The 117652-nt window shown below is 44.9% G+C and overlaps 3 protein-coding genes across 3 annotated transcripts; 1 reads left to right on the top strand and 2 right to left on the bottom strand.

Moving 5' to 3' along the window:
• The first annotated feature begins 5748 nt into the window (after positions 1 to 5748).
• On the top strand, positions 5749 to 26011 carry LOC137299375 (procathepsin L-like). Its single transcript, XM_067968074.1, has 8 exons — positions 5749 to 5841; positions 8047 to 8199; positions 10913 to 11035; positions 12027 to 12242; positions 13784 to 14008; positions 18280 to 18445; positions 20773 to 20878; positions 25623 to 26011. Exons 1-8 carry the CDS (start codon positions 5749 to 5751, stop codon positions 25720 to 25722), a joined length of 1182 nt encoding a protein of 393 aa, XP_067824175.1. The 3' UTR covers positions 25723 to 26011.
• A 19985-nt stretch (positions 26012 to 45996) lies between these two features.
• LOC137299724 (procathepsin L-like) lies at positions 45997 to 62267 on the bottom strand. Its single transcript, XM_067968661.1, has 7 exons — positions 62127 to 62267; positions 60887 to 61009; positions 56055 to 56207; positions 54754 to 54975; positions 54351 to 54516; positions 51999 to 52104; positions 45997 to 46228 (listed from the first exon to the last, which is right to left on the bottom strand). Exons 1-7 carry the CDS (start codon positions 62256 to 62258, stop codon positions 46129 to 46131), a joined length of 1002 nt encoding a protein of 333 aa, XP_067824762.1. The 5' UTR covers positions 62259 to 62267; the 3' UTR covers positions 45997 to 46128.
• Positions 62268 to 70970: 8703 nt separating this feature from the next.
• On the bottom strand, positions 70971 to 84529 carry LOC137299374 (cathepsin L2-like). Its single transcript, XM_067968073.1, has 7 exons — positions 84389 to 84529; positions 80779 to 80901; positions 75192 to 75344; positions 74492 to 74713; positions 72666 to 72831; positions 72120 to 72225; positions 70971 to 71162 (listed from the first exon to the last, which is right to left on the bottom strand). The coding sequence occupies exons 1-7, from the start codon at positions 84518 to 84520 to the stop codon at positions 71063 to 71065; spliced, it is 1002 nt and encodes a 333-aa protein (XP_067824174.1). The 5' UTR covers positions 84521 to 84529; the 3' UTR covers positions 70971 to 71062.
• Positions 84530 to 117652: the final 33123 nt, after the last annotated feature.

Genomic DNA, 117652 nt, shown 5'->3' with positions numbered 1-117652 from the left:
AAAAATTGAAGTGGAGCAAATGCTTCTCATCTTTGTTCCGTTAACATAATCAAGAATTACAGCCGTAAAATCTAGACTACAGATATAGCTATGAATTTCGTTACTTGAAATTGAACAATGAAGGTGAGATCATTAACTTTAATTCTACAATATTTGGTTGAATTATACCTCCTATTTAACCCATGCATTTTGGAAATTCTGCTGCTTTTAATGGGGATACACAGACGGTCTGAGCTACCCTGGGGGTTTAAGGACACAGAATTCAGGCAAGTCACAGATCATCATTTTTAAAGATTTTTAATTATTTCAGTAAAGTTTTCCTGATAGTGACAAAAACCCCAGTAATGATGGACTGTTTCCATTGTACCAACTACGAAGAGTCCCACAAACCAGAGCTCTTTATGTCAGGGGCAATATTGCAAATTAAAGTGCAGAGGAACATTAATGGACAATTATGCAAGGAGGGCTGATCTCCATATGCACTCATATATTCATATTTCCAACTTGCACTCCTGTCCCATGGAGCTCTGCATCAGGAGCATTAATTTAAAAAATCTAACCCACTGTCTCTGGGACGTGGGTTTGGATCTCGCCCAGTCTTCTCTCTCTATTGGCTGCTACATAACAGGGGCTTGATTCTGTTCCAAGTGTGGAAAGTTGTTTGTACTTAGAATGATAGAATCATAGAAAAGGTTACAGCACGGAAGGAGGCTATTCGGCCCATCGAGTCCGTGCCGGCTCTATGCAAGAGCAATCCAGCTAGTCCCACTCCCCCGTCCTATCCCCGTAGCCCTGCAAATATTTTCCCTTCAAGCACTTATCCAGTTCCCTTTTGAAAGCCACCATTGAATCTACCTCCACCACCCTCTCTGGCAGTGCATTCCAGATCCTAAGCACTCGCTGTGTAAAAAAGCTTTTCCTCATGTCACGTTTGGTTCTTTTGCCAATTACCTTAAATCTATGTCCTCTGGTTCTTGACCCTTCCGCCAATGGGAACAGTTTCTCTCTATATAAGCTATCTAGATCCTTCATGATTTTGAATACCTCTATCAAATCTCTCAATCTTCTCTCTTCCAAGGAGAACAACCCCAGCTTCTCCAGTCTGTCCACGTAACTAAAGTCCCTCATCCCTGGAATCATTCTAGTAAATCTCTTTTGAAACCTCTCTAAGGTCTTCACATCTTTCCTGAAGTGCGGTGCCCAGAACTGGACACAATACTCCAGTTGTGGCCGAACCAGTGTTTTATAAAGGTTCTTCATGACTTCCTTGCTTTTGTATTCTATGCTTCTATTTACGACTTCAGGATCCCATAAACTTTTTTAACCGCTTTCTCAACCTGCCCTACCGCCTTCAATGATTTGTGTACATATACCCCGAGATCTCTCTGTTCCTATACCTCTTTTAGAATTGTGCCCTCTAGTTTATATTGCCATTCCTCATTCTTCCTACCGAAATGTATCACTTCGCATTTTTCTGCATTAAATTTCATCTGCCACGTGTCCGCCCATTCCACCAGCTTGTCTATATCCTCTTGAAGTCTATCATTATCCTCCTCACTGTTCACTGCACTTCTAAGTTTTGCGTCTCTGCAAATTTGGAAATTGTGCCCTTTACACCCAAATTCAAGCCATTAATAAATATCAAGAAAAGCTGTGGTCCTAGTACCGACCCCTGGGGAACACCACAGTACAGTCGGAAAAACAACCGTTCACCATTACTCTCTGTTTCCTGTTACTAAGCCAATTTTGTATCCATGCTGCTACTGCCCCCTTTATTCCATGGACTTCAATCTTGATGACAAGCCTATTATGCGGCACTTTATCAAACGTCTTTTGAAAGCCCATATACACCACATCAACTGCATTGCCCTCATCGACCCTCTCTGTTACCTCATCAAAAATCTCGATCAAGTTAGTTAAGCACGACTTGCCTTTAATAAATCCATGCTGGCTTTCCCTAACCAATCCACACTTGTCCAAGTGACTGCTAATTCTGTAACGGATTATTGTTTCTAAAAGTTTCCCCACCACTGAGGTTAAACTGGCTGGCCTATATTTGCTGGGTTTATCCTTACACCCTTTTTTGAACAAGGGTGTAACATTTATAATTCTGCAAGTCCTCTGGCACCACCCCCGTATCTATGGATGTTTGGAAGATTATGGCCTGTACCTCCAATTTCCACCCTTATTTCTCTCAGCAACTTAGGATGCATCCCATTCGGACTGAGTGACTTTTCTACTTTAAGTACAGCTAGCCTTTCTAGTACCTCCTCTTTATCAATTTTTAGCCCATCCAGTATCTCAACTACATCTTCCTTTACTGAGATTCTGGCAGAATCTTCTTCCTTGTTAAAGACAGATGCAAAGTAGTCATTTAGTACTTCAGCCATGCCCTCTGCCTCCATGAGGAGATCTCCTTTTTGGTCTCTAATCGGCCCCACCCCTCCTCTTACTACCCATTTACTGTTTACATGCCTATAGAAGACTTTTTGATTCCCTTTTATGTTGGCTGCCAGTTTTTGCCTGTCTTATTTCCTTTTTCATTTCCCCTCTGAACTTTCTACATTCAGCCTGGTTCTCACTTGTGTTATCAACCTGACGTCTGTCATATGCCCTTTTTTGCTGCTTCACCTTACTCTCTATCTCTTTTGTCATCCAGGGATCTCTGGATTTAGTTGCCCTTCCTTTCTCCCTCGTGAGAATGTATTTAGACTGTACCCGAACCATCTCCTCCTTAAAGGCTGCTGTTGACCGGAGGTTACCGGTTACGGTTACTGGCTTAGTACACAGAGGAGAAGAGTCAATTCTCTCTTAACTCTCAATTCACTTAGATCATATACATAGAGCTTATATGTCTGGTTAGATATAGGCATGCAGTTTACACCAGGTTATACTGTCTTATACCCAAACTAAGATCTAAACGCACACCCACTAGGTTTCTCTGACACTCCCTGAGTGGTCACAGAATATAAAGGATAATATCCGAAAAGGAGAGCTGACGCTGGCCAGGCATTCCGTTCTCTCTCTCTCTCGACGTCGTCTCTACATCCCTGACGTAGGGTCTTCCACTTCTGCAATGGTTGGTCTCCGGAGTCTTCGCTCTGGCTCCACGCCCCAGATCCTTCATTCTTATTCTGAATCTTATCTCTTCAAGCTGTGCTGTCTCTATCCCTTTGGTATAGGCCTACTCGCTTTTTGCCTGTGTCTTCTCCTCATTGGCTCTGTCCCAAGGACTTAGGTAGCATTACCTCATTACTCCTTTTCTAAATAAGGACTTGTGTCTTATCACATTTCCTTTGTCTTTCACAAAACTTGGTTAATTCAAACCGGTTCCAGGCAGCTGAGGCCAGGACTGAGCTCAGGTTACTTTAGTTCAAAAGTCGTTCCTGTGTATCAGTAGCTGACATCTCAGGTTACCTTCTGCAGCCTTTAGCCAACACCGCCCATTGTTCAATTACAGCTTTGCCTGCCAATCTATCTGGGTCAGAACTGTTCTCATCCCACTCAAATTGGCCCTCCTCCATTTGAAAATTTTTACTTTAGTGTGGTCCATGTCCTTTTCCATAGCTATTCTAAACATTAAGTTCAATTTTAAAGTTTAAATTTTTAAGTTTCTGTCAGGCTTCAGCAGAGAGAGCTGCTGTAGTGAGTTAATTGGTTAGCTAGATTAAACTGGTTCCTGAAGGTGGGGCAGCCCTGACTCATCTGAGTCACAAACTGTAGAAATACAGGGGACTGTCAGTGCAACCAGCACGGAGTGCGGCCAACACAGGGTGACCTGCTGAGAGTTTGGTGAGTGTGGGATTTCGGTGAAGTGGGAGAAGGAGGTGCTGCTTTGCCTTGCTTTTCCTAACTTTTTCCGCAGAGCGGCAGTGGACCTGAGCAGCAGAAGATTGAGATTGGGGAATAAAAGCAGCAGCAGGCCGGCAACAAGAGAAAACTACTGTGCGACATCACAGGTGAGGCAGGAGAGTCAGAGAGGTGAGCACAGTATAAAAACAGAGACCGAGAGCGGGAGGAGAGTTTGAGAGTCTAAGGCAAGTCATGGCAGCACAGCTCGCACCCGTGATATGCTCCTCCTGCACTGTGTGGGAAGTCATGGACACTACCAGTGTCCCTGGCGACCATGTGTGCAGGAATTGTGTCCAGCTGCAGCTACTGGCTAACCGTATTTTGGAGCTGGAGCTGCGGATGGATTCACTGTGGAGCATCCGCGATGCTGAGACTATCGTGGATAGCACGTTCAGTGAGGTGGTCACACCGCAGGTAAAGATTACATGGGCAGAAAGGAAATGGGTGACCGCCAGGTAGAGCAGGAGTCCCCTGGGGCCATCTCCCTCTCAAACCGATATACTGCTTTGGATACTGTTGGGGGAGATGGCTTATCAGGGGAAAGCAGCAAGAGTCAAGTTCATGGCACCACGGGTGGCTCTGCTGCACAGGAGGGGAGGAAGAAGAGTGGCAGGGCTATAGTGATAGGGGATTCAATTGTAAGGGGAACAGATAGGCGTGACTCCAGGATGATATGTTGCCTCCCTGGTGCTAGGGTCAATGATGTTGCGGAGCGGCTGCAGGACATTCTGGAGGGGGAGGGTGAACAGCCAGTAGTCATGGTCCATATTGGTACCAATTGTAGACCTTCTTGTACTCTCTTTTAGTCTGATCCCACCTAATACCGTACTATTTCTTATTCTACTGCTATCTTTCTCTGCCAATCTTTTGTGTACCTTGTTTCTCCTTTCCAATGCTACATCCTGGTGCCCATCCCCCTGCCTAATTAGTTGAAACCCCCACCCCCACCCCACAGCACCAGCGAACCTCCCCACGAGGACATTGGTCCCAGCTCCGTTGAGGTGCAACCCATCCGGCCTGGACACGTTCCACCTCCCCCAGAACTGGTCCCAATGCCCCAGGAATCTAAAGCCCTCCCTCCTGCACCATCTCTCCAGCCACGCATTCATCTGCTCTATACTTCTATTTCTATACTCGCTAGCACGTGGCACCTGGTGTAAACCGTAGATTATTTCCTTTGAGGTCCTTCTTATTAATCTCTTTCCTAACTCCTTAAAATCTGTCTGCAGGACCTCATCATTCTTTCTACCTATGTCGTTGGTACCGATATGGACCATGAACTCTAGCTGTTCACCCTCCCCCTCCAGAATGTTCTGCAGCCACACAGTGACATCCTTGACCCTGGCACCAGGGAGGCAACGTACCATCCTGGAATCACGTCTGCAGCTGCAGAAACGCCTGTCTATTTCCCTAACTATAGAATCCCCTATCACTACTGCTCTCCTGACCTTTCTCCTCTCCTCTGTACAGCTGAGCCACACATGGTGCTGAGGTCTTGGCTCTGGCTGCACTCCCCATGGGAGCCTTTTCCCTCACCAATATTCGGAATTGAATACTGGTTAGAAAGTGAGACGCCCCATTGCACAGCACATGATGTATTAGGAGCACAGCAAGGTTAATGGGCAGGCTATCTGGCATCAGTAGCTCTTAAAGACTCCGAGCCAACCTTAAAAGCACAGCTTTAAGGGCACCTAGTGCTGACATCAAGATAAAAAGAAAATTAGTCAAAAGTTTTTTGAAATAATATAAAGAGGATGTAATGTGAATAATACATTTCAAACCATTGTTTCTTTGTATCCTTGTAAAAGAGGAATTTGATTCGTAAGCGACACCCTGAAAGACATTGAACAATCCCAATTAATTAGTTCATTACTTTCTTCCATTTCCCAATCAATGATGTTGCCAAAGGACTTGAGGGGTGGGTCCTGGAAGGCTGTGTGTGTATATAAAGTGGGAGTACACCTACTGTTTGGTGGAGCTGCATTCAGAGGGCAAAATCACTCTGAGGTGAGTTTGCTAATGCAAGGCCTCCGTCTCATTCCTTCTGATGTTCATTGATGGATTGGGATGGATTGGGATGGATTGGGATGGATTGGGATGGATTGGGATGGGATGGGATGGGATGGGATAAGATGCAATGGCATAGGATCTGTACACATTTTGTATGTAGGTCCAGATGAAACAAGGTACAAATTCCATAGTATTTTTAGTTTCAGTATTTTAGGAAGATAGTTTACTTGTTTCAAATCACCAGGTTAATGAACTTCTCCCCTTCTGTGTGTTTTTAATATTTGTTCTCAGGATGTGGGTGACGCTGGCAAGGCTGGCATTTATCGCCCATCCGTAGCTACCTTGAAAAGGTGATGGTGGGCTTCTATTTGAACTACTGCAGATCTTATGGTGAAGGTGCTGCCACAATGGTGTTAGCTGGGGAGTTCCAAGATATTCACCCAATGACAAGGGAATGGCGAAATATGTTCAGGACATATATGTGTATGACTTGGAGGGGATGTTGTAGTTGGTGGTGTACCCAAGACTTTGCTGCTCTAGTCCTTTTTGGGGGTAGAGGTTGCAGGGCAGAGAATAACTTTGGTAATTTACTACAACGCATCCTGTAGATACTAAATGCTGCAGCCATAGTGCACCGGTGTAGGAGCAGGGGGGGATACTGAGTCGAGTAGCAGTGGCACCAATCAAGTGAAATGCTCTGTCCTGAATGGTGTTGAACTGCTTGAATGTTGTTGCGGCTGCACACATCCAGGCGAGTGGTGATTATTCCATCACACCTGATTCGAACCTTGTAGATTTTGGACAGGCTCTGAGGGGTGAAGAGGTGAGGCACTTGTCTCAGAGTACCCAGCTTCTGCCCTGTACTTGTAGACAAGGTGTTGATATAGTTGGTCCAGTCCAGCCTCTGGTCAATGGTGTACACTGTAAATGGGCATGTGCAAGCATAAGGAGGGGTTTTATTTTTAAATTCAGGAACCAAGGTGAAGGGACAATTCACATCAGACACAAGTTTGAAAAAGAATAGGAGGAAAGGGAAGCTAAATCAAGGAGTGGTTGGGTGATGCCAAGCTTGGATCAGACGATCTGAAGATTGTAGGGGGAAGGGAAGCCCGAGGGAGGTAAGGAGTTCAACAGTTTTGAGACACTGGTAAAAAATGAAGTGGAGGAGGAGATGGTGATGAATCCTAAAGGTAGAAATAACCATTGCTGATGTTAATGTACAAACATTTAATGAACAACTGTAATTTCTATCCATTGATTTCAGACAGTGGCAGAGGAGGAGTTGTGTGTAGGGTAGTGTATTTGGAACTTAGGAGGAACAAAGGGGAAGATCCAGGAGAGACTGACCATAATAGTACAATGTGTACAATAAATATGTGTACAGTGTGTGTAATTATGTGTAAGTATTTACATTGTATAGAATGTGTACATGTCAGTGCATATATTTATATATATAATAATCAGAACAGACCAATTGTAATACATTTATGGTGAAACAGCACAATCGAGTATTCAGAGGCTGGAGTTCTGTTCTCCTGCACACTGGGGTATGATTGGGGTGGGGCTGGAGGACTCTGTTCCCATTGGTTGCAAGTATCCCATTGAATGTCAACCCAGGATTTAGAGAACGGAACTCTCCTCTTTGTCCTTGTCTGGAGTGAGGCACTTTTAAATTCAGTATTGGGATTTTGAGCAATATTATTGAAATAGACTTAATGAGCAGGAGGATTCCAATCCACAGATTATGATCGTGAAGTACTTTTCTGTTCAGTGAAGCCAAGATGCAAAAAAGTGAGAGGAATTGAAAGATGATTGAGCAGAATAATATCTGTGTATCTTTCTCTCCATGAAGAGTAACTTTACACAACAAATCAGTCTCAAGATAATGGGTCGGCCATTTGGGACCGAGATGAGGAAAAATGTCTTCACTCAGAGGGTTGTGATCTCAGTCGTTGAGTATATTCAAGACTGAGATCGATGGATATTTGGACACTAAGAGAATCAAGGGATATGGGGATGGGGCGGGAAAGTAGAGTTGAGGTAGAAGATCAGTGATGATCTTATTGAATGGCAGAGCAGGCTCGAGGACCGTATGGCCTATTCCTGCTTCTATTTCTTATGTTCTTAACTATTTTCATAGTAATCTATTAATACTGTCCACTCTATGTTTAATGCCATTGGTTTTGCTCCATTAGATTGTCCATCATGAACTTCTCTTTGTTTGTGGGCTGTGTGGTGGTGTCTGTTCTGGTTGTAGCCTCAGGCTCCACATTTGATTCAACACTGGATGATGACTGGAAGAACTGGAAATCAGAGCATGAGAAGCAGTACACGGAGGTAAAAGGGAATTTGTTCTAGTACAGAACCTGCTCCAAACGTTCACCTCACTCAGGAGTGGAAAGGGATTCCACACACTTGCTAAATTATTGAGAATTCCCACTTAGATTTAAGACGGGAACAGTGAATTCCCTGTTGTGTGGAATGGCTATGTGAGGTGAAATTGAAAATACATTGGCACTGAAATTCCATGGGACTTCTCCCAGACTCTGTAACTCCAGTAGGAGACTGGCAGAACTCACAGGGAAACAGCAGAGACTTGGTGTAACTCAGTTTACTGCGGGTTCTGCTGGTCTCCTGCTGAAGTTACCACAGAGATCATAAAAACCCCTAGCAAAGCTTCACTTTTTTTGAAATATATCAACATTGTCACCACACACAGCAATCAGAACATATCTTCCCCCATTAATGGAATACTTAAGAAGTAACAGAAAGGGGTAATGTAGTAGATGTAATGTATTTGGATTTTCAAATGGCCTTTCATAAGGTACTTCAATGCAGTCTCATGACTAAGGTCAGAGCATGTGAAGTCAGGGGACAGGTAGCAGAATGGATAACAAGTCGCCTACAAAACAGAAAACAAAGAGTAGGGGTTAAGTGTAGCTACTCAGATTGGCAAAAGGTGGGAAGTGGCATTCCATAGGGATTGGTGTTGGGACCACTGCTGCTCACAATTTACGTTAATGATTTGAATTTGGGAATTGCAAATTGGGGGATGTAGTTAATACTTGCAGAATGGGCATATAATTGGCAAATGAATTTCAATATAGATAAATGTGAGGTGGTGCATTTTGGTAGGAAGAATAAGGAGGCCACATACTGCTTGGATAATAAGAATCTAAATACGATGTAGGAGCAAAGGTATCTAGGGGTACAGATACACGAATCACTAAAAGCAATGACGCAGATTAATAGGGCCTTGAAAAAGACAAATGAAGCACTGGGGTTCATTTTTAGAGGGATAGAATTGAAAAACAGAGAAGTTATGTTAAATTTGTATAGAACTTTGGTTAGACCACACATGGAGTGCTGGAAAGGAAATAGAGGTATTGGAGAAGTTGCAAAAAAGATTCACAAGGATGATACCAGAGCTGAGAGGATATACTTATCAGGAAAGGCAGAACAGGATGGAGCTCTTTTCTCTATCAAAGAGAAGGCTGAGGGGTGACCTGTCTTTAAGAAAATGAAAGGATTTGATAGGTTAGAAAAAATGTTACCACTTGTGGGGGAGTCCAAAACTAAAGGTCATAAATATAAAATAGTCGCCGATAAATCCAATAGGGAATTCAGGAGAAATGTCTTTACCCAAAGAGTGGTAAGAACATGGAATTCATTACCACAAGGAGTAGTTGAGGCAAATAGCATTGATGCATTTGAGGGGAAGTTAAATAAGCACATGAGGAAGAAAGGAATAGAAGGGTATGCTGATCGGGTTAAATGAAGTATTCACTGTATTTATTAACGACTTAGATGATGGGATAGTGAGCCACATATCCAAGTTTGCTGATGACAAAAAAATAGGCAGAATTGTAAGCAGTGTAGATGGAAGCATAAAATTACAGAGGGACATTAATAGATTAAGTGAATGGGTAAAACTGTGATAAATGGATTTCAATGTAGGCAAGTGTGAGGTCATCCACTTTGGACCTAAAAATGATAGATCAGTCTGCTTTCTAAATGGTGAAAAGCTTGAAACAGTGGAGGTCCAAAGAGACTTAGGGGTCCATGTACATAGATCATTAAAATGTCATGGACAGGTACAGAAAATAATCAAAATGGCTAATGGAATGCTGGCCTTTATATCTAGAGGACTAGAATACAAGGGGACAGAAGTTATGCTACAGCTATAGAAAGCCCTGGTTAGACCACACCTGGAGTACTATGTTCTGTTCTGGGCACCGCACCTTAGGAAAGATATATTGGCCTTGGAGGGATTGCAGCATAGATTTACTAGAATGATACCTTGACTTCCAACGGTTAAATTACGAGGAGAGATTGCACAAATTAGGGTTGTAATCCCTGGAATTTAGAAGATTAAGGGGTAATTTAATCAAAGTTTTCAAGATATTAAAGGGAACTGATAGGGTAGGTAGAGAGAAGCTATTTCTGCTGGTTGAGGAGTCTAGGACTAGTGGACGTCGCCTAAAAATTAGAGCCAGGACTTTCAGGAGTGAAGTTAGGAAACACTTCAAGGCGCAAAGGTTGGTAGAAGTTTGGAACTCTCTTCTGCAAACGGCAGTTGATGCTAGCTCAGTTGTTAATAAATCGGAGATTGATAGATTTTTATTAACCAAAGGTATTTAGGGATATGGCGCTAAGGCGGGTATATGGAGTTAGGTCACAGATCAGCCATAATCTCATTGAATGGCGGAACAGGCTCATGAGGCTAAATGGCCTACTCCTGTTCTTATGTTCCTATGTCGTTCCTCCATTATCCCATTTCTCTGTTGCTCACTCCAAAATATTATGTCCAGGAATAAAGATCTTGCACAGTTGTTCCTACTGTACCTTTAGTGTTGATCTCTCAGACTGAGAGTTCAATCTGGTTTTGAGTTGTGTTTGCGTGTGGGAAGAGGAATGAGTAAACCCTCTCTGATATCGATGAGGGATGGAAACCTGACTGTAAAATATCATTTCACCTTTTGCACAGGGATTTCTAAAGCTACTGATTAAAGGTGCTGGAGCTTGACTTTGCCTTAATGTCATTTTACAGGATGAGGACACCCACAGGAGAATAATTTGGGAAGACAACATGAGATACATCAAACAGCACAACCTGGAACACTCAATGGGGAAGCACACATTTACTGTGGGAATGAATCAGTTTGGAGACTTGGTGTGTACAAAATGTATAATTTGGGGGGCTTTCCTTGGCCCTACCCTCCCCACGGTGATGGACTAAAACCCAACACTGAGATCAATGGAAATTTAGACTCAATGTCATTATTTTTTATCATTAAAATCAATTCAACTGTTGGAAAATTGGTGAGAAACAAATTGGATTGTGAAAGTGAAATAAAGTCTGAATGTGGAATGTTGGATCCCAGTTGAAAATGGCAGCTTCTCCCCACCCACCCCATGAGGGCAATGACTCATGGGAGCTAGGTCCACAGACACCCTTGGTTGTCTCAGTCTTTATGTGTGAGCCTCAACAGTTAGTGTGGGCAGGGTATTTGACAATGGGGGGGCATCAAAGCCAAACCTGATCCTTGTGCAACAGCCATTTGCCAGTGCACTGAATTGTGATCAAAAATGAGAATCCTGCCTGACCTTCTCCTCTAAGTCCAACGGCACTGAGGCCGATCGTAGCCCCCAACTGCAGCCCCAGCTGAGATCAATTAATTAAGCACAGGCTGGCGATGGAACCTGAGACCCAATCAACTCAGTCATCAAGGGGGAATGGCAGCTTATTACCCATTCTCCTCACTAGCGAGGGTGCTCTATAAGATTATAATTACCGTAGAAGATTATCAAATGGTTTCACCTAAAATAAGGGGCATGGATAATAACTGCTGCCATTTTGACTCTTGTACTGTGGACCAGAGAGATGCTTTATCAGCTTCAGGCTGCCCACCCCCCTTTTTATTGGACTGTGAGGAAATGGATGGACTCATTCCACGATGGGCCGTGTTTTGCTGCATTTCTTTATTTCAATCCAAGATTAGACATGAGTATGGAGTGTGAGCAGTGCTTGATACTCATATCGCTCTTTTTTGATAAACTCAGTGAATGGATGAAAATGTAGCCCTTGGAGGCTATCAACCCTCCTCCTGCTCGTTAATAATCAGTCACTTTATTAATGAATGTCCATGTACTTGACTTTCCAGACAACTGAAGAGTTCAATGAACACATGAATGGATTCCTCCAAGTCAGAGCTGATAACTCGACTGAAGAAGAAGTTGACAAAGATGATGATTATGATGAAGATAATGTAGTTGATGAAGATGATGTAGTTGATGCAGATGATGAAAGTAATGATGGTGTACAGGGTGTAATTGTCGACTGGCGCACGAAAGGCTATGTTACTCCAGTAAAGAACCAGGTAAAAATAGGAAGGAATCTTTCCAGTGATTATTAAGTGTAAGGTTCTGAGGAAATATTGAAGTTATGACAGGCTGGTAGGAACCTGTAAGGAAGATGCAGCTTTGGCTTTAGTTCGTATTTGCCTGAAACTGTCTCTCCTCGTAACTCAGCGCAGCTGTTCACGTTCGCTGGTTATGGCGAGGCATGAATAATAGACATGGGATATTTAAAACAGAGCTGGAAGAAAAGAAGAAAATACAAGACCAGAAAATAGCGAAAACAGAAGTGAGATGTAAAGCCTGTGATATTTTGCACATGGTACTTGTCTGTACTCAAAATGTTCCCCCTGCCCTGGCCATCCACAGTGTTTATATCACAGCTATATGCAATTTTTTCCATTTGTTATCCATTTAAAGATTTAATGCCTCACTCTCCAACAATTATTAGTTAGATTGTATGACACTAATGGGGAACTCATAAAGACACTGGTTTAATTTATCTTCTTAACTATAAAATGCAATTAGCTCTTAAGCTCAAACAACCTAACAGGTATAAAATTATTAACAGTATTTAAACCTCTTCCTTTACAGTTTCTGACAAAATACACAGATTTGCTTGACTTGCTCTCATTATAAGTGTCTAATAATTTCAACGATTTTAATATAATTCTTTTTCATGTGTTTCTTTGCTTTAATTTTTTCAGTTAATTTGTGTTGATTGAGGTGAAGGGTGTTAGTACTGAGGACAGAACACTTTTCTAATTCAGCCACCCACTGCCAAGCACTCCCAGGTCAGGTTCAACTGCAGGAGAGTAAAGCTCCCTCTACTCTGCCCTCAGTGTGCTTAGCAACACCCTCCAATGAACACCCTCAGCTACACCAGTTTGACATTTCCATTTCTCACACCAACCTACCCCGTATCTGTCTTTTCTACTTTTTGAACCTAGTGTCGGCGTCAAGCACTCCCCGGTCAGGAACTGCATTGGTTTGATGCACGTTGAAGCTTCCTGTATTCTTCCCCAACAAAATACTTTAACTCTACTCTCAGGTGAACACCTCCTCCTGCACCAGTGTGACATTTCCATTTCCCACCCCAGCCATCCTTTTTGACTCTGTGAGTGAGATTGCTAATTTAGCGCCAATTTGTGAGCATTTTTGCACCTTGATCTCATGCTTCTTAAGAAGTGGGTGGAGACTGCCCAATTTCATGTATGACCCTTATAGCCCGCAGAGAGATTATCACCCTATCAGTCTGAGCTGGATTTAAACCTGGGTCACAACCAGCATGCTAACCTACTGTGCCCCTGGCTCCATACCGAGTCCTTCTTATTTAAATTATTCTGCAGTGAATCATGTCTCAGCTCTAAGAAGCAAGAGCACAAGCACGGCCCTCCCAGCTGTGGCACACAGACACTCATTGTTCTCGTGTGTGTCCTATACACCTCACCAAAGAAGATGGAATAACATCAGTGTAAATCTGTACACCTTATAAGAGATGGAAAGAAGATTTTATTTTTATATCAGAATGTTTTTAATATGATTGTATTTCTGTAATTATCAGGGACGCTGTGACTCGAGCTGGGCTTTTAGTGCGACTGGTGCCCTCGAAGGACAAATGTTTAGGAGAACAAGAAAACTGGTTTCTCTGAGTGAACAGAACCTGGTTGATTGTAGCCGAAGATATGGAACCTATGGATGTAGGGGTGGATGGATGCATCTAGCCTACAGATATGTGATGAGAAACAGAGGCATAAACTCTGCTGCAACTTATCCATACACTGGACGGGTAAATCTCTTTTAAACTTGTTTCCAAGTTGACCAGGTACAATGGGGGTAATTTTAACCCACCAGGGCGGGTGGGGGAGGAAGCAGGTGGGACGTTAAAAAAAAATAAAACAGGAAACACACCTCCAACCTGCCCATTTCCGGTTTAAAGGGAGGAGGGTTGGTGGGGGATGGGCGTGAGTGACCAACCCCTCTCAGTAAGCAGGTCGGTCACTAAAATATTTTAAGGAGGCTGCGTGCCTCCATTTTAACTCAAGTTATATATTTAACTCCTGGGGTCCGGGATTCCCGGAAGATGAAAGGAGGCTGGAAGGGCCGGATCCATGAGGCAAGTGCCTTTACTGCGATGGTAGTGGGCGAGGAGGAGCAGGAGTGCATCCCCCTGGCCCACCAAATGTACCTTTTAAACACCCTGTGATGGGACCCCCGCGATCGGCCGAATCGCCCCTGGATCAGCCGGCACCCCACAGCAATGTCCGACTCCGCCCCCCCACCCCGGCATTGTCTGACATCCCCCCTCGCCATGTCCGACATACCCCCATGCAATGTCTGACATCCTCCACTGCGATGTCCGACTTCCCCCACTGCAATGTCCATCCTCCCCCCGTGATATCCGACTTCCCCCCGTGAAGTCCGACTCCCCCTTGCACTGTCCGACCCCCCCCGCGATGTCCGACTCCCCGCCTGCAATGTCCGATGTCCCCCCGTGATGTCCTACTCCCGCCCGCGATTTCCGACTTCCCCCCTCAATGTCCGACTTCCCCACGCCGCAATGTCCGATTCCCCCCCTGCTATCGAAACCCCGAAGTTCACCAACATTCCCCGACCCCTGTGATCCAAACACCGAAGATCCTGATCTCTCCCTGACTGCTTTCCCGCCTGACAGATAGCCAGCCTGTCAATCTGGCTGGTTATCAGGCACGAAACCTATTGAAAAAATTTTAAATAGATCCTACCGTCAAAATTGTCAGGACTTGAGGGAAACCCTTAATTCCGAGTTTTCCATCCACAAATCCTAGCCCCCACCCCGCCCCATTCCCTTTCCGCCTCGGAGTTAATAACCAGCCGAATATCTTCACAGCATTCACGGCATTAGTCAGCAGAGCCCAGTCCATAAAATGGATGATCCATCTCGGCCTGCTCCCGATATCCCCACCATCACAGAAGTCAGTCTTCAGCCAATTCGATTCACTCCACCTGATATCAAGAAACGGCTGAGTGCACTGGATACAACAAAGGCTATGGGCCACGACAACATCCCAGCTGTAGTGCTGAAGACTTGTGCTCCAGAACTAGCCGCACCTCTAGCCAAGCTGTTCCAGGATAGCTACAACACTGGCATCTACCCGACAATGTGGAAAATTGCCCAGGTATGTCCTGTCCGCAAAAAGCAGGATAAATCCAATCCGGCCAATTACTGCCCCTTCTGTCTACTCTCAATCATCAGCAAAATGACGGAAGGTGTTGTCGACAGTGCTATCAAGCGGCACTTACTCACCAATAACCTGCTCACCGATGCTCAGTTTGGGTTCCGCCAGCACCACTCGGCTCTAGACCTCATTACAGCCTTGGTCCAAACATGGACAAAAGAGCTGAATTCCAGAGGCGAGGTGAGAGTGACTGCCCTTGACATCAAGGCAGCATTTGACCGAGTGTGACACCAACGAGCCCTAGTAAAATTGAAGTTAATGGGAATCAGGGGGAAAACTCTCCAATGGCTGGAATCATACCTAGCACAAAGGAAGATGGTGGTGGTTGTTGGAGGCCAATCATCTCAGCCCCAGGACATTGCTGCCGGAGTTCCTCAGGGCAGTCTTCTCGGCCCAACCGTCCTCAGCTGCTTCATCAATGACCTTCCCTCCATCATAAGGTCAGAAATGGGGACGTTCGCTGATGATTGCACAGTGTTCAGTTCCATTCACAACCCCTCAGAAAATGAAGCAGTCCGAGCCCGCATGCAGCAAAACTTGGACAACATCCAGGCTTGGGCTCATAAGTGGCAAGTAACATTCGCAGCAGACAAGTGCCAGGCAATGACCATCTCCAACAAGAGAGAGTCTAACCACCTCCCCTTGACATTCAACGGCATTACCATTGCCGAAACCCCCACCATCAACAACTTGGGGGTCACCATTGACCAGAAACTTAACTGGACCAGCCATATAAATACTGTGGCTAAAAGAGCAGGTCAGAGGCCGGGTATTCTGCGGCGAGTGACTCACCTCCTGACTCCCCAAAGCCTTTCCACCATCTACAAGGCACAAGTCAGGAGTGTGATGGAATACTTTCCACTTGCCTGGATGAGTGCAGCTCCAACAACACTCAAGAAGCTCGACACCATCCAGGACAAAGCAGCCCGCTTGATTGGCACTCCATCCACCACCCTAAACATTCACTCCCTTCACCACCGGCGCACAGTGGCTGAAGTGTGTACTATCCACAGGATGCAATGCAGCAACTCACCAAGACTTCATCGACAGCACCTCCCAAACCCATGACCTCTACCACCTAGAAGGACAAGGGCAGCAGGCACATTGGAACAACACCACCTGCACGTTCCCCTCCAAGTCACACACCATCCCGACTTGGAAATATATCGCCATTCCTTCATCGTCACTGGTTCAAGATCCTGGAACTCCCTACCTAACAGCACTGTGGGAGAACCTTCAACACACAGACTGCAGCGGTTCAAGAAGGCAGCTCATCACCATCTTCTCAAGGGCAATTAGGGATGGGCAATAAATGCTGACCTTGCCAGCGATGCCCACATCCCATGAACAAATAAAAAAAAAGAATATCAGCTGACGCCCTACTTTGGATCAATTCTTCCCTTGGGAATCTGCTCCCAGGCTTCTGCCAATGCCACTGTACAACCAGGATGTGAAGATGCCGGTGATGGACTGGGGTGGACAAATGTAAGGAATCTTGCAACACCAGGTTATAGTCCAACAATTTTATTTTAAAATCACAAGCTTTCGGAGATTATCCCCTTCGTGATAATCCCCTTCATGATAAGGGGATAATCTCCGAAAGCTTGTGATTTTAAAATAAAATTGTTGGACTATAACTTGGTGTTGTAAGATTCCTTACAACTGTACAACCAGCACTCGGAAGAGTGCGAAAGTGTTGCCTTTCAGGAAGGGGCTAGCTCTCCCTTTCATTTCCCCCCTTATATTGTATGGGTTTATCAAATCTCAACTCAACACCTCCCTCTGTCATACAATTCGGATGAGGAGTTGAGAGCGTTTAAGTTCATATCTATTACCCTATTGCTCATCATTCTGTGACCCAGAGTGTTGGTGTGCCAGTGAGCTGAGACAACACATCATCTGCCATGTTCTATGCTTGATCTGTGGAACTTTCAACATCACCCAGTACAACGGTTACCACAGCAACATAGGGATGTAGAGGACTGGAAGATCAGGACTAGGAAAGATTCTTTTCGTCCGTCTGGCTCTCCCATCCTGTCCATTTGGCTGGTCAGTTACTCAAATATAGGTAGCGTCTTTTAAAGCACGAAAGAAACAGTTCAAGTCTGTCGCGTGGCCTGTGTGCAAGATATTAATGTTTGGTGGGAAGGTTCAAATTTGGGGTGTCAGCTGTTTGAAAGGACAGCCTATGTGAAAGTATGATCATTTGATAGAGAAATATACACTTTAGGAATGCAATTTAAGCTGCAACTTGATAAGTTCAAAGTTTTGAATATTGGGTTGGGATTGAGAACCTACTTGTTTTAAAACTATTCTTAGGTGATTATTTGTGTAAATTGCCTTTGGTGCTGATGCTGTTTCTGTCTGCTGCCACTGTTGGAGAGGAGACCTGAGACCACAACTACAAGGCAGACTTTGAGATCAGCGTGCTACCTCGCACTGTGCTGTCCCCTGACTCACCCTTTCATCTGCCCAAGAAGCAACTGAATGAGAGCAATCGCCTCTCTATATATAACATGCATCAATAATCTGTTGATTGCGCTTCCCTTTGCTTTGAATCCACTCTGTGCTTTAGGAGCTACACCAACTGGTGAGAAGGAAACTGAGAAGCACACTGGCCAAAATCTTCCCACCAGTGGGCAAGAAGGAGATGCTTCAATAGTTTCTATGTTCATAGTTGTTCCCTTTCCATTTGAACATGGTAACAATGATTATTTCATCAATGCAGCATCTTTAAGGTCCAAGGGGCTGTTAAAGACCCCGCAAAGATATCGCTGGTAATTGGAAAAGCATCACATGGTATTAATGAACTTTAACTTTTAACATTTTCTTTATCACTTAGGACGGACTCTGCAGGTTTAAGAGGAATAGTGTTGCTGCCACCTGCAAGAGTTACCGATTTGTCCGAAGAAACTGCGAACCTTGTTTAGCAAGAGCAGTGAAATATAGAGGACCCATAGCTGTTGCCATTGACGCAGGTCACAGGTCCTTCCAGCTTTATCGAAATGGTAAGAAACAGAAGCTATGGATGATATGCATAAATAAGCCTATCAACCTATTCTATATAAAATATTAAAAATTTTACATCTGCGCACACTTCCTCTGTCAACTTTTTTTTCATTATCAATTCTTTTTCAACATCAATAATAGAAACTACCACACAACTACACCTCCTCCAAGTCCTACCACACCCTGGCACATGCTTTCCAGTGCTGTCAAACACCACAACTCCATCCCAGTGATCCCATATCCCACAAGATCCCCACCCCCACCCCCACATAGGTCTCAGCATCTCCCCCACCCTCCCTGATATTCCCATACCCCATGACCCACACTCTCAATTGTCCCACACCTTGACTGCCCAGTGTTCTCACACTCAGGACCAGCACCCTGATGCCAACATCACAACCCAACATCACCTTCCCAGCACTGCCACAACACAGAAACCCCGCTCTACTCCTACAACAAACCACTGCCATCCCACTTCTACCTGAGTTCGAGACCCTCCTGTCACTATTGTCTTACCCTGCCCTACTCCCATTCCTCCCACACCTCGATTCCCCCCAGTGGTACTATGTGCAGGACCTGTAATCTACCTGTACCCTGGAACATCTTCCTACTGTCTTCTGTATTCCAGGATTTGAAGGTAAGAGATAAAATTAACTATGTACATCAATTAATATATGGTAACAATCTTCAGTAAGATGATGACTACATATTTTATCAAACCAAAGCTTAGGATATAAATCACAATCAAAATTAATTGAACATTAAACAGGTAAATGTACAGTATTGAGTACAAACATCGAAGTATTGTGGTTCCAATCTGTGTCCCTGTGATCCTAGAAACACAATAGCTCACTTCTTAAGTGGTGAAACACTAACACTTCGGATCAAGCTCAGTCTCCCTGTTGCCTTCTAACTTCCTGACTGACTTTTACATAAGAACATAAGAAATAGGAGCAGGAGTAGGCCAATCGGCCCCTCGAGCCTGCTCCGCCATTCAATAAGATCATGGCTGATCTGATCCTAACCTCAAATCTAAATTCATGTCCAATTTCTTGCCCGCTCCCCATAACCCCTAATTCCCTTTACTTCTAGGAAACTGTCGATTTCCATTTTAAATTTATTTAATGATGTAGCTAAAGGTAAAGTCAGTCTCAAATGTATCATTCAACATCCTTTTGTAGATATAATGAACAAAGGGCATTAGACAACTGTATCTCCCATAATTACATTAGGTAAACAACCATTCACAGATTACCAATTACACAGAATGTTCATTTACAAAAATACATCTGCCATTACAGGTCGGTTCGAAGACACCTCTCAGTCTGTCTGTCTGAATTTGACCAACATGTCAGGCTGACCAAAGTGAATAGAATGACATCTAAGCAGAAAGATGTCAAGAAATGCTTTATTGAACAATGCATTGAGTGGCCCTTTTGCATTCCAGCGTGTAATGTAACTTGTAGAAACTGATATTGACCAAAGAATCCAAAAAATAATTTTTAAAAAACAGAAAGCTTGGTTATTGTCGCATGAATTTACAGGAAGTGCATGCTATGTGCAGGAGTTTTAACAGATTTCTAGTAAATTGTCCTTGGTACTGTCCATGGTCAGTTGAAGAACAGAAGTTTCTTTTTTTCTGAGATGTGATGGAGTTGAGAGTTTCAGGAAGTTGCTCCACCAAACCACCTATTGGCCAGAGCTCGCAACTACATTGTGATGGTTGACTGCAAAACTGAATGGGAAATGTGGGCAATCGTAAATATTGACACAAAATTATGACTAAAAATTATGACAACAGGAAGTGTGCACCCTACACATGATTTTTAATATACCAGTCAATAAACATGGTGAATCGAGTCTAAGTGTAGTCTTCAGTTGAAGTGGGGTTAAAGTTGTCTATGCTGTTCTTAACTTTGTTTGATACTTTGATTTTATACTATTATTTGTAGTTAATTAGCAAAGTTTGAGCAATTTTGAAATTAGAGTTGGTTGGAGAGCAGGACTTTCTCCACAGCACAGGCCGAGGGGCTGGGAGATGCAAACCTGAGGTGCTGCCGCACCACTGCTGGTGGGAGGGTGTAATTACAGCACGACCAGTTTATATGGACATTTTCCATTATCAAGATGGACATTGGGATTTTCACAGAAAAAGTCAACAAAAGTGACAAAAATATGACAACAGGGTTTGTAAACAAGACCGTAGACTGGAAGATAATTGGAGCGAGAAAAATGACAGAGCAAATATCTGTGGGAAGGGACTAATGGTGACGTTAATTGTACATTTTACAATTATATCATATTAAGAATAAGTGTCTGCTTACAGGAATCTACTACGACCAAAATTGCAACCGTCGGAGGCTGAACCATGCAGTGCTGGTGGTTGGATATGGACGTAGTGGTAGACGTAATTATTGGATTGTTAAAAACAGGTACGTACTTTAAAAAATGAATTACAACTGATCACAGCTGGGGCAATGGCAGGGACATTGCATTTGGTCTCGGTGTTCCTGGGGTAGGAGGACAAATCTGCCAAAGTTCCCACTGCTGATTACTATCCAGAGGCACTGGAGAAGGTGCATAAAAGATTCACAAGGATGAAACCAGAACTGAGAGGATATACTTATCAGAAAAGGTTGAACAGGCTGGTGCTACTTTCCCTGGAAAGACGAAGGTTGAGGGGTGATCTGATAGAGGTCATTAAGGTTATGAATGGGTTTGATAGAGTAGATGTAGAGAAAATGTAGAGAAAATGTTTCCACTTGTGGGGAAGTCCAAAACTAGAGGTCACAAATATAAGATGGTTGTTAATAAATTCAATATGGAATTCACGAGAAACTTCTTTACTCAAAGAGTGGTAAGAATGTGAAACGCGCTACCACAAAGAGCAGCTGAGGTGAATAGCATAGGTGCATTTCCAATTCTGGCCTCTTGCCCATCCCCGATGTACATTTTGGAAGGAAGAATAAGAGTGAAACGCGCTACCACAAAGAGCAGCTGAGGTGAATAGCATAGGTGCATTTCCAATTCTGGCCTCTTGCCCATCCCCGATGTTAATCGCCGTGCAGTCAGCTGCCTAGGTCCTAAGCTCTGGAATTCCCTCCTGAAACCTTACCATCTCTCTACCTCTCTCTCCTCATTTAAGACGCTCCTTAAAACTTACCTCTTTGACCAAGCTTTTGGTCATCTGTCCTAATGTGTGGCTCAGTGTCAAATTTTGCTTCATAACACTCCTGTGAAATACCTTGGGACTTTTTACTATGTTAAAGGTGCGATATAAATTCCAGTTGTTTTGTTGTGGTTAAGGGGAAGCTAGATCAGCTCATGAGAAAGAAAGGAATAGAAGGTGGGAGGAGGCTTCTGTGTACATAAACATCGACATAGACCAGTTGGGCTGAATGGCCTGTTTCTGTGCTGTAGACTTTATGTGGGTTGGGGGTGGGTGGGCAGTAAAAATAGTTGATTTTTGGAGCGAGATTGCACCCACTTCCGAGTTTAACCCAGGCACGTTTGGATGCGCACTTACAACAGAAACCCGGAAGCCCCATCCTCACTTAAAGCCGGTGTGCCAAAACTTAAAGGGGCAATGTATCTCATCATGATAGGTGAGGCACTTAATTTTTTGTGTATTAGAAATGTCAAACAAATTTAACCTTTTCTGTTCGGGTTTCCTATTGCTTCTGATTCACATCAGGTAAAAGCAGGCAGGTAGGGCCAGATCCATGAGGTGAATGAGTGCCTTTATTGCACTGCTTGTGGGCCCGGAGGAGCAGGAATGCTTCTTCCAGGCCCAACAAGCTCACCTGGCGCGACAGGACCCCATGATCGGCTGAACCTCATTCCCCTCCAATAGTGGACCCATCCCCCATGGTGGACATCCCTCTCAATGTTGGATCGCCTCACTGATTTTGGACCCCTCCCAATGCTGAAACCCCACCCCCCGCCCGATGCTGGACCCCCCCACCACCAATGCTGGAACCCCCCCACCAACGCTGGACACCCCCCAATGGTGGACCCCCCGATCTTCTCCAAGGACCACTCACTATCATCCACGGTCCCCCACCTCACCCCACCACCCCTCCAATTTCTTCCATGGCTCACAATCTCTCGCTCCCTCCCACCCACCTCTCTGATGTGTGGCTCCTTTCCCTCCCGACAGGCAGCCAGCCTGTCAATCTGGCTGCCTGGGAAACCCAGAAGCACAAGTACCTACCTGCATTTGAGTTGCGATCGCAGATTGCAACACATTCATTTGGCTTCCGGGTTCGCCACACGAATATCTACGGATGCGCTGGGTTCCTGGCTCCGGGCTAAAATCATGCCCATTGCATCTATGTATCTATGTAACTAACAACTGGAAATGTGTTTGTGTGGATGTGAAGGGTTGATGGCAGAGTTGGGTGAGGTGGATGAGATCAGGGTTCGCTGAGGTGGTAGAATGGCACATGTAATATATTTGGATTTTCAAAAGGCCTTTGATAGGGTATCGCATATCAGACACATGCCTAAGGTCAGAGCATGTGGAGACAGGGACAAATGGCAGAATAGATAGCAAGCTGGCTACAAAACAGAAAACAAAGAGTAGGGGTTAAAGGTAGTTACTCAGACTGGCAAATGTTGCGAAGTGGTGTTCCACAAGGATCGGTGCTGAGACCACTGTTGTTCACCATTTACATAAACGATTTGGACTCGGGAATCGGAAGTAGAATTTGCGAACTATACCAAATTGGGGGTATATTTAATACTGAGGAGGACTGCGAGAAAATACAGGACGACATCAATAAACTCGCAGAATTGGCGTGTAATTGGCAAATCAATTTCAATATAGATAAGTAGTACATTTTGGAAGGAAGAATAAGAGTCCACATACTGCTTGCATAAAAGTCAAGTCGGGTAGAGGAACATAGGGATCTGGGGGTACAGATACACAAATCACTAAAAGTAGCGACGCAGGTTAAAAAAGCAAACCAAGCACTGGGGTTCATTTCCGGAGGGATAGAATTGAAAAGCAGAGAAGTTATGTTGAACTTCTATAGAACCTTGGTTAGACCACAATTGGAGTGCTGTGAACAGTTCTGTTCTCCATATTATAGAAAGGATATGGCGGCACTGGAGAAGGTACAAAAGAGATTTAATAGGATGATACCAGAACTGAGAGGTTATACCTATCAGGAAAGATTGAGCTCGCTGAGGCTCTTTTCTCTAGAAAAGAGAAGACTGAGGGGTGACCAGATAGAGGTCTTTAAGATTATGAAAGGGTTTGATAGGGTAGACGTAGAGAAGCTGTTTCCATGTGCGGAGGAGACCAGAACTGGGACCATAAATATAAGATAGTCACGAATAAATCCAATAGGGAATTCAGGAGAAAATTCTTTACCCAGAGAGTGGTTAGAATGTGGAACTCACTACCGCAAGGAGTAGTTGAGGCGACTAGCATAGATGCATTAAAGAGAGATAAACACATGTGGGAGAAAGGAATAGAAGGATATGCTTTTAGGGTTAGATGAAGTAGGGAGGAGGAGGCTCATGTTCAGCATAATCACCGCATAGACCAGTTGGGTCGAATGGCCTGCTTCTGTGCTGTAAATTCCATGTAATCAGAATGGTTGGGTGAGGTGGATAATATCAGGGTTCGATGGGGTGGTGCCAGGGTGGGTAGAACATGGAGTTGTAATGGATAAAACAGATTTTTAAACAAACACTGAAATGGATGGGGAAAATGGCTAAGTGCTGTAGATGCTGGAAATCTGAAATGAAAACTGAAAATTCTGGAAACCCTCAGGGGATTAGGCAGCATCTGTGGGGAGCGGAGGGTAGAGTTAATGTTTTAAGTCGATGCCCTTAGGTCAGAACCCAAAAATACATGGATTGCTGGAGCATGGGGCCACATCCATTTTGCCTCAAAGACAGTAAGTCGTCAATATCAGCCGTGCCCCAAGGCAAGAAATTCTAGAAAGAAGCCAGACACCCCCTTCTACTTACAGAGGGGGAAATCAGGGTACAAATATAGAAACGTAGGAACAGGAGCATGCCATTCTGCCCCTCGAGCTGAATTTAGATCGTGACTGATCTGTACCTCAACTCCATTTACCCGCCTAGATACCCTTACCCAACAAAAATCTATCGATCTCTGTCTTGAAAATTTCAATTGACGCAGTATCCACAGTCCTTTGGGGAGCAAGTTCCAGATTTCCACTACCCTTTGTGTGAAAAATGCTTCCTGATTTCCCTCCTAAATGGCCTAACTCTAATTTTAAGGTGATGCCCTCTTATTCTGGATTCCCTCCCAGAGGAGATGATTTCTCTGTCGGCACCCTATTGAATTAAAGTAATCCTAACCAACTCCCATACACCTTTCAATAATGGGTACAAGAAAGTTATTGGCAGAGATCTGACACAGCACCAAACCATGTTGTAGCACTTCATACCACCTATCATTTTTGAAGAGGAAAATTAAGAGCTGTTCTTGCAATTACTCAATGCTTTGGGCTGTAGAACTCTGATAACATTTGGAAGCAAGTCGTTAGGATGTAACATCCTAAGAGGGCAGGATACAAGCATACAAAAAAGGACAGGATAAGACCAGCTGGTCCATTAAACCTGTCCCATCCTGACATGATGTAACCTACATGCACCATCAACTCCCTCCACAGTCACACAATCTCCTTCGAGAGGCAATCTTAGGACGATGTCAGTAAAAACTCTGGGAAATTCTTCTCCCCATAAGGCAATTAGGCAAGCTCCAGGACACCACGGTGACTGAAATCACTAGTCCCCACTAACCCACCTACCTTCCATTGCTCAAGATGTCCTCCTCTCACAGGATCTCATCCAACTCCCTTTTGAAGGCCTGTAGTGAATCCACACTCACCGCACAGACTGGCAACTTATTTCAGAGGTCAAAAAGAAAAGAAGTACTTCCTGTCACCTAACCTTACTTTATGTTTTCACAACTCGTACTGATGTAGTCTAGTTCTGCCCAGCGAACTAGCTCAAATAACCCATGTGCTTGGACAGAATCCAATCCCTCCATTATTTTAAAGATCTCAATCATATCCTCTCGAAATCTTCGCTTTTCATACTATCATTATTTTCCAGAATAAAAAGCCCCAGTTCTCCAAGCCTGTCACTTGAACTGAACTGTGATGTTAACATCATATGTTTGTTCTTTTTCAGTTGGGGAAAACGTTGGGGCTTAAACGGTTACATCAACATGGCTAAGGACATGAGGAATCACTGTGGAATTGCCAGCTACTCAGTCTTTCCAATAGTGTAAGGGCTCACGTGTTCAACCAGAGCTTCCTGGAACTCCGCCCGAAAGAATGGTGGAAATGCTTCTGCTGATGCTTACTCATTCTACACCATTGCTTTAACTGTTTTTAAAGTGTGGGCAGTGGAATAATAATAAATTCTACGTATATCTATGGTTTAGCATAAAGGCCAATCCCATTGTGTATTTGATCTATGTAGTCACAGTAATGTACTAATGATCTGAGTGACTACATTATCTAACACGTGTAGAGACCTGTAATGCCGAGCAATACAATAAATGCTACCAGCAATCACTTCGAGAGTCTTTTTTATTCCAAAGGAATCTAATGCATGATTTTTCTCCAGCTTGAATTGTCTAGTTTATTTTGAAATGACCAGATGGCAGGTGACATAGAAGGAACATTTGTCATTCTAAATAAGTCTGTCATTCTACAAATTGGGCCTAATTTGGAAAAGTCCCACATAATGGCCCAGTTAGAGTTACTTTCAGAGATCAATTGGCTTAAAATTATACTTGAGGGGTTTGGTTGAGAGTAAGTCAATAAGTTGAGTTCATAACATTAGAAATGGAGGGGCAGGTGGCCCACAGGATGTATGTGGAATGTAAGATGTGGGTTATTCTGAATGTAAACGGCATCCAGAGGACTTGTATCTCCATCAGATGCCAGAGGGTGGAGTCTCTTGAATGTGATCATCCATAGGGAGAGCAGGGAGAGACAAGTGCAGGAAACCCTCAATTCCTGCAGCTGTCCAATAGCTACATGGTTTGGGATAGCTATTAGGAGGACAGCAACAATGACTGGGGGAGGGTGGTCATAATCAAGACTTTGGCACCATAGTGAAAGGACAACCCAAGGGAGGGAGGGGAAAGTTGCAAAGAAGACTAAGATAGTTGTAGTAAGGCATTCCGTAATCAGAGAAATATATAGCATGCCCTGTAACCGTGACCGTGAGTGTCTCAAGGTCTGTTGCCTCCCTTGTAGCAGCGGGAAGGATATCGTGCAGCAGCTTGACAAACCTAACAAGGAAGGGGGAGCAGCCAATGGGTCTGCTTCTTGTGGTAGCCATTGAAATGGGCAAGAAAAGATTGGAGATCCTGCAAGATTTTCAGAAGTTGGATTAAAGTAAGAGAGTAGCAGTAAGTGTCTTAAAATAATGTACTCAAATGCTTAGAGCATTATTCGGGGCTGCATTTTCTGACACTGCCCGGTGCAATTAATGAACAAGTGTAGTGGCACCACCGGGAAGTGTAAGATTTAATTGGACAGTGCTCACCCAGCACCCCTCCTGGAATGTGTAAATTGATCCAGTCAGGCTGTAGACTGGCAAGTTCGCTACAAGAGCGAGTTCAGACAAGGGGGACATGTATAATTTGATCCAGTCACTGGCAGGCAGCTGCACAGCACAGCACAGCAGCAAAACTCCTGAGTTCAGACAAGGCACAGCACTAACATTTGTGAGTCCAGATAATGCACAGCGTTATCACACCTGAGTCCAGACATGGCACAGCGCTATCAAGAATAAATCAGGAAATCTGGAGCTCAATGCTGATCACGAGAATTATGATCTTGTACATACTACAGGATCATGGATAAATAAGGACGTAGAATGAGGGGACGCAACTCAAAGGATATAGATTCATATGCAAGAACAGTGGGGGTAGGCCGGGGTGGGGGTGGGGGGTGGTGGAGGAGAGGGTTTGCTTTTAATGTGAAAGAAGATTTGATGTTAAAGGAAATAATTAAATCTGCTATTATGGATTGAGATAAGATGCCAGTTGTTGGGAGATGTTACAGGTCATTGAGTCAGACAGAGGTTACAGATGCTGAAATGTACAAACAGATTAGGGAGGTATATTTGATCACAAATGCAATGGTCATAGGCATTTTTAATTTACTAGGAATTAACTTGGAGGACTACAATGGGAATGGAGCTTCCATAAGGTGCATTGCTCATCCAACAATCTTCTTTTTAGAGCAGGACACCTGAGATCTGAGTGCTGAGGCACTGGATCCAGGGGCTGAGTTCTGCGATATCTCCACTCCCCACTATCAGACTCCTCCAGTTCCCTCTAGTTCTATGACTGACCCAGTGACAAACCCTCCTCCCAACTATCTCGCTCATCCCGGATGGATTTCTCTAGGCTGGGGAGTGAGGGAGAAAGGGTGAACGAATGGGTGAGTGATGAGAGGGTTGTTAGGGCAGAGGTAAAAGGGTGCGGTCCTCCTTTGATGTCTTCCACCTCCTCCTCCTGCTCCTCAACTGCATCGTGCCGTGACTCATCTAAGGGGGAAAACAAAGGAAAAAATATTAGAAATTGGGCTGTTTACTGGAAATCTCATCGGCTGCATTTGCACAAGACCGGTCAGGTTTCTTGGATGGGTGCTCTGGTCCACAAGTCATCGTTAAAGGTCCTTGTGGGCCTGACAAACCTGCAGCTGCCACAGGCCCTCCCACTTCACCATCTCCAACAGTGCCTGCAGTCAACAACACTTCTATACTCTGTGGCATCAAGGGCGAATGTTGGGTAGGCCTCTACCAATCGCATGTGGCTTGCAATCGTTATGAGTAACCTTCTCCCGTCACAAATGCCACTCCCTTGCCACCGATTCAATCCTCCTCCCTGGCCACTGTCTGAGACTGAACCAGACTGTTCACAATCTCGGCATCCTATTTGACCTTAAGCTGAGCTTCTGACCACATATCCTCTTCACCACCAAGACCGCCTACTTCCACCTCTGTAATATCACCCGTCTCCAACCCTGCCTCAGCCCATCTGCTGCTGAAACCCTCATCCATGCTTTTGTTACCTCCAGACTCGACAATTCAAAAGCTCGCCTGGCCGGCCTCCCATCTTCCACTCTCCATAAACTTGAGCTCACCTAAAACTCTGCTTCCCATCTTCTATCTCACACCAAGTCCTGTTCACCCATCACCCCTGTTGCTCACCGATCTACATTGACTCCCGGTCTGACAACTCCTCGATTTTAAAATTCTCATCCTTGTGTTTAAATCCCTCCATGGCCTTGCCCCTTTCCATTTCTATAACCTCCTCCAGCACTACAACCCTCCGGGAACTCTGTGTTCCCCCAATTCTGGACTCTTGTGCATCCCAATTTCCTTCGCCCCATCATTGGCGGCCATGCCTTCAGTCGTCTTGGCCCTGAGCTCTGGAATTCCCTCCTTAAACTTTAAAGACGCTCCTTAAAACCTACTTCTTTGACCAAGAAGAACAAAATTAAAAATTAATTATATTAAAAAATTATTTTCCTGTTGTTACTTTGTCTTCACTTCTCCATTCATCAACTCACAATTTTCCAGCAAGGAGACTAATATCTCCTTATATGGCTCAGTGTCAAATTTGGTCTGATAATATTCTTGTGAAGTGCCTTGGGACATTTTACTTTGTTAAAGGCGCTATATAAATGCAAGTTGTTGTTATGATGGAGGACAAAAGAGAACAGGACATTATGGGATGAGTGAGGAGGGTTCTTCTACAAGCTCCACCCCGCAATTTCAGACCTGTTCACCTCAAGTGCTGGCATTTGGGGGGCATGCTGGTGTATATCACTCAGGAAATAGGCCAGAGACCAGGGCCCTGATCCCTCTTCTGAAATTCGTATGTGTTGGGGGGTGGGGGGGAGGGACAGCTAGCAATCCTAAGGCGGGAATATGGAGTTAGGTCATAGATCATCCATGATTTAATTGAATAGCGGAACAGGCTCAAGGAGCTAAATGGTCTCCTCCTGTTCCTATGTTCCTAAGAGGGAGGGTTAATCTTAATGTTGACATTTCTGCTGGTTACTGATAATGTAACATTTGATCCCTAAACACAGTGAGGGTCAATACGGTGGACGTCACTGACATTTAACTACGGTTCACTTGACACATGTACATTGAGCACAGGGAAGGGTTATAGGTCACAGATACTTTGCCTTTGCTGTTCCACTGAAGTCATTAGATATCTTTCAACACTGGAGAGTAGCCCTTGGTGTGACCAATGAAGCACTGACCCCCAGTGCAATCTCCTTCCACATTGCCTCGTGTTCCTGTCATAGAGGTTCAGTACTCCTGACCCCAAACAGCCAGTCACTTTTTCTTCTAAGCTTTCTCTGCAAAATATGGACTGCAGTCTCCCTGAGGTTGAAAGCTCTCCTGTTGCCCTCTCAACCATATTCCCAGTTGTGTTCCTTCCTCTAATGCCGCTATTACAACCTTTAAACTGCAGCAGGTTTTATAACATGCTGCTGCCCCAGCCTCTCCCAAGCTGTTTCATAGAATCATAGAATCATAAAATGATATAGCACAGAAGGAGGCCATTCAGCCCACCATGTTAATGCTGACTCTTTCCTCCTTATCCCAATGTTCCAATCATTCAGAGCTCATCTATAGTGTTTTTCCTGCCTCCCCACATGTTTCCATCCCCCCATCTCCCAACTCAGCATAACTCTGATGTTGTAAGCTGAATGTACGCAGCCTGCAGGCGACTGAATATTTGAATAATGAGCAAATATTCCCACAAGGCAAGTTAGCAAGAGACTGAATCTAAGGGGAGTCATTCCCTATCTCTGAAAACTCCTCCAGCCCTAAAACCCTCCGAGAACTCTGCCTTCCTCCAATTCTGGCCTCTTGCGTATCTCCCACTTCCTTTGCCCCACCATTGGCGGCCGTACTATCAGCCGCCTAGACCATATGCTCTGGAATTCCCTCCCTAAACCTCTTCACCTCTCTCTCCTCTTTTAAGAAGCTCCTTGAAACCTACCTCATTGACCAAGCTTTTGGGTCACCTGTCCTAATGTCTCCTTTGGCTCAGTGTCAATTTTTGTCTGATTACATTCATGTGAAGCGCCTTGGGACATTATAGGCGCTATATCAATGCAAGCTGTTGTTGTTGTTGGAGTACAGTGTCAGTCATGGCTTTTCCATGGGGATCCAGGGCTATTGCTGAGAATGATTGGATCTGATTCATTACCAGATGGTGTGTAGAAATGTACTCATCTGCCCACAGCTGCTCCAGCAGTCATCAGACAAGGAGCAATGAATTCTGTAGGGTTTGTGTGGGTGTGGTATGTGCAGTGCATGATTGTCACTGGCCCTCTCACATTTTACTGCCTGTGGTGGTTGTCAGGCTTTTGTCTTCAAACTACCCTGCATTTGTCCTCTGTTATTACGCGATCAAGATCTTTTTTTTTATTCGTTCATGGGATGTGGGCGTCGCTGGCGAGGCCAGCATTTATTGCCCATCCCTAATTGCCCTTGTGAAGGTGGTGGTGAGCCGCCTTCTTGAACCGCTGCAGTCCGTGTGGTGACGGTTCTCCCACAGTGCTGTTAGGAAGGGAGTTCCAGGATTTTGACCCAGCGACGATGAAGGAACGGCGATATATTTCCAATTCGGGATGGTGTGTGACTTGGAGGGGAACGTGCAGATGGTATTGTTCCCATGTGCCTGCTGCTCTTGTCCTTCTAGGTGGTAGAGGTCGCGGGTTTGGGAGGTGCTGTTGAAGAAGCCTTAGCGAGTTGCTGCAGTGCATCCTGTGGATGGTACACACTGCAGCCACAGTGCGCCGGTGGTGAAGGGAGTGAATGTTTTGGGTGGTGGATGGGGTTCCAATCAAGCGGGCTGCTTTATCTTGGATTGTGTCGAGCTTCTTGAGTGTTGTTGGAGCTGCACTCATCCAAGCAAGTGGAGAGTATTCCATCACACTCCTGACTTGTGCCTTGTAGATGGTGGAAAGGCTTTGGGGAGTCAGGAGGTGAGTCACTCGCCGCAGAATACCCAGCCTCTGACCTGCTCTTGTAGCCACAGTATTTATATGGCTGGTCCAGTTCAGTTTCTGGTCAATGGTGACCCCCAGGATGTTGATGGTGGGGGATTCGGCGATGGTAATCCCGTTGAATGTCAAGGGGAGGTGGTTAGACTCTCTCTTGTTGGAGATGGTCATTGCCTGGCACTTGTCTGGCGCAAATGTTACTTGCCACTCATGAGCCCAAGCCTGGATGTTATCCAGGTCTTGCTGCATGCGGGCTCGGACTGCATCATTATTTGAAGGGTTGCGAATGGAACTGAACACTGTGCAATCATCAGCGAACATCCCCATTTCTGACCTTATGATGGAGGGAAGGTCATTGATGAAGCAGCTGAAGATGGTTGGGCCTAGGACACTGCTTTGAGGAACTCCTGCAGCAATGTCCTGGGGCTGAGATGATTGGCCTCCGACAACCACTACTATCTTCCTTTGCGCTAGGTATGACTCCAGCCACTGGAGAGTTTTCCCCCTGATTCCCATTGACTTCAATTTTACAAGGGCTCCTTGGTGCCACACTCGGTCAAATGCTGCCTTGATGTCAAGGGCAGTCACTCTCAACTCACCTCTGGAATTCATCTCTTTTGTCCACGTTTGTACCAAGGCTGCAATGAGGTCTGGAGCCGAGTGGTCCTGACGGAACCCAAACTGAGCATCGGTGAGCAGGTTATTGGTGAGTAAGTGCCGCTTGATAGCAATGTCGACGACACCTTCCATCACTTCGCTGATGATTGAGAGTAGGCTGATGGGGCGGTAATTGGCCGGATTGGATTTGTCCTGCTTTTTGTGGACAGGACATACCTGGGCAATTTTCCACACTGTCGGGAAGATGCCAGTGTTGTAGCTGTACTGGAACAGCTTGACTAGAGGCGCAGCTAGTTCTGGAGCACAAGTCTTCAGCACTACAGCTGGGATGTTGTCGGGGCCCATAGCCTTTGCTGTATCCAGTGCACTCAGCCGTTTCTTGATATCACGTGGAGTGAATCGAATTGGCTGAAGACTGACTTCTGTGATGGTGGGGATATCGGGAGGAGGCCGAGATGGACCATCCACTCGGCACTTCTGGCTGAAGATGGTTGCAAACGCTTGAGCCTTGTCTTTTGCACTCACGTGCTGGACTCCGCCATCATTGAGGATGGGGATGTTTGCAGAGCCTCCTCCTCCCGTTAGTTGTTTAATTGTCCAACCCCGTTCACGACTGGATGTGCCAGGACTGCAGAGCTTTGATCTGATCCGTTGGTTGTGGAATCGCTTAGCTCTGTCCATAGCATGTTGCTTCCACTGTTTAGCACGCATGTCGTCCTGAGTTGTAGCTTCACCAGGTTGGCACCTCATTTTTAGGTGCTGCTCCTGGCATGCTCTTCTACACTCCTCATTGAACCAGGGTTGATCTCCTCGCTTGTTGGTAATGATAGAGTGAGGAATATGCCGGACCATGAGGTTACAGATTGTGCTGGAATACAATTCTGCTGCTGCTGATGGCCCACAATGCCTCATGGATGCCCAGTTTTGAGCTGCTAGATCTGTTCTGAATCTATCCCATTTAGCATGGTGGTAGTGCCACACAACACGTTGGATGGTGTCCTCAGTGCGAAGACGGGACTTCATCTCCACGAGGACTCTGCGGTGGTCACTCCTCCCAATACTGTCCTGGACAGATGCATTTGCGACAGGCAGATTGGTGAGAACGAGGTCAAGTAAGTTTTTCCCTCGTGTTGGTTCGCTCACCACCTGCCGTATGCCCAGTCTGGCAGCTATGTCCTTCAGGACTCGGCTCCGATATCCTTTCAGGCTTTATGTGGAGTCAGTCGAGATGAAAATCTGGGCAGAGATTTGTTTATTGATGCCTTGAGGGATTTAGTTCAGTGTGCAGATAAGCACAATATTTACTGCTACTGGTGAGAAGAAAACTTTACTCATGACAGGAAGGTAAATCTGGATTTTATATGTAACACAACACTAGATGGTGCTCACAGACTGACTGACGGCAGGACTGAAAATAGCTCAATATAAACTGAAAATTCTTTTCAATTTATACTGTGAAGTTTAGCGTTTCTAGAAGGTAAGGGAGGGGATATTTTAATGATGGACACCACACTTCATCAATAAGTTGCTGCCTTTCAGTCTTGGTGTAATGGTTTTGTCAACCAAAGTGTTGATTTTCCTGCTGGTGACACCTATCACGGCCTCCTGCCCAGATCGGAATTTCCCCCAACCCCCGCCCTTCCCACAGCTCGCTCCCAGTGTGATCACTGCTCGCTGTCCCGCCACATGCGAATTTCAGAATGGGGAGCGGGGCCCAGGTCCCTGCCCATTTCCCTCCCGTCCAACCAAGTTACTGCTGCTTCCTGGATCGTCACGTGAAAGGTGGCAGTAGGCCCATGGTATCGAGTGTAGTGACTCTGAAGTCAGGGAATGAAACGACTCACTTACCTGTGTAGGCCTCAATCTCTGCCGAGACCTACAAGGGTGCACTGCAGGCTCCCGCTTGGCAGCGGGAATCTTGCCGTGCATATTCAATGACCCCCTCATCCCAGGGAAATGGGTCTGGGGCAAAAAGGGAGGGACAGGCAGAAGTCACACCACAGCATTCCGACTCTGCTTGAATGCTTGGGCCTCGGCTGTTTACAATCGATATTAATGACTTCGATGAAGGGACCGAGTGTAATGTATCCAAGTTTGCTGACGATACAAAGCTAGGTGGGAAAGTAAGCTGTGAGGAGGATGCGAATAGTCTGTAAAGGGATATAGGCAGGTTAAGTGAGTGGCCGAGAATGGTGGCAGATGGTGTATAATGTGGGGAAATGTGAAATTATCCACTTTGGTAGGAAGAATAGAAAAGCAGCATATTTTTTAAAAGGTGAGAGACTAAGACATGTTGGTATTCGGAGGGATTTGGGTGTCCTTGTTCACGAATCACAGAAAGTTAACATGCAGGTACAGCAAGCAATTCGGAAGGCAAATGGTATGTTGGCCTTTATTGCAAGGGGTTGGAGTACAAGAGTAAGGAGGTCTTGCTGCAATTATATAGGACTTTGATGAGACCACACCTAGAGTGCTGTGTACAGTTTTGGTCTCCTTACCTAAGGAAGGATATACTTAGAGGGGGTGCAAAATTTTCACTAGATTGATTCCTGGGATGAGAGGGTTGTCCTGTGAGGAGAGATTGAGTAGAACAGGCCTATATTCTCTGAAGTCAGGAAGAATGAGAGTTGATCTCATTGAAACGTATAAAATTCTTCGAGGGCTTGACGGGGTAGATGCTGAGAGGCTTTTTCCCCTGGCTGGAGAGTCTAGAACTAGGGGTCATAGTCTAAAAATAAGGGGTCGGCCATTTAGGACCGAGATGAGGAAAAATTTCTTCACTCAGAGGGTTGTAAACCTTTGGAATTCTCTACCCCAGAGGGCTGAAGATGCTCAGCCATTGAGTTTGTTCAAGACTGAAATCGATAGATTATTGGACACTAAGGGAATCAAGGGATATGGGGATAGGGTGGGAAAGTGGAGTTGAGGTAGAAGATCAGCCGTGATCTTATTGAATGGCAGAGCAGGCTCAAGGGGCCATATGGCCTACTCCTGTTCCTAATTCTTATTTTCTTATGTTCTTATGATCTGAAGAGGAGGACCAGCTCAATATATCCTGTTACCTAGTCCTGTTACCGCATTTGCTACATTACAACAGAGACTACACTCCAAAATTACTTCATTGGCTGTGTAGGATTATCATTTTTAATCCAAGATTTTATTCACCAGGGGAAAACCCCAGTTTTGGGGAAATGGCTGCGAAAAGGACCCTGTTTAAAACACAGTTCCCAGACCAGAAAGGACAAGCTTTTGAACTAAAACCCACCCCACCCAACCCCACATCATCACCGGCTCCAAGTTGGTTAAGGAGACAATGTAATCCACCGGTTGATATAATTAAGTCAGTCGGTCGGGACAACAGAACCCAGAGCAATGGCAGGGAAGGGCGGCCCCTGCATTTGAGTGTTGTTGTTCAATGATAACCACATGTAATTCTTGCTCCAGGAAGTTGAAAGGAGAGCAACAGTGATCCGGGGATGGCTCCCCTTGAGTTTTCTGTACTCCTTTTTGGGATGTCTCTTCAGAGGGATACCTCTCCACTGAAATGGAAGATCAGACCTGCGTCTCAGACTGATGTGGCACCTCATGTTGCAGGACCCCAATTGCTCCTTTGTTTGAAGTGTTGGCGGTTGTGACCTCATCGCTTCACCGCCAACAGCCCTGGGTCAGGGGTCAGTGTGTACTGATTGATGAATAGAACAGCAAAACTACAAAGGAAAATCTAATCCAGAAACACAAACACAGATTTGTTGCTGTAAATTCTCATGAGTATAAATCTATAAGCAAAAAGTAAGTTCGGGAAAGGATGCTTGAGAGAACAACAGCAACTTGCATTTACATAGTAAAACGTCCCAAGGCGCTTCACAGGAGCGTTATCAAACAAAATTTGACACTGAGCCACATAAGGAGATATTAGGACAACTGACCAAAAACTTGGTCAAAGAGGTAGGTTTTAAGGACCATCTTAAAGGAGGAGAGAGAGATAGAGAGGCAGAGAAGTTTAGAGAGGGTATTGCACTTTCCAAAATAGAGAGAGATTTCTTTGGCGATGCAGGACACTAAGACATAAGGGGTTGAAATCGCTCTGTGTGTTATTTCCAACACCCTGGGTTACACATTCACATCAAATTCCTGGGTACTGCTATTTTAACAAAGTTGCTAACTACTTTATTATGCTGTTATGCTAACAATAAAATAGCACAAACTGGAATCTGGTGCTAAAGTGAATACAGTGAAAAATAGCGCAGAGATGAATTTCAACCCCACAATGTTGCACCTAGAATTTCTTAGTCAGGAAAAATTTCCTCCTTTGTGAGCAGCTGGAATCCTGCTGATTCAAGGTTCTTGTGGACTGTGAATTGATGAGCTAAGTGACTGAGGGTAATACTGACTCCAACACTGAAACAGCTAAATCAGCAGACATGTGAAAACTTAGAGAAGCCAAAACATTCAAAATTAAGCGAAGGGCAAAAGTATAATTGCCACTCTTCGCTGTGTGGCTGTTTAAACTCACATCAGTCACGGAGATCTCATTTCATATTTTTCTGTTTGTGGTTCTTTATTTTGTCTGTCAGCATTGTTACTGTTGTGTGTCTTGGTGTTGCACTGCACCCAGTTCAGCCCTCCTTAATGTATTTCATTGTATCATATGGTTTTAGCCTTGCTACACTCGTTTACTTTGCAGCTTGCTGTATCACAATATAGCAGCAATACATTGGCTGTTTCTAGTGTCACATTAGATTGGATGTGGTGCTCTCTCGCACTGCATCACGCTTTGCCTTGGCTTCATTTACTGTGCCAATTTCGCCCGTTATCCCTCGTTCATTTTTTAACAGATTGGCTTCTGATATTTTCTATCAGGCTGCCTCAAGTTTTCACATGGTTGCTGATTTGAACTGTTTCAGTGTAACCATCATTGACTCTATGATAAGCAGGATTTCATGGCTCACACATAGTTCTCTAAGGCTCACCCTATTTCAGCTCATATTACAGTGTTTCACTGCATGGCTTGTTGATGTATCCTATATCATATTATGGTGAGCAGCGTTGCATCACTTCACACCTAGTGCTTCACTGTGTCGCTGTTTGGATCCCATCTCATATTGCTGGGTGTTCTGTCCACAGCAGCAGTCCCTGGAGAACAGTGATTTGAAACAAGTTTTTTGCCTTGTTCATGTTTACTAAACACATGTTTGTATGGAGCGTATGGGATTGGAGGCAACCTATTGACATGGGTACAGAATTGGTTAGGAGGTAGGAGACCGAGAGTAGGGATAATGGGTACGTGCTCAAATGGGCAGGATGTGACTAGTGGTGTCCCGCAGGGATCTGTACTGAGCTTTTTTCACTCTATTTATAAATGACTTAGATGAAGGAATAGAGAGCCGTATATCCAAGTTTGCTAATGTCATCAAGTTAGGTGGCACAGTAAATAGTGTCAATGGGAGCAGAAGGGACGTTGATAGATTAAGTGAGTGGACAAAACTGTGGCAGATGGAGCTCAATATGGGGAAGTGTGAGGTCATCCACTTTGGACCTAAGAAAGATAGATTGGAGTATTTTCTAAATGGTGAGAAGCTAGGAACTGTGACAGAGCAGTGAGATTTAGGGGTCCAGGTACAGAAATCACCAAAAGCTTGTGGATAGGAACAAAAAATAATTAAAAAGCCTAATGGAATGTTGGCCTTTATCGCAAGGGGGCTGGAATACAAAGGGGTAGAAGTTATGTTACAGTTATATAAAGCTCTGGTTAGACTGTATCTGGAGTACTGTGTTCGGTTCTGGGCACCGCAGCTCAGGAAGGATATATTAGCATTGGAGGGGGTGCAGCGCAGATTCACCAGAATGATACTGAGGCTAGTTCAATGGTAAGAACCAAGCACATGGTTAAAGAAACTTTTGAAAGAAGGGAGAGAGACAGCCAGATAAATTGGTTAGGAAACAGGGGAGTAGTGACTGAGAGATCAACCTCCAATGCAACAGGTGGAATGGAAGGCAAACAGTAAACCAGAGTCAGAGGAGCGGATGATATGGACTGGGGTGTATAGTTTATAGTATAATACTTCAGTGCAAATTGAGGGAGGCTGCACTGTTGGAGGTGCCGTCTTTCAGAGGAGATGTTAAACCGAGGCCCCGTCTGCCTTCTCAGGCGGATGTAGAGGATCACATGGCACTATTCGAAGAAGAGCAGGGCAGCTCTCCCTGGTGTCTTGGCCAATATCAATTAACATCACTAAAATAGATTATCTGGTTATTGTCACATTGCTATTTGTGGGACCTTGCTGTGTGCAAATTGGCTGCCGCAGTTCCCACATTATAACAGTGACTACACTTCAAAAAGTGCTTCATTGGCTGCAAAGCGCTTTGGGATGTCCTGAGGCCATGAAAGGTGCAATATGAACGCAAGTTCCTTTTTTGCTTCTTTCTTTAAAGATCATTCAGAGAAGATGAGCCAAGATTGTGGAGGGATTTAAAAGTGAGGGTGAGGACCTTAATGTGGATTCGCTGGCTGGCAGTGGGTGAGTGGAGCCTCTGGTGACAGGAGTACAGGGCTTTATTCGAGAGAGGACTTGGTCTGTAAGATTTTGGGATTAGCTGGAGTTTGTGCACAATTGCAACAAGGTAATTTTGTAATGAAACCACCAACTGCATTAAACAACTGTGGTCTGATTACCTCACAGAAACGCTACAGAACTGATCACCACAGATAAAGCAATACCACCAAATAGTCCTTGTCACCCTCTGTCCACAGATAGGAGGAGGCAGATGTCACGCTAGTGCAACAAACTGACATCCTAAAGGAACCACGACAAAACTGAACTTCCACAATAAGTGAAAAGATTTCTCTGAATTATTAGAAGTTCACAATCAGGCTCTCGGGGAGTTATCCCGCGCCCAGTGAGATTCGTGCTGCCTGGTCATTTTCATGATTTGTATGTGCAGCCAGCGCTACCTGCGCTGTTGAGAGGCTGCACGCACAAGCAGGAGGCCCGAAATGGGGCGTGGCCAGCACTAGTTAAAGGCAGCCTGCACCTCTTAAAGGGGCGGTGCACAGTCAATGAAAGCAGAGCAGGATGGCGAGCAGGTTGGCAACCAGAATGGCTGGATCGGCAAGAGAAGGTGCACAGAGGTCCTCTGACGATGCACTGGAGGCCCTGGTGGAGAGATTGGATGAACGGAGGGCCATCCTGTACCCGCAGGGTGGCAGGGGACCCTCCAGATACCAGATGCAGAGGCAGTGGGAGGCAGTGGCCCAGGAGGTGAATGCCAGGAGCTTTGTACCGCGCACATGGGGGCAGTGCAGGAAAAAGTTCAATGATTTGACACGAGTGGTCAAGGTGAGTGAACGCAAGTGTCAAGTCGCACATCCTATCAACTGCACCACTGCTCCAAGCACGACATCCACCCGTCACCCACCCACCAACAAACGCTGCCCGTCCGTACGCAACGCTGCACTTTGCATGCTGCATCTCACCCTCACATAGTACCACACTTGCAGTCCACACAACCACCACTCACAGGTCACACACACTGGCAGCTATTCGACCATGACAGCCACATCACCCAAACACCTTGCAGCACACTCACTGACACACTTCCCTCTGTCTTGCAGGAGAAGGTGGCACATAACAGCCGGCAGACCGGAGGACAGCAGGGAGGACAGGCATGCCTACAAATCCTCACCCCCCTGGAGGAGACGGTGCTGCGGATCATTGGGCGGACCCTCGCTGCGGCCGTGGTCACTGGTGGCACTGGAGGTCCCGACGGAGGAGATCTCTGCATACCTAATCCTCCTTCTCGTTTCCCACTTCTCCCTCATCCCACAATCTTTTCTGACTCACATGCTGCAGATGCTATCGGCACGCACGTCTTACTTGTTCCTCTCCCCACTCCACAACTCAATCCGTCTCCCTTTGTCATTACAGATACCCAAGAACTGGAGCCAGCACTGTCCGAGGTGGAGGAGGAGGAGGAGAAGGAGGAGGAGAGGGAGGAGGAGGAGGAGGACACTGACACTGAAGCCACTCAATCTAACACTCGCATCCATCAGCTCAGATACTGACACTGCGCATCCTGGAGAGGCTAGGTTAGAGGAGGGATCTGCACGCGGTGAGACACCGGGCACGAGTGCGCAGGAGCCGGGGCATGGGAACGGATACAACAGGTGCCAGCTCGCCGGAGGGCAAGGTCGCACAATGGTTCTGCTGCTGAGGGGTCAGATGATGACTTTGATGGGCCAGGCTACAGAAGACGGCTGATGGGCGTACACCACCAAATGCTTGATGCATTGGAAAGCTTGCCAGAAAGCTTGCGCACAATGTCAAGGGGCATGGAGGAGACTACCTTGAACTTGGCACAGGGCTTTGCCCAGAGTTTGGAGCCCATCCTTACCCACATGGAGCAGGTGGTCACCTCCATCAGCAGATCTGAGGAACCCACCATGATGCAGTGTCTGATGGCTGATGTTGCAACTTCCATTGCAACACAAACAGCTGCCATTGCAGCACAAACCGATGTCATCAAAGGTCAGCAAGCTTCAGTTGAAGCTCAAACTGCTGCTATGGCAGCTCAGATTGCTGCTTTTGATGCCCAGACTGCTGCATTCCAGGCTCAGATTGCTGCTTTTGTGGTTCTGGGTACCACTATGGAATGGGGCTTCCAAGGCATCACAGCACTCCAGTAAAGCTTCTCCAGCTGATCACCAGAATTGCTGAGGCGCTGCCCTGTGCGAGTGGTAGTGGCGTCATAGCAGTCGAACTTGCTGTCCTCTGTCCGGACGATAGTATTCCTGTCCCCTCCCTTTCCACTCCAGCAGTGCCTTTGCTGTTGCCTGTCAGCCAGCCAGGCCAGACTGCAGCAGCCCAGGCTGAGATGTTGCAGTCTGAAGCCGAGCCTTCCCGGCCTGGAGCTGCTTGAGGTCGTCCTCCAAAGCCATCTGCAATTGAAGGTCAGCAGCCTTCCACCACCCTTGCTCCAGCCACAGGGGATGCACCTCATAGAAGCACTAGGAAAGGAAAAGGCACACAAACGACGGGCACTAAGGGAATGCACAAGGGTGAATAGTCTCCTTTCGTTTACATCATTTCATGTGTTCATTTATAAATGTGAATTTGAATTTGCATTTGGTGGTGGTTTTTATTTCTGTGATGTGCTGAGGGAGGAAGCATTGTATAATCATATGGAGGGCGATTTGATAGTCATGTAGGAGAGGACAGGTGAGGAGCGTAGGACTGTTCATATTTTGGGAGATGTCGTTCACGTTATTGATATCGCTCACTGATCAGCTGAACACGCAGAACCCATGGCAGACGAGGCCAGTGTTCCTTGTTGCTCCCTTGCGTCTTCCTCCACTTCCTCCTCCATCTCCTCCCCCTCCTCCTCAGCCTCTTCCTCCTCCTCCTCTTCAGCCTCGTCCTCCTCTTCCTCCTCTTCCTCTGGCTCAGGTTCTTGCCGGACAATCGGTGGCAATGGTTGTTCCCTCACTATGGCGAGGTTGTGCAGCATGCAGCATACCATGACGAATCTTGACACCCACTCAGCTAAGTACTGCAGGGCTCCACCCGAACAGTCCAGGCAGCGGAAACGTTGCTTCAGGAAGCCTATCGTATGCTCATTGACATTGCATGTGGCAGCATGACTGTTCTTGTAGGCCTGCTCTGCACGTGTGCGTGCATTGCTGAGCTGAGTCATAAGCCAGCGCATGAGGGGATAGCCCATGCCTTTCACTTGCCGAGCCTATTCAAAGATAGCTGGCACGTTGGACTGCTGCATAATGAAGCTGTGACTGCTCCCAGTGTAGCGGGCATTGACCTGCATGATGCGTTGCCTGTGGTCGCTCACCAGCTGCACATTCAGGGAGCTCATGAAGGTGGCCGAGTTGACATGTGGCGCATGCATGGCATTATGCGTACAGTCAATGGCACCCTGCACCATGGGGAAGCCTGCAATTCGAGCAAACCCTCGTGCTTCTCTCTATCAAGAGGGAGCGTGATGAACCTGTTGTGCATCTCGTATCGTGCCTCTGTGACCTCCCTTATGCAGCAGTGCACTGCAAACTGTAAGATGTTGCACAGATCGCCAGTAGAGGCCTGAAAGGATCCAGAGCTGTAGAAGTTCAGTGCCACGGTTACCTTCACAGCTACAGCCCCAGGCAATGCTGTCCTTGTCCTGCTCTGAGGCTGCAGCAGGTGACAGATCTCCATTACGGCCTCTTTGGTGAACCTCAGACATCGGATGCACTGGTCCTCGCCCATCTGGAGGTAAGAGTAGTGTTCCCTGAAGGCCCTCATAGTATATGACCTCCGGCTCAGTGCCCTGCACCTCCTCTTCCTCCTCCTCCCTCCTCTCCTCGCAGCTTGACCTGCTCTGTGTGACCTCTCTGCATGCTTCCAGTCATGTTCTGTGCCCAGCGGGAGCCCTAGCAGACCACCCATGATTGCCAGGAATTTTCTTCAAACACTGTTGTAAATTACACCAACCTTGAGGCAGTACCTGCCAAACCACTCTCAAATATAGCAACTCCCTATAAGTACAGGAAGCTTCAACAAACACTGTCCTATTCTACCAGCAGCCAGAAGCAATACTCCAGCACTAAGCTACAACACCTGCGTGATCCCTTTAAATAGCATTGGTGGGAGTCCTCCAGGCACTTTAAGACATGTTCAGGTGTTCAAGGTTAAGACAATGCGTTGAGTGGCACATTAAGCGCCAAAATGTGTCTATGCCTTTAAATCATCGTTGCATTCTGATCTAACGCATATTCTCCCTACTTTACATGCTACCGCCATTCGTTACCTGCACGTGCGCGAAATCCTTTACCAGGATGGTGTCCGACGCATGTAATGCTAGAAGCGGTGCGTGCTTTCTGGACGCCATTTCGGAACTGCGGGAGGCCGCGTAGCGCCTGAAAAACGGGCGCTATGCGGCCCAATTTCTAGCCCTTCAAGTTTGAATGGTGTTTGACTGCATTTTTAAATACATTGGATTTTAATCCTTTGTGTAGTCGTCTAACCCCACTGATAATGGGACACCGGACAGCCTGAACTTGTTTCTACCTCCCTTCCCAGTGGGCACAATGTATCCTCCTAGGAGTGTATGTGAGCTAATCAGACATTCAGCAAATGACCCTGGGTTATTTTTATCAGAGAATAAAATGCAGCAGATTTCTTTATTTCAAATAAAGAAATCTGCTGCATTTTATTCTCTGCAATCTTTCTTTTTTAACTCAGGCCTTGAAATTACACCATCTGAAAAAAAAGAAAGAACTTGCATTTATATAGTGCCTTTCACAATCTCAGGACGTCCCAATACGTTTTACAACCAAAGAAGTACTTTTGAATGTAGTCACTGTCATAATGGGAATATCTGTGTATGCAATTTCTTTGTCAAGCATTATAACAGAGGCATTGCCTCATTTAGAAATGACAATTAGAGATTTCAATCACATTTCCCACTGTAGAAAGTCTATATTTTATCATTGCACAGGAGTCTGGCAGTCTGTCTGTAGGATTCTTCAGCGGTCAATGCGGCCTAATCAGTGGCCGCCAACAAAGAGTGAGCTTTTTTTTAAGATTTTAAAGAACATTCCAGTGAAGCCAGGAGGAGCAGGAATGATCCCCTGACTACACAGTATCCCGATCGCAAGTAATTGCCACCCTCATAGGTAATAGGCAAGTAATTGCTCACAAACACCTATGTATATCATATACCTATGCACATCATTGTGCTCAGCATTACATAGAATGACATAGAATTTACAGCACAGAAACAGGCCATTTGACCCAACTGGTCTATGCCAGTGTTTATGCTCCGCACGAGCCTCTTCCCCCTACTTTATCTCACCCTATCAGCATATCCTTCTATTTCTTTCTCTCACATGTGTTTATTTAGCTTCCCCTAAAAGGCATCCATGCTATTCACCTCAACTACTCCATGTGGTAGCAAGTTCCACATTCTAACCACTCTCTGGGTAAAAAGTACTACCCTAATCTTCATCTTCCTCTCCCACACCGCACCCCCCTACCCAAAACACTTCCTGAATGCACAGGTTCCCACTGGGATAGGGTTCCATGAGAGCCTGACCCAAGTAGCCAACATCTATAAACCCAGTCAGCAAGTGGCAGCAGGTGCTTTGACCATTAGAGCAGAAGGTATTACACCCAATCCAAATCCTGTTCTCATGATCATCCTAAGTAAATCTACACTTTAATGTTTATGGCTAGTACCAAACTATACCTAGAGCATGTCCCCCTGTGTTATTATTGGTGACTTAAGCTTTGTGTGTTTGCAAGGATTGCACATTTCCTTTAAAGTGAGCTGAATGTGAACTGGATTACTAAAGGTTCAGATGTGGCTTGTGTCAGCTGAACTGCTAATACTTAGTGAAGTTCTGATTTAGGTTTGGTTTGGTGCTGATCCCATTACAGGCCTTGAATCCATGCATAGGCAACCAAAACACCCAGCTACATTCACCTCAGATTGCAACCGCATTTAAATAACAACTTGTATTTATATAGCGCCTTTAACATAGTAAAACAACCTAAGATGTTTCACAGGAGCAATTATCAGACAAAAAATGACACTGAGCCAAAGAATGAGCTATTAGGACGGGTGACTAAAAGCTTGGTCAAAGAGGTAGGTTTTAAGGAGGGTCTTAAAGGAGGCGAGAGACCTGGAGAGACGGAGTGGTTTATGGAGGGAATTCCAGCTCTAGATGGCTGAAGGCATGCCGCCAATGGTGGAGCGATGAAAATCGGGAAAGCACAAGAGGCCAGAATTAGAGCAATGCAGGGTTCGTGGAGAGTTGTAGTGCTGGAGAAGAGAGGTAGAGATAGAGAGGGACAAGACCAAGGACGGATTTGAACATGACGATGAGAATTTTAAAATCAAGGCGTTGGTGAACTAGGAGCCAATGAAGGTCAGCATGCACAGAGGTGGTGGGTAAACGGGACTTGGTGCGAGTTAGGATACAAGCAGCAGAGTTTTGGATGAGCTAAAGTTTATGGAGGGTGGAAGATGGAAGGCCGGCCAGTAGAGCATAGGAATAGTCGATCCTGGAGGTAACAAAAGCTTGGATAAGGGTTTTAGCAACAGATGGGCTGAAGCAGGGGCAGAGACGAGCAATATTACGGAGATGGACGTAGGTGGTCTTTGTGAAGGAGAGGATACGGGGTCGGAGGCTCAGCTTAAGGTCAAATAGGACAGTTGCGAACAGTGTGGTTCAGCCTAAGACAGTGACCAGGTGGGGGATGAAATGGGTAGCGAGGGAATGGAGTTTGGGGGCTGAAAACAATGACTTAGGTCTTCCCAAGTGGAGGAAACTGTGGCTTATGCAGAACTAAATGTCGAACAAGCAATCTGACAAAACAGAGGCAATGGAGGGGTCGAGAGAGTTGGTGGTGAGGTAGAGCTGGATGGCGTCAGCATACTCATGGAACCTGACGTCATGTTTTTGGATGATGTCACCAAGGGGCAGCATGTAGATGAGAAATAGGATAGATCCTTGGGGGACACCAGAGGTAATGGTGTGTGGGTGAGAAGAGAAACCATTGCAGGAGATTCTCTGGCGACAACTGGATAGTTATAAGTGGAACCAGGCAAGGGCAGTCCCACTCAGCTGGACAACAATAAGGCCCACAGACTGACAGCTGGCAAGCTTTATTATGTAGTTGTGTAGTATCGATACATAAAGACCATTGTCTGTACATGTTAGACAATGTAGTCACTCAACACATCAATACATTATTATCGTACACAAAAAATAGTATTATCCTTTATGTAAGTGTTGAAGCACATGCTGTTGTCATCGTTCATTGATCCCAGGAAATAGGTTTTCAGCCCTCCCAATAACAGAGAAAGTTATATTTTAATGTTTTGTAACTAACCCTCCTTAAACCACAATAACAAAGGTAAATGAAGACAGACAGCGTTAAAACTATACATAAAATCAGCAGCTCCGGACAGACATAAATTGATTCTTGTAGGTGGAATTTTATCCAGTTCCATCCGATAGACTTCAATCTTCACACCTCAGGATAAACCGCATTTGAAGCAATTCCACAGTTGTTATCCATGTCCTTAGACATGTGGACATATCCTTTGTTCCCCCAATTTGCTCCCCAACTAAAACAAATAAAAGAGTCCTGGTGAGTCATATAATTAGATATAAAATCATACAAATAAGATTTGCAGCTGATATATTACTTTACATTGAATGCACAGAGGGGGGTAAATTGGGCCGTGTAGCGCCCTTTGTTTTGGCGCTACACGGCCTTTCCAACATCCAAGATGGCGTCTTCATTGCACATGCACATTTCCAGCGTGACGTGCGCCAGACACCATCTTGGTATAGGAGATGGTGCATGCGCAAATACCGAATGCCGGCAGCATGTAAAATAAGGAGAAAATGGATACAATCAGAACACAACGCTGATTTAAAGTGATAGACCCATTTTGGGACTTAACACTCAACTCAATGCACAGTCTTAACCCCAACCATCTGAACGTCTCTTAGAGGAGGACCCCCACCAGCGCTATTTAAAGGGACCAGGCAGGATTTATGGGCTAGTGGCTGGATTATTGCTTCTGGCTGCCAAGACATTTGTAAGTGTTTTTGGAGGTCTCCTATACTTGAATACAGGGTCTAGGGGACATAGCCTAACATTTCGAGCCAGGACATTCAGGAGTGAAGTTAGGAAATGCTTCTACATGCAAAGGGTGGAAGAAGTTTGGAACGCTCTTCTGCAAACGGCAGTTGATGCTAGCTCAATTGTGAATTCTAAATCTGAGATTGATAGATTTCTCTGAACCAAGGGTATTAAGGGATATGGGGCTAAGGCAGGTATATAAAGTTAGGTCACAGGTCCACTCATTGAATGGCGGAACAGGCTCGAGGGGCTAAATGCCACTGCCACTTGCTGCCTCCAGATATGCGCCACCTTCTCCGGCAAGAAAGCCGGACATGTGTCTGGGTGATATGCCTGTCATGGTTGAAATGCTACCATTGTGTGTGGTCTGTGAGTTGTGGGTGGGCGGCTTGCAACAGTGGTAATGTGTAAGGGTGAGAGGAAGCATCTGCTTGAGTACTGATAGAAAAAGTTTTTTGGTATGTGGGTGATGCGTGGAGCAGTGGATATGGCTAGTGGTGTAGTTGGTAGGAGACACCACTTGACAGTTGACCTCACTCACCTTGACCACTCATGGCAAAGCATTGAACTTCTTCCTGCACTGCATCCATGTTCATAATGCTGTGTGCCTGGCATTGACTTCATCCCCCGCTGCCTCCCACTGCCTTTTGGGTATATGTCTGGAGGGCATCGATCCCCACCCCCCCCCACCTCACCCTGCGGATATAGGATGTCCCTCCTTCTGTCCACCTCTTGCACCAAGGCCTCCAGTGCATCAGCAGAGAACCTTGGTGCATGCACTCTCATAGGCCTGGTACAAACTCAGATTGGCAGATTGGTGAGGTCTGGCATGCAGATTGGAGGATGTGGGATTTAGTAGTGCGCAACCTTTATTCAATGTTTTAACATAACTCATTAGTTTGTAAACATAGGGACGGGAGCTGCATCTGTGTTTTGCATGTGCGATGTCTGATCTCTGTTCAGACTCCATGCAGACAGGAGACTGAGATTTTCAGCAAATAACAGGTACCAGCTACCTATAAGAGATTTTTAAGAGCCAGTCTGCCTTTAAGAGATTGGGGCTCCCCCTGCTGGTGGAAAGTGCTGGTGGAAAGTGTCAACGCTGATTCGGAATGCTGCTTGAAGGTAAGCACTCAGGCCTCACGAAAATCTCATCCTGCCTGCGCAGGGGCCATTGGGCACGGTGTAATAGCAGATCGCGCTACCCCCACCTGATAATAGGCCCTATCCAATTTTCCCCCAGAGAGTGGGAGTTAAATAAGACCTGGAGAGATAGAGATCACTAGAATAGGAAGATAGGAATGGGAGTAAGCCATTTAGCCCCTTGAGCCTGTTCTGCCATTTAATTAGATCGTGGCTGATCTGTACCTCAACTCTATTTACCCACTCCATATCCCTTGATACCCTTACCCAACAATAATCTGTCAATCTCAGTCTTGAAAGTTTCAAATGACTAAGCAGCCACAGACTTCTGGCGGAGAGAGTTACAGATTTCCACTACCCTTTGTGTGAAAAAGTAATTCCTGACTTCACTCCTGAATGGCCTTTAAGATTAGGCCCTTATGGTGTCCCCCAGGGTCAACATTAGGACTACTGCTCTTTTTGATATATATTAATGACCTGGACTTGGGTATACAGGGTATAATTTCAAAGTTTGCGGATGACACGGAACTCAAAAATGTAGTAAACAGTGAAGAGGATAGGAACAGACTTCAGGAGGACATAGACAGACTGGTGAAATGGGCAGACACATGGCAGATGAAATTTATTGCAGAGAAGTGTGAAGTGATGCATTTTGGTAGGAAGAATGAGGAGAGACAATATAAATTAAATGGTACAATTTTAAAGAGGGTGCAGGATCAGAGAGTGTACCTACACAAATCTTTGACGGCGGCAGGACAAGTTGAGAAGACAGTTAAAAAAGCATCCTTGGCTTTATAAACAGAGGCATAGTGTACAAAAGCAGGGAAGTTATTATAAATCACTGGTTACGTCCCAGCTGGAGTATTGAGTTCAATTCTGGGCACCACACTTTAGGAAGGATGTCAAGGCCTTAGAGAGGGTACAGAGGAGATTTACTAGAATGGTACCAGGGATGAGGGACTTCTGTTATGTGGAGAGACTGGAGAAGTTGGGGTTGTTCTCCTTGGAGCAGAGAAGGTTAAGGGGAGATTTGATAGAGGTGTTCAAAATCATGAAGGGTTTTGATAGAGTAAATAAGGAGAAACTGTTTCCAGTGGCAGAAAGGTTGGTAACCAAAGGACACACAATTTTTTGGTAATTGGAAAAAGAATCAGAGGCAAGGTGAGGAGAATTTTTTTATGCAGTGAGTTGTTATGATCTGGAATGCATTTCCTGAAAGGGGATAGAAGCAGACTCGATAGTAACTTTCAAAAGGGAATTGGATAAATACTTGAATACATGGATAAATACTAATTGAATTGCTCTTTCAAAGAGCTGGCACAGCCACAATGGGCCAAATGGCCTCTTTCTGTGCTGTATCATTCTATAATTCTCTTGTTCTGGATTCATCCATCAGAGGAAATAGTTTCTCTGACAGCCTCCAGTCCTGCCCTCTGACTAATCTGATTTGCTCTAGTAGCCTTCAGTCATCCCTCTAACTGGATCTGATTGGGTCTGACAGGCTCCAATTGCTTTTCACCTGATGCTCTAACAACTTAGGAACAGGAGGAGGTCATTCAGCCCCTCAAGGCTGTTCCTCCATTCAATGAGATCATGGCTGATCTGTACCTCAACTCCATTTACCCGCCTTTGCTCCAAATCCCTTTATACCCTTACCCAACAAAAATCTATCGATCTCAGTCTTGAAAATTTCACTGGACCCAGCATCCACAGCCTTTTGGGGCAGTGAATTCCAAATTTCCACTAGCCTTTATGTGAAAAAGTGCTTCCTAATTTCACTCCTGAATGGCCTTTAAGATTATGCCCTCTTGTTCTGGATTCCTCCACCAGAGAAAATAGTTTCTCTGAATCCACCCTATCGAATCCTTTTATCATATTAAACACCTCGATTAGATCACCCCTCAATCTTCTATACAAGCCAATTTAAGCAACCTGTCCTCATAATTTAACCATCTAAGGCCCGTATCATTCTGGTGGCCTTCCTTGCCACGATATTTTTATGGCCCCAACAGCTCAGGAACCATCATGTCCCACACGGTAGTCAATCATTCCATCCTTACTTATCTTCAGAGCTCTCACTCCTGTCCTGAACCAGATTGTCACTCAGCTCCATTTTTGAATGGGCAGCTGCCAGCTCATTAGTGCAGGAATACTCACTCACCAATGTGAGGTCAGCTCACTTGAATATTCTCCTCATACTTTGGGCGCATTGCCCATGATGCATCACGAGCACCGGGGTGGTGGGGGTGGGGGGTGTGGCCAGGGGGCTGGAATTCAGGCACTGGCAGTCTGCCAAGGGTTGTTGGCTGCCATGGCATAGAATTTTCCATCGTGGAAGGGCAGAAGCCATGGGGATAGAGGCGGCATGAGGGTAGGGTGGCAAGAGACAACGTGCAGGGATGACAGTGGAGCAGAGGGGGCAGGGGTGACGGGGATACCGGGCAGGGGATTTTTGCATTTCAAATGGGCACTGTGTGGCTGCAGCACTGCTGAGGAGCTCCATAGGAAGAAAGGAACAGGAGTAGGCCTCTGGTGCCTGATCGGCCTTCTAATAGACAATGGCTGATCTGTACCTCAATTCCATTTACCCGCCTTTTCTCCATATCCCGTGACACCCTCACCTAACAAAAATCTATCGATCAGTCTTGAAAATTTCAATTGACCCAGCCGCATTATAGGGAGGCCCCCAAGTTAGATTCTCGTGGGACCTTGCACATGGTTTCTGCAGTAGCCCCCAGCGCCCTGCATGTTACAGATGTTAGTACTGCAGCACTTTGGGTGCCCGCGATTGCATTATTGGCCAGGATTCCAGGGGGAGAGGGGGTGATAGTCACAAAATTATATTTTTAAACTGTAGTTCCCCCAACTGTCCTACTGCCAGTCAATCGTCAGGTTTTCACAGTAGAGCACGAGACCATTGTATTCATGTGATCGATCTCTGTTCCTCACAATCACAATCACATAGCCAGCAGCACAAGGTACAGGATCAGTGATATGAGAACACACACCCCACATTCCTGATAACAGGATACAAGAAATTGCCTGTCATCTGATGGGTGACCTTTCTCTCACCTTAAGCCTCCTCTCTGGCCTTTAGCCTTCACACGGTCTTTCTCTGTCACAGCCTCTGTTTTACTGTTGCTAACTTCATTGCCCCTCTGAACAAAATTCTCTTGTTCCTACTGACCTTCACGTACTCTATCCTACTTACTATCCTTTTCCTTTCATCCTCACTGTGTTAAAATGAAGACCCTTTGCACTATCTACTGATCTCATTCTTTCCAACCTTCAATGGTGTAGAACTCCATACCTTCCTCCTTCTACTATTCCTTCATCAATCTAAGGTATTTAAAACCCAAGCTTACTGTAAGTTACTCCTCTTCTCAGTCTTGGTGATGTCCTGTTCTATGGGCCTAGATCCTGGGTCTAGGCTTCTCAATTAATGAAAGAAAGAGCTTGCATTTATATAGCTCCTGAGAGGATGTCCCAATGCACTTTACAGCCAATGAAGTACTTTTGAAGTGCAGTCACTGTTGTAATGTAGGAAACACATCAGCCAATTTTCCCACAGCAAGTTCCCACATGCAGCAATGAGAGAATAACCAGATAATCTGTTTTTAGTGATGTTGGTTGAGTGATAAATAGTGGCCAGGATGCCGGGGAAAACCCCCCTGCTTTTCTTTGAATAGTGCCGTGAAATCTTTTACATTCACCAGAGAGGGCAGTTGGGGCCTTGGTTTAACATCTCATCCGAAAGACAGCACCTCCGACAGTGCAGCACTCCCTCAGTACTGTGCTGGATTGTCAGCCTAGATTATGTGCTCAAATCCTTGGAGTGGGACTTGAATCCACAATCTTCTGACTCAAAGGAGAGAGTGCTACCAGTGAGCCACGGCTGACACCAATTACAGAGAGTCTTCTGTGAAACTTTAATATCTTTGCAACAAATTCCAGTCAAGGGGAAAAATAATTAAACAGATTTCCAGTGCTACAGAACTTTTTGTTTTACAGCTGTAGCTTTAATTATAAATAAAATTAAATTCTTAGCCAGAATTAACATGCGTTTAATGTTGTCCTCCCACCCCTCCAACTCTGTGACGTACCTGTTTTTAACAATCCAGAATGGCTTCTGATTTTCAGTTCCATATCCAACCACCAAAATTCCATGATCAAGTTTGACAGGACTGCAGTGAGGCTCATAAAAAATTCCTACAGAAAAAGAGATATTTGTATCTGTTATTGTGAAATTTCAAAACATTTTAGTGGATTCCACAATAAAAGTTTGAATTCCATGTGCGAAAGATCTAGGGGGTGATTTTAACCCGCAAGAACGGGTGGGTTGGGGCGGATGGGAGTTGAAAATAGTTTGGTTTTTTCGGGTCGCAAGCACAAAATTTTCGGACTTCGCATTCCCAGCGGGAAGCCTGTACTTTTACGCGCCGACGTTAAACCCAGAAATAAAGCCGGGTTGCGGTCGCGACCCAAAAAACAACTACTTTCAACTCCCACCCGCCCCCTACCCACCCGTTCTTGGGGTTTAAAATCATCCCCCTAAATTCCATGCTAGTTTAAAGTAACCAAGGGTAAAAATTCTGACCTGCGGGGGTGGGGATGGGGGTGGGACCGCCATACGTTCCCGGTAGAGGAATCTGGGGCAGATTCTCAACATCCGCCCCTCCCATCTTCCTCAGGAAATTGTGACCTGTGGTGGAAAGGGGGCGGAAACAGGTGCTTCTTATGCCCATCCCGCATTATGGTAAATCCAGTTTTGTGGGCATGTCTGAGGGCGTTCCTGGATTACTCCAGCAGTGCTGTCCAGCTCACCCCCTGATAGACTCAGCAAATCCTACATCTAAAGGTCCTCCTAAGAGCAGGTGTGGGGTCACGATTTCTATCAAAGAGATACTTCAATATTGAATCTTATTTTCTTCCACCTTCATCTTTGGCCCAATTCGGGCCTCGGGTATCCCCTCTCAGAGAAGCAGGATGTCACTCCAACATCATTGTTCTCAGCGGGCCAGTGCCCCTGTTGTGCCACTAACTGCACAAGGGGGTCCCCCCTAAATACTGAATTGACCCTATCCCCAGGATTTTGGACAGGATACAGCGGCAGATGGAAGTTCCACCTCACTGTACTTCTACCTCTTTGAACGTGTCAGTGGAATTTTTAGGCTTTTTTATCTATCTATCACACAATAGAATAGATTGTGCTGTTAAAATGTCCGGAGTTCTGCTTTGCCAGATTTCTGCCGTGTATTTTTGTATTGGCAGAAGTGCCTGCTAATTTTCAGTTAATTATATTAAAATTAGGCCCCAATGGCGTCATAGAAACAGCATGCAATTTGCCAGCATTTTTGCTGGTATAGCTCTCAGTCATCTACCTGCCCGTATAAAATGTGCACCGAGGGTGGATTGCTTATGGACTTGCTTTTAAAGGAACCTATAGAAAGATTTGTAGCAGCATTTGGAGAGTATTTCTGAACCTTTTTTCTTGTTATTTTGTTTCTTTCCTGTTTCCATTTCGCTGATCAGTCAGCTTTGTGACAAGTGCACGACTGCCTTTTTTCGGTGTATCCAAAATATTACGACAATGGGTTTCCCAATGGGAATCCCTCTTTAATGCTGTTTATTTCGGAGGAGGAAGAGAGATGAGCAATGGAGGAATGTGGTCACTTCTGGGTGCCCACATTTACAGGCATAGGCACACATACCTAGCAATGACCATGCAGAACTGGAAACTGGATACAGAGGTTCTGGGTCAGCAAACAACTAAATGCAGAGCTGTACCGACTGCTGCTAGGATACCTGCAGCTAATATACACCACAAGGCAGTCACTGACAGTGATTAATAATGGTAGGCTGTGCTCTCAAATCCTCTTTCGCCATCTCCTTCCAGGTATGCTGCTATGCTGTCCTATGGAGAGGGTGCCTTGGAGTGGCAAGCAGACCAACCCACCTTACTACCACTTAATTCGACGACACCTCCATTTTTAAAGCTGTCAAACAAGAGTTCAAGTGTTGTGCATTCTACATGCCGCCTAAGCAGCGGTCTTTAAAGGGACAGCTGGAGGCCGCCACCAAAAAGGTAATTATTTTCTAAATATACCTACCGTAATGTGGAGCCAGGAGGAGCAAGAATCCTTAGTACTAATGTGTGATGCTGCCTGTCCGCACTCGGCCCCCCTTCCCATTCTGCTCCCACCAACCCCCACCCCCCACCCAACCCAGGACTTATCTTAAGTCCACTACCAGCGAGGCACGTGGCCCAAAATTGGAGAATATCAGAGCAGCGAGCTGCTTCTGGAGGTGGACAGCTAACTCGAAGTGGCCCGAGGACCAATTTTGCATGGTCCTTGGGCCAGCCTTTTTCGGCGTGTGCAGCGTGTGTGCCACCCAATTCGCACTCGAAAACTGGCGTGGACCAATTTATCCCTCCTGTAAATCCTGCTTCTTACCCGATTTGTACAACATGAAAGATCTGTGCTCTGCATCTATGCCAGCAGATATCGGTCCAACCATGGCCACCGCTGCAGCTAAATCCGCTTCAGAATTTTTTGGAATCTGCTTGACACCCTTGCAAGTGGCGACAATATCATTTTGGTTGAATGTACAATCCCCATCCTAAAACAAAACAAAAATCAGAGAAAGCCGAGTACTCATGGGATCTGAACATTGGCTAGGAATTTCCTCACAGCTGCTGCCGTAACTTTGCCGGAAGTGCAATGTAATTCTGCTGCACTTCCAGCAAAAGTTGGGGCAGCAAAGCGGGAGCTTCTTTCCATTCTTAACAAATTGAGTAAATGAAACCAATCAACTGTCTGAGAAATGCCAGTCAATGAAGTTAAAGAGGAAGGTTACCTTTGCAGTGTATGGATAGGACTTCTCAGAAGCGATACCCTTTTCTTTTATGAATAAGAAGCCGGCCATGACAGATCCGCCATTGCATCCTGCGTTTCCTACAGCTCTGCTACAATCCATCAAGTACTGCTCACTCAGGGAAATGAGCTTCCCCGTTTTCTTAAATACCTGTCCTTCAAGTACACCAGTTGTACTGAAAGCCCAGCATGAACCACATTGTCCCTAACAAGTAAATAAAGAATCACAGTGAGGGGAGAAATGTTTTATGGTATTGTCTATTTTCTGCACTATTGAGGAACCATGAGGAAGCCCATAGTTCCGGACTCCAACAAGGGTGAAAAGGCGAGACAAGACAAGAAAAATCAAGAGGAACTGGTTGGGTGACACTAAGCTTGGGTTTTAAAAGCCTATAGATTTTAGGACAAATGTAAGGAGTCTTACAACACCAGGTTATAGTCCAACAGTTTTATTTGAAATCACAAGCTTTCGGAGGCTTCCTCCTTCGTCACCTGATGAAGGAGGAAGCCTCCGAAAGCTTGTGATTTCAAATAAAACTGTTGGACTATAACCTGGTGTTGTAAGACTCCTTACATTTGTCCACCCCAGTCCATCACCGGCATCTCCACATCATAGATTTTAGGAGGAATGGAAAGCAGTAATATGTGTCAAGGGAAGAATGATTCTGTGCAAGAGATGATGCCATGAGACTTTCACCAAATTGAGGATGCGTACAAAGGAAGGGAGTGTAAGATGGTAATTTGGAGAAAGGAAAATTCAAATGATCATAGCAGTAGCGATAAAAAAGAGAAATAAGAGAAAAACAAATATAGGGGATTTTCTTTGAGGACTAGGGTTATGAAGAAAGGGTTTACAATTTTGTTATATATAGCGCACAAAAAAAATTGTCCCATAATTTCTGTCTTGAAGTATTGTGTCATATGCAATTAATTATATAATCATACAGACTTCAACACTTCCCATTCAACATGTCCCAGCAGGCTATTCATTCATTGTTTTTATATTGTCAATGAATGTTCTGCTGTCCAATGTATCTGGGTACGAAATACAAATCTTTAAATGTAAAATAAATTAATACGGTGATTGCCTTGACTTGACTTTTATTTTCATTAACTTCAATCGGGGTAGATGTAAAACGGGCTGGTGACTCACTATCATTCCTTCTACACTATCGTACAAAGTCAAGATCTACCCCATTGTGTTTTCAATATTGTCCATCATCAACAGTTCTTCAAAACCTCTCATGTTTAATGACCACTAGAAGCACTCCTCCCCTTCTTTACCTGGTCTTTTACTGGAGTAATGTAGCCTTTAGGACGCCAGTCAACGGTTGGAGGCAGTTCAACATTCTCCTGCGCTGTAAACATTTTGCAAGTTGAGTTATCAGCTTCCTTTTTGCTGGATGCATTCAAAAGTTGTCTGAACTCCTCAGTCGTCTAGAAATTCATGAAATCTGAGATTTATTAATCATAATATTAACTTTTAATGGGGTTTAAAGATTCTATTATATTGTTTTACAATTTCACAGCGAATTTGCATAAATTAACATTATTGTTCATCTCATTTAAAGCAGTCAATAAATTCTTGATTGCTAGAAATGATTGTTTAGGATTTCTGAGAATCGCAGTCAACAAGTGAACTTTATTAGCAGAGTGAATCAGACAGCTGCATTCACTGCAGTTATAGACATCCATGGCCTAGATTTCCTCGCTGTAGAATCATAGAATCATAGAAAGGTTACAGCATGGAAGGAGGCCATTCAGCCCATCGAGTACGTGCCAGCTGTATGCAAGAGCAATCCAGCTAGTCCCACTCCCCTGCTCTATACTGCAATTTTTTTCCATTCAAGTATTTATCCAGTTCCCTTTTGAAAGCCACGATTGAATCTGCCTCCATCACCGCCCTAGTACTGCATTCCAGATCCTAACCACTCGCTGCGCAAAAAAGTTTTTCCTCATGTCACCTTTTGCCAATCACCTTAAATCTATGTCCTCTGGTTCTTGATTCTTCCGCCAATGGGAACAGTTTCTCTTTATCTATTCTGTCTAGACCCTTCATGATTTTGAAATACATCTATCAAATCTCCTTGCAACCTTCTCTGTTCCAAGGAGAACAACCCCAGCTTCTCCAATCTATCCACGTAACTAAAGTCCCTCATCCCTGGAATCATTCTAGTAAATCTTTTCTGCACCTCACATCTTTCCTAAAGTGCAGTGCCCAGAACTGGACACAATACTCCAGTTGTGGTCGAACGAGTGTTTTATAAAGTTTCATCATGACTTCCATACTTTTGTACTCTATGCCTCTATTTATAAAGCCCAGGATCCTGTGTGCTTTTTTAACTGCTTTCTCAACCTGCTCTGCCGCTTTCAACGATTCGTGCACATATACCCCCAGATCTCTCTGCTCCTGTACTCCTTTTAGAGTTGTGCCCTCTAGTTTATATTGCCTCTCCTCGTTCTTCCTACTGAAATGTATCACTTTGCATTTTTCTGCGTTAAATTTCATCTGCCACGTGTCCACCCGTTCCACCAGCCTGTTTATATCCTCTTGAAGTCTATCACCAGCCTCCTCACTGTTCACTACACTTCCAAATTCTGTCTCCAAATTTGGAAATTGTGCTATGTACACCCAAATCCAAGTCATTAATATATATCAAGAAAAGCAGTGGTCCTAGTACCGACCCCTGGGGAACACCACTGTACAGTCCGAAAAACAACCGTTCACCATTACTCTCTTTCCTGTTACTTAGCCAATTTTGTATCCATGCTGCTACTGCCCCCTTTATTCCATGGACTTCAATCTTGATGACAAGCCTATTATGCGGCACTTTATCAAACGCCTTTTGAAAGTCCATATACATCACATCAATCGCATTACCCTCATCGACCCTCTCTGTTACTTCGTCAAAAAACTCTTTCTAGTTAGCTAAACATGATTTGCCTTTAACAAATCCATGCTGGCATTCCCTAAGCAATCCACACTTGTCCAAGTGACTGTTAATTCTATCTGGATTATTGTTTCTAAAAGTTTCCCCACCACCAAGGTTAAACTGACTGGCCTGTAGTTGCTGGGTTTATCCTTACATCCTTTTTTGAACAAGGGTGTAACATTTGTAATTCTCCAGTCCTCTGACACCACCCCGTATCTAAGGATGTTTGGAAGATTATGGCCAGTACTGCCGCAATTTCCACCCTTACTTCCCTCAGCAACCTAGGATGCATCCCATCTGGACTGGATGACTTATCTACTTTAAGTACAGCTAGCCTTTCTAGTACCTCCTCTTTATCAATTATTAGCCCATCCAGTATCTCTAGTACCTCTTCCTTTACTGAGACTCTGGCAGCATCTTCTTCCTTGGTAAAGACAAATGCAAAGAACTCATTTAGAACCTCGGCCATGCCCTCTGCCTCCATGAGTAGATCTCCTTTTTGGTCCCTGATCGTCCCCACCCCTCCTCTTACTACCCGTTTACGTGCCTATAGAAGATTTTTGTATTCACTTTTATGTTTGCCGCCAGTCTATTCTCATACTCTCTCTTTGCCCCTCTTATTTCCTTTTTCACTTCCCCTCTGAACTTTCTATATTCAGCCTGGTTCTCACTTGTGTTATCAACCTGACATCTGTCGAATGCTGCTTTTTTCTGCATCATCTTACTCTCTATCTCTTTTGTCATCCAGGGAACTCTAGCTTTAATTGCCCTACCTTTGTCCCTCATGGGAATGTATCTAGACTGTACCTGAACCATCTCCTCCTTAAAGGCTGCCCATTGTTCAATTACAGTTTTGCCTGCCAATCTTCGATCCCAATTTACCCACTGAAATTGGCCCTCCTTCAATTGAGTATTTTTACTTTAGAGTGGTCCATGTTCTTTTCCATAGCTATTCTAAATCTTATGATACTATGATTACTCTTCCCTAAATGTTCCCCCATTGACACTTGTTCCACTTGGCCTGTCTCATTCCCAGAACCAAGTCCAGCAATGCCTCCTTCCTCGTTGGGCCGGAAACGTACTGGTCAAGAAAGTTCTCCTGAACATACTTCAAAAATTCCTCCCCCCTCTTTGCCCCTTACATTATTACTTTCCCAGTTTATATTAGGATAGTTGAAGTCCCCCATTATCACTACTCTATGGTTTTTGCACCTCTCTGTAATTTCCCTGCAAATTTGCTCCTCTATCGCCTTCCCACTAATTGGTGGCCTATAGACTATGCCCAGTCGTGTAATGGCACCTCTATTGTTTCTAACCAAATAGATTCTGTCCTTGACCACTCCAGGACATCCTCTCTCTCCAGCACTGCAATATTCTCCTTAATCAATACTGCCACCACCCTTCTCCCCTTCTTTTCTTCCCTTCTCGATCTTCCCTGAACACCTTGTATCCAGGAATATTTAGTCCCCAATCTTGCCCTTTTTTGAACCAGGTCTCCGTTATCGCCACAACATCATAGTCCCATGTGGCTAATTGCGCCTGCAGCTCTCCAACCTTGTTTAACACGTTTTGTGCGTTTACACACATGCACTGGAAACCTATCTTAGACTTTCTTGTACTCTCTCTTAGTCTGGTGTGGTCCAATTAATGGGCTGTCTTAACATCAGGGAGAAATATCACAGGAAGGTCACTTTTGGTCCACATTTAAGCAAGTCTCCTGGGGACCATTCATAGTCGAGTTGGTAAGCTTGACCAAACAAATTTCCTATACATCTTATAAAGGATGTTAGCAGTTAATACGGGGGAAAAGACTGGAATAAGATGATCGCTGCTCAGAGATAGATGGAGATGGAGTTGAATATGTCACAAGGTCCTTCCACTACACTGATAAAAGATGTCTGTTAAATAGCTCTTGAAGAGTCTCTGAGACTTGGGATGACAGCTGCTTGAAGGTATTACCTGGAGGCTGATTATGGGAACATGCACTCACATATTTTGGGCTCAACACCTTTCATGATTGGGTCACTGAAGCAAATAACTGCTGCTGAAACTCTGTGCCTCCAATCCGTGGAGCTACCAGTCTACCTCCAGGCGTTCATGCTGTGGTCAGGAGGATGGTGGCAACGCACTCAGACATTTTATCATGAATAGCGCTGTTCAATTTGCCAGTTGGGAGAAGTTTCTTGTGCTGTCTGTCTGCCTGGCGAAAACTCAGCCCTATGCTTCTTAGTTGCCTAATGACAAACTAGGGACTATCCTCCTTCAGGGGAGATTGGCACGGTCTCTTTTAGGTTAAGATAACTCCAGGATAACATGCCTGCTGATGGAAGATTGGCACAGAGTCAGACCTCCATGGGAGACTCTGTAATCCAATGTTTAATTCAAAAGGGATAATCCTGTGACTGGGGGTTGGGAATCGTCTCACTCAGTCCCAGATAACTGCAAGCCAATGAAGCCCTGTGCTGGTAAAGTGTATGATTTACAACACCCCCAACGCTCCGTTCTGACTCTGGTCTCTTGTGCACTCCTCTCTCCTTTTGACCCACCATTGGGGGCCGTGCCATCAGCTGCCTGAGCCCCATGTTCTGGAATTCCCTCCCTAAACCCTTCCATCTCTCTACCTCCTTCTCCTCCTTTAAGGCTGTCCTTAAAACACAAATCTTTGACCAAACTGTTGATTACCCCTCCTAATATCTCCTTCTTTGTCTTGTTGTCCATTTTTGTCTGATTTCGCCTTTGTGAAGCACCTTGGGATGTTCTTCTACGTTGAAGGTGATATATAAATGCAAGTTGTTGTTGTTGTTTACCTGGTTAAATTCTAGCAATAAGCCCCTGTGCTGGGGACCCTTAAGCCTTGCGTCTTGCCAATCTGATCCTAAGTTCCCTGGATAGGTAAGTGGAGTGTATCCTTATGAAAAGCAAATGTAAGCTTCATATAGGCAAACAGAAATGTTAGTTGTGCGAATTTCTCAGTAACTTGGTTTGAGGACTCCTACACACAGTGTTGGGTTTCCAAATGTGTCAGATAGCCAGGTAACCAAAATAAAAGATAGACACTGGTATGCTTAGAAGGTCTTTGTTTCATTGCCTCACAATCGATCCACAAAGCACTATCATACCTGATTCGTTGAAAGCGCATTCAGGAACTGGTACCTGTCACCTCCACTTGTGTTTTGTACATACCAGGTCTCCAAACTGGTTCATTCCCACTGTAAATGTGTGCTTCCCCATTGAATGCTCCAAGTTATGCTGTTCGATGTATCTCATATTCTTCTCCCAAACCATCCTTCTATAATTTCTATCATCCTAAAAACAACATTACACTAAAGTTAAACTTTAACTTCTTTTATCATTGTAAATTTGGGTAATATTTTTCATTACTCCAGTAGTACAATCAAATGTGAAAGAGGCAGATTCTACATCCCATATTAACATTCCCATTTCTCCATTCCTGTGATAGCTCTGATTTTCTTTGTTGCAGAGGATAATTTTCCTCACTAACAACAGACTCATTGCGAGGTGATTTTCCTCAAGGGCAACATCACCGCCGGAAGTGGGTTGGAGCCTGAAACTTCACCCACGTGACCCTCTCCCGTTTTCCTAGTGGAACCTCCAATCTGCACCAGCAATCCACCATCGAGGGGGAGGGAAATGCTGTTGCTGCAGTGTTTCCCTTGCTGCAGCAGCTTAAAGGACTGCCCGCCACCATCTTTAATAGGAGCAGCAGTTTCATAAATGTAGAGACCTGGTGGAAGGTCGAATTCCTTACTGCTATGGATCTTCTTTCCTGGTTGTGGGAACAGACCAGGTCAACTGTGGCATCACACTTCTGACCATCTCGGGTGCTGTGCATAGATGGGAGCCCTTTAAAATGGCCTCTCCCATTACCACCACCTGGCTCCCACCACCACCCAGCCTGATCTTCTATTCACGTGCTGTTACCGTGAGGCGGGCAGTGGACAAAGCCCCATTTTCCTGCTCATTATATCCCTGGACAGGCTTTGCTGACATCTACAGCAAAATAAATGTGTATATTGGCACACTAGCATACCAGGGCAATTATATTAAAAGCTTGTTTAATTTCTTGACAAATTCACAACCTCATCATTTCATAACTAGGTGGCAATCACTGTAAATTACTGTTGTTTAAAGATTCTTGAAATACTTTTCTGTATGGTCCTTTAACAAAATCAAGACTTACCTAAGCCACTTTAGGAAAGAATCTATCAGACTCTGAAAGATTGTGCAACTTAAACAATCATTAAAAGGATTATTGCACTGAATGTTTAATTTGGTGAAATAACAGAAATAAATCAGATTAAGAAATGATCAGTAGTTGAGCCATAATCTGAATTGTGAGAAATCCCTGCATCCTTTTCTAGCTCAATGCTTTGTAGAAAGTTCAACATTTACTGCTTCTTACCTCTTCGTACTGCTTCCTGTGAAACGATTTCCAGCTCATCCAGCCTTCATCTAATGTTGGGTCAAATGTGGGGCCAGAGGCTGTAGCTAGAATGGAGACCACCACACAGTCCACAAACAGAGGGAACTTCATGATGGACAGTCTGATGGAACAAAACCAATGGAATTAAGCAGCTATGGTAAATAATATTCTAGATTACTCTGGACGCAATTGTTTTAAAGTTAATCTTCATAAAGAGTAGGGTAAGGTAGTCTAGTGGTTATATTACTGGACTAGTAATCCAAAGATTTGGACCAATAAATCCAGAGAATGTCAGTTCACAATCCCACTATAGGAGTTTAGGAATTATAATTCAGTTTTTTAAAAAGCTGGTATCAGTAAAAGTGACCATGGCCTTTATTACAAGATGATTTGAGTACAGGAGTAAAGAAGTCTTACTGCAATTATATAGGGCCTTGGTGAGACCGCACCTGGAGTATTGAGTACAATTTTGGTCTCCTTACCTAAGAAAGGATATACCTGTCATAGAGGGAGTGCAACGAAGGTTCACCGGACTGATTCCTGGGATGGCGGGATTGTCATATGAGGAGAGATTGAGTAGACTAGGCCTGTATTCTCTAGAGTTTAGAAGAATGAGAGGTGATCTAATTGAACATACAAAATTCTTACAGGGCTCTACAGGGTAGATGCAAGGAGGATGTTTCCCCTGGCTGGGGAGTCTAGAACCAGGGGTCACAGTCTCAGAATAAGGGGTAGGCCATTTAGGACTAAGATAAGGAGACATTTCTTCACTCAGAGGGTTGTGGAGGCTCAGTCATTGAGTACATTCAAAAGAGAGATCGATAGATTTCTAGATATTAAAGGCATCAAGGGATATGGGGATGGTGCAGGAAAATGGTGTTGAGGTAGAAGATCAGCCATGATCTTGTTGAAAGGTGGAGCAGGCACGAGGGGCCGGATGGCCTACTCCTGCTCCTATTTCTTATGTCCTTATGTTCTTATGAGCTGTCGGATTGTCATAAAAACCCAACTGGTTCACTAATATCTTAGTGGGAAGGAAACCTGCCAGCCTTACCTGGTCTGGGCCTATACGTGACTCTAGTCCCACACCAACGTGGTTGACCCTTAACTTTGCACTGAAGTTGCCTAGCAAACCACTCAGTTGTATCAAACCGCTATCAGTGGTTGAAAAAGAAGGCCCACCACCACCTTCTCAGGGCAACTAGGGATGGGCAATAAATGCAGCCTTTCCAGCGATGCCCGGATCCCGAGAATGAATAAAGGCCACATTTTCATGCTTGTTAACTTTTACAAAAAAGTAGACTTACATGAACAAGATTGGTAGAGGGCAGTAACTGACTTTCCTTCCATTTTAACTGCTACTCTGATTCTTTCTCACGTTATTATATGTGTTAGCAGAAATTAGCAAAGAAAACTACTCGTTAAGAACTGCCAAGGCCATAATGCAGGTCAATCAAGAGATACTCATGCAGAATTGTGCAGGGAGGGGTAAGGGGGAAGAATATGAGCAAGAGTCCTGATCTCAAACTCAAAGTGGTGTTTATCAACTCAATGAAGGATAAGATAGATAGATAATATAATAGGAATGAAGGAGTTTTCCCAACAACATAGGTGCAGCAGCCATTGTCAGATATCTCAATACAGCAGCAGCAGGGGGAGAGTATAATTTGGATCCACAGAGGCAATCGGACCTGTATGACACACAGAACAAACAGCCTCCAGCAGTGGACCAACTGCACCAGAGCCGGCTATCTGGGTGTGACAAGGAGCCACACAGGATGGGGCTCAGGAAGGAGGCTATCAGGGAGCTGCCTGGTCAACTATATGTACTGTACTACCATGGCAGTGAGAGTCACTACTGCTCATAACTTTAATGCCTCAGGGACCATTCAGGTCCCCACAGGAGACATCATAGGGGTCACCGATGAGCAGCATAAAGAATTTATCATTCATCCCATGCATACTACATTATCAGATACTTTACACATAAATCCACCCGTCAGTTCATAGGGACTGAGGGCTTGCTCGGAGGAGCCTTTTGTGCTGAGCACAAGAAGCTGTACTTAGTGAGAGTCCAAATCGTAACAATAAGATTAATTATTTTCCCAGGCCTATCAGTCTTTGCACTCTTTGTTGATGATAGATCTGACCTTTGATGTACTTTGCTTACGTTATTAAGCCTGCCTATATTAAACAGCATGGGCTATTATAGGAAAACAAATATTCTTTCTCTGGAATATTATATCAGCTTGAAAAGATATCAGTGTATATATGAAAATGCTGACACTTAGTATCCACAACATTCATTTAAATATACAATACTTGCCCACAAGCACACATTGGCACTTACACATTATAATAAGTAAAAAGATAAATTAGATCAGCAAGCCTACCTACCAGTCTTCTGGTTGTCTATTTGTGACACCACCATGGAGTGAGTGTATGTGAGAGCATGTAATTTATAGCATATACCTTTTCAGCGTCCTTCCCATCCCAAAGTGCTGCTACAGCACGCCTGATTAACGAGTGAAGCAATCACTATCCTGACAAGCAATAACAGATATCACATGTTGGGTAAGAGTATATTTTGCAGGTGTTGCTCGATAACCTATTTCTTTTCCTTCCAAGCATACAATAATCCTTAATAAAGCACCATTTACAACCTACCTGCTTTAAAATATCTGAATTTTCTACTGTCCAAAGTTAACTTTCTTTTTCTTCCCTTCTCTCCTGAAGATGTGGACTCACAATGAAGCACAATTCCACAAGTGCCAGGATTTTGGTACCTCACTGAAATCACCATACTTTATCTGTGAACCTAGACAGTGATGGTCATTCCCTAGCACTTGAGCGACACGAATGTTACTTGCCACTTATCAGCCCAATGCCTGGATGTTGTCCAGGTCTTGCTACAGGCAGATAAGTAGCCAACAGTAAACGTACATCCCTCGAAAATTACTTTTCACATTCGGGAAGCTGAGTACAAACAGTGCTGTTGAAAGATGTGCCCGTTGACTTATATCCATCCAGAAGCTCTTCAATATTGCAGTAAACTTTGCCCATGTGGTGTTGCTCCCTATGGGGTAATATTAATTTCTACTTAATTGAAGAATGCCACCTAGTATTAAAAAGAATTAGTTTATAATACAGCGGTACATTTACTATAGTTGAATTTTTGTCATAATTTTCAGTGGCCGTAAAAGTGTTGAGGAGAGAAGTGAGACCTGTACATTGACAGATACTCAAATACCTGATTGACCTCTAATTTAATCTGGACAGAGTTGCTTTTTATCTCATTTTTTCCAGTCAAATAGCCTTGTCCTCGACTTTTCTTTTTCCTTTCCTTGCACTGAATCTAATGATACAGAGGTCACTGTTTCCCAAATGTTCCCCTACCTCTGGGTCACTTTCTTACTCTGTCATTACGCACCATCAGCTCATGTGGTGTTCCTTCCTTGTTGCAACTGCAACATGATGACTGGAAAGCAGTACCGAACACACTGCAAAACACTTCCCTTTCCAACTACACCATGGGGCAGATTTTCCTGTACCTGTAACTGGGGCTATTAAGCCGCCTGGGGGCAATGAATACAGGAAAATTGGGTAGGGTGGAGCGCATGGCCTAACAGAGCTCATCTGTTTTTAGAGTCCAGTAATTTATCTGGTTTGTGGAGCCTTGATCCTCCCAGTGAGGATCATCTTTGGTCGGACAGCCAACCGATGGTCAGAGGGTACATGGCACGCGCTCCGCCCAGCTCAGGCCAATAATGGCAACCAGGGGTCTATTGATGTCGGAGAACCCCAATTTGCATTTTAAATGGGCCTACCACCTGACTCAAGGGGGCCACTACTGCTCAGCAATAAGCCCCAGTGAACATTGCCACAGCGACAGGTGCATAAGAAACATAAGAAATAGGAGCAGGAGTAGGCCACACGGCCCTCAAGCCTGCTCCACCATTCAATACGATCATGGTTGGTCTTCGACCTCAACTCCACTTTCCTGCCCAATCCCCATATCCCTTCGTGTTCAAAAGTCTATCGATCTCAGTCCTGAATATACTCAACGACTGAGCATCCATAGCCCTCTGGGGTAGCGATTTCCAAAGATTCACAGCCCCCAAGTGAAGAAATTTCTCCTCATCTCAGTCCTAAATGGCCGACCCCTTATCTTGAGACTATGCCAACCTAGTTCTAGATCAAAAGCAAAATACTGCAGATGCTGGAAATCTGAAAGAAAAACAGAAAATGCTGGAGAAGCTCAGCAAGTCAGGCAGCATCCGTGGAGAAAGAAACAGAGTTAACGTTTCAGGTCAAAGACCTTTCGTCAGAACTGGAAGATGTTAAAGAGTTAAAGTTTTTAAGCAAGTACAGAGCCAGAGAAAGGGGGAGGGGTGGAGGGGATGGAAGGAAAGAACAAAAGGAAAGGTCTCTGATAGGGTAGAGGGCAAGAGTGATTAAACAACAAAAGAGATGATGGTGCAAGGCAAGGAGGGTGGTAATGGGACAGGTTAAGAGACAAAAGATAGGCCTAGATTAGCTATAAATGGCAACAGCAGAACCATTACCAGCACTAGCTATCTGAAAAAATGGGAGCAGTGGTTATGATCTGAAGTTATTGAAATTGATGTTGAATCCGGAAGGTTGTAAAGTGCCTAAACAAAAGATGAGGTGCTGTTCCTCGAGCTTATGTTGAGCTTCAGTGTAAGAGGCCGAGGACAGAGATGTCAGAGTGGGAGTGGGACGGGGAATTAAAATGACAAGCGACCGGCAGGTCAGGGTCACACTTGCGGACAGAGCGGGGGTGTTCAGCAAAGCGACCACCCAATCTGCGTTTGTTCTCCCCAGTGTAGCGGAGACCGCATTGAGAGCAATGAATACAGTTTACTAAATTGAAAGAAGTACAAGTAAACCGCTGTTTCACCTGAAAGGAGTGTTCTCTCAGGTCCAACCCCTGACATTGTCATTAAACCTGCTGTCAAGGGCGGCGCTGTTGTTGTGTGGTGAACAAACCTCTACCTTGCGGAGGCTGAACGCCAACTTTCCGATGCCTTACTACCTCCCCCTGGACCATGATCCCACCATTGAACATCAAGCCACCATTTCCCAGACCATCACTGACCTCATCTCCTCTGGAGATCTTCCCCCCATGACCTCCAACCTCAGTCCCCCCACCCCGCACAGCCCACTTCTACCTCCTTCCCAAGATCCACAAACAGGACTGCCCTGGGAGACCCATCATTTCAGCTTGCTTTTGCCCCATAGAACTTATTTCCTCCTATCTCAACTCTAGCTTTTCTTCCCTTGTCCAGTCTCTTCTGACCTACATCCGCCACTCTTCTGATGCCCTCCACTACTTTAACAGTCTCCAGTTCCCCGGCCCTAACCGTCTCCTTTTCACCATGGACGTCCAGTCCCTCTACCCCTCCATCCCCCACTAGGACGGCCTGCGGGCACTCTGCTTCTTCCTTGAATGGAAGCCCAATCAGTCCCCATCTGCCACCACCCTCCTCTGCCTGGCTGATCTTGTTCTTATGTTGAACAACTTTTCCTTTGACTTCACTCACTTCCTCCAAATAAAAGGCGAAGCTATGGGTCCATATGAGTATATTTTTGTGGGATACGTTGAACATTCTTTGTTCCAGTTCCACTCAGGACCCCTCCCTCACCTCTTTTTCTGGTCCATTGATGACTGTATCGGTGCTGAACTGGAAAATTTCATTAACTTTGGTTCCAATTTCCATCCTTCCCTCACCTTCACATGGTCCATCTCTGACTCTACCTTTCTCTTCCTCGACATCTTAATCTCCATTTCTGGGAATAGGCTGTCAACCAATATCTATTATAAACCCACCGACACCAACCCCCTTGCAATAAAGGCCAACATACCATTTGCAATGGGCGCTAGGTCAGTGCCCACCATTTTTGGGGCACTACCACCCCGTTTCCACCGGGCCAGAGGGCTGTAAATTCAGCTGTCTGACTCTTACTAATAAACGTGCCTCTCTCTAACTTGTCTACAAATTTCATCTTCAATTTCCTTTCCAGTGTTCAGCATTCCATAATATACAACCAGTATTGTAACCGATCCCTTGTAATTCCTTAGCTCAATCCAAAGGGATTCTGCTTTATTTAAATCCTTACACTTTAGTGCTAAGAAATTATTTGTATTTCACATAGTTACCCCCTCCTCCTTTTCTTCCTTATCCCTCCTGAAAATTTTATACGAGTGAATCATCACTGTGCTCGCTGACCTACATTGGCTCCCGGTCCAGCAATGCCTCAATTTTAAAATCTTCATGTTCAAAGGCTCCCATGGCCCTGGCCCTCCCTTCCTCCTCCAGCCCTACAACCCTCCGAGAACTCTGTGTTCCTCCAATTCTGGCTTCTTGTGCACCCCCCACTTTCTTCACCCCAACATTGACAGCTGTTCCTTCAGCCATCTAGGCCCTAAGCTCTGGAACTCCCTCTCTAAGCCTCTTCACCTCTCTCTCTCTTCCTTTAAGATGTTCCTTAAAACCTGCCTCTTTAACCAAGCTGTTCTAATGTCTCTTTCTTTGGCTCGGTGACATTGTTTGTCTGATAACGTTTCTGTGAAGAGCCTTGGGACGTTTTATTACGTTACAAGAGCTATCTAACTGCAAGTTGTTGTTGTTGTTATAAATATTTAATTGCCAATCCTGACTCTTCAATATGATTTAAAAGTTTATTTGAAAATCTCCTGTTCATGTTAGTCTCCCTTATGCCATGTACTATATATTATGCTCTGGTGTTAAGAGTTCAGAAATAAATTTAGGCCCAGGATATCCACAGGAGTGCGATATCAGCAGTTACACTGGGATCTCTCCCGCCACGGAACTCTGCTACTGACCCCACTCAAGTTCATGGGGTCAGGGGGAGGGAACTGTGGGAGTAGGTCTTCAGAGGTTTGGGGGTGCAAACACGTGGGTGGATGCTGGCTAGCCCACGAGGTGCCCGCTGATCTTACAGTGGGAGTCCGCTGGAACGGCTGTGGGGCCTCACTCTTTAATATTTAGAACCAGTTCAAAACCATAACTGGGAGCCCTCTTGCATGTAGGCATGCAATGTTTAAAATTACATTTTAGTGGCTCAGGCCTTTGTGTGTTTCCAAAGATTACGCATTTCCATTTAGCATTGATGAACATGAGCTGGAAAGTAAAAGATTCAGATTTGTTCAGATCGACCAAATTGCTGAACTCACTGGGGTCAATTTTCACTGCCCTAGCCTGGCATTAACGGGGCAGTAATGGCCTGAAAATGGGGCTCCATTAACATCAGCGATGAGGTCGGCTCCATTTAGAAAGCGGCCCTCTGCCGAGTGTACAAAGTGCCCGCTTGTTTCATCCAAAAAGGCCCCTTTTAACATGGAAATCGGGGTCCCATGAGGAAAATAGGACCCCGGTTGCTATTTTAGGTTGGAACTGTTCTAGGCACCACACTTTAGGAAGGGTACCAAGGCCTTGGAGAAGGTACAGAGGAGGTTTACCAGGGTGATACCAGGGATGAGGGACTTCAGTTATGTGGAGAAATTGGAGAACTGGGATTGTTCTCCTGAGAGCAGAAAAGGTTATGGGGAGACCCAATACTGGTATTCAAAATAATGAGGGTTGTTAAGATCTGGAACGCACTACCTGAGAGGGTGGTGGTAGCAGATTCCATAGGAACTTTCAAAAGGCAATTGGACATGTACTTGAAGAGGACTAATTTGCAGGGTTATGGGGAAAAAGTTGGGGTGTGGGACTAAATTGGACAGCTCTTACAAAGAGCCAGCATAGGCACGACGGGCCGAATGGCCTCCTTCTGTGCTGTAAGATTCTATGATTCTATAATTTTATGATCCTATAACTGGTCGGAGCCTGCGGAGTGCACTCTCCGATCAGTTCCAAGGGCAATGGAAGCGAAGAGGCCCACCAAAGGTAAGTGTCGAATAATTTTTGTGGACCCCCGAGGAGCAGGAATACTCCATGAGGCCCACAAAAATAATGTGGGCCGCTGCTGCCCCAGGACCCCATCCCAATTATGACCCCTCAGCAACTTACCTTGCTGGCGGCCACCCTGGCCCGATCTTGAAGCCTCGTGAGCTGCACCAGGGTTGCTTGTTTGGCACCTGTCGGTTACCCAAAAGTCAAAATCGACCCCAGTGAGTCCCCGATTTATGTTTGGTTCTGTCTCGATGCAGCCTTCAAGTTCCTGTCACCAGGAAGTAGAGCACCGTATTTGTATTTTGCAGCTGACATCGTTTCAAGATCACATATGGCATCAGCCATCAAAACTGGTACCTTCACCTTAGAGTTAGGGTCGTCATACCCTGGCATCTCCAGGAATTAAAGATTAATTTCCTGGACACTGCTGCGAGCAACCCAAAAGAAAAATTATAGGGGCATTAAAAAAAAATTGTGTGCCTTTTTCATTTTCTTTCAACACTTTTGTTTATTAGTTATAAAAATATTAGAGGTGGGAGTTAGAGGTGGAAGGTCATGTGATGAAACCTCCAGGAATACGTCCAACCAGAGTTGACAACCCTACTTCACCCACCCATCTTTAGTTAAATGAACAAGGCTCACAGATTGACTGAGGTCAATGTTTATTGCATTGTTAGACCTTTAAAGTAGGACATCGTTACACTGTTACAATACATATAAAATGTACAAATGTAACTGGTGAAGCACATGCATTTAATACGTTTCATTGGCTCTAAGAAACAAGTTTTCAGTCCTACCAGTAACAGAGAAATTTATATATATTTTATTTTAACACTATGTAACTAACCCGCCTTAAACCACAAGACAAAGGTAAATGAAGACAGATAGCCTTAACAATGATACAAAAAATCAGCAGACATATTTTGATTCTTGTACGTGGAGTTTTATCCAGTTCCAGCCGATATGCTTGAATCTTCACACCTCAGGATAAATCGCATCTGTAGCAATTCCACAGTTGTTATCCATGTCCTTAGCCATGTGGACGTATCCTTCTTTGCCCCAATTTGCTCCCCAACTAAAACCAAAAAAAGTTTGCATTACAGTCCTGGTAAAACACATCTTTAAACAGATTTCTTTTTTTGCTTTAAGTTACAGGCACTGCGAGTGGGAGGTCAATGGGGTGGAGAAATTGGCCTCCGTAGTAATGGAACTAGCTTGTTCAGATAATACTGAGCCAGACTGCTGGGGCCAGAATTTCTTGTCAGGTTACTCCAGGAATTCAGCAACAACCGTTTAACAACCTCCCCTCCTCTCATCAGCACTTCTGATATTTTCCATCCGAATTGTCACTGAGCGCCTAATACTTCCACCACAATATGGTCGCCGTATTATAATCAGAGGAAAATGGGATAAGACTTTGTACAATGTATTTCCCATTAGTTGCTTCGGAGCAACGCTGGTTGCAAGAGCCACCTGTCCAACTCTAAAGTCCACCATTAATCAAGGTCTCGGGGTGGTGATTTAAGGTTTAAGTGTCCCATTTCATAGTGCAGTAGGAAAACGTGTTGGGTTGGGACTGTAGGCCCGTTTACACTGTGGAAAAATTCCATAGAGATTTCCCTCCACCCCACCCGAGACTGGCACCTGATTGTTGCCGTGAAAGGTACCGGTGCCCCAAAATATTTAAAGGGCCCTGATTCCAGGAAACAGGGCTTGCCCAGGAGTGCGGGCAAGTGGGCAAGATCCACCTCAGGACAGCTATAGCAGGATTTCAGCCCCCTGATATCTCTGCACCTCTGCCACCTTTAGGGAGAAATCAAAGAAAAATGAAAGACTCCAAACGATTTAGGTCAAATACACAAGAAAGTTTGAAATGAGAGAAGGCCAATCAGTTCATTAGGCCCATTCCTTTAGCCTTTTCTATATATAAAGTAAAAGATCACAGTTGTTTAGATCTGTATCTTTAATTTAAACTCTGAGATAGAATTAACAGGCATTGAATGTGTTAGCCCTCTCCTGCTGTGTGACGTACCTGTTTTTAACAATCCAATATGGCTTCTGGTTTTCAGTCCCATACCCAACTGCCAACACTTCATGATCAAGTTTGATGGAACTGCAGTTGGGCTCATAAAAAATACCTACAGAAAAAGAAATATTGAACCTTTTATTGTGGAATGGGAATCTGGGATTCCACAGGAAAAGAAGACGGTGTTCTGTGGGGGAAATATCTAAATTCCATGGCAATTTAAAATAATTTTTAACAGTCACGGAGGCCGAGAATCTGGTTTGCACCTGACTTTGTTCAGTAAGTCATGCACTCTCAAAACTCAGATGAGGAAAACTATTTTTAACACTCCCCTAGTAACCTGTTATTCTCCATTTATTGAATGGCCAAAGTGCATTGTAAATGGAATACAAGAGAATGGCTGTTGAATACCAGAAATATTCAACTTGTGACAAGATCACCATAATTAATTGTCAACTTCATCACCTATGAATTTTATAAAGTCCACTCAAAAGAGTGTTTCAGCCAATGAGAGGTCCATTGTGTGTATAATCTATAACTCCTGTTCCTTACCTGATTTGTACAACATGAAAGATCTGTGCTCTGCATCTATTGAAACAGATATCGGTCCAACTGTGGCCACCGCTGCAGCTAAATCCACTTCAGAATCTTTTGGAATCCTCTTGACACCCTTGCAAGTGGCGACAATATCATTTTTGTTGACCTTACAATCTCCATTCTAAAACAAAGAGATTGTAGAAATCTGAGACAAAGATTTACCCAATATAAGAATGCAAGAATCTTTAGAAACCAAGAAAGGCCATAAAACCCAACAGGTTTGTCCCTTATTGATAGATCTCACTCCTTCAATCCCTTCACTCTTGAGAGCTACTTTTAATTGCCTCTTGAATACATTTATACAGGTTGCTTCATTGACCTCAATGACAATTTATTTCACAAGCCTTTTATTCTTTGGGTGCAAATAATTCACTTTAATTTCCTTCCTATGCTCATTCTCATTATTAATTTGTGTTCCTCACATTTAAAAGTTCACCAGAGTGAACAATTTGCTTGAGTCAACTTTGTCATTTCCCTTCCCACACATGAAGGCTTCAATGATATCACGTCAGAGTCTCCTTTCCTCCAAAGAAAAAAGTCCCACCTTCCATAACTTTCCTCACAACTTAAATTCCTTCTAGTTGATACGTTCAAATAAGCTCTGCTCACCTAAACATTACAGCCTATGTATGCTTTGATTAACCTGTGGCTTTGCTGTAATAAATTCCTCGCCTATCACCGTACCACATCCAGCGCTCCATATGAACCTGAGTAAAATCAGCAAGGGAGTCAGGTTGTCCACTGAGATGGAGGAAGTTAACACAATGTGAACTGGGACTCTAGTTACAGAATATGACCTGTAAACCATAGCCTGCTGAATCACTGTTAGCATCAGCTTCCATGTCACAGGGATAATAACTCCTGTCCACTTACAACACAGACCAGCACTGAAGACCATTGCAAAGATTGGTCAAACCACCACACTGAATACTAACAGAAGTAGTGGGACTATAACATACTGTTTTTTTACTGGCATGGAATCCTGAAATACCTTCATGAATGAGCTCTCTAAGCTAACTTCTTTTACATTTAATACAAATTGAATAAAGAGGTATAGCTTGATCAGCTGTCTCAAATTTCCAGTGAACTAAATTAAACAGGGTTAAATTTTATCTTTCAGTGACGGGGTAAAACGGGCGATATCGGATCAGCCCCCCCATTTTACACCCAGCTCGATTTTCCTCCCATTGACATCGAAGGAAAAGAAAATCAGGCGGGTTGTATAATGGCCGTCCAATCAGCTATCACCTGTTTTACCCCACCACTTAAGTTAAATTTACGGTCAAGTTATTCAAAGGACGAGTCATCCCAGCCCAGGCTGATGAGATGAAAGTCTCCTTTCTCTGCTGACTGTAAGGGTCATATGTGAAATGAGCTTGAACATTTTCAACCCAATTCCTAGTGGGCACTGTCGACAGTACAAAACTGTCCCTAATTTGGCACTAATTGGCAATCTCACTCAGAGCGACCACAAGATTGCTAGTGCGAGAACATGGGAGCAGTAGAAGGTGCTCCTCCGAGCCTGGGGCTGAGACATGAGACAGGGAAAGAGAGAGCTTTGCTCTACATTGACCTGATCTGGGAGTGCCTGATAATGACACTGGGAACCTAAAATTCTGTGGGGCTTCTCCCAGCCTCCTGTGTAACTCTAACAAAAGACTGGCAGAACGCTCAGAGAACAGTGTAAACAACTGAAAACTGGATCTGAAATGGGAAGAGTAGCATTCTTCATTTTGATGAGCACAAAAATTCTAAGAACATTAAAGAAAAAGGGAAGTTACCTTTGCAGTGTAGGGGTAAGATTGCTCTGAATTGATACCATTTTCTTTGATAAATAGAAGGGCTCGCACTTTATATCCGCCATTACATCCTCCGTTTCCAACAGCTCTGGTACAATCCATCAGGTACTGCTCACTCAAGGAAATGAGTTTCCCTGTTTTCTTAAACACCTGTCCTTCGAGTACCCCAGTTGTACTGAAAGCCCAGCACGAGCCACATTGTCCCTAATAAATAAAGAATCACAGTGAGAGAGAAACATTTGTGATATTTTTGATAATTTATTTCACTGAGAAACCTTTGTGAAATGGCCAACAGCCATAGCACAGGATACCACCAAAGTTAAAAACACTAGGGGTGATTTTGGCTCTGCGCGATAGTGTAAATCGGGCGATATCGGATCAGCCGCCCGTTATAGATCGCTCCCCGTTATCATTTCCATTGATTTTCTTTCTCACGTACATTTTGCCGATATGATCTTGAGTTTGCTAAACTTTCAATCTTATAAACTTTAATATTTGAGAGAAAGCCGTTCATTCATTATTTTATATACTGAAAACGAACGTCCTATTGCCCCATTTATCTCTAAGAACTAAAGTAACATAAATTGAAAAATTGATGATGTTTTCAATACTGTCCGTCACTCACAGTTCTTCAAAACTTCTCACATTAATGACCACTAGAAACACTTCTCCCCATCTTTACCTGGTCCTTCACTGGAGTAACGTAGCCTTTAGGACGCCAGTCAACGGCCTGAGGCAGTTCAACATTCTCCTGCGCTGTAAACACTTTGTAAGTCGAGTTCCCAGTTTCCTTTTTGCTGAATTTATTCAAAAGCTGCTTGTACTCCTTAGTGGTCTAGAAAATCAAAAAACTCTGAGATTTATTAATCATAATATTAATGGGGTGCGACGACTAGATTGTATGGTATTACATGGTGAACGTGCGTAAATTTACATGCTGTTCAATAAATTCTTATCTGACGAAAATGATGGTTCAGGATTTCCAGGAAGCCCAATGAACTGGTGAGTTTTACCAGCAGAGTGAATCAGAGAGCCGCTTTCACTGCAGGTGGAGATGTCCATGGCCTGGATTCCCTCACAGCTTAAATGTGTTCCAACTATTGGGCTACCTGAGCAATGGAGGGAAACCAGTAGGAACTCCTCTTTTGATGCACATTTTGGGGGCAATTTCTGATCTGGGATTTTGGCCAAACCCCAACTGCATTTGGCTCTAAGCCCAACAAAGAGCATCGAAAATGAAGGTGGCAGTAACAACTTTCTTGACCTCGTCCTCACCAATCTACCTGTCACAGATGCATCTGTCCATGACAGTATTGGTAGGAGTGACCTTGTGGAGACAAAGTCCCGTCTTCACACTGAGGACACCATCCAATGTGTTGTGTGGCACTATCACTGGGACAGAGTCAGAACATCCAGGAGGCGCTGTGGGCCATCAGCAGCAGCAGAATTGTATTCCAGCACAATCTGTAACCTCATGGCCTGGCATATTCCTCACTCTACCATTACCAACAAGCCAGGGGATCAACCCTGGTTCAATTACCAGGAGCGTAGAAGAGCATGCCAGGAGCAGCACCAGGCGTACCTAAAAATGAGGTGCCAACCTGGTGAAGCTACAACACAGGACTACATGCATGCTAAACAGAGGAAGCAACATGATATAGACAGAGCTAAGCGATTCCAAAACCAACGGATCAGATCAAAGCTCTGCAGTCCTGCCACATCCAGTCGTGAATGGTGGTGGACAATTAAACAACTAACAGGAGAAGGATGCTCCATGAACATCCCTATCCTCAATGATGGCAAAGTACAGCACGTGAGTGCAAAAGACAAGGCTGAAGCTTCTGCAACCATCTTCAGCCAGAAGTGCCGAGTGGATGGTCCATCTCGGCCTCCTCCCGATATCCCCACCATCACCATCACTCCAAGTGATACCAAGAAACGGCTGAGTGCACTGGATACAGCAAGGGCTATGGGCCCCGACAACATCCCGGCTATAGTGCTGAAGACTTGTGCTCCAGAAATAGCTGCGCCTCTAGCCAAGCTGTTCCAATACAGCGACAACACTGGCATCTACCCGACAATGTGGGAAATTGCCCAGGTATGTCCTGTCCACAAAAAGCAGGACAAATCCAATCCAGCCAATTACCGCCCCATCAGTCTACTCTCAATCATCAGCAAAGTGATGGAAGGTGTCGTCGACAATGCTATCAAGCTGCACTTACTCACCAATAACCTGCTCACTGATGCTCAGTTTCCGCCAGGACCACTCGGCTCCAGACTTCATTACAGCCTTGGTCCATACATGGAAAAAAGAGCTGAATTCCAGAGGTGAGGTGAGAGTGACTGCCCTTGACATCAAGGCAGCATTTGACCGAGTGTGGCACCAAGGAGCCCTAGTAACATTGAAGTTAATGGGAATCAGGGGGAAAACTCTCCAGTGGCTAGAGCCATACCGAGCACAAAGGAAGATGGTAGTGGTTGTTGGAGGTCAATCATCTCAGCCCCAGGACATTGCTGCAGGAGTTCCTCAGGGCAGTGTCCTAGGCCCAACCGTCTTCAGCTACTTCATCAATGACATTCCCTCCATTTTAAGGTCGGAAGTGGGGATGTTCGCTGATGATTGCACAGTGTTCAGTTCCATTCACAACCCCTCAGATAATGAAGCAGTCTGTGCCTGCATGCAGCAAGACCTGGACAACATCCAGGCTTGGGCTGATAAGTGGCAAGTAACATTCGCGCCAGACAAGTGCCAGGCAATGACCATCTCCAACAAGAGAGTGTCTAACCACCTCCCCTTGACATTCAACGGCATTACCATCGCCAAATCCCCCACCATCAACATCTTGGGGGTCACCATTGACCAGAAACTTAACTGGACCAGCCATATAATACTGTGGCTACAAGAGCAGATCAGAGGCTGGGTATTCTGTGGCAAGTGACTCACCTCCTGACTCCCCAAAGCCTTTCCACCATCTACAAGGCACAAGTCAGGAGTGTGATGGAATACTCTCCGCTTGCCTGGATGACTGCAGCTCCAACAACACTCAAGAAGCTCAACACCATCCAGGACAAAGCAGCCCGCTTGATTGGCACCCCATCCACTACCCTAAACATTCACTCCCTTCACCACCGGCGCACCGTGGCTGCAGTGTGTACCCTCCACAGGATGCACTGCAGCAACTCGCCAAGGCTTCTTCAACAGCACCTCCCAAACCCACGACCTCCACCACCTAGAAGGACAAGAGCAGCAGGTACATGGGAACAACACCACCTGCACGTTCCCCTCCAAGTCACACACCATCCCGACTTGGAAATATATCGCCGTTCCTTCATCGTCGCTGGGTCAAAATCCTGGAACTCCCTTCCTAACAGCACTGTGGGAGAACCTTCACCACATGGACTGCAGCGGTTCAAGAAGGCGGCTCACCACCACCTTCTCAAGGGCAATTAGGGATGGGCAATAAATGCCGGCCTCGCCAGCGACACCCACATCCCATGAACGAATAAAAAAAAACATGCAGAAGCTGGGTTTCTCCATTGATTCCAGACAGGAACTAAAATTTGTAATGGGATTTTATTTTTCCCAGTGTCAAGTTTATTACGGTCAATTAGGGCTTGTTTGTTGCATTATGCTTCCACCAATGTTGCCCCCCACTGACTGCTGCTTCAAGTATTCCAGTTATTGTCTGCTGTTGTTGTCAACTGGAGTTAAAATAATTGGGAGTTACTTTTACACAATGAGTAACATTATCAATTTTTGTTTGCATTCAATGCATGGGAGCTGAAAGCTGAGGGCTGAAAAGGAGTTCAAACTCATAGGGGTAAATTTTAACCCCACGAACAGTTGGGTTGAGGGCGGGTGGGAAGGTAAAAATCGTAAAAAAGTAAAACCCGACCCCAACCCGCCCACTTCTGGTTTTATCGGAGGCGGGTCGAGGGGCGGGCGACCAATCCACTCTCAGCAGGCAGGTCGATCAGTGAAATCTTTTAAGGAGGCTGCAGGCCTCCATTTTGACAGGTTTTTATTGTTAACTCCTGGGGGCCGGGATTCCCGGTCCTTCTGCTTCACGTCACGTAAGAGGAGGCGAGAAGGCCCGGATCAACAGGTAAGTGCCTTTATTGCACTGCTTGTGGACCAGGAGGAGCAGGAGTGTTTCCTCCAGGCCCAACAAGCTTACCTGCCGCAATCCCACACACCCGATTGACCGACCCCTTCCCCATGTCCGACCCCACCCCACGATCTCCGCCCCCTCCATGATCTCCAACACCTACCACGGTCTCCGACCCTCCCCACGATCTCCAACCACCCCACGATCTCCAAACCCCCACGATCTCTGACCCCCCAATGTCTGACCCCTCCCCCCCGATGTCTGACCCCCCATGACTGAGCCTCTGATAACCCCCCCCAATGACAGCCGACCTTGATAACTCACCCCGATGACTGAACCCACCTGATGACCAACACTCCAATGACCCCCGACCTTCCAATGACCCCCAACCCCACAATGTCCTCTGACCCCGAACCCCCTCCTGATGACCGACCGTCCCCTCCCCCACGATCTAAGACCTGCCTGCTTGGCATCCGTTCCCTGGCTGCTCTCCTGTCCCACTAACAGCCAGCCTGTCAATCTGGCTGACCTGTCAGGCGGGAAACCTACGGAAAAAATATGAAAGACGTCCTTACGTCAAATTCGTAAGAACATCCGGGAAACCAGTACTCCTGGGTTTCCTGTCAAGAAATCCCCCCCCAGCCCGACCTCTTCCCGGCTCAAAGTTAAAATTTACCCCATAGAGTCCTGACAACCCTGGCCTCAGGCAGGGGCATGACTAACGCCTCAGGTCCAGCGATCTGGATATGACTGCAGGGCAGTGCATGCAACCCTATGATTATCCAGAGAAATGATTACTGACGGCTGTGCCATCTCCTGGAACCGAGGCTGGAGGGAAAATTGACAGTGACCATAACCTCTCCCTGTGGTTCATAAAGCCTGAATTTTGATAGTTCAAGGTGTCATGGTGAATTTAACAGGTGTAAACTATTCTTCGGTACACCGATGCATCTAAAATTTTCCAGTTGAGCGTCACAACATCACGGTTGAAATGCCCTGTGGAAAACAATGACTGTCCTTTCTGCTGTCCTTTGCAGTGCTGTTCCAACAACAAGAAATACACTGGAGCTGATGTATCCCAATAATCGAAGACAATTCCTCTTTGGATGCCACTGTTAGAGTTGTCTCCTGTCTGTGAGGGTCAACATGTGTCTATCAGTCTTGCCAACAAAACCAGCATGCATTGCATCATACCTGGTGACTACAGAGGAAGTGAAGATTGACATAATGGGAAAAGACACAGCAGTGAGTGTTGGATGTCAATCAGCAATGGTGATGCTGGAGGCCTGGTGTTACAACAAGGTTTATAGGCACCTTTCCTACCTCTCCTCTATCAACTTAACTCTTTCAGCCATGCACACGCTCACCTCCTGAACACTGCAGCCTGGCGTGGATTATGGTGCTGGTGATCTGGCAAGTGCTCACCATCAATACAACATTCTAACCCTTGTTCCCCTTTCCCCTCTCCTTTTTCTAGATCCATCAGAAGATCCGGATCACAATGAAGATAAAAACCTTGATAACGATGCACCTTCGCTCTCTCTTACCATGCCATGCAGCAACACAGAAATTGGTAAACGGCATGCATTCAGTATTGAGTCTGAGGGTAGTGCACTGGGGGATTACTGAGTACAAGTGAGCAGGTACAGGTGCCAATGAAGACTGAGAGAAGAGCTAACCAGAGGGCCAGCTCACGTCCTAGCTCTGCTAAAGAGGAGACAGATGAAGACTACAGGGACCCAGTGTTTAAAAAAAATGATGTCCGTGCACCAATAATTATTGAATGCATTGGACTGCCTGCAGGGAGCTTCCAAAACATGTCGGATAGTTACCTGCTACCCACTTGAGTGAGGTTCTCTTGCATGACATTGACATTGCAGCCAACCAGAGAGCATGAAGCAGTAGGAATGTCTCACAGAGGAATGGGCTGGGTGGAGCAAACACATTTTCCATACACCTGACACTGGAGGATTGGCTGGATCTTGGGAGTTGGAAATGGGAGGAAACAGTTGACATTCACAGAGAGACACTGATGCAATCATAAGATAACTGATCTTTGTTGGAGTGCTCCACACTAGCTCCGTGATGCACCATCACACCTGATTCATTAAAAGAGCTTTCAAGAGCCACCATTCTCACTGTTACACCTTCTATACTCACCAAGTCTCCAAACTGGTTCATTCCCACAGTAAATGTGTGCTTCCCCATTGAGTGCTCCAGGTTATGTTTTGTGATATATTTCATATTTTTCTCCCATACCAATCTTCTGTAATTTCCATCATTCTGAAAAGTAATACAACAAAGTCAAATTCTAATTCATTTTATCATTGTAAACATTGGGAATATTTTTAAGCAATGTCCCAGAGGCCAAAGGCCAGTGTGGTTCATTCCATCTCCTCACTGAAGAAATATAAATTCCTTTTTACCAGTTTGCCACATCGGAGTCCAGGCCGTAAAAGAAAATTCTTGTAATGTAAAATTCCTTGAAATCCAAATCCACAGTTTGGACTTCTAGAGTTGCATCAGTGAGTGGAAAAATAACTTTCCCCAAAATGTTCTCCAAGAACACAACACGTTCAGGTTATGGAACTCTAAACTGCAGTAGTTTTAACCTATGTTCCTTAGTAGCTGAGATTCTCTATAAGGTGGGTAAGAGTATACTTCCGTTGGACTTCAGTATAAGGTGAGTAGGAATCAGATGGAAGTACCAGGAGAACACTTGTTCATTTCTGACTAATTTATCACAGTTTGGGCAATTGCAACATCTCCATAATAGATGCATTCATGAAAGCTTCTGTTTTCTCTCAGCCAGTGACAGGACTCTTGCATCTGAGGCTGTGAGTTCAGGCCCCATTCCAGAGACTTGATCATATAATCTAGGCTGATACTTCAGTGCAGTACCTAGGGAGTGCTGCACTGTCAGAGGTGCCATCTTTCGGATGAGACATTAAACCAAGACACATCCGCCCTCTCAGGGGGACATAAAAGGATGACATGGCAATTTTCGAAGAAGAGCAGCGGAATGCTCCTTGTGTCCTGGTTAACAACAAAGTCTGGTCATTTATCTCATTTCTGTTTGTAAGACCTGGCTGTGCAAAAATTGGCTGCCGTTTTTCCCTACATTACAACAGTGACTACACTTCATAAGTATTTCATTGGCTGTAAAGCACTTTGGGACGTTCTGGGGTTGTAAAAGGTGCTATATAAATGCAAGTTATTTCTTTCTGCTCCATAAAATTTTATAAAACAACTTCAATAATAGTACCAGAAGAACTACAAGGATTAGTCAGATGTACATATGCATAATAGTGAGTACCCTACTAGCCTACTTGGTGTAAAATAGGAACAGATGATCATTTTACTATATGCTATATTTACTATATTGATAGAAATCATGGCCAGGATTTTTTGCTTCTGCCTATTATTTATAATTAATAGAGAATCATGGGCTGAGGAGAACAGAAGTGGAAAATCGCGACATAGTTGTCCCTACGAGACAATCAAGAATGATACACTCCCCCCAGTGACAACCAGTCACTCATTAGGACAGGATTTATTCTTATGTTGAGAACCATGAAAACTCCATTACTGACAGACACTAGCTCACCGAGTCCATTGGCAAACATGTGGCAAATTAGGTTAAGTGACAACATGTACTTGAAGAGTACAATTTAATTCCTTGTGGGTGTCACATATGAGAATGTAATTATGTTAGGTGGGCAATTTTGGTTACTTAGGTGGGCAATTTTGGTTACTTATCAAACTTATACTCTCTGGAGAAGGGGAGAGGGACAACATCCCATGATGTGAAGGTGCTTGTAGTCGCCCCCAAACAACTCAGGAATGTTCCCCATAGCACTGGGAATGCAGTTGGCTTTTATTCAACCAGTAGCACGATCCATATGAAAAAGGCCAAATCTCAGATTTACTTTCCTATTTGCCCTCCAAGGTGATGGTTTGTTTCTTTCTTGCTGCCAACACGATCAGCCTCGTGACTCTTCTCTGCACTGCCTTCAGCGATTGAATGTCTCTCTTCTTAGAGACCAGAACTGAATGCAGTATTCAAGAACCAGAGCACAATACCTCCTTTGATCACTACCTCCTCTGACATATTCTACTATTTTTGCCTATGGGCTTTGTTGGTTGCTGCTCTGCATTGGTTGGACATATTTATCACAGTTTAATTTTCCCAACTAAACCACAAACTTGAGTTTGGGTTTCTCAGTACAGGTAGTGCGGATCGATATTATGTATGTCCCTAATGTTCTCTTCATACCTTCAGTTCTTTGCACAGGTCATAGAAATGAACTATAGGGTGATTATTATGTTTTGGATTTTTATGCTGGATATTCTCCTTGGGTACAGAGTCATTCCCCCTCCCCCATGCTACATGACATTGTTATTCACCCCCTTTTGTCATGCACCATCCCTCTCCCTTTCAAAACTACATCACCATCTACTCTCTTCAATAAAGTTACTCTCGAGCCATCCATGCTCCCCAATTACCACTCCATCTCTAACTTCCTTTCACCTCCCAGCTCTGTGCCCATCGCTCCTAAAGTACCTTGTTTCAATCTCTCTCCTCAAGCTTCAGACCTTCTCACAGCACCAAGATGGCCCTGGACAAAGTCATGAATGGCATCCTCTATGACTGTGACCATGGTGCATTAAACCTCTTTGTCCTCCTTAACCTTTCCATAGCATTTAAGATGGTTGACCACATCACCCTCCTCCATTGCCTGTCCTCCAATGTCCAGCTCCATAGGGCTCCCCTTGAATGATTCCACTTCTACCTATACTAACTATTCAAATCCAGACAGTGCATTTCCAGCAGTGGCTTCCATTCATGCCCCCACAACTCACCTCCCGAGTCCCCTGACAATCGATGTGGGGTCCCCTGCTCTTCCTCATCTACGTACTCCCCCTTGATGACACTATCTGCAGGCATGGGGTCAGCTTCTATATGTATACTGGGGACACTCAATTCTACCTCACCATCGCCTTAATTGATACAACCAGCACTGTGTTATCAGACATCAAGTCAGGGATGAGTCACAATTTCTTTCAATTAAACATTGAGAACTCTGAAACCATTCTTATTGGCTGCATCAGTAAATTCCATTCCCTTGTCACTGACTCCATCCCCCTCCTCCAGACACTCACTCAGGTTGAACCAGATCATAGTCATGTTCGATCCAAAGCTGAGCTTCAAACCGCACATCCTATCAATCACTAATCTGCTTGCTTCCATCTCTGCAACATCATTCACTTCCACCCCTCCCTCTGCTACCAAAACCCTTATCCACACTTTTGTCACCTCTAGACTCAATTATTCCACCCTCCCATCCTTCATCCTCCATAAACTCCAATTTGTTCAAAATTCACCAGCCCATATCCTATTCTGCACCAAGTCCTGCTCACCAGTTACCCACCTCCTTGCTGATTCCTTGGTTCCTTGTCACCCGATACAATAAACTTAAATTCTTGTTCTTGTTTTCAGATCCATTCGTAGCCTCGCTCTGTCCTATTTCTGCATCTTATATCCCTTCCCACATCTGGCAATGGAAGTGAATATCCGGCATTGCGTAAAACGAGCGGCCAATCACCACCTTTACTTTTGGACTTTTACCTTTCACCCCAGGTGTTTTAATAACAATCAACCAGTAGAAATAAGCAGAAGATTAACAACAAAGTAAAATGCAGGAAATCATGACATCCTTTCTTAGTTAACTGCTTGGTAAGTAAAATCTCAGCCTTTACTGCTTCTTACCTCTTTGTACTGCTTCCTATGAAATGATTTCCAGCTATTCCAACCTTCATCCAATGTTGGGTCAAACATGGAGTTTGAGGCTGCAGCCAGAATGGAGACCATCACACAGCTCACAAACAGAGGGAACTTCATGATGGACAGGCTGATGGAACAAAACCAATGATATCACATCTTCAGGAAATTATATTCATAGATCACTCTGGAAAAATTGTTTTAAAGCATGGAGCGTAAATATTTTTATAATTCAACAAAATATTTTACTCATCTGGGGCGGAATGATTTCCCTTGGTCACTAATATGTTTTACAGTTTTGCTGCAGCGTGGAACAAAAGAAATCTTCCTGCTATGTTTCCAATGTCCTTTACACATAGGGACCGGAGGAATTCTCCTCTCACCCTCCCGCACATTCCGTAATTGTTATTTGTTATGTTGTTGTTATTCTATCATTCTTCCTTTTCAATCTTTTCCCCACTCTTTTGTGTTAAGTATATCTATAATTTTATTTCCTTTCAGTGATCTTTGAGGAACATGGGAAATTATACTAACAGGAATAGATCATTTTGCCCAACAAGTCCACCGATTTTAGTTGAGCTCAACACCAGCTTTCTAGCTTCTCACCACTTGTCTTAGTCACCTCTTTGCCAAGAAAGACATCCAGTTGTCTCTTGAATCCGTTTGTTGTATTTGCTTGAATGGCCTTCCCTATAACTTATTCCGTAGATCTGTTACCTTTTGTGTTACATTCTTCTTCCTGAATTTCCTGTTTGCTTGTAATATTGTGTATTTTAGATGATATCCCCTTGTTTTTAAAACCCAACAGCAGTGTGAACAATTTGTCTGGGTGATAAATCCATGGTGTAGCTTTGCTAACTTCAGTGTGATCACCGTCACCAATAAGAACAAGCCCAAATTCCTTAAATCATTCCCATAACCTAGATTACTAAGAATCGGAACCGTCTCTGTTTCCTTACACCGCACCATGTCAGGTGCGATAATATCCTTCCTATAATACAATGTCCAATACTCCACACAATACTCCATATAAGGTCTAACCAGAGTCATGTAGAGTAAGATCATCGCTTCCATTGATTGCTTTCTGTACCTTTGCTAACACAACCAAAGGGTTTGCTGTTCATTGCTGTTAGAAGGAGTGGATTTGCTGATGGTCATCTATCAAGGAGTCCTACAGTTTTGAGGTCTTCAGAAAGAATGAATTAGTTTAGGAGATGGTGCAACAAGATTTGAATGTGCAGGGGGGATGAAGAATGTGGAGAACAGCATACTGGAGCTCAGGAGGAATAAGAGAAGAAAGTTCAGCAGATAAATAGTCACAGTAACAGCAGTAAGCAGGGAAAGAGGCAAAACAAACTGTGATGGAGAGAGGATGGAGGCTCAATGAGAGAGAACGGTTGTCTATCAGATGACAGGCTTTTTTTCTGACCTGTCCAAGAGTGTGAAGATCGGTTCTACAAAAGTGTCCCCAGATGTGGGATCAATATTCAACTCCATGGCAGATATGGGGTCCATAGTTAAGAGATGTTGACACAAAAAGAAGTGAATAGGAAGGAGAAAGCCAAGCTTCTTGGAAGCAGATTTCACATCATGAGCTACTAAGAGAAGCCCTCTTCCTCCTGGACATAGGCTCAGTCATTTCTCTAAACCTTCCACCCTCTCCCACTCAGTGTATTTTTCTGGTGAGGCACAGATCTGGCCCTTGGTGTACTTTGTACGCGATACTCAGTCTGCCTGTGCAAAAGTCAACAGGGCCTTACCTCCTACACAAAAAAAGAGCATTTTTTCTCTGAAAGTATGAAAAAATCTCAGCGCTTGTACATTTGGAATTGTTACTGTTCAGTGTTGTTTACTTTAGAAACATTCCTGCACAAAAAATATACGCATTTAGCATTAAATAATCAAAAAGAAAGCTTAGATCAGCAAGCTTACCTTCCAGTACTCACAGCCTCGAGATGTGGCATCCTCATGCAGTGAACTTACCTGAGAAGTATATACTGTATATATATATATATATATGTGCCTTTCATTGTCCTTCCCATGCCAAGATGCTGCTATGACATAACTGATTGGCAAGTTAAGGAGTCACTAAGCTGACAAGTAATATCAAATGTCACGTGTTGTGTAAGTGTACATTATGCAGGTGTTGCTGAATAGGCTAGTTCCTTTCTTTCCAGTACAATCGACAATCACTGAACTTCAAAAAGTAATTCATGTGAAGCACTCTGAGACCTTTCTGAGAGATGCTATATAAATGTAAGTCTCTCTTTCTTAATAACAACCTTCATTGATAAAGGGCCATTAACACCTCAGCTGCTTTACTATATTGAGTATTTTAGAGTCCAAAGCTAACGCTTTTCCCCCCAGTTTTCTACCCTCCTTTCCCGAAGGTGCTGATTTCCGCAGGGATACAGTTCTATGGTGCTAGAAATCCTCAGGAACCTTGCTCAAGTGGCCATTCTTTATGTGTGACCCTGCCCACTAAGTGTTGGCAGCACAGTAGAGCCTGATCCTAACTCAACCAACCTCCAGGCGTTGGGGTAGATTTTGACTTTGTGCAATATTGTAAAAATAGCGAATCAACAGCCTGTTTCACATCAATGGAGATAAAAATGGGGAGAGATGTAAAACGGGCTGTGGATTCGCTATCACTCGTTTTACACTATAACACAAAGTCAAAATCTACACCCTTCACTTTCCAGCAAAAGTCACTGAATAGTGATTCGGGGCAAGAACCTGGTTGATTTCTTCCCCCCTCCCCTCCAAAGCCTAGGCAACACCAAGACCAATTTTAGTGTCCACACTGTGCCCCAGCTGAGATAATCTAATTCAGCATTGATCAGGGATCAAACCTGCAATTTTCCTGGTCTGTATGAATCTGTACAATACTGGAAAGATACATCTACCCACTGACCCATTGGGGGAGATCCTCTAAACCTATGTTAACAATTGCCATACTAGGGTCAATGGTTATGGTGCTGAACTAGAAGTCCAGAGGTTATGGTCTCAACTCCCACTATAGCAAGTTAAATTCAATAAATTTGTGGGCTGGCACCAAAAGAAATGGCCATGAAAGCGTCGAGATTGTTGTAAAAACCCAACTGGTTCACTAATGTTCTTCAGGGAAGGGAACCTGCCATCCTTACCTGGTCTGGCCTATATGTGACTTCAATCCCACAATATGTGATTAACTATCATTGCCATCTGAAGGGGCCTCTGAAGCCACTCAGTTTCGGGATGGGGCAATAAATGAAGCTTTGCCAGTATCACCCACATTGTGAGAATGTAAATATAAACCCCAAGCATTCATTTATAATGATGTAATGATGTTTTGAGTGTTGTCTGCCCTTTGAGAATCTAGCCAAATCACAATCACATGTGTGTTGCTGCATTCATTAGGCCAGTGCTCCTGTTTATCCTTTAAGGATGAGTTCACTTTTGCGCATTGCGGAACGAGCAGGATGTTTGGCAGCTATCAAGTTATTCATCAACTGTGACCACCAAAAGCAAGTCCACCATTTGTGATGAAGGAAACTAGTTCTAGAAGCTGCAGGTAGCACACTTGAAGAGCTTGGCTATAGCTTGTTCTGATGCCTTGGTAACAACACACAGGCATTGTCCCACAATACAGAATGACATGCGTCGTTCTACCTTGTTGAAAGGCAAGATCTCAGCAAAGCACAAATATATCTTTAGATGCACTGGAGTGACTCACCAAAGTTTAATTAAAGTGTGCAATATCATAATACAATGGGTCCCTCTGCAATAGACATGATCATAGAATCATAGAATCATAGAAATTTACAGCACAGAAGGAGGCCATTCACCCCATCGTGTCTGTGCCGGACGAAAAAGAGCTATCCAGCTTAATCCCACTTTCCAGCACTTGGTCCATAGCCCTGTAGGTCATGACACTTCAAGTGCACATCCAAGTACTTTTTAAATACGATGAGGGTTTCTGCCTCTACCACCCTTTCAGGCAGTGAGCTCCAGACCCCCACTACCCTCTGGGTGAAAAAAATTCTCCTCAGCTTCCCTCTAATCCTTCTACCAATTATTTTAAATCTATGCCCCCTGGTTATTCACCTCTGTGCTAAGGGAAATAGGTCCTCCCTATCCACTCTATCTAGGCCCCTCATAATTTTATACACTTCAATTAAATCACTCCTCAGCCTCCTCTGTTCCAAAGAAAACAACTCCAGCCTATCCAATCTTTCCCCATAGCTAAGATTCTCCAGCCCTGGCAACATCCTCGTAAATCTCCTCTGTACCCTCTCTATTGCAATCACATCTTTCCTGTAATGTGGTGACCAGGACTGTACTGCGGAAACCCACTGGAAACAGCTTTCCCGTCACAAAAACACCCATCAAGCTGTGGTCTAACTAGTGTTTTATACAGTTCTGGCACAACCTACCTGCTCTTATATTCTATGCCTCGTCTATTAAAGAAAAGTATCCCGTATGCCTTGCTAACCACCTTATCTGTACCTTCAGGGATCTGTGGGCATGCACTCCAAGGTCCCTCACTTCCTCTACACCACTCAGTATCCTCCTATTTATTGTGTACTCCCTTGCCTTGTTTGCCCTCCCCAAATGCATTACCTCACACTTCTCCAGATTAAATTCCATTTGCCACTTTTCTGCCCACCTGACCAGTCCATTGATATCTTCCCACAGTCTACAGCTTTCCTCCTCACTATCAACCACACGGCCAATTTTTGTATCATCTGCAAACTTCTTAATCATGTCCCCTACATTTAAGTCTAAATCATTAATATATACCACAAAAAGCAAGGGACCTGGTACTGAGCCCTGCGGAACCCCACTGGAAACATCCCTCCAGTCACAATAACACCCATCGACCATTACACTTTGCTTCCTGCCACTGAGCCAATTTTGGATCCAACTTGCCACTTTCCCTTGGATCCCATGGGCTTTTATTTTTCTGACCAGTCTGTCATGTGAGACCTTGTCAAAATCCACGCAGACTACATCAAACGTGCTATCCTTATCGACCCTCCTTGTTACCTCCACAAAAAATGTAATCAAGTTAGTCAGACATGACCTTTCCTTAACAAATCCATGCTGACTGTTTTTGATTAAACGATGCCTTTCTAAATAACAATTAATACTGTCCGTCAGAATTGTTTCCAATAATTTGCCCACCACCGAGGTTAGATTGACTGGCCTGTAATTACTTGGTCTATCCCTTTCTCCCTTTTTAAACAACGGTACATCGTTAGCAGTTCTCCAATCCTCCGGTACCAGAGCCAGAGAGGATTGGAAAATGATGGTCAGAGCCTCAATTATTTCCTCCCTCGCTTCTCTTAACAGCCTGGGATACATTTCATTCAGGCCTGGCGATTTATCTGCTTTCAAAGATGCTAATCCCCTTAATACTTCCTCTCTCACTATGTTTATCCCACCCAATATTTCACACTCCTCCTTAACTACAATGTCTGCATCATCCCTCTCTTTTGTGAAGACAGACACAAAGTATTCATTAAGAACCATACCCAGATCTTCCGCCTCCACACATAAGTTACCTTTTTGGTCTCTAATAGGCCCTATTCTTTCCTTAGTTATTCTCTTGCTCTTTATGTATTTATAAAACATCTTTGGGCTTTCCTTGATTTTACTTGCCAGTACTTTTTCATGCCCTCTCTTTACTTTCCTAATTTCCTTTTTAATTTGATTGTAATATTACAAAAAATCATTTATTCTGGAAATTGCTCCCGAACCTATTAGCGTTTTGACAAGAGCAATGACTCAGTGGTAGCATTCCCACCCCTGAGTCTGAGGGTTATGGGTTCAAACCCCAGTCTGGAGAATGTGGTCTCTGAATACTGGGTTGATTTCCAGTGGGATGCTTGTGCCTGATGGGAATGGAGAGGTGATTCCCCATCACATCTAGCCACACAACATTAAACTATAAGGTAGATCCTCCTTTCAGAGTCCAACATACAAGCATATTGTTTTGGCCTGGTCCTTGTACAAGACTGTGGTCAGGCCTCAGTTGGAATACTGTGCCCAATTTTGGTCTCCTCACATGGTGGGTGATATTGAGGCTTTGGAAAGGGTTCAGAGGAGGGCAACTAGATTAATTCCCAATCTGAAGCATCTTAGTTATCAAGATAGGCTGAAAGAACTGGGACTCTACCATTAGACTTTAAGGGTGATCTAATCGAGGTTTATAAGATGACAAAGGGAATAGATTGTGTTCGAGTTGACAGTTTGTTCCAATGAAATAGATTAGGGAGGACCAGTTATGCAAGGCCAGATCTAGGTTAGATGTCAGGAGGTGGTTCTTTTCCCAGAGAATAGTGGACCTCTGGAACAGGCTGCCGGCTCGTGCGGTGGACATCAATTCGCTGAACTCCTTCAAGTGAGAGCTGGATCTGTTTCTGGCTGGAGCAAAGATCACCTCGTACAAAAGGTAGGTTCTGCATAGAATTATCCTGGACTAGTTTCAATCGCTAAGTGGGGGTGGGGGTCGGTGAGGAATTTCCCAGATTTTTGTTCCCCAAATTGGCCTGGATTTTTATGTTTTCTCGCCTCTCCCAGGAGACCACATGGTTTCGGGTGGGGTGGGGGCTGTATATATTGTGATGTACAGGTATCACAATTGTGTGATGGACCAAAGGGTCTTTTCCTGTCTGTCATTGTTCGTATGTTCGTATACACAGTGCACCTGAGGTGTAATGTGCCTGTGAGGAAGGAGGTTCTCTCCATTCTCCTGTCCCGGGTCATTTGCATGGCTCGATCACACTCCTGGCAGGACCTTGCGATGGAATCGGGGGATGGAAGCAGAAGCCCAAAGCTAAACTCCTCACCAAGCCATTGGAGAGTGGCAGCCAGGAGAGTCCGAGGGATGAAGACCATCAGGGTTCGGTGGGATTCTAAAACTTGTAGTACCTTCCTCTTCTCTTGCATCTTTGGGGTGGTCCCTGGAATCCCACCATCCCTCTGGTCCGCAGGGGGTAGTCCTGGTGTAAACCCTAATGCCAGGTTTCTTTGGGCTTTCCTCCACTGGGGCACCAACAGGCCAATGGTGAGGAACATGAGGCGGGGGATGTAAATGCCCCTTTCATCTGCTTCCACTGGGCCTTCGTCTACTGCAGGGGACAGGCCCAGTATTGCCTGGCAGAGGATACCTAGAAAATCCCAGGGCAGCGTTGTGGCGACAGAAAACTAACTCAAAACATCTTCACCCCTTTTTCCTTTTCTTGGTGCCTGGGAACTGAGCATCCTGCAGACACCGGAAAGCGGAAAGTCTCCCGTATGAGTGTTTTTACGTTGCCATTGTTCCTTGGTTACCGCACATTGTCGTTTACATTCACAGTGTACAACATGTAACATTGTGCAATATAGGGGGTGAAATTAGTCTCCAGCAGTAGAGCAAGACGGGTTCATAGTGAATCGACCGTGAGTACATTTCACGCTACGCCTCAAGACCAATTTCACCCCCTGTAGTGTAATAGAGAGTGAAGCTTGGGTCATGGCTTGTGGACAACCCTGGTCCTGTTGGATAGCAGTGGTTACAGGTACACTTGTATGATTGCTCGCTGAGTCAGTGTGTAGTAGATTTTGACTGTGCTGTTATAGCTCTGTGAATCACTGTGGGATGAAGTGCACCCCTCCAAAATGATGGATTAATCTTTGGGTAGCCTTTGGCAGTTAAAAAAAGAAAGACCTTGCCTTTTTACTGCACCTTTTTTGCATCTCTCAAAGTACTTTGCATTGAATTTCTTTAAAATGTAATCACTCTAGTTATGTAGGCAAATGCCACAGCCATTTTGCGCACAGCAATGGGGAGAATCACTGGTTAATCTATTCTGTACCATGATGTTGGTTGAAGGAGAAATGTTAACCTAGACATCAGGAGAACTCCCTGCTCTACTTTGACTAGTGTCATGGGATCTTTAACATCCATCTGAATCATTGGGACAGGAATCAGGACCAGACTTTAGAAGATTTCTCTTGATTCCATCATAGTGATCAATGCAGTGATGTCCCCGCTGTGGGCATCAGGACTCTTCACAATCACCCCGTGGCCATAGTGATCAATGCAGTGATGTCCCCGCTGTGGGCATCAGGACTCTTCACAATCACCCCTTGGCCATTCAATTAATAGTCAGGCGATGCCTGACCATACAAACATCATGGATAAAGTCAATATGAGTGTTGTCCAGGAAGTAACAATGATGTCCTCAGCATATGTCTGCTCATGGCTTGTGTTATTTGAAGGCTCATGCAGATTGGACAGAGGGTTGCTGGGAAACGAGGGCTATCCTGTGCAGCTGTGGCCAATGACCTTATAGAACAATTACCCAACAGCCCCTTCCACGGATACAGAGCCAAAAATTGCAAGCGCCACCTCCTCGAAACTCAAAGCTCCTTCAAATTGGCTGATGTATAAAGATTGAGAGTAGCCTTCTCCTGGAAGCACATACCAGAGGCCCATCGGTCCATTGGCCCAGACTGTCAAACCTTGGCCAACCCAGGTGAATGCATTTTCAAACTATTTATGTGCCCCCCCAAAAAGAGTGACCTGCGCCAATTCTGCAATGAAAGAGTGTGTAGAAAAGGGGAAACGACTTGTCTCTTTGCTTCTCATGGTACCTCCTGAGGATGGTGCAGCTCAGAATTTTGCCTGGTGCCATGTATATCACCAGAAAATTGCTTCCTGGATGTGGCCAACTTAAATAACTGTTAGACCTCTGTCCAAACAACCTGGACATCAGGCTTCACCCTATGAGGGTGGTCTTCAATTCCCAAGACAGCTGTGCTTCTATAGCAGGACCTCCAATGTGTCCTCACTGAGTGATGGGGTTTCCCCACATTCCTGCTACCAGACATTCTTTGCTGCTAAAACAAAGTTTTGGCCACAAAATAGGAATTAAGAAGAGTTTTGGGACATGAAATCATTACCTTTTACACGAAAGGTCAGCAATGGCCCTTCAAGAGCTGTTGCCTTGCTGGAATTTCCACAGCCCCATCCCCCACCCAATTGCACAGCTGCTTGGCCCGGTTGCCACATGTTCAAATAAAGTGCTCAACACATGATGCAGATGTGAGTGCAGGTCTTGGAGAAAAAAAGCTCTGAATTCATTTAAGAAACGGTTGAATGCTCCTCCCCAGTGACCTTCATTTCTGAGAAATCCGCCGTGGGCTGAGGGAACGAGCAGTTCACTTGTGAGGTGAATGAACTGATGGAACTGCCTGTGCGCCACTTCCAACTCCTTCATCCACTGGATCAATTCACAGTTATTCTGTTGGAAGAAACTGGTCAGAATGAGGACACAGAGAGAGAGACAGAGGGAGAGAGGGACAGACAAAACGAGATAGTCAGAGAGAGAGAGAGACAAGGAGAGAGAGACAGACAAAACAAGATGGACAGAGAGAGAGACACATAGAGAGAAAGATACAGACAAAACGAGATGGACAGAGAGAAAGACATGGGGACAGAGGGACAGACAAAACGAGATGGACAGAGAGAGAGACAAGGAGAGAGAGACAGACAAAACAAGATGGACAGAGAGAGAGACATAGAGAGAGAGACGGACAGAGGGAGAGAGAGACACATAGGGAGAGAGACAGACAAAACGAGATGGACAGAGAAAGAGAGACATAGAGAGAGAGACAGACAAAACGAGATGGACAGAGGGAGAGAGAGACACAGAGGGAGAGAGAGAGACATAGGGAGAGGGACAGACAAAACGAGATGGACAGAGAGAGAGACAGAGAGACAAAACAAGATGGAAAGAGGGAGAGACACATAGAGAGAGAGACAGACAAAAAGAGATGGAAAGAGAGAAAGTGACAGAGAGGCAGATAGACAAAGAGACACAGACAGTAAGACAAATAGAGACAGAGGTGCAGACAGACAGACAGAAAGGGAGACCAAGCAAAAGAGACAGAGACAGAGAGTGGGAGTGAAAGTGAAGTGAGAGTGAGATTAATACTTAACTGCCCACGGGAGTGGCCTAGCAAGCCACACAGCTGTAGCAATTCAAGAAGGCAACTAGGGAGGGGCAATACGCCCACATCCGGAGACTGAATATATAAATACATATATTCTGCTGGTGTATACTGTACTGTGCAGTGTTACATTTAGTGAGCAATTTCGCCCTCTGTTGATGTTTAGCTAAAATTTACAGTGGGTCATTTAAAGAGCAGAAGTATACATTTTTTCATCAAATGCACGGAAAAATTAATGCACGGAAAAATAAAAACCGTAAATACTAAAAGTACACCACACATTGCCACATGGCAGTTTTGCAGAGTGCCTCGTTTCCACCTGTTAAATGCAGGTTGTTGTTGTTCCTAAGTGCAATGTGACTCTCACTCTCTCCACACAGAGAAACAGCCATCAGAGGGCGATATTACTCCATGAACACAATGGGCCGGAACTTGCTCCGACTGGCGAGACAAGGCCGTCCGCTCATCCTGTGGACAAAGACAATGAAAATACTCCCCTCGTGGTCTTCCGCGTCCACTTGCTCCATTTTAAACTTTTTCACAGCTGTGATAGCAATGCCCCTTCCTTCATACTGATAGGATCTGTGGGAATGGACGTCCCATAGGATCTGTGGGAATGGACGTCCCGCCCACAAGCAGGCAAGTAAAACTCATTCATTTAAAGTGAACTTGTCTATGTTAGTGCAAATAAAAATTTAACATTCCTTTTTATAAAAAGCCAAGCAAATAATTTATTTTAATGAAACTTACAGAAGTTAAAAGTTTTAAAAAATTAAATTTTTATATTAAAATTTTTTCTTAATTAAAAAATATTAAAATAAGAGTAATTTGACATTCCACAGCTGAAGGCACGGCCGCCAATGGTGGAGCGATTAAAATCGGGGATGCGCAAGAGGCAAGAATTGGAGGAGCACAGAGATCTCGGAGGGTTGTACGGCTGGAGGAGGTTACAGAGATAGGGAGGGGTGAGGCCATGGAGGGATTTGAAAACAAGGATGAGAATTTGAAAATCGAGGCGTTCCCCGGGAACCGATGTAGGTCAGTGAACGCAGAGGTGATGGGAGAACGGGACTTGGTGAGAATTAGGATACGGGCAGCAGAATTTTGGATGAGCTCAAGTTTATAGAGTGCAGAAGATGGGAGGCCAGCCAGGAGAGCATTGGAATAGTCAAGTCAAGAGGTAACTAAGGAACGGATGAGGGTTTCAGCAGCAGATGAGCAGGAACGGAGAAGGACAATGTTATGGAGGTGGAAGTAGGCGGTCTTGGTGATGGAGTGGATATAAGAACATAAGAAATAGGAGCAGGAGTAGGCCATACGGCCCCTCGAGCCTGCTGCGCCATTCAATCAGATCATGGCTGATCTTCAACCTTAAATCCACTTTCCCATCTGATTCCCATATCCCTTCATTTCTTTAGAGTCCAAAAATCTATTGATCTCAGCCTTGTATACACTCAACGACTGAGCATCAACAGCCCTCTGGGGTAGAGAATTCCAAATATTTACGACCCTCTGAGTGAAGAAATTCCTCCTCATCTCAGTCCTAAATGTCCACCCCTTTATCCTGAGACTATGCCCCCTAGTTCTAGACTCTCCAGCCAGGGGAAACAGCCTCTCAGCATCTACCCTGTCAAGCCGCCTCAGAATCTTATATGTTTCCATGTTTCATTCTTCTAAACGCCAGAGTATAGCCCCATTCTACTCAATCTTTCCTCAAAGGACAACCCTCTCATCCTAGGAATCAATCTAGTGAACCTTTGTTGCACCACCTCTAAAGCAAGTATATCCTTCCTTAGACTAAGGAGACCAAAACTGTACTCAGTGCTCCAGGTGAGGTCTTTCCAAAGCCCTGTACAATTGCAGCAAGACTTCCTTACTCTTGTACTCCAACGCCCTTGCAATAAAGGCCAATGTACCTTTTGCCTTCCTAATTGCTTGCTGTACCTGCATGCTAACTTTCTGTATTTCGTGTACAAGGACACCCAAATCCTTCTGAACACCAACATTTAATCGTTTCTCACCATTTAAAAAATGTTCAGTTTTTTGATCTTTCCTACCAAAGTGAATAACCTCACATTTCCCCACATTATACTCCATCTGCCACCTTCTTGCCCAGTCACTTAACCTGTCTATATCCCTTTGCAAATTCTTTGTGTCCTCCTCACATCTTGCTTTCCCACTTGGCTTTGTATCATTAGCAAGCTTGTATACGTCACACTCGGTCCCTTCATCTAAGTCATTAATATAGATTGTAAACAGCTGAGGCCCAAGCACTGATCCTTGCGGCACCCCACTAGTTACAACCTGCCAGCCTGAAAAAGACCCGTTTATTCCTACTCTCTATTTTCTGTCCATTAACCAATCCTCAATCCATGCTAATATATTACCCCCAATCTCATGAGCCCTAATCTTATGTAACAACTTTTTTTGTGGCACCTTATCAAATACCTTTTGAAAATCCAAATATATTATTTCCACTGGTTCCCCCTTATCTACCGTGCTAGTTACACCCTCAAAAAACTCTAATAGATTTGACAAACACGATTTCCCTTTCATAAAACCGTGTCGACTCTGTCTAATCATATTATGATTTTCTAAGTGCCCTGTTACTACGTCCTTAATAATAGGCTCTAGCATTTTCCCTACTACTGATGTCAGGCTAACTGGCCTATAGTTCCCTGTTTTTTCTCTCCCTCCTTTCTTGAATAGGGGAGTTACATTTGCTACCTTCCAATCCATGAGGACCGTTCTAAAATCTAGGGAATTCTGGAAGATTAAAACTGATGTATTCACTATCTCTGCAGCCACTTGTGGTCAGAAGCTTATCTCAGGGTCAAATAGGATGCCAAAGTTGTGAACAGTCTGGTTCAGCCTTAGACAGTAGCCAGGGAGGGGGATGGAGTCAGTAGATAGGGAGCGGAGTTTCTGGCGGGCTCCGAAGACAATGGCTTCCGTCGTCCCAATATTTAGTTGGAGGAAATTTTTGCTCATCCAGTATTGGGCAAGCTGTGTGATAAATTAGAGACAGGGAGGGAGTCAAGAGGGGTGTTGGTGAGGTAAAACTGGGTGTCATCAGCGTACAAGCAGTTGTGTTTTCGGATGATTTCGCCAAGGACGGGTGAGGACACCAGGAGAACTCCCCTGCTCTTCTTCAAAACGTGCCATGGGATCTTTTACGCCCACCTGAGGGGGCAGATGGGGCTCTTTAAAGTCCACATGAAAAAGGGAACAGAGCCTTGGGTTTACAACTCATCCAACCAATGGCCCTGAATTACAGCATTCCCTCAGTACTGCACTGACATGTCCAAGTCCTGGAGTGGGGCTTGAACCCAAAATCTTCTGACTCGATAAATATAACTTCTGCATGGCACGGCATCCACCACTAGATGGAAACACCTCTCTATAAATGTAATTATCTGCTTGATGCAGAGTCTGCCAGCAGAGGGCAGTACTGGTGGCAGGGCAAGTTGAGAAGGCTGTTAGATAACATATGGTATCCTGGGCTTTATTAATAGAGGCATAGAGTACATAAGCAAGGAAGTTATGCTAAACCTTTATAAAACACTGGTTAGGCCTCAGCTGGAGGATGTGTTCAATTCCAGGCACCACACTTTGGGAAGGATGTCAAGGCTTTAGAGAGGATGCAGAAGAGATTTACTAGAATGGTACCAGGGATGTGAGACTTCAGTTTTGTGGAGAGATTGGAGAAGCTGGGATTGTTCTCCTTAGAGCAGAGAAGGTTAAGGGGAGATTTGATAGAGGTGTTCAAAATCATGAACGGTTTTAATAGAGTAAATAAAGAGAAACTGTTTCCGCTGGCAGAAAGGTCGGTAACCAGAGGACACAGATTTAAGGTGATTGGCAAAAGAACTAAAGGTGACATGAGGAAACATTTTTAATGCAGCGAGTTGTTATGATCTGGAATGCACGGCCTGAAAGTGAGATGGAAATAGATTCAATTATAACTTTCAAAAGGGAATTGGATAAATACTTGAAGTGAAAAAATTTGCAGAGCTATCGAGAAAGAGCAGGGGAATGGAACTATTGGATAGTTCATTCAAAGAGCCAGCATGGTCACGATGGGCCAAATGGCCTCCTTCTGTGCTGTAACATACTATGATACTATGATACTGCTCTAGAATGTAATTATCTGCATTGTGCAGAGTCAGTCGGCAGAGGACAGTCCCAGTTCTGATGAAAGGTCATTGACCTGAAACGTTAACTCTGGTTCTCTCTTCACAGACCCTGCCTGATCCACTGAGTGTTTCCAGCATTTTCTGTTTTCATTTCAGATTTCCAGCATCCACAGTATTTTGCATTTGATTTAGTGTTTAATTCACAGCCACCTCTCTTCCAGGAATGCCCCACCTTGAACAAGTTCTGCTCTTCTCTCTGACAGGATTTCTATTTGTCTCTTTTACTTTGTTCACCTTCCCAGTTCTGATGAAAGGTCATCGACCCGAAACGTTAACTCTGTTTCTGTCTCCACATATGCTGCCTGGCCTGCTGAATGTTTCCAGCATTTTCTGTTTTGATAGCAGAGGATAGTACTGCTCTATAATGTAATTATCGGCATGGTGCAGAGTCTGCCAGCAGAGGGCAGTACTGCTCTATAATGTAATTATCTGCATGGTGCAGAATCTGCCAGCAGAGGGCAGTATTGCTCTATAGTGTAATTATCTGCATGGTGCTGAGTCTGCCAGCAGAGGGCAGTACTGCTCTATAATGTAATTATCTGCATGGTGCAGAGTCTGCCAGCAGAGGGCAGTATTGCACTATAATGTAATTATCTGCATGGTGCAGAGTCTGCCAGCAGAGGGCAGTATTGCTCTATAATGTAATTATCTGCATGGTGCTGAGTCTGCCAGCAGAGGGCAGTATTGCTCTATAATGTAATTATCTGCATGGTGCAGAGTCTGCCAGCAGAGGGCAGTATTGCACTATAATGTAATTATCTGCATGGTGCAGAGTCTGCCAGCAGAGGGCAGTATTGCTCTATAATGTAATTATCTGCACGGTGCTGAGTCTGCCAGCAGAGGGCAGTATTGCTCTATAATGTAATTATCTGCACGGTGCTGAGTCTGCCAGCAGAGGGCAGTATTGCTCTATAATGTAATTATCTGCATGGTGCTGAGTCTGCCAGCAGAGGGCAGTACTGCTCTATAAATGGTAACGGTTTATATCAGCACTCCCAGGTCATTCAGACTACTGACCTAGTTGAAAGATTTTTGTCAGAAAGCACAGACTCTTTGGTTCAATTAATGTTAGGGATAGAGAGGGAGAGATAGATCCAGAGAGAGAAATTGGACTAAGAGGAAGTGAGAATGAGAGATATAAGGCTCAGTGACTGACAGGATCAGGTGAGACAGGAGGAAGTCAGGAGTTTCTGAGCCTGGAGTGTGGAGATTTCTACAGCTGGGAACGACTTCCTGTTGCTTTTTTGGGCGTTCTGCCTGCACAGCCCTGACTGTGGAAGTGTGAGACCACCAGAAGACTTTGAGCCTCCCCAGTTAAGGCTTCTCTTTTAAGGGGGGGCAGGTTTCCTGTTGCGTTGTACCTTTGTCGTGCTGTCATTTTTAACAGATTTTTAAAATAATTTTTCTTAATAAGATGTATTCCTAGAATAACTTTTATTCGCTCGTTAGTAAACACCCTGCAAAAAATAATCCATTACTGCCCGGAGCAGACTGTCGGTGAAGCATTTACAGACCTCCAGGACAGGAAGAGATGAAAAAAAGATTACAAGAAAAGGACCTCTTCAAACACCAACCTTCTCGAGCTCAGAGAGGCACCTAGGTGCAAGCAGCTGAGTCCTGTAATAAAACCAGAAAATGCTTGAAACACTCAGCAGGTCAGGCTGCATCTGTGGCGAGAGAAACAGAGTTAACGTTTCAGGTCGATGACCTTTCATCACAACTGGAAGATTTAACAGCTCTTAAACAAGTACAGGGGCCAGGGAAAAAAAGGGGCCAGAAGAAAAACAATCGGGGGAAGTCTGTGATAGGGTGGAGGGCAGGAGTGATTAAATGACAAACATGATGATGGTGCAAGGCAAAAGGAGGTGATAATGGGACAAGTATAGAAACAAAAGATGGACCCAGAGGAGGTGTAAGTGGTTACAACAGAATAGCAGAGGAGGAGAGAAGAATGGAAAATCTGGCAAAGTGGAGAAGGCTCCCATGACCTGGGAATGTGGCGGAGAAAGGCAGGTAGACCCCAGGGGTACGGACCACCCCTCCGATCATGTACCATAGGGGATCCTGTGACTGACAGTAACTGGAGGTAAAGTGAATAACGGGGTTTGATTTGAATGTGCCTCAGCTACAATATCTCATGGCTGAAACGGGACAAGATGAAAGAATGAATGTCAGGAATATTAACAAACACCTCAGCTGCACGGACGCATCTACCGTTATGCCGCCAATATCTGCAGGCTTTCGCACACCTACCTGCCAATGTTTGAGGACAACTGCCTCCGCAGGCTCCTGGTCAGCAGAATGCCAGTTGCAGAGCTTTGCCATCTGCTGCAAGGACACCTGTAGCCAACTTGCAGACTAGACACAGCACCTCCAGTGGCAGCCAAGGTCATTACAGCCCTTAACGTTTCTGCCTCCAGCTCATTCCAGACTAGCACTTGTCTAATAGTCAATGTGCTGGGCACATCTGTATAAAACAGGTGACTGATACACTGCTAAGCGTAGCCAGCACTTTCATCTCTTTTCTCGCCAAAAAGCAGTAGAGCAACATAATGCGCTGCCTAATTTCACCCCACTGCTCATTGAGAAAGTGCAAAGGTCATTCATGGATGCTATGTGGCCATCCAACCAGCTGGTTCCTGCTCCTCCTCTGCCACCATCACCTGCGCCACCTCACCTCTGCAATGTGATTCTCCCAGTACCGTCTCATCAAGCTTCATCACTCAAAACATGTGTCGCCGTGCTGATGCTGCCAAACATTGATGAGAGGGACACAGGTTGCTATGAGGGGCTGTCTTGTTGTGGGCCACGGGCAGGCTACTCCTCCAGGCTAAAACATAACAGGGAAGGAACAAGCGTTGGAACGCTGGCTGCGAGAGATACCTTCAAACAGAGCCGGCCTGGCAATATGCTGTGTGCACGGCAGTGAGTGTGAAGGGGACAAGACATGAGAGCAGACTGGTGTAAGTCCTGAGCTCGGGGAGGCCAGAGGCTTCACTTGCTCCTATTTCCTCCATGGTTTTTATAGGTGAGGTTGTCCATGGTGACCTCCTCCAAGGGAGTCACGGGCTCGTGGTTTCTAAGCCCCTTTCCAGTTCCAATCTGTTCCCTTGTACTGTTAAGTGCCACCTTGCCAGTGAAGTATTCTTAAGCACAGACTCAGTTTTGTGCGTTCACTTTGATTTGCATTCCCTTGCTTTTAACCTCCCACTCCTTTCCCCCAATACAGCCTTTGGAAAGGTTGATTTATATTTAAAACATTATTTTGAGCCTTTATTCCATAGAAATTAGAACATTGAAACCAGGCCATTCAGTGTCCCCCCCCCCGCGCTCGGTCTGTGCCGGTGTTTATCGTCCACATGTTCAGTTGTCCTAACCCCATTTGCCTGCCCCGTTCCCATATCTCTTTATTCCCCTTTCCTTCACCTATCATTCCTATTCCTAGTCTGTGCTTCAATCACTAGCTCTGGTGTACATTCCACAGCCCCACAGCCCTATTTATAAGGCTCCAAGGAGTTCTGCTCCCTTTTGTAACCCTTTACCGTTAAGTCACATCACTTTAAATTTTCCCTCTTGATTACTGGAAATTCCATGCACACCAGTGCACTCCCTGCCCCTGCGTTAATGAACACAGAAAGCACGTTCCGCTGATTTAAATGAACTCAGCTCACAAACTCACACAATGTCGGCTCGCTACACTCTGTGCGCATCAGGCATTACATTCCCTCCATCACTACAAGAGGACTGCGCAATCAGCCGCTGAAAAAAATAAAAGCATAGAATTGAAGTTCATCTGTCAAAATACATTTTTATAATATGGGAGGTGCTACTTATTGAAAAGGCAATTATTAATAAGCTCCCTGACTGACAATGCCAGCCATGGCTCAGGGGTAGCACTCTCGCCTCTGAGTCAGAGGTCATAAGTTCGAGTTCCACTCCAGAGACTTGAGTACAAATTCTAGGCTGACAGTCCAGTGCCATACTGAGGGAGTGCTGCATTGTTGGAGGTGCCGTCTTTCAGATGAGACGTTAAACCAAGGCCCCTCTCAGCTGGATATAAAAGATCCCATTGCACTATTTCAAAAAAGAACAGGGAATTTCTCCCAGTGTCCTGGCCAATGTTTATCCCTCAACCAACTTCACTAAAACAGATTATCTGTTCATTTATCACATTGCTGTTTGTGGGATCTTGCTGTGCGCAAATTGGCCGCTGCATTTCCTACATTACAACAGTGACGACACTTCAAAAGTACTTCATTAGCTGTAAAGTGCTTTGGGACGTCCTAAGGTCATGATAGGCGCCATATAAATGCAAGCCTTTCTTTCTAACTATAAACATCAGGCTGAGTGCACTGGATACAGCAAAGGCTATGGGCCCCAACAACACCTGGCTGTAGTGCTGAAGACTTGTGCTCCAGAACTAGCCGCGCCTCTAGCCAAACTGTTCCAGTACAGCTACAACACTGGCATCTACCCGTCAATGTGGAAAATTGCCCAGGTATGTCTTGTCCACAAAAAGCAGGACAAATTCAATCTGGCCAATTACCGCCCCATCAGTCTGCTCTCAATCATCAGCAAAGTGATGGAAGGTGTCGTCGACAGTGCTATCAAGCTGCACTTACTCATCAATAACCTGCTCACTGATGCTCAGTTTGTGTTCTACCAGGACCACTCGGCTCCAGACCTCATTACAGCCTTGGTCCAAATATGGACAAAAGAGCTGAATTCCAGAGGTGAGGTGAGAGTGACTGCCCTTGACATCAAAGCACCATTTGACCGATTGTGGCACCATGGAGCCCGAGTAAAATTGAAGTCAATGAGAATCAAGGGGAAAACTTTCCAGTGGCTGGAGTCATACCTAGCACAAAGGAAGATGGTAGTGGTTGTTGGAGGCCAATCATCTCTGCCCCAGGACATTGCTGCAGGAGTTCCTCAGGGCAGTGCCCTAGGCCCAACCATCTTCAGCTGCTTCATCAGTGACCTTCCCTCCATCAAAAGGTCAGAAATGGGGATGTTCGCTGATGATTGCACAGTGATCAGTTCCATTCGCAACCCTTCAGATAATGAAGCAGTCCGAGCCTGCATGCAGCAACACCTGGACAAAATCCAGGCTTGGGCTGATAAGCGGCAAGTAACATTCGCACCAGACAAGTGCCAACAAGAGAGAGTCCAACCACCTCCCCTTGACATTCAACAGCATTGCCATCGCCGAATCCCCCACCATCAACATCCTGGGGGTCACCATTGACCAGAAACTTAACTGGACCAGCCACATAAATACTGTGGATACAAGAGCAGGTCAGAGGCTGGGTATTCTGTGGCAAGTGACTCACCTCCTGACTCCCCAAAGCCTTTCCACCATCTACAAGGCAAAAGTCAAGAGTGTGATGGAATACTCTCCACTTGCCTGGATGAGTGCAGCTCCAACAACACTCAAGAAGCTCAACACCATACAGGACAAAGCAGCCCGCTTGATTGGCACCCCATCCACCACCCTAAATATTCACTCCCTTCACCACCGGCGCACTGTGGCTGCAGTGTGTACCATCCACAGGATGCACTGCAGCAACTCGCCAAGGCTTCTTCGACAGCAACTCCCAAACCCGCGACCTCTACCACCTAGAAGGACAAGAGCAGCAGGCATATGGGAACAACACCACCTGCACGTTCCCCTCCAAGTCACACACCAACCCAACTTGGAAATATATTGCCGTTCCTTCATCATCGCTGGGTCAAAATCCTGGAACTCCCTTCCTAACAGCACTGTGGGAGAACCTTTACCACACGGACTGCAGCGGTTCAAGAAGGCGGCTCACCACCACCTTCTCAAGGGCAATTAGGGATGGGCAATAAAAGCTGGCCTTGCCAGCGACGCCCACCTCCCATGAACGAATAAAAGAAAAGTTGTATTTGGATGCAGAACAGCCCACTTCTTTATTTTATTTTTGTCAGTTATTTTCTTTTCCTCCCCCCATCTCTCTAGGTCTCTCTGAACCGTTATTCATTCCCCAGCCCAACGAGTAGACTGTCTCAGCCATTCCAGACCAGCCCAGGTGACACACTTTTGACTCTGTTCATAATTCTGGAGCCAGAAAAAGCCGGAAACTACACGCAGCTGACCGGCAACCGAAAATCCAGTCATTATGACTTGTCGAATGTTTGCAGTTTTTCTCAATATTATGGGTGAATGTCGAAACGTGTGACTGAAGGGCCTCACCCATATCACACCGCAGTGACACTGATCTTGATGCCAGTGACATGTCCAGCTCGATAGTCTTACAGTAAAACTGCTGTTAACTTACAGTAAATGAATCTCATGAGGTCCTTCCTCTTTTACTGGTTTCTAGTTTAATGAGTAGAACATGATCAGGTCAGGAACTGAAACTGATTTTCCCAAACGTGAATGTAAAGGCTCCCAGTTCAAAATTATTTTGGAAACCTTTATTATATTTATTTGCCAATCGCAAGCTGTGATAATGTACCAATGCATCTCATTTACGCTGCAAAAAACATAATATATCGGGTGCATCAGTGTGGTTGTAATGGTGCTGGACTAGTAGAATCATAGAATCATAGAAGTTTACAACATGGAAACAGGCCCTTCGGCCCAACATGTCCATGTCGCCCAGTTTATACCACTAAGCTAGTCCCAGTTGCCCGCACTTGGCCCATATCCCTCTCTACCCATCTTACCCATGTAACTGTCCAAATGCTTTTTAAAAGACAAAATTGTACCCGCCTCTACTACTGACTCTGGCAGCTCGTTCCAGACACTCACCACCCTTTGAGTGAAAAAATTGCCCCTCTGGACCCTTTTGTATCTCTCCCCTCTCACCTTAAATCTATGCCCCCTCGTTATAGACTCCCCTACCTTTGGGAAAAGATTTTGACTATCTACCTTATCTATGCCCCTCATTATTTTATAGACTTCTATAAGATCACCCCTAAACCTCCTACTCTCCAGGGAAAAAGTCTCAGTCTATCCAACCTCTCCCTATAAGTCAAACCATCAAGTCCCGGTAGCATCCTAGTAAATCTTTTCTGCACTCTTTCTAGTTTAATAATATCCTTTCTATAATAGGGTGACCAGAACTGTACACAGTATTCCAAGTGTGGCCTTACTAATGTCTTGTACAACTTCAACAAGACATCCCAACTCCTGTATTCAATGTTCTGACCAATGAAACCAAGCATGCTGAATGCCTTCTTCACCACCCTATGCACCTGTGACTCCACTTTCAAGGAGCTATGAACCTGTACTCCTAGATCTCTTTGTTCTATAACTCTCCCCAACGCCCTACCATTAACGGAGTAGGTCCTGGCCCGATTCGATCTACCAAAATGCATCACCTCGCATTTATCTAAATTAAACTCCATCTGCCATTCATCGGCCCACTGGCCCAATTTATCAAGATCCCGTTGCAGTCCTTGATAACCTTCTTCACTGTCCACAATGCCACCAATCTTGGTGTCATCTGCAAACTTACTAACCATTGGTGTCATCTGCAAACTTACTAACCATTACTAACTATGGATTACTAACTAGTAATCCATAGATTGCCAGTCAAAATCCACTACAGCAAACTGAATCCAACTAATTCAGTTATTTGAGAGCTGAGACCAGAAAAAACGACAATGAACATAAGAAGAACATAAGAATTAAGAGCAGGAGTAGGCTGACCTTCGACCTCAACTCCACTTTCCCGCCCGATCCCCATATCCCTTGATTCGCTTCGAGTCCAAAAATCTGTCGATCTCAGCCTTGAATATATTCAATGACTCAGCATCCAGAGCCCTCTGGGGTAGAGAATCCCAAAGATTCACAATCCACTGAGTGAAGAAATTCCTCCTCATCTCAGTCTTAAATGGCTGACCCCTTATCCTGAGACTATGCCCCCTAGTTCTGGACACTCCAGCCAGGGGTACAGCCTATCAGCATCTACCCTGTCAAGCCCTCTCAGAATCTTATATGTTTCAATGAGATCCCCTCTCAATCTTCTAAAGCTATCAGATTGTCACATAAACCAAAGTGATTCACTAGTTGGGTTTTTACTAAAGGGAATGAACCCTACGTATAACTTCAATCCTACGGAACTCCAGTCCCATGTGTAACTCCAGTCCTACGTGTAACTCCAGCCCTACGTAACTCCATTCCTACATATCTCCAGTCCTACATGTAACTCCAGTCCTACGTAACTCCAGTCCTACGTAACTCCAGTCCTGCGCAACTCCAGTCCTATGTGTAACTCCAGTCCTTCGTTATTCCAGTCCTACGTGTAACTCCAGTCTTACGTGCAACTCCAGTCCTACGTGTAACTCCATTCCTAAGTAACTCTAATCCTACATAATTCCAGTCCTACGTAACTCCAGTCCTATGTATCTCCAGTCCTATGTGTAACTCCAGTCCTACGTAACTCCAGTCCTACATATCTCCAGTCCTACATAATTCCAGTCCTACGTGTAACTCCAGTCCTATGTGTAACTCCAGTCCTGAGCAACTCCAGTCCTACGTGTAACTCCAGTCCTTCGTAACTCCAGTCCTACGTGTAACTCCAGTCCTACGTAACTCCAGTTGTAACTTCAGCTTGAAAGGAGCTATGTGAGGCAGCTTGTGGTGTACTAGACATTATGATGTCCTAGGTATCCAAGTCCAGAGCTGCATGCCAGGCTTACTTGTCACCAAATGTTTAATCCACATGCTTATTAAAGCGGCTCTGGTAAGAGTCCTCTGATGCTGACTGCCCCCTCCCCACAAGCCACTTTCCCTTTTTGCCACAGATTCACCTCATAGCTTAGCCATGGATCCATCTGATAGTATTACCATGGTTACGGAAAGGTTTGAAATCTCACTTCTGAATTTATTTATTATTTGTGGTTTTTCTCCTCTCATTTTCTCCCCCCCTCCTGACGATGCTGGTCGTGTTGGGCTGGGGATACACAGGCACCGGCTTTACTGCACCTTAGTGACCAGACTTCATGTGTGAGCCTCGACAGTAAATGTCAATGGGCCATGGATCCCATACATGAGCCAAAGGAAGTTCTCCTATTGCAGGCCTAGGAGCTCTGAATCACGAAGGATAACAGTTTGAATGCGTGTCTTACAAGCTTACCCTTCATTGGGAATTTCCTGCTAATAAAGAAAGTCCAAAGTCCTCTTCACTCCATGTTGAAATTGGCATGTCCTGGGACGCCAAGATAAAATTGGGATGGACACCCCCTGATCCTTTCAATCAATACCTTCCAGGTCCTCTCTTGAGATATGCAAAGACATCATATTTGGCAGCATCAATTACCACATCCCATTGGTTACCTCGTGGTTTAAGATGAATAATGCAAGCTAGTTTCCCAGGTGAGACCATCAGCCCCAGAACATCTGTCATTCTATCAGACATGTTTTGATTCCATATGTCTTGAATAGTTGGGGAAACCATCATTGATTGTTTCTAGAACCCAAAACAGCCCAGCAAAAGGGCCTTCCCTGAGCTAGGGAGGGGAACCTCAGCCATGGTTCACACACCTGATCACTTTTCAGTGACCCGTGCTGGACAGGACCTGTCTCGACTGTCACCCCCCACCCAGTTGAATAACCCACTGACATTCACTGTCAAGGCTCACACGTGAGGTCTGGTCACTAAAGTGCGGTAAAGGAGTGAAGTCAGTGCCTGTGGAACCCCAGCCCAATATAACCAGCATTGTCAGGAGAGGGGGAGAAGATGGGAGGAGAAAAACCACAAACTATAAATAAATTCAGAAGTGAGATTCCAAACCTTTCTGTAACCATGATAATACTATCAGATGGACATGACGTGATTGAAATAAGTAATAATACAAATTCCACCCGCTGTTGAGTGAGGACAGAAAAAGGCTATGCAATTCACTAATATTCATGCCTGGAAGTAATGAGGGACTTTTACAGAACAAAACTAAACAGCTGTACCCAGCCAGACTATCGAAGACAGCCAAACCATTCTGTGATGAAGTGGACCGCAGCTACGATTATACCTTGTCCATCTCCCCCGAATATAAGATCATGTGACTTACTGGGACTTTTTTGACATCATCAGTTCAAGTGATGATTCGACTTATTAACATTTCACAAGAAGAATCATGGAGCCAAAGATTCATAGAAAGGTTACAGCACGGAAGGAGGCCATTCAGCCCATCGAGTCCGCGCCGGCTCTATGCAAGACCAATCCAGCTAGGCCCACTCCCCCACCCTATCCCCGTAGCCCTGCAAATTTTTTCCTTTCAAGTATTTATCCAGTTCTCTTTTGAAGGCCATGATTGATTCTGCCTCCACCACCCCCTCAGGCAGTGCATTCCAGAACCTAATCACTCGCTGTGTAAAAAGGTTTTTCCTCATGTCACCTATGGTTCTTTTGCCAATCACTTTAAATCTACGTCCTCTGGTTCTTGACTCTTCCGCCAATGGGAACAGTTTCTCTCTATCTGCTCTGTCTAGACCCCTCATGATTTTGAATACTTCTATCAAATCTCCTCGCAAACATCTCTGTTCCAAGGAGAACAACCCCAGCTTTTCCAATCTATCCACATAATTAAAGTCCCTCATCCCTGGAATCATTCTAGTAAATCTCTTCTGCACCCTCTCTAAGGCCTTCACATCTTTCCTAAAGTGCGGTGCCCAGAACTGGACGCAATACTCCAGTTGTGGTCGAACCAGTGTTTTATAAAGGTTCATCATGACTTCCATACTTTTGTACTCTATGCCAGTATTTATAAAGCCCAGAATCCTGTATGCTTTTTTAGCCACTATCGCAACCTGCCCTGCCACCTTCAACGATTTGTGCACATATACCCCCAGATCTCTCTGTTCCTGTATCTCTTTTAGAGTTGTGCCCTCTAGTTTATATTGTCTCTCCTTGTTCTTCCTACCGAAATGTATCACTTCGCATTTTTCTGCATTAAATTTCATCTGCCATGTGTCCACCCATGCCACCAGCCTGTCTATATCCCCTTGAAGTCTATCACTATCCTCCTCACTGCTTACTACCTTTCCAAGTTTTGTGTCATCTGCAAATTTTGAAATTGTGGCCTGTACACACAAGTCCAAGTCATTAATATATATCGAGAAAAGCAGTGGTCCCAGCACTGACCCCTGGGGAACACCATTGTACACCTCCCTCCATTCCGAAAAACAACCGTTCACCACTACTCTCTGTTTCCTGCCCCTTAGCTAATTCTGTATCCATGTTGCTACTGCCCCCTTTATTCCATGGGCCGCAATCTTGATGATAAGCCTACCGTGCGGCACTTTATCAAACGCCTTTTGTATGTCCATATACACCACATCAACTGCATTGCCCTCATCTACCCTCTCTGTTACCTCATCAAAAAACTCTATCAGGTTAGTTAAACACAATTTGCCTTTAACAAATCCGTGCTGGCTTTCCCTAATCAATCCACATCATCCAAGTGCCTCAGGGATCGGTGCTGGGTCCGCTGTTATTTGTTATTTATATTAATGATTTGGATGAGAATCTAGGAGGCATGGTTAGTAAGTTTGAAGATGACACCAAGATTGGTGGCATTGTGGACAGTGAAGAAGGTTATCTAGGATTGCAACGGGATCTTGATAAATTGGGCCAGTGGGCTGATGAATGGCAGATGGAGTTTAATTTAGATAAATGTGAGGTGATGCATTTTGGTAGATCGAATCGGGCCAGGACCTACTCCGTTAATGGTAAGGCGTTGGGGAGAGTTATAGAACAAAGAGATCTAGGAGTACAGGTTCATAGCTCCTTGAAAGTGGAGTCACAGGTGCATAGGGTGGTGAAGAAGGCATTCAGCATGCTTGGTTTCATTGGTCAGAACATTGAATACAGGAGTTGGGATGTCTTGTTGAAGTTGTACAAGACATTAGTAAGGCCACACTTGGAATACTGTGTACAGTTCTGGTCACCCTATTATAGAAAGGATATTATTAAACTAGAAAGAGTGCAGAAAAGATTTACTAGGATGCTACCGGGACTTGATGGTTTGACTTATAGGGAGAGGCTGGATAGACTGAGACTTTTTCCCTGGAGAGTAGGAGGTTTAGGGGTGATCTTATAGAAGTCTATAAAATAATGAGTGGCATAGATAAGGTAGATAGTCAAAATCTTTTCCCAAAGGTAGGGGAGTCTATAACGAGGGGGCATAGATTTAAGGTGAGAGGGGCGAGATACAAAAGGGTCCAGAGGGGCAATTTTTTCACTCAAAGGGTGGTGAGTGTCTGGAACGAGCTGCCAGAGGCAGTAGTAGAGGCGGGTACAATTTTGTCCTTTAAAAAGCATTTGGACAGTTACATGGGTAAGATGGGTATAGAGGGATATGGGCCAAGTGCAGGCAATTGGGACTAGCTTAGTGGTATAAACTGGGCGACATGGACATGTTGGACCAAAGGGCCTGTTTCCATGTTGTAAACTTCTATGATTCTATGATTCTATGTTAATTCTCGCCTGGATTATCGTTTCTAAAAGTTTCCTCACCACTGACATTAAACTGACTGGCCCATAGTTGTTGGGTTTATCCTTACACTCTTTTTTGAACAAGAGTGTAACATTTGCAATTCTCCAATCCTCTGGCACCACTCCCGTATCTACGGATGTTTGGAAGATTATGGCCAGTACCTCCGCAATTTCCACCCTTACTTCCCTCAGCAACCTAGGATGCATCCATCCAGACCAGGTGACTTATCTACTTTAAGTACAGCTTGCCTTTCAAGTATCTCTTCTTTGTCAATTTTTAGCCCATCCAGTATCTCAATTACATCTTCCTTTACTGATACTCTGGCAGCATCTTCTTCTTTGGTAAAGACAGATGCAAAATACTCATTTAGTACCTCGGCCATGCCCTCTGCCTCCAGGAGTAGATCTCCTTTTTGGTCCCTAATCGGCCCCACCCCTCCTCTTACAACCCGTTTACTGTTTACATGCCTGTAGAAGACTTTAGGATTCCCTTTTATGTTGGCCGTCAGTGTATTCTCATATTCTCTCTTTGCCCCTCTTATTTCCTTTTTCATTCCCCTCTGGACTTTCTATATTCAGCCTGGTTCTCACTTGTGTTATCAACCTGACATCTGCCATAAGCCCCTTTTATCTGTTTCATCCTATTCTCTATCTCTTTTGTCATCCAGGAAGCTCTGGTTTTAGTTGCCCGACCTTTCTGCCTCATGGGAATCTGCCTAGATTGTACCCGAATTGTCTCCTCTTTAAAGGCCGGCCACTGTTCAATTACAGTTTTGCCTGCCAATCTTTGATTCCAATTTACCCGGGCCAGATCTGTTCTCACCCCATTGAAATTGGCCCTCCTCCAATTGAGTATTTTTACTTTAGAGTGGTCTGTGTCCTTTTCCATAGCTATTCTAAACCTTATGATACTATGATCACTGCTCCAGCAATGCTCTCCCTCTGACACTTGCTCCACTTGACCCACCTCATTCCCTAGAACCAAGTCCAGCAGTGCCTCCTTCCTCGTTGGGCCAGAAACGTATTGGTTAAGAACGTTATCCTGCACACATTTCAAAAATTCCTCCCCCTCTTTGCCCCTTATATTATTATTGTTATCCCAGTCTATATTAGGATAGTTGAAGACCCCAATCAAGTTTTCTCAAAGGGATTTGAGGTTGGTGTCAGCCAATTAGATCTATCTGAAGGCAGGACCAGAAGGGTACAAAAAGCAATCAAAAAGGGTAATGGAATGTTGGACTTTATCTCAAGAGGGCTGGGATACAATATATTTCACGACCTCAGGACGTCCCAAAGCGCTTTACAGCCAATAAAGTGTCTTTGAAGTGTCGCCATTGTTGTAATGTAGGAAATGATAAAGTGATTTGATAGGGTAGATACAGAGAAACTATTTCCTCTGGAATCCAGAGCAAGAGGGCATAACTTTAAAGGCCATTCAGGGTCGAAACCAGGAAGCACTTTTTCACGCAAAGAGTAGTGGAAATCTGGAATTCTCTTCCAAAAGGCCGTGCGTGCTGGGTCAATTGAAATTTTCAAGTCTGAGATCGATAGATTTTTGTTGGGTAAGGGTAGCAAGGGATGTGGAGCAAAGGCGGGTAAATGGAGTGAAGGTACAGATCTAATTGAATGGTGGAACAGGCCTGTGGGGTTGAATGGCCTACTCATGTTCCTAAGCTGTTAGAACATCAGGTGGAGATCAATTGGAGCCTCTCAGAGCCAATCAGAGCCAGTTAGAGGTATGACTGAAGGCTACAAGAACGAATCAGTTAGTTGGAGAGCAGATCTGTCAATATCGATCACACCTTACTTACCCCACTGTTGGTAAAACACAAACTTGAGGTAGAAAAGTTTTAAGATGAGCTTCGATTTTTGAGACTTGTAGCTACAGATGTGTGTGTTTAGTGTTTGTCTGCAAAAAAGTTACAGATCACAAATAAGCTGCTTTTAAAACTTTTTGTTTTCCTGAAAGGAACTTTCTTGGACATGCCTGGCTGTTGTCTTCTGTGAGGGCTTATTGTCTTCAAGACTGGTGACAGCTGTGTGGTTGAGATAAGGAGACTGTTCCCTGTATAGAGGCATTACCTGGCTTTAATTCACCATTCCTACCACGGCATTTGCAGCATTACCAGAGTTTGGAAATAAAATATGGAGCAGTGATGAATTTTATTCAATTGTAAGAAATTAAACTGAAATCCCCATATTAAGGATGTTGCGACAATGTTCTACAGTGATGTGTAAAGTGAGCACTGCTCTGTTTTTGGATTGTAATGTCCAGTTTGTTCATGCACAATACTTTATATTTAATGATTGCAGTGTGTAATGATTTTAATTCCCAATGTATGAAAATAAACTACTGAAGAACATGAGATAGAAATTACTTTTCAACATTAATCACAAACACTTGCCACATCCTTGTTACATTCCTCAGTCTGTAGGATTACAAATATGGAAAATACTGTAAAAACACTGTAAAACTGCAAGTCATGAAACAGGCTGCGAGATATGAAACTGTTAACCCCAGGTGCCAGTCAAAGAGACTCCAGCCCATGATCAGTTTTGGAGACCCATTTACATCAAACAATGAGGCCCTGGCGAAGACACATTAACATCGAGACAATGTATAATCAAACTGAGCCTCTGAGCATGCTCAGTCTCGGACAAGAACGGAAGGCCTTTCACACATAAACAATGCTGTGAGCCAAGGGCCCATCACAGTGAGGAATACCGCACTGTCCTGATGCTGTGCAGGTAGCGGGGAGGAGATAAGGAGTTTTTTTTTATTTGTTCATGGGATGTGGGTGTCGCTGGCGAGGCCGGCATTTATTGCCCATCCCGAATTGCCCTTGAGAAGGTGGTGGTGAGCCGCCTTCTTGAACCGCTGCAGTCCGTGTGGTGAAGGTTCTCCCACAGTGCTGTTAGGAAGGGAGTTCCAGGATTTTGACCCAGCGACGATGAAGGAACGGCGATATATTTCCAAGTCGGGATGGTGTGTGACTTGGAGGGGAATGTGCAGGTGGTGTTGTTCCCATGTACCTGCTGCTCTTGTCCTTCTAGGTGGTAGAGGTCACGGGTTTGGGAGGTGCTGTCGAAGAAGCCTTGGCGAGTTGCTGCAGTGCATCCTGTGGATGGTGCACACTGCAGCCACTGTGCGCCGGTGGTGAAGAGAGTGAATATTTAGGGTGGTGGATGGGGTGCCAATCAAGCGGGCTGCTTTGTCCTGGATGGTGTTGAGCTTCTTGAGTGTTAGTTGGAGCTGCACTCATCCAGGCAAGTGGAGAGTATTCCATCACACTCCTGACTTGTGCCTTGTAGATGGTGGAAAGGCTTTGGGGAGTCAGGAGGTGAGTCAATCACCGCAGAATACCCAGCCTCTGACCTGCTCTTGTATCCACAGTATTTATATGGCTGGTCCAGTTAAGTTTCTGGTCAATGGTGACCCCCAGGATGTTGATGGTGGGGGATTCGGTAATGGTATTGCCGTTGAATGTCAAGGCGAGGTGGTTAGACTCTCTCTTGTTGGAGATGGTCATTGCCTGGCACTTGTCTAGTGTGAATGTTACTTGCCACTTATCAGCCCAAGCCTGGATGTTGTCCGGGTCTTGCTGCATGCGGGCACGGACTGCTTCATTATCTGAGGGGATGCGAATGGAACTGAACACTGTGCAATCATCAGCGAACATCTCCATTTCTGACCTTATGATGGAGGGAAGATCATTGATGAAGCAGCTGAAGATGGTTGGGCCTAGGACACTGCCCTGAGGAACTCCTGCAGCAATGTCCTGGGGCAGAGATGATTGGCCTCCAACAACCATTACCATCTTCCTTTGTGCTCGGTAGGACTCCAGCCACTGGAGAGTTTTCCCCCTGATTCCCATTGACTTCAATTTTACTAGGACTCCTTGGTGCCACACTCGGTCAAATGCTGCCTTGATGTCAAGAGCAGTCACTCTCACCTCACCTCTGGAATTCAGCTCTTTTGTCCATGTTTGGACCAAGGCTCTAATGAAGTCTGGAGCCGAGTGGTCTTGGCGGAACCCAAACTGAGCATCAGTGAGCAGGTTATTGGTAAGTGCCGCTTGATAACACTGTCGACGACACCTTCCATCACTTTGCTGATGATTGAGAGTAGACTGATGGGGCAGTAATTGGCCGGATTGGATTTGTCCTGCTTTTTGTGGACAGGACATACCTGGGCAATTTTCCACATTGTCGGGTAGATGCCAGTGTTGTAGCTGTACTGGAACAGCTTGGCTGGAGCACAAGTCTTCAGCACTACAGCTGGGATGTTGTTGGGGCCCATAGCCTTTGCTGTATCCAGTGCACTCAGCCGTTTCTTGATATCACGCGGAGTGAATTGAATTGGCTGAAGACTGGCTTCTGTGATGTTGGGGATATCGGGAGGAGGCCGAGATGGATCATCCACTCGGCACTTCTGGCTGAAGATGGTTGCAAACGCTTCAGCCTTGTCTTTTGCACTCACGTGCTGGACTCCGCCATCATTGAGGATGGGGATGTTTACAGAGCCTCCTCCTCCCGTTAGTTGTTTAATTGTCCACCACCATTCACGACTGGATGTGGCAGGATGTGAGGTTATCTCTCGATCTCACAGCTCTGCACAAATAAGGAGTTTTGAATCACCGAGATGCCCAGATGAAGAGGTGTGAATGTCAAGCAATCCAACAGATTGATCGCTGAAACCACAGATGAGGCCCAGGTGGGGGTTTGCATGACTGGAACACTATAAGAAGGTACAACAGCAGCACATGGAGGCTGCAGTCAGGTGAAGGTGGATGGAGACCCGTCATCTCCAGATCCAGGCCTACAATCAATATTGGTAACAACCAGCCACGTGGGTGATTGTAAGTTCCAGGCAAACCACTAGGCCTGGACCTGGGTCATTTCCAGGTCCAGGCTAACGATCAACATCGGTAACGACTAGCCGCATGGGTGATTGTAAGTTTCAGTCAAATCATAGAAGGGTTTGTACCGGGGTTTTGTTGGTCTAATAAATTAACAAGTTTGGGTTGAGCCAAAGTCTGTTTGTTGCGTGCAATTTTGTTCTTGTAATTCTGAGATCCAAGAACCGGTGTAAGGCGGGAGGGAACGGAACACCTTACAGATCTATCTCACAGCCTGTTTCATGTCTTGCAGTTTTACAATGGTTTTACAGTATTTTCCAAGTTTGTGGTCTTACAGGCCCAATGTTTTAACAGCAGCATTGAGCCGTGTGGGTTGGCACCTCTCTTAAAGGAGCAGACTGAGGGATGGTCATATGAACATGTTAAAGCACCAATCCACAAAACCACCACCAAAAACTGCAGAAGAGCACTGATGGTAACTTAGTGAAAATAAATCGCACCACCCCAACAAAGAAAGAACTTGGATTTATATAGCACCTTTCACAACCTCAGGATGTCCCAAAGCTTTTTACAATCAATAGAGTCATTTTGAAGGGTAGTCAATGTAATGTAGGAATGGCAGCAATTTGAGCACAGCAAGGTCCCACAAACAGCAATGAGATAAATGACTGGATAATCTGTTTTTAGTGATAATGGTTGAGGGATAAATGTGGGCCTTGACACCAGGGAGAACTCCCTGGCTCTTCGTTGAAACAGCGCTGTGGAATTTTTTACCTCCACCTGAGAGGTTTAACGTCTCATCCAAATGATGGCACCTCCCACAGTACTGCACTGAAGTGCCAGCCTAGACTATGTGCTCAAGTCTCTGGAGTAGGACTTGAACCCGTGACGTCTAACTATCAGAGGCGAGAGCGTTACCACTGAGCCACAGCTGACACCTCAAGGAATACAATCCTGAATGTTTTCTGTCAGCTTGTGAATTTATAAGTTATGCTTTTTAACATCATACAAACATCCCAAACAACAAAGGGAGTGGAAAAATTTAGAACCTTATACGTATGTTTTATTTAATTATACTAAAATTTATTAGCTATGTAAGTTGACAGCCTTTTTAAAGTTCTTATGTGTGGAATCTGAGCTGTTATAAATCAAATTAAAGTTTAATGCACTGTTTGTATTATGGACCTAGTTCCATGTATAGTGCGGGGCAGAGTCAGTAACAGCTGAACAAAGGGTGGCACAAAGTCACATTCCTCTAGCCAGCCTGCGGACAAAATCAAAATCACGTACACAAGTGACACTTTTCCAGGAAAGACGCCCCTCTCGAGGGCAGTTTTGGCGCTGGATTATTCACACCACAAAGTGGCGCTGAGACTCCAAAGTCGAGGACGTGGCAGTGTCATTCAACCACCTCTACAACTTGGCAAAACCACCCTGATAAACTGGTCACTCTCCCTGAAGCTACCAGTTTAACTCCCTGTTGAAAGGTGAATTGTTCCTTCCTTAGTGATGAAATTTAACAAGAGCTTAACAAGAGAAATTTAATGTTAAGAACACTTCCTGGTCCAGAGTAATTTAACAGTGTGAAAGGGGGTTGAGATGAATGAACAGCCTGTGATCTGTGGGTGTGGCTTTTCCTGTTACTGATCTCTGGACTTTCCCAGTATTGCAGATCTGGAATTCCCCGGCTCTTCAGTAATGGGTGAGGTTACAGGACAAAGGTTATTCTTTCTCAGAAATATGTTACAC

The sequence above is a fragment of the Heptranchias perlo genome, chromosome 29 (assembly GCF_035084215.1).
Source record: "Heptranchias perlo isolate sHepPer1 chromosome 29, sHepPer1.hap1, whole genome shotgun sequence".
Lineage (NCBI taxonomy): Eukaryota > Metazoa > Chordata > Chondrichthyes > Hexanchiformes > Hexanchidae > Heptranchias > Heptranchias perlo.
Note: the sequence above shows the minus strand (reverse complement) of the source record. Positions and strands in the feature narration are given on the sequence as shown.

Bases quoted from the DNA above. Each gene is read 5' to 3' on its own strand.
- LOC137299375 (XM_067968074.1), top strand. From the start codon at position 5,749: ATGTTGCCAAAGGACTTGAGGGGTGGGTCCTGGAAGGCTGTGTGTGTA. The intron at 8,200-10,912 runs GTAAAAGGGAAT...GTCATTTTACAG, and splicing joins ATGAGAAGCAGTACACGGAG to GATGAGGACACCCACAGGAG. The intron at 14,009-18,279 runs GTAAATCTCTTT...TTTATCACTTAG, and splicing joins CTTATCCATACACTGGACGG to GACGGACTCTGCAGGTTTAA.
- LOC137299724 (XM_067968661.1), bottom strand. From the start codon at position 62,258: ATGAAGTTCCCTCTGTTTGTGGACTGTGTGGTGGTCTCCATTCTAGCT. The intron at 54,976-56,054 runs GTAAAGAAGGGG...TTTACTTGTTAG, and splicing joins TTACTCCAGTAAAAGACCAG to GGACAATGTGGTTCATGCTG. The intron at 52,105-54,350 runs GTAAGAAGCAGG...CTTTTTCTGTAG, and splicing joins TTTCATGTTGTACAAATCGG to GAATTTTTTATGAGCCTCAC.
- LOC137299374 (XM_067968073.1), bottom strand. From the start codon at position 84,520: ATGAAGTTCCCTCTGTTTGTGAGCTGTGTGATGGTCTCCATTCTGGCT. The intron at 74,714-75,191 runs GTAAAGATGGGG...TTTATTTATTAG, and splicing joins TTACTCCAGTGAAGGACCAG to GGACAATGTGGCTCGTGCTG. The intron at 71,163-72,119 runs GTACGTCACACA...TTTTGGTTTTAG, and splicing joins TATTGGATTGTTAAAAACAG to TTGGGGAGCAAATTGGGGCA.